This window comes from Harpia harpyja, chromosome Z, assembly GCF_026419915.1.
Source record: "Harpia harpyja isolate bHarHar1 chromosome Z, bHarHar1 primary haplotype, whole genome shotgun sequence".
NCBI lineage: Eukaryota > Metazoa > Chordata > Aves > Accipitriformes > Accipitridae > Harpia > Harpia harpyja.
The window spans coordinates 60,980,654-61,107,304 of record NC_068969.1 but is presented as its reverse complement, the minus strand read 5'-3'; the positions used below and the strand labels follow the sequence as shown (position 1 = coordinate 61,107,304).

Sequence of the window (126,651 nt, the reverse complement as noted above, 5' to 3'; positions counted from 1 at the left end):
AGACAAAAACTAGAAACTGTATAAATAAAGGGACTCTTCCCCATTTTCGGCGCGAGCCTTTGGCGGAGCACTGTCTCCCCGGCCGCCCAGCGCTGTTTTGCTCTCTTATCGCTTGCTAATAAATTCGATCTTGTCATTTAATACAAATTGGCTCCTCCAATTTGTCACGAGCGTCTATAACAAACTTGGTGCCGTGACTCGGATCCAGGTTCTTTGGTGCGGACCCTCGCAAGCGGGGAGGCGCCCTATCCCCGGATAGCCCCGTCTTGAGGAGGTGCCGCCACCATACCCTGGACGCACGAACCCCCTTTAAATTACGATAATTGAGCAAAAGAACCTGCAGGACCCCTTAAATTTTGTGCACGAAGACCAAACGAAGACCCCAGGAGCGGGTGAGTATATAAACTGTGAGCCGTTTGGTTGGGGTGGTTATCCCGAGGTGCGACTGTGTGAGAGGTCTCTCTGAGATCAGGCGAGTGCGGACCCTCCAGTAGTGCAGTTCTCGTAACCCGCGAGGGAGCGAGTCACGACCGAGGGGAAGTGTGTGTGTGTGGATAAAGGCACCTCGGAAGATGGGGCAGAGGAAAAGCAAGCCCTCTGGACCCATGGGGACAGGGAAGACCAGATATACCCCCAGATAGTCCCCTAGACCTGATGATAAGATATTGGAACAGTTCCCCAAGGAGAAAGGATAAGTCTAAGGAAAAGATGATTAATTATTGTATTGAGATTTGGGGTGGGAAACCCCTCAACAATCCTCATGTACTCTGGCCCGTGTTCGGGTCCTCTGAGGATTGGGTGTGTCAACAATTAAATATATGGGTAAACAATAGGAGACCACCAGCCGGCCCAGAGGAGAGCGAATATGCTGCCTTATGGATTCCCCAATCTTGGGAACCATCATTCCTCTTTGCCTTAAGGGAAAAAAGACCGGAAAAACCCCGAAAGGATGATGAGGACCCCCTTTGGCCCCCTCCCTATGCCCCTCAGGCCCCTCCACCTCAGGACCCACCCCAAGGCCAGGGAATAGCCCAGGCCCAGGAGGGGTCAGATTCGGAACCTGATTCCCCGACCCCGACACCCCCTCCCAGAAAGTCTGCACGTAATAGAATAAGGCGAGGAGAGGAGAGATTGTTTCCTCTTCGGGAAATGTTAGTGCCTGGTGGGGATGGACGGGGGGGACCGGGAACGGGGTATGTGGCAGTTCCCCTTAATACGGGGGATGTAAGGGAATTTAAGAAGGAAATGGGGAGTTTGTTAGATGATCCCCTGGGGGTAGCCGAGAGGCTGGATCAATTCTTGGGACCGAATTTGTACACGTGGGATGAATTACAGTCTATCCTGAGCATACTATTTACCGTGGAAGAGAGGGACATGATTAGAAGGGCTGGAATGAGAGTGTGGGATCAGCAACATCAAGCTGGCCCAGCTGCGGATCAGAAATGGCCTTTAAACTGGCCAGACTGGAATAACCAGGATCCAGCTCATAGGAATAATATGTCGGATCTGAGAACAACTATAATTCAGGGGATACGAGAATCTGTTCCCCGAGGTCAGAATATTAATAAAGCCTTTAGTGAACAACAGAAGAAAGATGAAACCCCGACAGAATGGCTTGAAAGGCTAAGAAAAAGTTTCCAGTTATACTCTGGGGTGGACCCTGCTACCCCTGTGGGACAGGCGTTGCTGAAAACTCAGTTTGTGGCAAAATCTTGGGGAGATATTAGGAAGAAATTGGAAAAGATTGAGGACTGGCAGGAGCGGGGGTTGGATGAATTACTTAGACTCAGAAGGTGTATGTAAGGCGAGAAGAGGAAACTGAAAAGCGGCAGAGAAGGACAAAAGGGTGTGATAAGGAGACCCGGTAGGTCTGGTGGGGGAGATAAGGAAAGAATCGAGAGGAGAGGAGATAAAGCTGTAGAATGTTTCTATTGCGGGAAAAAGGAACACATGAAGAAAGAATGTAGAAAAAGGATTCAAGATGAAAAAGCGTTCCGGGAGGATTAACGGAGTCAGGGGCTCTATGTGCTGAGGACCCCTGGTAAGAAAGAGCCCTTGATAACTTTAAAAGTGAGTCCTCAGCGCCAGGAGGTGACCTTTCTTGTGGATACCGGAGCCGAAAGGTCTACTGTACAATCATTACCTCCGGGATGTAAAATCTCTGGAGATAAAGTTAATGTAATTGGAACAAAAGGGGAACCTTTTAAGGTCCCCGTTATAAAAGATGTGGCGGTGGAATCAAGTTGCAGGTACGGAACTGGGACACTGTTGTTAGTACCTGAAGCGGAATACAACTTATTAGGTAGGGATTTAATCGTAAAAATGGGGATTCGGGTGGACGTGGAAAAGGAAGAGTTAAAAATCAGGCTTTGTCCCCTTACAGAGGTGGACGAGAAGCAAATTAACCCCGAAGTGTGGTATACTCCCGAAACAGTTGGAAAACTGGATATTGAACCATTTGAAGTGGTTATTAAGAACCCCGAGATTCCAGTGAGAATTAAACAATATCCCCTTTCTAATGAGGGGAGAAAGAAACTAAAACCTGAGATTGAGAGACTGTTGGGAAAGGGATTACTCGAACCCTGCATGTCCCCTTACAATACCCCGGTTTTACCAGTAAAAAAAATCCAATGGTAGCTATCGGTTGGTGCATGACTTAAGGGAAATCAATAAACAGACTGTCAGCCGGTTCCCGGTAGTGGCAAACCCACACACCCTGTTGAGTCAATTGGGGCCCGAGAACCAATGGTATAGTGTAATAGATCTTAAGGATACATTCTGGTCATGCCCTCTAAAGGAGGAATGTAGAGATTATTTTACCTTCGAGTGGGAAGACCCAGACACTCATAGGAGACAGCAGTTAAGGTGGACTGTACTTCCCCAAGGGTTTACGGAATCCCCAAACTTATTTGAACAAGCCCTAGAAAGGATTCTACGGGAATACCAGCTACAAGATAGGGTCGTGTTAGTACAGTATGTGGATGACTTATTGTTAGCAGGAGAAAATCAGGAGGCAGTCAGAAAAGAAAGCATATGGTTGTTAAATTCCTTGAGCCTTCAAGGCCTCAAAGTATCACGGTCGAAACTACAGTTTGTGGAAGAGGAGGTGAAATATTTAGGAAAGAAGGGAATGGTGGTACAGAGGCCACCCCTAGATATATCTATACATTCGGTGAAACCAGGGGATATAATATTAATCAGAGCCTGGAAAGAATCCTCTCTCACTCCTAGGTGGGAGGGGCCCTTTCTTGTTTTGTTTACTACAGATACTACAGTCCGGACTGCCGAAAGAGGGTGGTCTCATGCAAACAGAATCAAAGAACCAATTCAGAGTTCTCACTGGGAGACGACCAGAGACCCTGATAACTTGAAAATTAAGTTCCGAAGAAAAGCGGATGAGTGAGACTATCTTTTGTAAAGATCCTAACTGTATATGTTATCCTTTTGTATGTTACAGGTATAAACTCTATAGAGAAAAGTGGTGGGATATCTTTGCCAAAGGCATAAACCCTGAGAAGTGTTGTTTCCATACAAATGAGCCCTGTCCAACAAAGACCGAAATCGTGCATGTAACCTGCAGACGGACCGTGGCCAGAGTGAGGTGTGGAGTTTAGGAGGTGAAAGATAAGAACTGAGAGAGCTATAAGTCAAGGTTGACTAAATATGACAAAGGAGGTTCCCCTGAAAAATACGACTGCTGCCGAGAAGATGATACACCTCACTACTCTAAGCAACAGAATAGACGGAGGAGAAGGCAGAGGCGTACTGCTGTGGGGATTGAGGTTGATGAACCACCTCCAGAAATGATACACGAGGCCCCTTGACTCACAACTCCCAAATCCAATAACCTCAGGGCCACCCCGAAGTTTCTTATCTCCCTCGGGGAATAAAACCACAAACCAAATTAAATGTCAAAAATTTAGAAATGCTTATAGAAAAGACAAAACCACACCACTTTTCTCAATCTTATATCTAGGTATGTAGATAATAAGTCTGTTACCGATACTGGCGAAACCTGCCTGTGGGGACGAGAACCCCCATCAGCCCTATAGGTGAACCTTGACCAGAGTAGATGATTCAAACATAATAAAAGAAAACATCACGGCGGGTCCCCCAAGGTTTGAAGTAACGGTTTGTGATTTATTAAGAATCTATATGACAGATACCTGTAACAACAATTGGGGAAAACCTAACCAAAGAGCAGTCTACTGATACCCAAGCTCTAACCCTGGACGAGAGTATTGCAATTACCCTGGTCACTTTTATTGTGGATATTAGAGCTGTGAGACAATAACTACAGGATATTGGACTGTTAAGAATCCAGATAAATATCTTTCTGTGCAATGGGGGACCCTCGGGGTACATTCAGCCGACGCATTCTTTAGACGGAACTATGATAACGACAGGAATTGTAACCTATTACACCTAACAGTATTGAACCAGGACCAAGCTGTGTGAACAATTGGGAAAACTTGGGGGGTAAGAGTCTGGGAACATGGATTTGATAGGGGTGGCCTATTTCAAATAAGAAAAGAAACAGCCAAATTTTCTCCTCCTTCAACGATCGGACCAAATCTAGTCATAGCAGAGGAAGATGATAGTAACAGTATTGTACATACTGTTACAATCTCTCCTAACATAAACGTCACTGGAAATAACACCCTGGGCGTATCAACAACAAAAAAAAAAAAAAAATCAAACCCTCGACTCTTACACCCGAAGTCAACCCATTGTGAGATATACTTCAAGCCAGTTATCAGGTTAATCGCTATTGTTAAAGGATGCTTAGAAACTACACACTTAATGCTGCTCCGGAAACAATACGAACAAATCGGGGACGGAGGAATTACTCCTATTCTCGGGTGGGCTAAAGAAACATTGGATTGATTTAATGAACAAAATCAGGATAAAATAGAAAAGGGGGGATTGTAATAAACTGGTTAACTTTGTTCATGAAATCGCATGTGGGGGTAGAGATATTCCTCGCTTATCTAAAACCACAGTATCCAGTTAAGTACCGATGATTAACGAAAAACGTTCCACCTAACAAACAAATGACGACCCAAACACACACACAATGCAGAAGATACCAGCCGCCACCTGAACACAGATTACGACCACCTAGCAACTGGCGACACAAACGCACACGCAATGCAGAAGATACGAGCCGTCCGTAGACAAAAACTAGAAACTGTATAAATAAAGGGACTCTTCCCCATTTTCGGCGCGAGCCTTTGGCGGAGCACTGTCTCCCCGGCCGCCCAGCGCTGTTTTGCTCTCTTATCGCTTGCTAATAAATTCGATCTTATCATTTAATACAAATTGGCTCCTCCAATTTGTCACGAGCGTCTATAACAACTTTAGTTCCAAACACCAGTATCGGTTGTTAATGCCACAGTAATTTGACACAAAGCTTAATGCCAAGTCAGGAACAAGCCAGTAAAGTTACTAGTGGCACAGTGATTGCCTGTTCAGCTGCTTTTGTCCCATGCAAGTCCAGATGAGAGTTTTAAAATCCTTAAATACCCAACAGTGGCATGATTTTAATTAAATGGTACGAATCTCCCAAACACAAAGCAGCAGTAGTATAACTAGGAGTCCTCATGCTGATCTGCAAAGAGAACACATGCCAACTTGGAGACTGGCACTTGCAAAACTAGAACCCAGTCTGGCATTTCTCCAGATGCTAGTATTTAGTTTTAAAAGCTAGATTTAAAAGCAAATAATTCAAGTTAGAACATATATTAGCCAGAAGTGTTTTTCAACTTAGTACTACAAAGAAAAAAGTTGCAAACTGTGATGGTCTTGAATTGCCGCATCACTTATTTTGAAATACAGCTAACTTTAATCAGCCATCTAACTAGCCTTTTCTGTGTACCACCAGCCTGAAACGCCTTCTGATGGCCTAGGCTAACAAATTCAGTGTTGATTTGGTTTTGTCACTCAGATGAATGTGGGTGCTAAATACAAATTACTTCTAAAAAAGGAAATAAGTCCCATATGTTAAAAGTTCCAGACTCCTAAGACAGGGTGAGAAAAAAGCATGTTTCACATCTTTCTAAAAAAAATCAATTCTACAGAAGGAGTATGTCAGTAACAGCAGATTCTGCTCTTTAGCCAGTGCCTTTACAAATTGGCACTAACTCATTTTTTGAGCTTTTGCTTTGCAGAAGTGCTTTACTGAGTTACTGATTGAGCTTGATTTATTCAAAGCAACAAAATGCCCCATTTTTTAATGATTTTGAGCAATTAATTGAATGACATCCCTATGCTGGATGTTTAAACAGAAAGCTCTAAAGCTCTAAGGAAAAATCACTACTGCTCTGCATTTCTTTTGATGAAACACAGATAGAACAGATGTTCTAGTCATCCCCTACTGATGCAGCAGGCAACTTGGACTACAAGTTGTGATGGTACACCGTCACACCCGGAGAAGAAAAGGAGGAGTCATGGCACCATGTAGTTACCTGCAATAAAATCTCAAATTATAGGCATTAAAAGCGATCTGCGTGTTTTCTTCCCACCACAAAAACATTTATCTTTGTGCCTGTCCTGGGTTCAGCTGGGATAGAGTTAATTTTTACAGGAACCTGGGAGGTGGGGGGGCATAGCCGGGGCAGCCGACCTGAACTAGCCAAGGAGCTATTCCATACCATGTGACATCATACGCAGTATATAAATGGGGAGCGGGCCGGGGGGAGGGAGGGCTCTCGACTGTCGGTGGTGGAGCGTCGGGTTCCGGGTGGTGAGCAGTTGCACTGTGCATCACTCTTTTTGTATATTCTTTCATTAGTACCGTTGTTGTTGTAACCTTTTTTTGTGTTGTCCCAGTAAACTGCCCTTGTCTCAACCCTCGAGGTTCCAGTTTTTTTTCTTTTCTCTCCTCCGTCTCTTCCTTATCCCACCGGAGGGGGGCGGGAGGAGTGAGCGAGCGGCTGCGTGGTCCTTTGTTACCGGCTGGGCTGAAACCACGACAGTGCCCCATTCAGCAGTAGCAAACAAATAGGTCACAGTTACCTGACACTGTCCTGACGAACAACCCCACAGGTTACCAAGCTGAAGGCTGCAAACCAAGCTCCTACAGTGAATTTAAGCTTTGCACACTACTGTCAAGTGCCCTCACACTGAAAAATCAAACCAAGCAAGTCCAAAATTCCTGGTGACTGACTTTATTTTACTGAAAATTCCAATTCCAGGAGCTGCTCTTGGTTTATGAGATGCCAAACAATAGCTTTAACTTTGTCTGCTCCAACCTTGTATGGAATTTTGAGTCATCATAAGAAACAGCTTCCTGATAAGTTGTAAGAAATTATTTGCATGAACTCAGTTGTTTTCAAACAAAATGGAAGTCGTAAACCATTTACAATGTTTATAGTGATTAAACACAAATCCTGTCTCTGCAAAGAACTCCAGCTATGACTGTTACTCTTCTAAAGTAAATTAAGAGCTCTGTACGCCCATCCTTATTCTGAAGGCTCAAAACTGAAACTGCATCCTTCAGCAGTCTTTAACAGAATTTTTCAGCTAGTAATATTTGTTATGGAAGGCAGAGACAACAGTGCTGCAAGTGGCTGTTACCATCTTTTAATGTTTTGAATGGATTAGTCTTGAACTGAATCCATTGACAAGGCCAACTGGTCTGAACAAACAAAACAACCATAATTATGGTATGGAATCACAAGTGTGACCTGAGAAACAATGGACTTCTCAGATACACTCCTATACATGACCATATTTTGTCCAACCTGACCTGTTCAGTTTAGGAGGCAGTTGTTCCTGACTGGCAGTACCAGAACCACAGGCAAAAAGTATCATCAATGTTATCAGAAGGGAAGTTTTACTGCAATGTTTTACTGCAATTTCAATTCTTTGCTTTCAGGAGTTTCTATTGAATTAAAACTATTATTCTGACAAAGAAAGCCAGCAGCCTCCTGGACTTGGGAAAAGTGCCACTGGCAGGTCAAGGGCAGCGACTGGTGAGGGCATATCCAGCATGCTGTGTCCAGCTCTCCTCTCCCTAGTACAGGAGAGACATGGACTCTAAGGCGAGTCCACCAAAGGGCGATGGAGGCGACGGAGGGACTAAGGTACTACAGCATCTCTCATACAAGGAGGGAAAGGGAGCCAGACTATGCAGCCTGCAAGAGGAGGATCGGGGGGATCTTACCAATGTTTATGAAATCCTGATGGGGAGAAGCAAAGACAGAGCTAGACTCTTCTCACGGGTGCCCAGTGACAGGATGAGAAGCAATGGACACAAACTGAAATACAGGAAATTCCTTTTAAATGGAAGAAAAAAAGAAAAAGAACCCTTTTTTTTTACTCTAATGGTGACTAGACATTCGAACAGCTTGACCTGTTGAGTGGTTGTGGTGTCTCCATCTGTGCAGATGCTCAAAGTCTGACTGGATGCAGACCTTAGCAACCAGCTCTAGCCAACCCTAAACAGGAGAGCTGGACTAGACAGTCTCCAGAGGTCCCTTCCGGCCTCATCCATTTTGTGATTCTGGGATTATTATAATCATTATAAGTGTTTCACTTTAATTCTTCTAGGCACAAAAATGTGGTCATTAGTACATCTGCATAAAACAGCTAGTTACAGTTAGATTTGGGAATGTTCTTTCTACTTGAGAGTCACACAATTCAAATTAATGCTTTGTTCTGAAATGCAGTTTGTTTCTCCAGAACTTACCAAAACTATCAGAATGATCCTAAACCAGCTCTGTTTATATAAAACCTCAGGTCAAGTTTGTCCTCAAGTTTAGGTTCTGAGATACTATTAAATTTGGTTTGAATAATGGTATCTTGACTACAAGCAAAAAAAGAATTGTTCTTTCTGCAGAACAAATTAGTTATTCCAAGTGGGGTAAAAAAAAGGAAAAATGCATTAGTTAGCTAATATAGTTCCTTGTAGTATTTATACATTACAAATGACTGCTCTTCAAACCATCCCTGTAAACACTGGAGTGAAATCCTTGGTCAGATTCAGTTTCAGGTCTCATTTTCTTCAAGTACCAACAGAAGTAGAATCAACATTTCTTTATATCACATCAAAAGCTTTTGGGTGTTTCACACAAAATCACAGAATGGTTGAAGTTGGAAGGGACCTTGATGATTTTGAAGGAAAAAAAAAAATGTCCAACATAATTTTAATTGTAGACATCAGATTTATGTTTCACCTGCAGAGCAGAAAAAAAGGACTAGAAGCTTTGTTTTTTCACTGACTGAAATTTATTACAAATACACATATTCACTGTTTATTATGTGCCAGCTGCACATTAGAAACAAACCATATAGAACCAAAAGTGTTTATTAAATATCAGAAAAAGCCTGCGATACACAACACAATGCAGAATCATACTGCAAGTCATTTAACCTCAACCAGGGATAACACCCCTTGAATATCTGAACATACTCTCTCAGAAGAAGCATGTCATACTAACAATTGCATATTAGTACCAAGGTGCTTCAAACCAAAAGCACAAGTGCTTTCAAGACTGATCTCAGCTGAAATGATGTATCTCAATTTGTTTTCACTAAAAATTTCTCCAGGCATACTTTCTTGGTATGTTTGAAATTTTTTCAAGAGGAACAACAAAATCCCTCAAATGCCTTTAAATATGGCATTAAAGTTATCACATACTAAGACAACTCAAGACACAAACTAATGGCTTTGCCAAAAAGAAATGTAAAGCCTTCCAGGGCAGCCAGAGACTAGATGACTTTGCCCACTCCTTCTGTACAGCTCTCTGCAGGGTGTTTGATAGGCATAAAGCTTATCAAACTGCACATAAGTGTAAAAAAATTCAACATGCCATGGACTGGAACTTGTACAGGCTTAGTTTCTTTTGCTGTCTTGCTGAGACTCAGAAATCTGTGGGATCACTTAGTTAGCCTCTACTTAGTGAGAAACTCAACTCCCTTACCTGATGGGGAACTCTTACACATGGCAGGAAAGTCTCATACTCTCTCTGAATATGACATCATACCTTCGGAACAACAGAAGTATGTTCCTTTCAATAGGCATGAAAAAAGACACAAAAAGCCTGAGAAATCCAAACCTTTCCTTTCAGATGAGCAGCGGCTTCAGAACTGAAAACAGATTTACCTCTAGTCCCACAGCTCTTTGAATCTCTTCCCTGGGAGATATCAAAGCTAGTTCAAACCCTGGATACATAGCCACATGAACCCTCACTTGTTAAATACATCCTTTTTTAAAAGAACAGATATGCCTCAAGAACTTGCATTCAGGTAGCCTGGAAGATTGCATATGGGTCACAATGGCAACTCCCATCTAAACTCACTCAGAGCCACTCCAACACATGTAGTTTTCAAAATGCTACCACAAGTTTGTGACTGTGCAGAAGAGACAGTGTAACCACTACAAAAAATAAAAGGGGGGGGGGGGGCAGAGACCAGCAACCTGTATGCACAAACATTCTACTATGATGCACCAACCAGACATCCAGAGGTCTCCATGTCTTCCAAGCCTCACTCCCTGTCTTACAGTAGCACAACCAGCTTCTATACCTGTATTTGGCTGCCATAATGACTGCCATATCTCCGGAAAAAGGGCATTTTTCTGGGCATCTGTTGTGCACTTCTTAATTGATCATCACTGCAGTTACATATCAAGCAGCATTTTTTCCAAAAGGGTAGCTCTAAAGGAAGGGGAACATGCTTTTCTTTCTATCCCCTATTTATCCATTTTTTTCAATTGCAGATTTTGGAGAAAGGGTCTCAAGCATGACCAGCTAAAACTTAAAATATGCCCTGGTTATGGCCAACACAGGCTTTGGTTTAGATCAATATAATCCACACATGAAGATAATGTGAGTTAGAAGAACTGAAGTTAATGTTGTAACTTCACATGCACTGTGTGGAAATTTAGGACAGTGTTTCAGTAGCAGACAAACATGCCTCCTCTTCTTCTAACAATACAACCTTCCGTCTGGAGAGAGACATCACGGACTTTATGACAGCTAAAGAAATTCTAACAAAAATGCGCAAGGCAAGAAAAGCAAATGGGATTACAATCTGCATAAGATGGAAAATTGCTGTGCTAAATTCACTTAACAAGCATGTTAGAAAGAAGGCCCCAAGGCTTACACAAGGGTAGAGTGCCAGCTTGGCAAACATGAAGGCGTGCTCCTTGCCACCGTATCTAGCAAAAGGATGCAAAGTTTCCCTTTCATGGAGGAGGGCTGTAGTCCATATTGCAAACTGAAATATGCTGGCAAAGAAAGTGCTAACACAGCTGACCTGAATGGCTTCTATTTCATTGTGAGACTTCTCTGCAAATTCACTGGTCAGCTGGTAAGCTAGTGGAAGCCCACCAATGAAGGCCAATGAAAGTATGTTAAGCAGTCCCATTAATCGTGTAGCTTTTGTTACATAAAGGAAAAGTGAGTGATGGACAAACCACAGGAGACCAATTGTTACAAATGAGCCAAAGTAGGCAAGGTAGTTTGGCCCATATTCACTTAAAGCTTCAAGAAGGCTGCCGTGGAACTTCTCCTCAACTTCTCTGGGATCAGGGACATTGTCTTCACTGTGGAGAGAAAGCTTATTTTACTTTGCATACTACTACTATAAAAACACACCTGGAGCAAAACCTAACTATGTTGCTTTGAGCAAGTAGGCAACAACAGGCATCCAATCTGTAGTTCTCTAATTTGTAACTTAAAAACAGCATTTCAAATAACAGCTCTGCAAATAAATTAGATCTGAAAGGAAATCTGAAAGTAAGTTGGCATTCCTTTCAGTTAATGTAATAAAGTTGCCACAGTGACTAAACAGCTTTTGTTGATAAAAGCCTTTTACCTGAAAACATGACTAAGCAAAAAGGAAACTTTGTTCTTCAAGACTCCCCAGCCCAACATATGTTAAATACACTGATGATCACTACTGCTGAAATGTGGGTGTTAGAAATATCTTTTGTTTGTGTTCTGTATCTTTCCAGAAAATCCAAGAAGTAACCACTGCAGGTTTTAGAAGTCCAAGACAATGTTTGGTTAATTTTATTTCCTCAAGTATTACATATAGACAAAAGTTAATATTAACAACACAAAGTGTAAGAGACAACACAAAGCCTTACCATATATCTAAAATGAGCAGGGTTGCTACAATAGCATAGACTCCATCACTGAATGCTTCTACCCGTTCCTTACTCAGAGGCTCACTGAGGTAAAAAGTAAAGGTTTCTAAGCTCTGGTGTTCCTCCTCTTCATCTCTCTGACCTGGAAACAAATCCAAATGTTTACTAATGAAAGACAAAATCAGGTAGTATAAAACAAGGCAGACAGAGGTAGTTAAACAACCTACTGTGACCTCCCTTTCTCTTTCTCCCCCCCTGCCAAAATCTTTCTGTAGAAATAAGGGTGCCATTCATCCACACAGGTCAGTCACTCCACTTTTTTTGGCAGCTGTGCCTCTCCCTGAAGGTCATGTTGCTTTCAGTTCAACAAATGCTTCAGGGACAAAAAAGCCCTGTCCTTTAAACTGTACAGCAGACCACTTCTACCAAGTGAATAATGACTCAAAGCTGTTGAACAAAATATTTGAGCTAAACAAATCAGGTGCTGTGCCTCGGGAAGCCCTAATAGCTGTAGCTTCTCTAAGTTTGGAGAACTTATACTGCATGGGAGAAAAAACTCACTGGATCATGGGGGCTGCGCTGGGACACCACATGCCCTGCTTTAAAATAAATCCAGTCTTTGGTCAAAAGGTGGGGCTCTGGAGCTTTTATAGGCAATGATGTCAAACACATCCCTAAGGACTGAACGCTGAACTGCCCAGCTAGCCAAGCTGCACCACTTCAGGAGTATAGACTGGACGAGGAAAAAGCTTACAGCTTCCAGAGGAAGTAAGGAGAGGAAGTGAATGAAGAGCACATGTAATCACAACTCAGTCAACTGAGCAGTGATTTATGTCAGCCATCTGACGGGGTGAGACATACACAGACATGACTGCAAACTGCAGTGCCCCCATTACAGTAGGCACAGGCAATATTTGTATGTGTTTATTCTCTGGCTCTGACAGCCTGGCTTTAGCTGATTCAGAGCATTTCTGCCTCCCCGTCTATTATTGCTGCCACATGGGGGAGTCAAAAGTATGTTCCCATTTGCAGCATAGACAGACAGACTTGTACTAGGCAGAACAGTAGCAGCAGATGCACAAAGGTGTTATTCTTCTGACTCACCTCGGGAGTGCCAATTCCAAAGACGTAATCTGTTCAGTGTTTTTGTAGTCAGTTTATATTGCTCTCAAAGAGGGACACTCCACCTTTTAGCTGAGTAGGTTGCATGATACCACCTTCTCCTTTATTTTCGCACTGGCAACCTCCTTCTCAGCAGAGCTTAAGGGCAGTTCTGGCTGTTGGTGTGGTTGTGCAATTGTTAGTGCTGACACAAGGAGGGCAGAAAGAACATAACCAAGGAGTGTGAGGGAAGGAAGCATGGATTTAGGCTGACTTAAGCCATGTGTGAAGGCACATCTTTAGACCACAGCAGTTAGATTAATGAGATGTAACACCCTAAACAGTTAACTACCCTGAAAAAGTTTGATTTATAGGTGCTCTGCTTGCCATCATTCATGTACTTGTGTGTGTGTGCATGCACGTGCATATTCAGGACAAACCAGAGAGGTTTTGAACTCAGAAATGATCTTTGAACGTATTGTGCCTTACATAAATCTAGTCACAAATTAAGGGAAACCAGGAAGTGAGGCAGAAACTGTTTGGAAGCATGGCAATAAACCCCAAAATCACTATGTTCCAAGACTAAAAATGAAGTAGAACTAAAATTACTTAATTCCAGACTGTTTGGATAACATGTTGACAACCTAATAACATATCTGAACATACTCCTATGGATATCGTTACTCACCAGCAATCTTGGTTTTACACCATGTAATGAATCGAGTGAGATGCGGAAAAATGATTACGAGCCCAAGGAGTACATAAGACTATGGAGAGGAAAATGAACACAGTTTAAATTTAGTTATCAAAATATAAATTACCTTCCAAGTTTAATATGAAACTATTACTCTCAATCTTTAGGTGTAATAACATTGAGAAAAACAAATGCTGACTTTATGACATGGAAAACGCTTACCTAAGATGCACATGCACCTCCTGAATATTGCACATGCAACCTAATACTGCTTTTAGATAGGTAATTTAGTACCAATAATGAAGCAAGCTCAAACAAGAAGGGAAATAATTCTGCTAACAAAAATGCAGTGATGACTTCTTTGGAAGCTGGAGAACTATCCCATGTGATCCTTATGAGTTCTTTCCAACTTGAAATATTCTGTGATTCTTTAATTCTACTACTTGTGTCCCAAAGACACCTCAGTGGGTCGTAAGTGGTTCACAGGCTTTGCACAGGTCTAAGCACAACAGCAACTTGGAGACTCATTTCACTGTTATTCATATTAAAAGAAAATACACTACTGAACAAGGTGAGGGAGAAGAGGGAAGAAGGGTTTAAGAGGAAAATGTATTTTCAGTTAAAATTAGGCTTTTTCACTTTTGAACTCATAACTGTCCCTTTTATCAACAGCAACCTGATTCCTCCCAAATTTGGGGATTATTTAAACACTGCTAATTCCCATGGAATCTTTCTCAAAGTTCAGTTAAATCCACCTTTTCCTAAAGAACAAGACAGAAGAAAGGAAGCTCAGGATACGTCAAAAAACTAGATTTCAGTTCCAAGCAGGGTTCTGAGAAAGATAAAAGCTATTAATAAGTACAAGCAAGTCACTGCCATATAATAAAGATAGCAGAGAAAAAGGCTGTGTAAGAGCAGGCCTTAGCCAAAAACATATGTTTTGAGATGCAGGTTGGCTGATTGATCTGCTTATTCTATTTGCTCTTACACCCTGAGTTAGTGCAGCAATTATATTCATTTGTCTTCAGTTTGTGCAAGGTGATGTTTGTTTCATGTAACCTGCCACATTATCTCACTTACTTATGATGAGCAAGATGCTAAGTTACAGTTTAGAAGACCTGCTTCTAATTAAGAGAAGCATTAAAAAAAATCAGGCACAGCAAGGAAAGCAAATATTGTAGGAGAATATTCTTTCAAAACTATCCAAACTCATGGATCAAATCACAGATTGGTATCTGTGAACTGAACACCTTCAATGCAAAATAGCAGCTGTGATTACACCACCAGAGAATGGGCAACTGAGAAAGTCTGCATATTTAACATGGACATCATTATTTTAATACACAGACCTAAATACAACTAATACAAACTGCTGCATCAAAGTTTTCAGTTAACTGGGAGAACTTACCAAAGGAATAAAGAAAAAAGAAAAGATGGCTGCTAAAAAGCATAAAACTGGTCCTCTTAGGATAATCTTTAAGATATGACTTTTATAGAAATTCTGATTTTCAGACACCTGTATCTGTTGGTTCAGTAAGTGTGGGTGATAGAATCCATACACTACTATCACAGCCTGCAAGGAGAAGAGCATTACTGAAGTTATTACATACAATTATATGCAGCATTTCAAATACAAAACTGTAAAACTATAAATCAACACTTTCAACCTTATTCTTCACTCCCACATGGAAGGCTGGTCTTAGAAACTCTGAGATTTCACAATACACTGCATGTCAAGATTTTAGTCTCCTCTGCAGAGCTTGACATGACCTTATATGAAGAGGAATGAAGACCTCCACAATAAGGAACAGAAAGTGACAAGGCACTGCACCGGGAGAAAACCAGTGCCATTGGACTGAGGCTGAAAGCCCATGTTCACTCAGCCATTGCTGCATGGCTCAGTAAGAACCTCAGCAGCAAAAGTCAATTGCATTTCCCCAAGGCATTTTTAAAGAGTGGGAAAGGAGTTACTATTCTGTGGACTTTGAGATGAGCTGATTTAGTTGCATAAAACAGCTTCACAAGACAGTGGCAATGCAAACTTTCATGTTATATACAGATACCGTATTATCACAACAGGCACAACTTTGAAAAAGAATGCTATACAAACAGAAGAGGCATTTAGCAATTTATACCTATAGTTAAGACATGTAATTTTAGTTCTACCTAAGAAAACCTATTTAAAAGTGAAAATGTAAATGGATAGCTCCAATACCTGTATAAGGCCAATGACAACAGCACAGACACTGAACAGGAAAATGCCAAAAGGTACCTCTGGAAAGGAGGCCATCAAGGAAAACTAGAAAAAAATGCAACTACATTAAATATTTAATTAAGAAGTAAAGTAGGAATAACAGTAGAGAAATGGAAGCACTCTTCATTCAATACTGAAACTCAAAAACCTAAATAACACTTTGCATTTCAACATAATTCCACTAAATGCAATTTCAAGCCACAAATACATGCAGGCATCCCAACCAAAGGCATCTGGAGAGGTGGCTTTGCTCTCGTATGTTGATACCGCAAAACTTTAACCTCTCTGACACTACATCTCCATAATAACTACAGACTGGGTTGTAGCTGAGCATAAAGTTTAACAGTGTTTTCAGTAGACAAGATATTCATAGCTGTGAAAATTCCTGATACTAGGATACCTTTTTGAATGTTTCAATTTCTCTACCTCCATGGCTCCCTGTTGTATTAATTTCTGCAGCTTCATTGCGGGGCGGGGGGGAAGCAGGGAGTAGTATTAGGGTAACATTGACAATTTTCCAAAAATCATTTCAGCTTCAAGGCAAAGTAAAAAGTATGTACTCTTGCTCATAAAGATCATTTTACTGACCACAGCCTTATTCTTTGCAGACTAATATGTAACACAGATACATCCACAGAGAAACAGGTGCCTGTCATATAAATCTGTTCTACATATACAATAAAAGTCAAGATGTATTTTAAGCAACTGTTTTGTTCAGCTAATATGGTGTTCAGTTGCAAATATTCTTGCTAAGTCTAAAGGTCATCTGACCAGAAATTGTGCAGAACATCAAAGTTGCAGATTTAAAAAATGAATGATTGGCTGCCAGATTCAACCTTGCTGAGTAAGTCAAAAGTGATACCAAAAACTCTGTCTAGATTACAAAAAGAAATCTTCTGTCATCTAAAGAGGAGTTTGAAACACAGCTTTAGTTCCCTTACAAAATGCAAAATTCTCATCAGGCCACTTCCACATTTTTCAATACAGCTGCTTTTTAAAAAGAAATCATGGGAAACTACAATTTTCCATGATTACAATTTTTTCTTCTAGAATACCCATTTTCTGCCAGGTCTATAACATGCAGTAATTGAAGGCTATAACATGTCCTCACGAATTTTAAAAAAGTAAGGTTTAACTATTACAAACGATTCAGGGTTTATACTATAAAAACACTTTCCTGGGTTTCTGAATACTTTGGTAAAGCCTTTCCAAATAAATAAAGGAAAAAACCCTGTAATTTAAACATTGTCAAATTTTAGAAAAGTACTTACTGTGTATGGCAAGAAAGTTATGATCATCATACAAGCCTAAAAAATAAAAAAGTGTAGTGAAACACTAGGTAAAATACAAAGCAAGCAATTCCTTCATTAAAGACATGTCCAGAGAATGCAGAACAAACAGATCAAATGCTCCTGCTGCATCATGAAAAAACCCCACATTTCTGAAGTTGCTGAGCTTTGACTGTAACAAATGGCTAGTTCTATACACACCTTCCATGTTTGCTATCCAAACTGTACAGGCTTATTTTAGAAAACACTACAGTTTTGTAACCCATACCACAGGTAAAAGTTTTGTTACGGTTAACAAACTTCTTCCTAAAGTAGCAATGCCAAAAGTACCATACCTCCTAAAGAGGTGTTTCTGATTTGTCAAAAACGTTAATCTCTGATCACAAGTATTTCATACATAAAAAAGGCAAATTATAAAAACCACCTCAAGCACAAAGAAATGCACTGCTTTGAAAGCTACATTAGATAAGAATTACATGCCTTAAGCTAGTCCTCTAACATAATTTCCTGTAGTGTTATCTAATGGAGTTTAAACTCACTATTTTTATTAACAAAATTATATTAACTGTGTGGTTGCACACTGTCAGAGAACAGAATTTTGAACACTATAGCAAAATACAAAGCTCTAGCTGAAAGCAAAAATATGTTCACTATTGCAGCATCCCATTACAACTACTAGTAACCAAGATATTACAGGGTGGCTCATTAAAAAAACATACTCAAATAAATGAAGAATTTTTAAGAGATAAGATTTAGGCAAGTGTAAAGCTCAAAACACCGACTCAGAGATTGGTCTCTCAGTGGTAGTTTTTGAAAGATCATTTAATCCTCTGTTTCAAATAAGCTTCAGAATGAATTTCTGAGCAACCTAAATAGAGAAATGACTGAACATGTAACTGTAATTCAAACCTACCACTAACACTTCTTGCCACAAAAGGTATAGCATTTAATTTTCTTAAGCCTGGAGGACAGATACTTTGGGTGGACACAGATGAACAGAGTCAAAAGCTTTTGCCATAGGTGCCTCTTCAGTTCCCTCAGATGAACTTCAGACTAACCTGATGCTGAGCTTCTTTTGGCTTACAGTAAAACACATGGAAGTTAAAAGCAAGTTAGTTATCAATCAGCGACTTTGGCAAGGAGGAATTCAAGCTCTCTGTAGCTTCCTGACTTGGATATTTGGCAGAGTTATGCTATTTAAATTAGAAACTTTTGGATATGTACATACAGACTTAAAAAAAAGTGACCTGTACTTGCTAGTTCAACATCCAGCCTGTCTGACAAGACTCACCAGATTTAGAAGAGCAAGGACATCATCTATAAGCTCTATCACCTGAAACAACCTGTCAAGGCAAGACAAGATATCATGAACAAGCCAGCTCCCAAAATACGTTTTACAACGCCATATACAAATTGTACTTTTATGATATTATAGGGGAACCCGATTTCTTTTGCTCTATAATTTATACAAGTAGCCCAGGTGCTACCAAAATTCATTAGCTCAAACATGGAGGTAATTTGTTAGGAAAATTTGAAAAGTGAGATACGAACAGTCAAGTTCAATCATGGAGCAGTTATTAAGAACCTCATTTCTGTTTAAAGGACAAGTGGCATATGATGTAGCAAACTGGTTTTTTTTTCCGCCCCCTACTCTATCCTTTCTCTACACCTGAAATTATGTATTTACTTTGAAGTAAATTTCACCATTGTTAACAGCCAATTCATCTATGAAGAAGTGATCCAGATGTCAGTTTTGACACACCAAGTCACATACCAAAAAACTAACAAGGCAGTGAGCTACAAATTGGAAAATGGAAGATATGGGGGTGATTCGGGAGCAGCAGTTGATGATGACTCTCTGGAGGACTTGTCACTTCACTATAGGATGAAATGCAGCCAAGTCACAGGGTAGGCTACTGGTTTGCTTTCTCCCACAGTTTTGTTTCAGAACAGCTCTACCTCTTGCCACCTGATACACCCAGGACAGGACAGCCAGCAAACTGCAAGTGAGCTGCACAAGGCTTGGGAGCCACAGGGCAACTATCATTAGCTGTCAATTAATCACCTGTTTACTTAAACACAGGCAAGGCCTAGAACCAACTGAAGACTGAGAGCCTGTGCTCATTGCTCAAGCAAATGCTTTTGAAGCATGACCAAAGGCAGACCTTCACCAGCAGGCACTGTTCACTGCTCACACAAGAACATGAACAAGTCTATTTGAGACTCTGATGACAAAATGAAAAAATATAGACACCAGACTGACTTTTAGCTTGTCAGATGAAGCAATGCTGTATAGGGACCTGAGCCCTGTGGTGGCACTGCACAGATCTTCCAGAGCAGATCCAGATGTTCAGAGTCCACCCAGAGTCTCAGATTTTTCTTCGTCTCATATGCCATTGTGAAGAGCTGGTTTTTTATTTTCTCTGAGTTTTACTTGGGAGAACAGAGGCAAGTTCATGCTGTTAAGCCCAGAGTACTTTCAGAACTTTAAGGCTTAAAATTACTTCTCCTTAAGATACAGCATAGTTATTATTATGCAAAGAAAGTAAGTTTTTCTTCCAAACTGCCCCACACCTTGTTAATTAAATTCCTCATCCACAGAAGTGTCACTTAGAATCGATAGAACCAATCACCCTCCACAAAACCCTAAAGTATTCAAAGACTATGCCTCAGCATTTACTTATGCAAGCAAAGAAAAACAATGTGATAAAAGCACTGATGTGAAGTATCAGCTTCAAGTATTGAATTACAGGTTCCACACCTCTATTAGAATGCAGTCGATCTACTTACTTAAGGAAAAAGTATAGCGACATTTGTAAATTTCAAAATTCAAACAAAAAGTGCCCTGATTCCAGTATGATGCCTGCATGTCAATTTCCTTTTAACTACCACTACACGGGCAGGTGGTGGTGTCCACAGCTCTGTAAAATGCAGCATCTGCAACATTACAATTGATTTTGTGACAAGCACTGCTGAGGACTGAGAAAGACAAGTTTTAGGCCAGATGTACTGTATCAGTTCCTCCATTTGTGTAGCACACAAGTTAAAAAGTCACACTTTTTCAGCATAATTAGAATATGAAATAAAATGAAGAGTAACTCTAATTTAAAAGTATATAATGCTTGTTTTTCTCTGTATCACTGTGCCAGTGGTGTAAGAGTAGTTATTCACTGCTTCGGGTAGCATTTCTTTACAATGATTTTTTTATATTACCCAACAAAAGACAATTCGGAAATATATCAGCAAGACAGAAATGTATCAGTCACATGGTTAACTCCTGTCCTTTTAAACAATAGTTTTTCTTTCACTTTGGAGTTAAACACTGTGTTCCTACCTGACATGAGCTGCCCATGCCACTGTGACTATTAAGAAGGTCATCAAGTAGACTGCAATTTTTGCTAGAAGAAGTTGCTGAATACTTTCACCTAGTTTCTGAAATAGAAAGTGACGCCCAGAGACAGAGAAAGGAAACAGAAAGTTAAATATTTGTCCTGGTTTCCGCTGGGATAGAGTTAATTTTCTTCCTAGTAGCTGGTATAGTGTTATGTTTTGGGTTCAGTAGGAGAAAAATGTTGATAACACACTGATATTATAATTTGTTGCTAAGTAGTGTTTAGACTAAGTCAAGGATTTTTCCGCTTCTCATGCCCAGCCAGCAAGAAGGCTGGAGGAGCACAAGAAGTTGGGAGAGGACACAGCCAGGACAGCTGACCCAAACTGGCCAAAGGGGTATTCCATATCATGTGACATCATGCCCAGTATAATAACTGGAGGGAGTGGGGCTGGGGGGCATCACTGCTCGGGAAGTAACTGGGCACCAGTCGGCAGGTGGTGAGCAATTGCATTGTGCATCACTTGCTTTGTATATCCCAATCCTTTTATTATTCTCATTTTATTATTGTTATTATTACCATTATTAGTTTCTTCCTTTCTGTTCTATTAAACTCTTCTTATCTCAACCCATGAGTTTTACTTTTTTTTTTTTTCCTGATTCTCTCCCCCATCCCACTGGGTGGGGGAGGAGTGAGTGAGTGGCTGTGTGGTGCTCAGTTGCCTGCTGGGGTTAAACCACGACAATGTTACATTGTGAAATTATTAGTAGTATCTGCAAATGAGGAAGGACATGCAGTCATGTGAGAGATTTTTTGCAAATGACTGCCAAGAATGCAGTTCTCTTCCACCAATCTTTTTACTACCGTGCAGAGGAACTGGTTTATTAGACACTTCCAAGTATGCTGAAATGTGTAGTTAGCAGCATATGATGGAGCAACACATCTCTTCAATCTGTAAAAGGGCTTCCCAATGCTCTGTTCACCTTGCAATTCATTTATGCACTCTCTCATCACTGTTATTGTGATAATACATTTCAGAGGAGGGCTGGCCACAAAATACCTCTTTTATTTTCTTAGCACTAACTTCTGGAGTAGAAGCATCACACAGGTTTTCATGTGATGATTGTTAACCATGAGGAAGGGGAGGGCTTAACCACAGCAAATTTTGCACGTACCACCACAATGGCTTAAATTGACTTAGGTGACATATTTGCTGTCTTATGGATCATACTTGAGTTTCCTAAACTAAATGAGACAGAATATTTGCATCTAGGTCTGTTTTTAAGAGCAAAAAATAAAATGTGATTAAAAAACCTGTGAACTTTCTCAAATGATTAATTTGTGTTTCCTAACATTCCTGTTTCCTTCAGAATTAGTTTATTTTTTGTGGTCGTCTTTTTCCTCCTTTGCTTATTCCGATGACATTTATTATTTTACCTGATTTTAAAACCAGCATTCACCTTGCACTATATAAGCGGCTTCTCTAAGTGATGATGTGTTACCAAAAAGAGCAGATGCTTTCTGAAAGATATTTTGGTCAGATGGGCAATTCGTTTTTCATACAAAAGTAACTGGATAAAATCCAAGGCCTACAATATACGGCTCATTCAGGGCTTTATATCACAACTTCTGCAGACTACACAGACCTTCAGTATTTAAGTTTTTCACCCCAAGTTCTGTGCCGCCCCCCCCCACCCCGCCCCCGGGGAAATTTCTGTTGGCTTTTAGGTTACTTAATGGTTGCTTGGGCTTTCTGAAAGTCTGGCACTTGAAATGAAGTGGGGGTGCTAAATTAGGATGTTACATGTACTCACAAAGACACGAGAAGGAACAAAACAAAAAGCATACGATACCTGATCAGGATGTATTTTTGTGTGAGCCACGGGCAAAATCTGAAATGACAAAACCTTATTAGTACGCGACATTTTTTTCCTTACTGAGAGCCTTATTAAAACCTAAAAAGCTTGAGGCGGCCGCGAATACTCCTGGATCACGCAGCTCCCGACAGCCCGCAGCTCTGGAGGACAGAGTCACTTTTCGGCCGCACAGGGACAACGCCGTTCCCTCCCCCCAGCACCGCGGCCCGGGGACGGCCCGCCGCGCTCGCCGGCACACGGCTCCCACAGCTCGCGGCAGCGCTGCAGAAGCCGGGCTGGGGGGGGAACGGGCGAACGCGGCTCCCCGACAGCGGCGGGCGCACGGGCAGGGCAGGGGCGCAATCCGGCCTGCCCCCGACAAGCTGCAGCTGCGGCTGCCGCGGGGGGGAGGGAGGGAAGGGGGCGCGGCGGTTTCCCTCAGGCCGCCCGACAGCGGGCCCCGGGCCTGGCCGCCCTGCCGGGCCTCCCCGGGGCGCCGGCCCGCCCCAAGCGCCGCCAGCCCGCCACCCTGCCGCCCCGGGTTCCGCGGCGGGGCCGGGTCGGGCAGGCCCCGCGCCGCCGCTGGGCCGGGCCGGACCGGACCGGTCGCTCACCATCACCGTGGCTATGATGGAGAGCAGGGCATCGCTGTAGGCCAGCAGTCGGTGCGACGTCTGTGTGCTGCTCCCCAGCTCCAGCCCCCGGCCGCGCACCGGCACCGGCACCGGCTCGCGTTCCGCCGCCCCGCCGCCGGGGCCCGGCGCCGCGGCTCGCGGAGCCGACATGGCCCCGCTGCGCTCCGCCGGCGGCGGCCGGGGCGGCGGCGGCGGCTGGGGCGGCCGCGGGGGCGGGGCGGCCGCGGTGCTCTGTGAGGCGGGAACCGCCGGCCGCCCGGGTCTCTGTGCGGGGAGGTGGGGGAGCGCTGCCAGGCGTAACCGGTGCCGCTGTTGGAAGTCACCAGATAACGCATGAAGAAAGGGCGGTGTTCCTTACATCTGGAAGTGTCTGTGCTGGTGTCTTGAAATCTTAAAGTTGGTGGCTGCTAGAGGCGACACGAGTTGGTGGGCCCTGGGGGAAGAAATAGCGTTATAAATGGTGCGTTAGGCGCCACCAAAGCTCATTACAGCTAATGTGTATACACCAAGGATATTACACTTACCAGAGGCTGTAGCGTCTGGAGGGTCTCCGCTTGTAAGTCATATTTTAAAATCCGTATCTGAATTCCAAAGTAACTTGTTTCTTTTTTTTAATTTTGTTTTTTGGGGTTTTTTTTTGTTTTTGTTTGGGTTTTTTTTTACCAGCCTAACAAACTTCCCATCTCTTCAAGCCATTTGGCATTTGTTTTATGTGCCTTCTGTCCTTTGGAGCTGTGAACTGGAGGCTTTTGGTTTTTGTTCAGGTTTTTATTCTGTTGGCATGTTTACGTCATACCAATAATGATAGTCTCTTTCGAATATATAGGGCTTATAGTTTTCAGTCAAGTTGTGCTCTAACTGAAGTGATTCAAACATGATTGCAAAGTGGTTTCATTGCAGAGAAGTGGTTACATTTTTAAAGTCTTTTGCTGTAACTGAAAGAGAAGCACAGTCTCCAAAGCAAACATATCTGAATTTGTGATAGGTTTTTGCATGGCAGTGTCTTTGCCATCATAAACTCTGTATTTTCAGTTTCTAGCAAGGCTATTCACTGAATAATGGGTTTCATAAGAGAAATCCAGAGAGGAGGCCAAGAATTCAAATATCATGTGAAGAACTCAAACTGCAGAGAGCAAAAACACACGCTGATGGGATGAAGATGTTCTAGGTTTGCACAAGTTCCAGTCTGAAAATACATTGAGAATGCAGTTTAACTCATAAACAGTTGGCTCAGCTTACTGATGGGAATTAGATATCCAAGATGATCTAGACGGAAAAACATCATGATACTGCATTCTTGTAGTACAGGATGCTGCCTCCAGCAAATGGTAACCAATTTTCCTCAGTTCCTGTAGGAACTGAAGCTAAGAGTACAGAGGCCAGATCAGAAATATGCAGCTGAGTACGTACTACAAATTGGCATGAATTTGTAATAGATTTTGGGGAAGGAAGAGTCCAGCAGATATGCTAGAACTGCTGTGGAAATCTCTGAAATTCATGAGTAGCAGTTAGAAATAATACAATACAATCTAGTCAATAGCTGGAGAAACCTGTTGAAATCACTCAGCTGTGCTCCAGACTCTGCCCAAGAGAGGTGTTTCTACATCTGGTGGAAGTCAGCTCTTAAACCAGTTGGGGTCTGCAAGGAAGTGGGTCGATGCTGTAGACCTGCCTATACGCCAGAACTGATCAGCCTGAGAGTGTGATATGCCTGACAGTTTGAGTGGTCTTCCTGGAAGGAAGAATGTGAGAAAAGCTTAGAATCTTGGCTGCACACAGAAGCAAGAAGAGGCCGGAGGAAAGAGCTGAAAAGCTGGGAGGCCTCACCTGGAAAAAAGCAGCAGCCAATAGCACTAGCAATGGGCCTTAGCAAAGAATGGGCTGGGAAATCACCTTGGGAGATCTTGGTGGAGTGCCAGAAACAGTCTAGAGGAAAAGGCCTGAATACATTTGCCTATAAGGACAGCATTTGTTCTGCAGAAGTTTCCAGAGGCAGATATGTGAATTAATGGCATTTTCATTTGGGGCTGACCTGAGTGGTCTGAGCTGGAGCACACAGTGTTGAGCTGATTACAGAAGTGGCTGAGACACAAGAGCCACTTCAGCTGTGAGATCTCAGAACTCAATCTCTTTTCATAAGCAAGTTGAACTGAAGTATTGTATAGATGATGAGAGAAAATAGTAGAACTGTGGTAAAAATAAATCTGTAAAACAAAAAGGGGCAAGCCTTTGGCTGAAACACTGAACTGGTGTGCCAAACATAAGCAGAATATGCATGGACTTCAGTTGGGACAGGTACAGTTCTGTGGCTCCAACAGTAATTTTTTCATGACGTCCTGGGATGCAGAGCAATATTGAAAGTTCAGCTGCTGAAGTGATCCCATTTTTAAAAGGTCTGCCAGTTCATCTCTCCATTTTCCATAACAGCTTCCCGAATCTGGAGACACTGATGGTGTTCTTTACACTTGGTCAAGAAACATCAGCAAAAGAGGCAAAGGAAAATGTGACTCTTGCAGAAGCAATTGGTATTCCTTGAACAAATTCACCAGTGATAGATGAATCTTGGCTGAGACAGCTGCCTTGTAAAACACAGCCTCACTATCATGGCAATGGAACAGTTTTGTTGCAGGGAATTTGTCTTAATTTATTGCCAGTTAACAAACTTCTAATACCTGATTCTAGGATTGAAAAATAAAGACAAAAGATCATTTAGGGAAAACACCCCAACTTCCCTCTGGACACCTTTCCTCCCTGCTACCTAGCTTCAGTCCTTTGGCTAGAGTGATGGGGAGCACGAGATTGGGCTCAGTGTGTTGTGATTGCTTTTCTTTTGCTCCTCCATGTTTCTGTCTCTACTCCTCTGGCGTGGGCTCCTCCACCATCTGCAGACCCCTCAGAGGTGTACCTGCGCTGTGTCTTCTTTTGTGCATCTCCCTTGCATGGGCGTCTGTCTGCTATAGTCCTGCTCAGGCAACTTCTCTTGTGCCTCCTTTTTTTCCAGCATCCTCCTGCCTTCACCTCTGTCCTGCCCTGGCCCCTCTTCCCTCTGCTCTGGTGTCTCTTGCTCCCATGTTTTTGGTTTCTCACTTACAAATGTTGACTGTTCTTTGTATTTTCTTTCCTTTATTTTTTGTTTCTTTTACATTCAAGGCTGGGGTTGGAGTGTACGTATACCCTGCATTATAAAACACGCCGAGGAGCACATGTTGAATGAGAATAGTGTATAAGACACAATGTAAAGCACAAGTATTTTAGAATGCAGCATAATGGATTAATGATGGAGGAGATTGAAATTCTTCATATGAATGTTTCTCTATGCTTTGTATGAAGTGTTTTATGGAACATGTAACTTGAGCTCAAAGCATATTTAATACACAGAATTGAAATACCTCCAGGCACACAAATCTCTGTATGACTAGTTTAATTTTGTGTTGTATCATAATAAATTCTCAGGCTAAAGAAAGGCAATGGAATAGATGAGTTAATAGATTTCATAGGGCACTTCTGGTAATCATTAACTGTGGTTTAAAGTCTTCCTCTTTATTGCTGTCCTTCACACACACTTAAGCAATCATTGTTCTCCGAGAACTGGTGGGTTTTGGTGTTAGTATTGAAAACTTTTGTTCCTAGGATTAAAAAAAAAAAGCAAAAGCAAAACCAAAAGGGGTGCAGATGGTCTCTTTCCTCCAACCAAGTCACCTCTTCATGTATCACTCTGTAGAGTGGTGGTTTTCACCAAGTGTGACTGGTCTGTTGCAGCACACCACCTGAGTTACCACAGTTAGGCAGTGCCTTCTTGAGTCATTTTTGCAGCTGAATTACAATTTTGCTTTATATTTTTGAGGGTTGGCTTTGTCTCATTTGTGCAAGTGCTTTGCCTTCATTACTGCTTTTATTACCTCGTATATCTCATTACTGGGAAGTGTCCTGAAGTGAAGGCATGCTACTTCCTAGCAGTGAAGACTTCTTTGCAGAATGAACACACAGTCTCTTGTGAGATGTTTGCTGGTGGCCTGGCAGCAGATGTGGTTTGCTTGTGATGGCCAGTAGTAAAGCCTTCAGTTGTACCTGCATCTCTGTACCACTCTTGTTGCTGTTTATTGTGCTTATGGAGCAACATTTTCAGAAATGACTACTGATTTAGAGAAGCTGAGCTCAACATAATGTATTGCAGCAGTGTAGAGCTCCTCAGCAGGACAAGGGTTTTTAAGACCAGATGCACTTGTTATCATTCCTAGGTAGCTTTGCGACACTGTGCTGTACTCAGGTGCTTTGGTGTGCTGTTGCACTGCGTTCTGAAATCAGCCAAAGGCGAACAGCGCTTCCAAAGGGGCAGCGCTTCTTTGCTTAGTTTGGATACTTGAGTCCAGCTGTTTCCTACTAGTGTCTCTTCATCAAGGCAAACGGTAGGAGAAAAGGGGTCTGTAAAATGAATTGCGAGAGCCTGACCATTGACAAGTTTAAGATTCATTGTGCTAGGGCATAGCTTTTAGTCTCAGAATTCAAAGTAACTTATCATGAACCCGCTATCTTCATAGCTGTTTCTCAGAGCTTGCCGTTGGTTGCTCTACAGCTCCTCACTTAGCCACTGACACAAATAGTATTTGGAAAAAAGAGCACAGCTTACCACCTGGAGCTGTTACGAACATCTGTTCTCATGTAAAGAGAGATACATTTCTGAACAGTTCACTACTGCAGCTGAGTATAATGTATGGATATTATGCCTAGGAGAAAGTGTCATTTGCCCTTACAAATTCAGATAGTATCTCTGTGCTATGTTACTATCTTGAAGTGCTTTTTAGTTAGCACTTAGAAGAAAGAGTAAGAACGGATGCTTGGGGAAGTGTGCAAAAGCACTGAACTCTGGCTTAGCTGTGTTCACACTTCACATAATGATAATACTTCTGCAGAGTTCAGCAGGACCATGGTTAACCAAACACCAAAGTCTTATGAAAGGAGTTTCTGTAGCAGTGCATTGTAAAATCCACACAGATCAGTCTTAATCTATTAACTTCTGAGGAACAAACATCCAGAAGCAATTACATCAGCTGTTTGCATAGATACATTAACCTTTCCACTTCTGCCTGGGCTTGTTCTGTAGTGCAGTTGCTTTGGGTCTTTCTCATTTGCAGGCTCACTAAAGATACCTAGACATGTCAATTCATACCTCAAAAAAAGAAAAACGATTTCTTTTTACCTCCGAATCTGTTGCTGAAGGACATTCTGGTAAGTAAAAATGCTGAATCTTTGCTTTTATTAATACTTGCACCGAAGAATGCTATCTGATGAAAGTTCAGTCATATGTCCCCCAATGGAGAAAAGGAAGAACCAATTAATTATTTTTACTAGACTTCATATTAGTGTCTTTGTTTGCCAGACAAGAATTTGTCTTGTTTAGTATGCAATATAATCTGGTATAGGCAACTTTAAACTTTTGCTTGAGAGAAAAAAGCATGAAGAGGTCTCCTACAGGTAGACTTGGAGCTGCCACATATACTGGAATTACAATTCCAGTTTTAGTTCTGTAATGAAAAAATATTACTTTATGCACATGTTTATTATAGGTGATCATTGAACTCTGAGTCTCTGAAACATTTGGAATACTAAGCATTGATTTTCAGCAGAGCTGCTTTCCAGATACTGCTATAGTACTACATATGCCTCTTTGCCACGTTGCTCTCCCTAACACAAGTTCATATACGCAGTAGGCTGTACAAAGCCATTGTATTTTCCAGGTCTGGGACTGCAAGACAGTGCTTCAGCTCTAATTGCTGTTCATTAAATTCAGCTATTTTTTACACAGCTTTGTTTACACAAATATGTATCTAGAAGATGTGTTAACTGGTGGACTGGAGGAAGTTCGGACCTCCAGCAGACATACTAGTGACTCGAATTTACAGTAAAGGTAGCAACAGTTCCTTTTATGGCAGAACCTTCAAATGGAGCATTTTAATGTCAAGACTAAAAATAGCATTACCTCGTACTTTTTTGCATAGTAGAAGGAAAGACAAAAAACCTAACAGAAAATGAGGGTGGTGTCAAACACTGAGGGCTTGCAGCTGAGTTTTTCTTGTGTATCTGTATTCTCAGGATTCTTATTCGCTAGGTGGGAATGGCACCTGGTATGAGACCAGTTTTATCAGTATGTCTGCTCAGCCCCTACTGAACAGTCCAACAGCTGCAAGACTAATGCAGCATGTAGCTTTGTATCTTGAATGACCACAACTACTTGTTTGCTTTAAAACACTGCACTATATGTTGTAATGGTGCAAATAGCTGACGGCAATAAAACTTATCAGTTGTTCCAGGTTATGCCATTCCTCCTCAAGCATCAGTCCCTCTGGTGTGAATCAATTTCGCAATCTTCAGGACTCAGTTTGCCTCGCCTCAAGGTTGTTGGCAAACTAGCCAGGTGACAAACTTTGGAACCTGGCATTACTGATTTTATTCTTGATTGCACAGATGATTTCTGGGTCTGAAATTATGACCACATGATGTTTCTGTCTTTCACCTTATGTCCTTGTGTATTCAAACTGTGGTCAATTTTTATAAGTGAAGGTGCAATATAATTTAAGTAACTGACCAGGATTCTGATTCTCTGAGTAAATATACTAGCAAGAAATTTCAGTAAGATAATGCTTGAGCTAGGGATCAATGCAACACAAATAGCTGAAGACAGGCTTTACAGCTATCAAGTTGGCATGCCTTTTTGTCATTTTTCTTTTTTTCAAGCTTCTAAATTGTTTGGCTTACTTTGCAAATGCTTATGAAATGCACAGTTAAATGTTTGGCTTCAGCTGGGATAGAGTTAACTGTCTTCCTAGTAGCTGGTACAGTGCTATGTTTTGAGTTCAGTATGCGAAGAATGTTGATAACACTGATGTTTTCAGTTGTTGCTCAGTAGTGTTTAGACTAAAGTCAAGGATTTTTCAGCTTCTGATGCGCAGCCAGCGAGAAAGCTGGAGGGGCACAAGAAGCTGGCACAGGACACAGCCAGGGCACCTGACCCAAACTGGCCAACGGGGTATTCCATACCATGGGATGTCCCATCTAGTATAGGAACTGGGGAGTGGGGGCGGGGGATCGCCGCTCAGGGACTAACTGGGTGTCGATCGGCGAGTGGTGAGCAATTGCACTGTGCATCGTTTGTACATTCCAATCCTTTTATTATTACTGTTGTCATTTTATGAGTGTTATCATTATCATTATTAGTTTCTTCTTTTCTGTTCTATTAAACCGTTCTTATCTCAACCCACAAGTTTTACTTTTTTTCCCGATTTTCTCCCTCATCCCACTGGGTGGGGGGGAGTGAGTGAGCGGCTGTGTGGTGCTTAGTTGCTGGCTGGGGTTAAACCACGACAGCTTGACTGGGGAAAACACAAAAAACATAAAGGTACAGAAATTGCTGGTTCAGATTGTGAAAGTTGTGCCAGTGAAGAAGAGACCTGTGCACTTCCATAAACAAACCTCATGCTGACATTGAGATCACTGTAGCCTGTTTGAATAAAAGGGGCACATACATTTTAGCACTTGTGCTTTGGTTTTAGCCTGTTTTTAGTTTGTATTTGGGTGAGGTAGTATTGATGGCACAATGGCTTATCCATTCAAAGCTACAGGCTAGCATGTTTCACTTTTCCTTTCTTTTAGATTGTACTGGAAGATATTACTCTACAGTTCTCATACTAAAATTCAATTTGCACTTAATCTTTCCATTGAATTACAGATCTTTCAGGGTACAGAATAACCCTACTCTTACCTTATAATTCATTGTGATGTTTGTTTGCTTCCAGACCAGATTATCTTTAAAAGTAAATAAGTAGTTTAAGATGGACATTCGGTTATGCTTCTTCCATAACTTCCTCTTTGGGCCCTCGAGTCTACACATGTATGTAATGGTACTTACTCCTGCAAGAGAAGTTATTTTAGATTGGCAACTACATACATAATTATAGAGGCTGTTGCAAACAATATAGGCACCTGGCTTATTGATAGACAGTGTTGTAGATCCAGCTGTGTAGTTGTGTGGCTGAACGTATTTTGGATACCCTTTTTTGTAACGGTGGTGGATGAAGATTAATTCACATTCCTCATGTTGGTTCTGCAGATATGCAAGCTTTCAAACCTGTACTTTTGAATAAATAGTATGGATTGCTTTTACCTCATTCAGTTACCCTGATGAGACAAAGAATCTCAATTTGTCTCCTAAATTGTTCATTAAGTTTTAACAAACCAAATGCGTTTGGCATACTCAGGTCTTACTTGGACAATAAGTCATAGGTGCTAAAGACAGAATAGGGAAAACCTTTTTTCTCCAGTGCTTTTGTCCTAAAAAAAAGACCAAAACTCAGAAATATAACAGTGGAAACTTGTGAGTGGCCAATGTTTGTCCCTAAGAGAATGTTTGCAGATGCTTTTCTAAACTCAAATAAGCCAGACGGTTGTGGATAATTGCAGGAGTGAGTCTAATGCACCTGTTTGTAGGGAGAGCAATGCCTCTTGTCATCCAAAAAGATTAGATCGCAGAGATCCCCACTGCAGATACTGAAGGGATAAACACTGCCTTGAGTGCAGACCTCTGACAGTTATAAGATGTAGATCAAAATTGGTAATTCACACAGAAAATGCAGTGCAAAGTTTAAAATAGGGAGGGCAAGAATGCAAGACCCCTACAGAAAGGTCTTAGCTTAAATACTTCTTCCAATGTTACTACTTGGATATTCTGCTCTCCTGAAACTAATATTTCAGGATGCCTTTGCAGGCCTTTTTCATTTTCCCCTCACCTGGGAGGCTGCTGGCCTGTGTAGATGATAGTAAAATGTCAGTTAGAATTGACTTGAGGAGAGGAGTGAAAACAGAGTAAGGCATACCTATCAGAACATAAGTTGCTAAAATTGCCTCTTGGCAGATGGTCTATAAACAGAAGTCTCTTACACACTGGAAATGAAATCTTATTAAGAAATCCCTTTTTTGTTTTTATCACAAAAAGAAATGTTATGTCTGTCTTATTTTTACATTCTAGATAAAATGTGCGATCAGATAAGTGATGCTGTTCTAGATGCTCATCTCAGTATTGATCCAGATGCCAAGGTTGCCTGTGGTAAGTACAATACAGATAGAAAAACAAATTAATGAAATACAACAAGTAATCCATGTTGATTTAACATCCCATGATCCAAAATTCTTGCAGTAGCTGGCTGGCAGTTAACACTTCCACAGTCAGTCAAGAGGCCAACTCTGGCACACTGACTCAGAGGAGAAGGGAAGGCAGGAAAAAAGTTGCAAAAAATTAAATACGTAGTACTCCAGTACCCATTAAAAATAATGAAATATAGGAAATAGATCAGGAGAGGCCAGTGGTATCAGGGAAAACTATTGTTGACAGGGCTAATGATAATGAGGAATCTAAGAAAATGAGGGAAAAAGAGAACTGAGGAAAGATATATGTCAAGATGCATTTCTTTGTAGAGTAAAAGGTGTTAATAAAACTCAAAATCTGGAAGTGCTAAATAGATATTTAATGTGCCTTTACAGAAGCAGGGTGATGCCCTTGGTTCACAGGAAGGTAAATGCACAGTTCATTTGAATGTGACTCTGATCAAAGTGGCTTGCCTTTTTTGTGGGACTTTCTATTAGGACTACCCTGTGTTCTACATGGATGTTGTCACTAGCAACATCACCTCTTCCAGAGGCTAACATAGCATCAAATTGGAATGAGCTGGGTTGCCAAGGGGGAATGGACACAGAAAGGGAATGTGTCTAAAGAGATCTCTGAATGCAGTCATTTTTTTCTTAGAACAAGCCATTGAGGCCATAGTTACAGCACAGAGCACTAGCTGTGTCCCACAAATACAGTGATCTACAGTGATTTCGTCTGAAAAACCTCATGTGATCCTTGATGCATAAATGTGAGCAGTGAGGAGACTTGGGGGGAGGGTTTAGCATACGTGTTAGACTTGATGAAGCATGTATTTCAGTATTGCAGGTAGTTATGCTTCCAAAACTGCTGAAAAGCTGGAGATGGTAACAGTGAAATGCTGCAAAAATGACAAGGACTGAAAAATGTGTCATAAGAGATGTGAGAAACACGATCAGTTTGTCTTACCAAAAAAGAAGCCTGAGATGTGACATGATTACATAGATAAATGCCTGATTTCTGTAACCTGTTGGGAAAAAAACATACCAAAACTGCTGTCTGGAGTCAGAAAACTTGTATAACATTAAAGCATAAGTCTGGAAAGATAAATTGGTTGACCAGACACAGAGTTTGCTAAAAAAGTAGTGGCATGGAGAACAGAAAGCAGTTATGGCACTCAGTACAGGTTTTACTGGGTGAAGATTAGAATTTCTGTTTAGTTGTGCAGGCTTTGCCTCAAAGTTTCAGAAAAAAAAAAAATCTCAAAGTGTTATGTAAGTACTAAGTCACTGTAACACTGTATTTTAAAAAACTATGAAATGTAGTTCACAGGGATGTTGAAACTAGATTCTATCTGCCATTAGAAAAATGTATCTGTGGTTCTCTGAGTTTTATTTACTGCTTGGACTTTTCGGATCAGCAAGTTTTGCATATGAAGTTCTGAATTATTACACTGGCACTACCTCATTTCAGCAGGATAGAGCTGGTGTCTCTTTGTGCTGCCAACAAACTGGGTAGCAGTAAAGTCAAGCGAGAGAATACTGGCTGCAAGTAGCATAAAGCAGAAGGCAGATTAATTATTCTACTTCCTGTCTAAGTGAAGCCAAATGCTTTCTTGAAAAAAAAAGTCCTTCCCAGTGTGCCCAACAAATGGGATTCAAGAGAGAAAATTTAACTACCCATAAAAGAAGACAGTACAAAAGACAAGGTGGAAGTTTCAACCTACTAATGGTGTTCAAAATATTCTTTTTGGGAGACTTAAACATGTAAGAAATCACCCCCCAGTGAAGAGCCCAAAACCTTAATACAGTAACTTTCTGTTGGGTAGAGCAGATGGGGGTGTTGCTTGGGCTCACTTGTAAGTTGCAGCTATAGTGCAGCTCCTGAGCTGTGTTTTCTTTTGGTTGAATTAAATTTCAGTTAGAACAGAAAGCAGTCAAAGGTAGGAAGATGAATCTTTTTTATCCTGATACTAAAAAAGCATCATCATGTCGTGAAGTCTTGCATCACCATCAAGCTTTGCTTAGCTGTAATGGGTCTGGAAGAGTTTCTAGGGACTGTTGGTGATGACTGCAGCCTTAGTCTTCCACTTCTCTAAGCCCCAGGTCCCCAACTTTGTGTTCTTCCAGAAAGGCTTCCCGTTTTTGTAATGACCACAACGGAAAAGCTAAGAGCCATTCTTCTCTGCCTCCCACCTGTAACATACAGTCTCTTCCCCTCGTGAGGGATTCACAGCACCATGCATGCCTTGCACACATAGGTGGTCTGCTAGTGTGCGGCAGACGGGAACAGCGCTGCTGGTCAGTAGAGCAGGGGCACAAGACTGGGTATGAAAACAAAGGTACCAGGATACCGTGCACTGTAGTGGGGATACACAATAACCTGGGGTTGATGTGCTGTATACATTTAGGGCTACTGCATTATTACGGACTCTCACTGTGTCCACAGTGTAATTCAGAGATACCATGCCAGCTAGGATGTAGCTTAATTGTTCAATATAGACTAATTCCTCTTGCAGATAAGCAGAGAAAGCTTGCCCTATGCTAAATTCTCAACTGCTTGTCTAGATTATCTAAGATTAGCTGCCAGTTAAAGATGGCTTGGTTGTCTTTATGTGATGCTGCCATCCATAGTTGTGCAGTTTTATATTCCTGCCTGTAATACTTAATCTTGAAATCAGATAAAATTATTCAAATGAGATGGTGACTGGATGATAAAAGTGATGGATGAAATTTAGTGTAGGCGAATGTAAGGGGGAAGGGAGCAATCTTAGCCCCATGTAGAGAAAGTAAGGTTTGGAGTTCACTGCAAGCATTCAGAATAGAGATTTTGGGGTTGTAATAGACATGTTTCTGAGAAAAGAGTCGGTGCTCAGTAGCAGTAAAAACCCAAGCTGACTGTTAGGGCTTGCTGGGAAAGGAATGAAGAGTGGAACTAAGAACATCATTAAGTCATATAAATCCATGGTTACCTGTCTTGAATACTGCATGCAATCTGTTTCTCTTTCCCCATCCCCAAAAAAGGCTATAGTAAGATTGTATGGCAAGAGTAATGAATATCATCATAGCCATACAGTGTCTTTCAGTGAATAGCCTAGGCCTTCCCAGCCTGGAAAAGAGAGGATTGAATGGAATATGAAATAGAGCTATACAGTTGTAGGCCGTATTGATGTGGTGAATTTTTGTGATTGTTTGCTCTATGTTTTAACATAAAATGGAAAAGTTTGGAGGCGAGGTGGATGCTTGAAACAATGAAATAAAATATGAAATGATTCTGCACAAAATTTGTAATGAAGTAGTGTAGCTTCTTCCTCCAGGATCCTGTAGATGTTAAAAGTTTTCATGGTTGCCAGGGGCACCTGGGTGAATTACTGTAACAAAAATCTGTCAAAGACTGGTAACGCTGTTAATAAATGATGTCCCCTTAGCTTCAGGAAGACCCTGAGTTGAAATTGTTGGAGACCAGGGATATATTTGGAGAAATAGCACTATATATTTTACGTGTTCTTATAGACGTTTGCTGCTGGCCACTGTGGAGATAGGGTAATTGGGTAAGGTGGACACCCCCCCACACACACTTGCGGCCATTTTAATGTTCAATATCAGCTGAAGAGAAGAATGATTGCACACAGACCTATAGGTATGCTAAGGCTTTACACTGAGTTTCCCCTATGACTAATCCTTTGTTCATAGAACCATCTTCAGGATCTCCCTGTGTAACTGTAAAATAGCAGCAGTAAAGTTCTGATGTTTCATCTTTTTTCTGCAGAGTGTGTAGCAAAAACTGGAATGATTTTGCTTTGTGGAGAGATCACATCCCAAGCTATAGTAGATTACCAACAAATTGTAAGAGAGACCCTTAAGAGGATAGGGTATGATGACTCTTCCAAAGGTGAGTGAGATCCTTCATGTGTTCATTCTTGGGTCTGTTCTGCATGTGGCCAAAGTAATATTTTTATGATCTTCCGGAAAATAAAATGAAATGTGTATCCAGGCCTTGGAGAAAACTGCGCAGATGTTGATATGTGTTTTTCAGTGCCTGGTACTGAAGGAGCTGTTTTACAGTGGCATACTTGTAAAAGACTTATTCTTGAAAGTGCCAGGTACCTCTTGGTTCTCTGATGCAGAAGAACTAGTGTTTGCACAAATGTCAGAAGGGGGTTACATCTGCAGGTTTGTACAGTGAAAGCTTTAACACTGATGTTCCTTGTCCTTGGGCTGCATAAGCCTATGACACTTGAAGTTCACACGCAAGGGAATTCTTTATGTGTTCTTAAAATATTTCCCAAAGTAGCTTCCTTTCAGCAGTTGAACCCGTTACATGACTATTCCCCTTCAGTCTTCCCTTTTCATGCATGATATATACAGCTTTTCTCTAATTCTATTGAACCCTAGAACCTACTACAAGAAAAAATGAATCCCAGTTTCTGGTAACGTTCTCCACAGTCCTCTCCCAGCTTTAATACCTAAATGGTTTGAACCCTAGTCATCATAAGCAATGTAACAAGCTTTGGTGGGGCAGCTTGTAGGATTACACTTATCCTCTCAGTTTCAAGAGCTCAAGTTTGAACTAATACCACTAACTTGCCAACAACCCGGGACTGTTACCGAAATGTGCTGATTGTCTGCTTCTGTTAGCAATACAAAATGTTGTATAGGAAGCTTACATGCTTAGAGTTTTAAAAGTTTTAGCCAAGATAACTAGATAATCCCTAAAAGCTTCTCTACCAATTTGTGAACTCTCAAGAATGTATGACCTAACTTTACAAAACTCCCTTCACTAGGACTGGACTATAAGACTTGCACAGTTTTAGTGGCCTTAGAACAACAGTGTAAAGAGATCAAGCATGCTGTCTCCCGTGGCAAGAGTGACGATGACATTGGAGCAGGGGATCAGGTAATGGGACTTAATTCCAGGCACTTATTCAAATTTAGTTTATGCACAAGCAGCTAGAATTGCATTGGACCAGAGCCTTTCCTTAAAAGCTATTGTGCAAAGTGTAAGAATTAGCAGCTTAACACTGTGCACTCTCCTAATCATCAGAAGTGAAAAAAAGTAACACGGCTTTCACTAGTTTCAGTGAAAGTGGCTTTTCCCATATCCAGTGGCCTTAATGGATAGAGCTACAATTAAGCTTTTTATCAGCTGGTGTCAGTTTCTGGTCTTTCAAGTCCTTTGAGTAGCATGGTTTTACTTCTTAGGCATCAAATGCTATGTTATTTTAGTTGTCATGCATGGGGAGAAGACTGAGCAGTCTTTATGAGCTTTATGTCTATTAAGCATTGTAATGGATTCTTATGGATGCTTAAGGCAGAGCCATTCTTGGGAACCAGACTGTGCTGTGGCTGTGATTCTTGTGCATGCAGATACACAAATGTTATTTCAGGCTGGCTATATGTCGAAGTGTATTCACTCTGCATATTACTGCTGTCTCTTTCTAGGTTTGGGCAGTTTTAAAGTACTGTGTGGCAAAGACAGGTGCAGAAATGGAAAGAGAACATGGAAACCAGTGGCTTATTTCCCTGTTTTTCAGTGTAGTTCCCTGTTTTTCAATGCAGGGTTTGATGTTTGGCTATGCCACTGATGAAACTGAGGAATGTATGCCCTTAACACTCCTCCTGGCACACAAACTGACCGCAAGCATAAAGGCTCTGGAACGGAATGGAACATGGCCCTGGGTTAGACCAGATGGGAAAACACAGGTTCGTAACGTAGTTGTATAAACTGTAAGGGTAAGAAACAATAGAAATAATTTACCCTGTCTGCTACTATATCTAAATTCATGTTTGTCAAAAATGGTGCTGTCATTTTCATGTTCCAAGGTGGTGTGAGTTTCATAAGGTACATTTGTAAGTAGCACACATGGTTTGTTTAAACTGTTCTATTAGTGTCTTAGCAGGTTTCTTCAAAATAACACTTGTATTTTGCTGCTTCTCCCCTGGACATTAAGCAGATTAACAAATTACTGACAATCAGCTGGGTTTTTTTGAATAAATATCAGCATTCCAGAAGCATGGACTGGGATAGTGCTGTGGTTTCTCAGTTAAAACAGAGCTGTTCTTGATTCAAACCTCATGTATACTGTGTCTGATCAGTGGTCAGAGCCACTGACAGCTGTGTTGCAGAGCTGAGTGGATGAGTCACTGAGCCTACTATAAGAGTGAGGCACTTTGGCAGTCTCAAAGGCAGTTCTGTGTCTTCCAGGCTGTGAAATCTGCAGGAGAGAAAAGGAAAGCCATATGTGTGGCATTTCCAAGACAGCAAGGTGTTTCAGTCTTAATTTCTGTTGCTTAGTGGGGATGAACTGCATTGAGTTATACTGCTGCTGTTGTTGCAGTGCAACATGGATTGTGTCCCTACCTTTTGTCAGCAGTGCATAGAACATGTGAATAGACTGATTTCTTTATGATGTATCTATCCAAGAATTTTTGAAGGGTGGTAAAGGAGAAAGGCCTTCTTAGTCTGTAAGAAAACCTATACTAAGGATGGAGCAATGCCTGTATATATTCACGTGTACATAAAAGCCATGCAGTAGGTAGCAAAGCTTATCATATCATGATCTACAGTTGCTCATTTTAGCAGGGTCCTCCAAAAGTTATTTTGGCTTTACTTTGGTGATTCACTATTTGATGTTATGTTAACATGCCAAACCGTGAATGATTTTAGCATCTGCTGGTAAAATCTTAGGTTTCTGTAGCTTTCTTGTAACACCACAGAGAAGGAAAACAACAACATGTAATATCCTTCAGCTAAGTCTTTTGGTAGTGGTACTTCAGTACTTTCTGTATTTTTGTTTTCCTTACAGTGATTTTAAGCATTGGCAACAGTCCATAATTTTTCATCGCATTTGCCTTTATCTGTTTATTTTTTTCTGCAGAAAATAACTGTGAGATTCATTTTCAGCTTTCAAACTGATGCTGTTGGCCTTGAGTGTTCACTGTCCTTTTTTTGTCCTCTCTAGGTCACAATGGAATACAGGGAAAGTAATGGCGCAGTGGAGCCCATCCGAATGCACACACTTGTGATTTCAGTACATCATGCCCCAGACGTACCTCTACAACAAATACAGAAGGAGCTAATGGAGAAAGTTGTTAAAGAAGTCATTCCAGAGAAGTATCTTGATGAGGACACAATTTATCATCTCCTTCCAAGTGAAAAGTTTGTAGAAGGTGGTCCTAAGGTACGGTACTTTGAAAGAGGACGGCCTATACAGACTTGTATTCTACTTTGCCACATGCTTCTAAATGTTCTCTTGAACAAAAGTGCAATGAACTGATATACCTTTAACCAAGAAAGCCTGTACATTTTCAGGGAAGCTTCAATCATTTTGCTGGAGTTTTCCTACTGGACAGCTGGCAAACTGAAGCTGTACCTGCGTAGACAGCCAAATGTACAGATTCTTGGATCTTTGTCTTGCTTCCACAAAGTATTTTAAATGACCAAAAGCCCCTCTTAAGTTACATGCTAAAATGCCTGACTGCAAGTATCTCTTCACTTTCACAATAAAAATCAAAACCAGAAATAACAACAGATCTGATCTTCTACATTGAAATTATTCAGAAAGCTGAACAAATTTCAAGGGACACCTTAAATGTATTAAGTCTCAATAGTCATTAGAATTTGACATGTGTTCTGCTTTCCAGGTGCTGATACTAGGTAAGCAGGTCATTGCTGTGAAATTGTAAAACATTTTGTTACACAAAACTGTCTAGTTTTGTATAAAGAGTTCCATGAAGGACTAAAACTACAAGGTGTGTTTATGATCACACTGGAATGATGTAGGGATCCTGCTTTCATTGAAGAATAAATGTCAGCTTTACTCCCGTATTACTTACTTGGGGTTTAGTGGATTAACACAGTTTATCGTCTTTCAGAATGGAGTTTCTCAACACTCTGGAGTTCATTTATCAGCTTGCCATCACCAGCTTTGCTAATCTGACAGAAAGGCAGTTAATTCTCTGCTGGTTGGACAAGTTGGATCAGCTCATCAAGTTGCAGGAGGCAGACAGAAGTCCATGCAAGAGGGTGGGACTCCATTATTGGGGGCACTTGGGTACCAAGTGGTCCTTGTGCCACTTGTGAACCATTAAGGTGAACTCAGTACTCTTGTGCTGGCAGCACTGAGCTGCAGCTTTAGTATGTGTATCTAAGTGAAGCTTGTTAACCTTTTAGGTCTTATGTGATCTGTTCTTCAGGAGGGCTTTTGTCCTTCTAAATTCTTGGCCTCCATCAAGTGTTACTGAGTGAAGTCATTGGCCAGTAATCCAGAGACAGTATTTAATGATTGCTGATTTGAAGGGAGTGCAATGTTTGTGATGTTGTGCCACATTCTTATCAGTTTTCAAAAGTGACTGCAGCACAGATGGCTTAATACATCTCTGAAAAATACTCCAGTCATGTAGACCTTATTCATTAATTAAACAGTTGCATCTGAAGGTGAACACTGTGAACAATGGGTTATATCTGTGGCAAATACAAAACAAAGCTATACCCAATAACCCAGTATGGGACTGGGTAAACTGTTGTGTCTCTTGAATGTATTCAATTGTTTGTCCTGCAGAGTGATGCTGGACTGACTGGCAGAAAGATCATTGTTGATACCTATGGAGGCTGGGGAGCCCATGGTGGAGGTGCATTCTCTGGAAAAGATCCCTCCAAAGTTGATCGTTCTGCAGCATATGCAGCTCGTTGGATCGCAAAATCTCTGGTGAAAGCTGGTCTCTGTAAAAGAGTACTAATCCAGGTAAAAGCAACCGTGAAAGTAATACACCATAACAGAAATTCTGTCTCATGTGTGGTCAGCCCCTCAGAACACATACTACGATCACAGCCCTGCTCCAGTTTCAGAAGAGCTCTTCTCATACTAGATTGGGGCTCCAGGAAGTTCCTCTTGGGGGTGTGGTATTAAGGGGTCCCCCTATGAGGAAAGCCAAAGACACAGGCCAGGATGGTCCTGAAGCAAGGAGTGTGTTCACAGTGGTATTCTTTCTGCAACTCTGTTGCCATCCCTGGTTTGGGTACTTCTTTGCATCATCCTTGCTTTTACTTCCAGCAAGTCTAGTGATCCTCTGCACACACACGCATGCCCAGCACTCCAACCTGGGCTGCACAGTACATTACAGGGTTACGTTAGCAGTGTCTAGACGTAGTTATGCAACCTGCTGTACTATATGGTCATATTAGTTGTAAATTAAACCATTTTAAACTGTATTTGAAATTACCTTAAAGTTACCATGAGTTCTCTACTGTGTGTTCCTAGTATACTACTATGGTGTAAGGTGTAATTAAAAGCAAAATTCAATTGTTTTTAAGAGTTTAAAACAAGAACTTTCATCAGTCTTACATGCTCAGAAGAAATGCACTTCCTTCCTTGTGCATGAATATAAGTCTAAGAAGTCGAAAGACATGTTTTATTGACCCCTAGACACTTTCATCATTAAACATGAACCCAATATGAATGCTAAACAATTGAGGTTTGTCTAGGCAGTTTGCAATACTAGTTTATACACATACTTATTCTGAGTAGCTGCTGTGTAGTAAATTTAACCCAGTGCAACAAATTACTACAGTAAAAAGTACAGAGATCTGGCTGATGTTTTGCTGCAGAGGTGTGTTTAAAACCTTTTACTTTCTCCGTGGATCAGAGGAGAGGCCTACTGGATGTGGTTACAATCAATGACATCATATTATCCAAACATCCCAGTTAGGAACAAGGCCCCTTGCTTTAGATGTTGTGCTGTGTTTGATACCTGATTAAACTTAAGATTTGGAGTTAGTCAAGGAAAGGGTAGATTGGGAATAAGCCAAGCACAAATAGTGATGGTTCACAAATTGTTGATAATTTTTTTTTTTTCTGAGGGGACAGAAGACAAATTTCTGATTTCCTGGTATGCACATTTTGAGTGGCATTTATGAACACATACATTACTGTCTTAATTCCTGAGTTAGGTGGGAATGTTGTTATTCCAGTAATTCCCAGAGACCCTCCTTAAATACCTAAGCCTGATTCTAGATAAGGCAAGATTGATTTTTTTAACAGCAAACTATGGAGATGTCAGATATTAGCAGAGAAGGTAAGATGGGAGGAGAAGAGGAGGATGGGAGAGCAGAAAAGCAAATATCCTGTGAAGTCATGGAAGGCTGGATTAAAGATTAACAAAAGGAAAAATGTATCAAGTGGAAATGCAAAAGTGTTTCCAGCCCATTAGTGTCCGTGTGCTGCACTAAGACCTTGCCAGCCTCCACTGAGACTCACAACTGAGCTGGCTCTGGGATAGATGTTGTTTCTGTGCTAACCACCTTTTCATACTGAAAGGGCAAAATGGATAATGGAGAGAACTGCAGGCTTATTAGCTGTATATTACCACAAATACCATGTAGGCTTTATTTAGTGTGATATAGAATTGTTAGCTTATTTGTTAATGAAAAACAGACTTAGCATGATCTCAAAATTAGCTAAGGGGAAGACAGTCATGATTAAGGCTGTTTCTAACAAAAATCAACTCTTGGTTACTAATAAGTATATAAATAGATCTGAGCCGTTGGACTACTACTTCCTGAAATCTGTAGAAAGCAGACACAATGAGGAAGACCTGTGAAAGCAAAACATATTTTCATCCAAATACACCATGCTGGAAGATAATGAAGTGTATGTTAGCCTATATTGCGGGAGGACTGTATTTTGGAAAGGGACTGAATGATAAAAGCAAATACATTTCCAGAGAACCTGTCTGTGCTGTGCAGTGCTGTGGTGAAAAAAAGCTAATGTGATTCTTGGATGTCAGAAAGGAGCTATAGAGCTCCTCTGTCCTCCTTTGAATGAAGTGAAATTACAGGGAATACTTCCTGGGTTACTTTGCTTCTGATAGCTGTGTTTTAAAGAGCAAATGGAAATATTGGATGAAGTTCCAGGGAGTGCACAGAAATAACTTACTGTGGGAATACAAGTCTGAATGCTTTAGGAACATAGAGCCTTTTCTCATCTTGTCCTAGATAATCTTTTCTCTGCCTCAGAAAAAAACCTCAGAAATATTTGTAGATCTCAGAGTCTCCAGTCTCAAAGGCATGAAATCCTTTTGTCTAGCTGAGGCTGAAGGACACAGAATGGTGGTATCTGAGGATGATTAGAAAGTACCTCTTTTGCTTTTAAGGAATGTCACTTGGGTCTGATATTTGACCAGGCTGAGCATTCTCCAAGGAAAACAGATAATTTCCTAACATAAAAGACAAATAGCAAAAAAGTTTCTCCTAGCTTTCTTTATGCAGAAAAGGTGTGCATAAAACCTTCCCCTGATACATAAGATGAACCCTTCATTTCTCTTAAGCAAAAAATAGGAAGGACTGTTTTAACTGTGTTTGGGTTGTTATGCATGTGTTCTACAGCTATCATATGCTATCGGTGTGAGTCATCCTCTTGCAATCTCAGTGTTTCATTATGGAACATCAGACAGATCTGAAGAAGAACTGCTTGAGATTGTGCAGAAAAACTTTGATCTACGCCTTGGAGCTATCATAAGGTTTGTGTGCTATTAGTATTTACGGAAGGGAATAATGTTTTCAATGCTCTCTTTAACATTTAATGTTAAAAAGTTTCTGGCTCCTAACCTCATGAAAGTCATCTTCATCATAAATCTATAATTGCTGTCATTTCTGCTTTTCCCTCACCCATGCACCCAGTACAACATACGAGGGCCAATTCATAAATCTGGTCACAAAATGTACTAATAAGTAAGACGGGTCCAAATTACACCAGTAACCCTGGTAGTGTGCTTGGTAAAGTAGAATTTAAATTTAACATTAGATGTAGTTAGGCTTTCCAGTCTGTTTACAGGATGTGTAAGCCTCCTAATCCCTGCCTTATCTGGAAGGCACCAGAAATATTGGCTCTTTCTGAAAGAAGTACCAGGCTAAGAATGGTCTCCCTGCCTTTGATCCTTAGGTGGCAACAACTTGTGAGACAGCTGCCACAAGATGGAAAGGTTCTGGTGCCCTCACTTCACAAGCAATCCCATTAAAATGAGTGGGATGTTCTGTGCTGTCATTTGCCCTTGCTCATGCACAGAAGCTGAGTGTCACCCTACCACAATAGTGACAGTATGGTGTTTGCTGTTGCTGTTCTGGGGATTTTGGCCATTAGCCCAGAAGAGAAAAGAACACCCTCAAGTGACTAGCTTCTTCATGAGGTGTAAGTGTAACCTACCTTATCTGCATCAGAGAAACTGAACACTGAGAGCCTGTCTGTAGCTGTCATGCATTCTTCTGCAGCCTGTTTGAAGTCAGCTAAACTTAATTAAAAAGGAATTCAGGTTTCTTAAATGCTCTCTTAAGATTTGGTAAGCCACTGAAATATTCTATGCATTTAAAAAACAGAAAAAGAATAAAAATCCTGTCATGAGATGAGCTGTCTTTAAGTGAAAATTCAGTTGTGATCACAAGTGTCATGCAGTCAGAGAGGACAAGAAAACCCAAACCTGCTTACATGGCCTCCTGCAGCCGACCCAGCTATATTCCTTTCTGGAATATTTCTGAACCTGCAAAAGCAGGTCTTTAGGCAAACATAATCCTTATGCTTAAAGAAGCATGGGAATTACCCTTTTCTTTGAGAGAAGAAACGGCTGGAGGAGAAAAGCAGATCAGCACCTGTCCTTATCAGCAGTTAGCCACCTACATTCCAGGGAGCTGTAATTTTACCCTAGTATTTTTCCTTCTTTTTCTCCCTTTCATGACTAACTCGTATGATGCTTTATATGAACTCTTAGGAGGTAGAGCTTCTTGCCTATTTGTAGTACAGCTTCCTAAGACCTAATGGTACAGGCTTATCTCAGTCCTGAAGAACTTTGGAATCTCTTGGCTGATTTTCACCAAACTTGACAGGCTGGACTTCTTAAAAGTTTCATGAAATATGCAATTAATGGAGAGAAACACTATCTCTTTGCTCTTCTAAGGGAGTAGCCACACTGTAAGCTCACTCCTTATTAAACTCTGTGAAATTGACGTGGGAGCTCAAGCCTGAGATATATACCAGCAAGAAGCTGACTCCATGCAGAAAGGAACCACTTTGTCACTTTGAGCAATGCAAGTTTTAAGACCTTTGTTCCAAAATGCTAAAACATACATGTTAGATATCTCATTATTCGAAGAACATGCTTGTAATGATTCACTTCTCTTTTAAATCCAGAGCTATTAATGTCATTCTAGTCTCTATATTCCAGAGGAATCTTGAGCGTATTTGACTCCGAGGGGAGAATTGTCAACATGTTAGTGAATAGGAAGTCTCTTTTTTTCCCTTAAAAAAAGGAAAGACATTTCTGACAAGCTATATCAACATTTTCCTGGTGTAGCCAGCCTTTTGCACTCCTTTTCAGAATGCTTCCTGAATATACATGCTGAGGGTAGAGCTGACATATTTTTAATAGTCAGAGATAATGCAAGGCATTATGGCAACTTCTGTTGCTACGTAATGTTTTCCAAGTGTTATCAGTTCACAAGTATAATCAAATCTCTTCTTTGCCTTTGTCATTATGACAGTTCATCGCCATCAGTAATTTGTGTGGTGGTTCCCAGACACTTTCCTTGATTCGGTGTGCTCAAAAATGCTGCATTTTTAAAATGCATTATCACAGCCCTGGAAGTGGTGAAGGCAGCAAGGGAGTAAGAAAGCAGACAAAAACATGAGCATTGTTTAGTGAATGTTTCCTTGTTAAATGTTACCTCACAATTTTTAAAATCCTGTAAATGGTGCTGGCTATCCATTCTAATCAACTATGCACCAAAGTTCTTCATGATGTCTTTCTTTTCATGTAGTCAGCACTCACATTTTGATGGCTTTTGTATTAGGATCAAGCACAAATGACTGTAGTAGCCATTGCAGCATGTGATCATGTTGCACAAAATATTACTTGAAACAAAACTTAGGTGCTGTACCTCATAAATGACCCTGTAAGTGCAAGAATGTGTAATCTCTTCACCATCTAAAACGTATTCATTACCCTGTTAGTATTTGTGGTTCTTTCCTTACTTTGCCATTCCTCCACCAATTTTCTCTCCAGCAGGTGATGATATGAATCTATTTTAAGTGTGCTTTCAAAGATAATTAAACAACATAACACCAAATAGAAGAAAGCCCAAGTAGAAGAAAATGTTTCAGGCCTTTCATGAAATGAAGAGAAACTTCTGTGTAGATACCTGTAGCTAATCATTTAGCAGTGCTTCAATCTGCTGTATTATGCAGGCTAAAAAGCAATAATCATGACTTTCACCTTCATTATTTATCTAGCCATAATCAGTGTTAAGCCCTATTCTAAATGGTGACTTTGTGCATCTATATAAGTAGTTAAACTTCCACAGTTACCCAGTCTACTAGATTATCATCTTTGGCTGCTTCTTTTGAGATCAGCATTGTCTTTCTGGCACAGTAGCATTAGAAAATATTCTATATTACACTTGCAATAACAGAAAACACATTGATGCTTCCACAGGTATAGTTGAACTTTATTCCAATTGTAATGATTCTGCACTGTAATGCTTATAAAGCCTAACTGCATACTTACCGCATCTCTGATACATTTGAAGAAAGCTGACTGTTTCTAGTCACTTTAAAATTGAAACCATCAGCTCACTACCTTTCCTGCTGTAAATCCGTGTGATTGTGCAAGGAAACAACACCTAGGTTTTATCGTCTTTCTTCCAGGGATAATACTGATTATCCCTCTGATGTGTCTAAATCATAATATACATTGGAGTAGAGTTAAGTGTAAGACTTGCTTTTTTTTTCTTTTCCCGAAGGGAGCTGGATTTGAAGAGGCCAATCTATCAAAAAACAGCATGCTATGGGCACTTTGGGAGAGAAGAATTTACATGGGAAATACCCAAAAAGCTTGTGTATTAAGATTTTCAGAATGTTTCATGTAACTGACAGGTGGTTTAATAATCAGGTAAAATTTCAAGCTGTTCAAGAAAAGACTGTATCTACTGTTTTTTAAATGGCATTCTGTAGTTAATAGATTTACTTTAAATTATTCGTATTTAATTTCTAACTTTCATAGTGGCCTCACACTTTAAATGCATGCTAGTCTATCTAACATACTCTTCAGCTTTGTCTTTGGTAACGTGTGAACAATTTAGGCCTTTGGCTGTTATCAGATACTAAGTGCACAGATGGTTGTGGAAGTTGAAGTCATTCCTGTTCTGCCAGGGAAGTCCACTACTGCTTACCCAGTTAACTTTGTAATGAAGTAGATGGAAGTTGGTGAGGTAACTTCCAACAGCTCCCTGTAAGAGGAAAGCAGTATTAGCACAAATTGCCATAATTATTTGGGCCAGAACTTCCATCACTACAGCTTTACTTATGGTCCTTCTAGTCCAAGCAAATTAGTAAAAAAACCCATTTTGGAACATTGTTCATTGTAACCCTAACTATACTTAGCTATAAGGTAGTGTTATCTGTTTGCTTTTAACATGACAGTTTTGTAGGTGAATCTGTGAAAACTGATTAACTCCTGTGTTGTAATTCTTTTATTTATTTATTTATAGTTACTCCTTCTCAAACTGAAATTTTCCGTGTCTGCATGAATTGGAATTGGCTATATAAAGTTTCAATTAAGTTTCATTTGGTCACTTCTGAAATGTAAAAAAAAATTGTAAAAAACAATTGTAGGATATTCCCTTCCTTTGACTTCTCTGGCTGAAAGCACAAAATGGAGAGAGAGAATTCAAAATAATTTACCTTCTCGTCAAGGACTAGAGAGGCTGAAAAGGCTTGTATACAGAAAGTAGCGATTCTGGCAAACAAACTTATCATCAAATCATAAACTAAGATAGAATGTTGGAATGCTGAAACCGCTTTTACTTAGTATCAGGGAATTTTAAGAGACAATTAAGCAATATGGCTACCCTGTCCCCAATAAGGGAAAAACATAGGCTTCAGTGGTAAGTCTAATCAAATGCAAGTAGTTGAATATAACATTAGTCTCAAGCAAGTTTTGAAAAGCTGCTTGCTTTCACATAAAGACCAATTGATCCACTGCTTCTTTGACAGACCAGAGCTGAAGTGAGGTTGGTGTATGGCTGTACCTGCGCCTTACCGGGCCTGGTACAGTTAACCTGATCTAGCACAGTAGCCCTGCAGTCAGTCTTGTGACCTACAAAAAACACATTTTTTTTTTGTTCTGTAAAAAAATAAATTCATTTCTGGAATAAAAGCTGCAATTTTTTTGTGGGCTTTTTTCCAGTTTTTTATTTAATGACGAATTTTCCTTTTTATCACAGGACCCTGGACCCTGCCTTTGCCTGAAACTAATCCAGTTTAGTATGCATAGGGCCATGTAGGCATAAAACGTGTCATTAACCTTTAATAAAATTTGTTCAAATTGGTATTGTCTAGGGAATAGTAAAGTAGCTTGCTAAAAATTTTGAAATGTCAGCATAACTTCCGATTTAGTAATATAGGGGTACAATGTTTAAATGGCAAGGGATTGCAGAGATCACTGTACGGTAAACTGACTATAATGACCTTTTGAAAGAGAATTCAGTAAATGGGCATATAGTCTCAATTTTACAGCTGTCTCAATTACAATTATCAATTTTATTGTCATCATACTTTACCCTTCCAAAGTTGAATAGTGCTTTGGTAAGAAGCTGTGATGTGAAGAGCATTTTGATGAAGAAAAAGTCTCTTGTTAAATTTAACAAGGAAATGATTTGTTCAATGGAGGTGGCTCTTAATCATTGCTCATTGTAAAAAAAAAAGCAGAGCTTAGGCCTTTCTGTTAGACAGCTGGAGCCTACAGGAGCAAATTGGACCATGGTGTGTTTCAGACAGTAATAACACGTTTCTGCAACACTTCTTTCACCTTACTCTCTGGCTTCCTATAAATAGACTTGAGATCAAAGCTACAGACCTTTTCTTCAAGGAGTTGGATAGTTTTTGTCTCCAGATGACAAATCTTTCTTTCCCCTTGTTGTTGATTTGTGTTTCAAAGTAGCTAGGAGCCCCAGCTGCAGAAGAAATCTCTAACCACAGATTGGAACAGGTACAGTGTACATCCAATCTCCAGAGATCCTGCCTACAAATTTTAGCAAGTTTTCTAATAACTAGTGAATTAGTTTTACTTACATAGGGTAGCTAATTTGCCCTACATAAACTTTTTTCTCAAGAACAGCAAAAGATATATGCCTTGTTCGAAACAAGCAAACAGAGAAAAACTATCTCTGCTAAATTTGTAGCATCTAATCCGAAGTCAGAGACAAAACTATTGCTCCACAAAATCAGTGAAGTAATTTTCTTCGAATGATTGGCATGTTTTTGCATTATCATTCTAGAAATCGATCAATAGAGCTGGAACCTCAAAACTAAAAAAGGGTGCCCAAATCAGGCATAAGCATTAAAATGGCAGTTATTGCTGAAAGTTTAGCTAAATTATAATGTAGCCTACATACACAAGGATCAATCAAAATATTTTTATTTCCAAATGCTGCAACTATTGCTTTATTAAACTTGTTATTTTAATATCAAAGGAACAGGCTCTTCTTTGAAATACGTGGTTATGCTATGTTATAAAAATCTCCCAGAATATAATGGCTCATAGTCTAAGAAAAAAATTATAATTACACATCAGAAGAAGAACACAATAGTTTATGCACTGTGTTTTGCAACTTCATCCAAAGTAGAAGGCTGTACAGATATTCAGCTAATACAAAAAAGCTACATGAATGAAGAATCTGTATTGCAGAAAATTACTTGGGTGTACTGTACACTGTAACATGTGGAGGTATTAGTGGCTGTTCTAGAAAATGATTTTTTCAAATAGTGAATTTGGATGGGCACTTCCAAAAGCCAATGGATGATTCTTACTGGATTGCATGAGGCAGAATTAAACCTAAATCTTTCAAAGGGGCATAGTTTCTCAAACCTAGACTAGTCAATTAGGGAAGAAAATAAATGAAACAGAAGTGCCAGCTTGGCTCTGAAAGTGCTTTTTGTATACTTCTGGTCTCAGAAGAGATGAAGGGTCTCTGCATGCAAAATGAAGATGTTAAAATAAGAAAGGTCAAACCCGTTCTGTTTGCTTTGTGTCAGGATTAGCTTTGTGGCTTATGCTTTTGGAGTACATCACAAGAGCACCTGCGCTAAAAAATACAAACCCTGGAGATGTATTTAATCTTCCTTCCAAGGTGTACTTTTGAAATAGTTTTTCAGCTGTGCTGAACCTAATAAACCATACCTAGAGCCATGCAGACATTATTATATATGCTGTTTTCCTAGCTATATTTTGATTAAATGCTATATAGAGAAATGCAAAGTAGAATGCTAATTCATTACTATTTAATTCATTTTATTCCTAAGGAGCTGAAAGCAATTACTGGAATGGAAATTAAAGTGCATATCTTTTATTACATGCTAATAGAGAGAATGAACTTTTCATGTAATAATTCCTAAGTTTATAGCTTTGCCCTGCCTTGACCTTATGATACAAAAGGAAATCCCTTCTTTACCACCTTCCCCATGCAAGATTTTTGGCCAGAATGACCCTTGGCTCATTCTGGGTGAGGCTGTAGAAGGAAGAGGACTGGATGAGAGTTAAAACAGGAAGGCTGGAGCAGAGTTTTTTCATCAGGAGCTCAACCATCCTGCAGCAGTCCAGTGTGGCTGTCGGAACTGGGATGCAAATTAGTAACAGATGGCACAACCTTGTTTTCCTGTGCTTTTCAACAGGGATGATGCCAGCTTATAAATGGATAAGCCTTGCTGCCTTTAACAACTTAAAAAAAAAAATCCATAGGCCTCTCAAGCTGCATAAATAAAAATACAACATTACTCTTTTTGGCCAAGTACTGTTGGAAACTGGAGCATTTTACCACACTTCTGTCTCAGCAATAAATAAAAAGGTCAGCCCCGCTAATGGAGAGCCTTCTAGACAGCTGCACACATTTCAAACCGCATCTTACTTAGTGGTCTGCTTGACCTTTCTGGTATAGTCCTGGATATTTAAAAGGACAGGTCAGTAAAATATTACCCAGGCATTCTTCTAAACTTTTTGGCCAGAAAAGCTGCATCTACATCAAGGCTTTCCTCGCATACCTGCAGTAGTTGGAGTGCCAAATCCATCCTGATTTTTTCAAATGTAACATTCCTGCTTCTTATCCTACATTTTTTCTTATACTTCCTTCATGTGTAACAGATAGTTACTGCTCCTGCAATCTTTCGTACGACAGACTCCCACTGTAGGCTATGACTGTGCTATCTGAGCAATTTCAAGCAACCAGAGGAATTGTACAAATCTTTAGGTCGAGCTTTTAGCACCAGACCTCCCACTTGGTGCCTATCTGCATATGATTTTTGGACTGAAATTTTGGATTATTTGTGCTGAGATCCTTTCTGAACAGTCAAATCTCTCTTGCGTAAGTAGTAAAACTGCAAAGTTTTAAATACAGTCATTTTTCACTGATTTAATTTTATTTGCTAATTTTCATACATTAAAAATGTACACATTGATAGAGAACCAAGATTCTCAGACAGTAGGTTTAAGGGCATTTCAAGCAGGCATGAGCCTGTACTGCTGCTGAAAGAAATAAATAGTGCTGCTGCCTTGTCATCCTCAGCTGTTTCTTCCAGCCTTTGGGACAACTCTCCTGTGCTGAGGTAAATGTGAGGCTTAGCACTGGAACAGGGCCATGTTAAAGCTGGTTGGCAAAAAAACCCCACAAGCAACCCAAAAAAGAGGTCATTTTTGCCCAGGTCACTCAGTCTGTTAGTGAAGGTACGCCAGAAACCTCAGTCTTCATTTAAGCTGAAGTATGAGTTTTAGTTGCCTCATATTCCACCTGCGACAAGAGTCCTCCTTTTGGGAGTAAGGAAGTTGCCAACAAAAAATCTAGACCTGCAAACACAGAAGGATTGCTTCTGTTGTTCCTTATAAAAGATCCTGTTCCTTTTCCAGTGACCTTGAATGAATGAGTGTTTGAAGAGGAATATGCAAGTGAATGATAGGACAAGGGACAACGAGCAGAACAGTATGGTGTAGCACATCTAACTATCAGTGTTTGTTCGTCCAAAATTATTCCAGCCTTTGCCTGAAAAAAATAATTGGAAAAGTCACAAACCAAAGTGGGCTTGCAGGTAGGATGCTCCTGCTGTGAACAGGGAGTGTGCTGTTCTCAAAGTGGTGATGGTGCTATGATTCCTGATAGCAAAAGAAGTTTTCTTATAGGGAGAACTGCAAGAGAAAAATAGCAGCTGACCGCTGTAACAGATAGGAGGAAGTTCTCCATATAAACTGACTTTGATAATTTAAACTTTTTTTTTTTTAATAAGAGATACAAAAACATGGGATCTCTGTACAAATCTACTGGCCTTTAAGACCACACTTCTTGATTGGTAAGCCATTACAGAACAGTGAGGGAAGCACAAGATGCCATGCCCCTGTAATTTACACAGTAGCATGAAGAACTGCAAGTTCTTAGTTTATGGAAGTTGATTGGGAAGTAAAACTCCTCTCTGCAGGAGAACATAAGCATGGCCACCTGAAACCTTACAGAATTTGGGGATGTCTGGGATCGTCTCAAAGTGATGGCTGCTGGCAGGGAGCAGACTGCAATAGCAAAGAGATGGGACTTTTTGAAGGTGAGCCCTAGCTAGCGGTATTCTTTCTGAAACAAAAGGTTTCGAGGCAGCCTTGCTTTTAGTGATCTGCTGTTGCAGGTCACACAGCCGTATAGCAGCAGGTAGGCCTGCCCAGTTAGTGATCTGCCGGTGCGAACACACGGAGAAGTCAGCCTCGCACCTGAGCGCCCAGGCTAACGCTCTACGCGGATTACAGCAGTCGGCGATATTCACGTACCTGCCGCGCCGTGACAAACCGGGAAGGCACCACCACCGCCGCCACCACCTCCTCCTGTGCACTCGGGTGCAGGCGGTGGGAAGGCAGGAAGGGCGGGGGTTGGCCTGTCAGGGCTGCACGGAAACGCGAAGGAGCTGGAAGACCCCGAGGGCAGGCGGACCCCGAAAGGCTGACAGCAGTACTCTGTGGCGGAAGCTGCACGTCCTGCCCGAGTGCCGCCTATGTAGGCCTATGAGGCCCGAGCTGCTGACACGAGGCACGTTACCTCTTGGTGACTGCCAAGCCGCTGAGTGGTAACAGCGGGAAAAAACCTGCTGCCTGCTGAATGACGTCCCTTCTCCCGGCCCGAGCTCCTATCCCCGAGGACCGCCCAGCCGCCCCGGCCCGCTCCCCCGGGACTTCTGCTCCAGCGGCGGCAGGCCCGCTGCGCCCCGCCGCGGCGGGGAGCCGCACCACCCTCGCCCCGCCCTCCCCGCCTCGCCTCGCCCCGCTCCCCCGGCGGGGCGGTGCCGAAGGCTGCCCGCAAGGCGGGAAGGCGAGCGCCGCCCCTCCCCGCGGCCGCCGGGGGCGGGGCTTCCCCCCGGCGGCGGCGGCGGCCGCCGGAGGGGCGGGGCGGTCGGCGGTGGCAGCGTGAGGTCCGACGTGACGTAGCGGTCCCGGAAGCAGCCGAGAGCGGGGTGAACGGCGGTTGAGGAGGCGGCGGCCCCTCGCCGCTGTGGTCGGTAGCTCGGCGCAGCGCCCCTACTTAGCCCGCTTGCCGCGCTCCTCTCCTCTGCCCCCCCGCCGCCTCGGCCGCCGGCCGCCGCCCCCGGGCAGCGCCTGCTGGGGCCATGTCGCTCTTCCAGTCCGCCCTGGACTTCCTGGCGGGTCCCGGCTCCCTGGGGGCCGCCAGCCGCGACCAGAACGATTTCGTGGGGCAGACGGTGGAGATGGGCGACATGAAGCTGCGCATCAAGCGAGTCATCGCGGAGGGTAAGAGCAGGCGGCGGCGGCGGCAGGCCGGGGGCGGGGCGGAGCGGAGCGGACCCGCCGCTGCGGGGCTGGGCTGGGCGTCCCCTCGGGCCCCGGGCCTCCCGCTCCCCCCTTGCCCCGTCTCCCCTTCCTCGGCCGGGAGGGCTTCCTTCTCGGCAGGCCGCGCCCCGCGAGGGGAGGCAGGCCTTGGGGCGGCCGGCGTGCGGTGGTGCCCGGCCGGGGCCGGGGCCGGTGGCTTCCTGCTGCGCGGGCAGACGTCCGCTGGGAAAGGCTTGTCTGCCTCCCCCTTGCTGCTTCAGTTCGGGGTCACGGGTGCACCGAGTTAACGCAAGAGCCGCGGAAGGTGTTTCGGGAGGGCCCGGCACAGCAGCGGTGCGCGGTGTTGGCGGTGTTTGCCCTCTTCAGGAATGCTCGGAGAGCCAGCGTGTTTTGTGGCAACTTCTTCACCTCGCTTTATGATTTAGAATACTCTCACCGCTTAACGCAACTCTCAAAGGCGCTTATGATCTGACTAAGACCTCATGGAAATACTGGATTGCATATGCATTTTTTTAAAAAAACGACAATGTGTAATAATATGCAGAGGTCCAAGTTTGCCTGTGCCGTTTTGGGTTGTTTGGAAAACTGTGAAGTGCAGGAAAGTATGGTAATTTTAAACGCATATGTCAGGAGGCTGGTCTCCTTCCGCCTATAGGCTTAGCTGGAGCGTAGGAATTAACTGGGCAGTTTTCAGTTTCAGTGAATTTTTGGGTAGGCATCATGGTAGTAGACTTGCTAGTCTGTCTTAAAATAAGTGCTATGTTTGGTGTGTGCAAATTACTTGGAAATCAGCAGAAATTTGGATCTTGTTGTGCTCGTGGTCAGAGCAATTACTTTATTTCCTCAAGCAGAAGAGACATCGAATGCTTGTCTCAAAAGACTGAGATGGGAATTTGTCCATATTAATGCAGTTACATAATTCATTAACTTTGTACAGGTGGGTGATGTTATTTAGGTTAAATACCCCAAAGCTCTAGTCAGAGATCCTTTTCATTGTTGAAGTTATCTTCTGTAGTTGCTTCTTTTAATTGTCTTGTATTTAAGTAGTTTTATGAATAGATTTATTGGTTGGGGGGTTTTTTGTTGTTGGTTTTTTTTGCTTGTGTAGTTTTTTTGTTGAAATCTTAAGTGACCAGCATGGAAGGAAGATTTGATTCTTCAAGATTAGCTGCTTTGGTTAAACTTAAAAAATTGGCTTGTGTAAAACAACAGGACATTGGTCTTTACCACTGTTTTATCTTCTTAAGGGCAAATAAGTTGTTACTTTAATGCTTCAGCACTTTTGGCATGTGATCTCAGACAAAACCTTGAAGTTTTTTAGGTAGTAAGTTGCATTTAAAACAGTAATAAATGTCAAGTCCTATTCTGCCTTCAGCCTTTACTTACAGTTCCTTTACAAAAGATCCAGTCAGAGTGGTGAGTGAAACATAAGCACTTAAGATGGTGTGACTGCAAGGTGAACACTAAGGGAACTGGCTGGTGCTGCTGATACTGTGACATTCCTGCCAGGAGTGACCACAGCAGTTTGCAGAGAGCAACAAAGGAAAGGAAGGGCAGGAAGCTACGTTTGAGATGTATCTGCTGTTTAGTTCTGAGTTCTGAAACAAGTACTTCATACTTTACTTTGGCAGCAGCTTACTGTTTCCCAGGATCTGACACAGGCTTTCTAAAATGTAAGGGGAGAGATGCCAGGTTAGATGATATAAAGCAAAAGGGCGCATGCTTTAAGTCTAGTGTTCTTGCGAATTTATTTGTAACCGCTGCTTCATATTCTATGTTTGTCTCGTTGTTACGGTTTTATTTCATGTTGTGTTCTCTGTATTTCACTAACTAAAATTGGGCCTAACTGCTTGCTTTTGCTAGAAAGTAAGACTTCCTAGCCAACATAGCTGGGCTAAAACAACCTTTAGGGCATGTTCAGTATAAATATAAAATATAGAAGTCCAGCCTCTCCTGCTATCTTCAGACTTGAATTTGTCTTTAGCGTATCATTTATTTTGTTGCTCAAATCGTGTTTGTCTTTGAGCTCCGAACCTGTTTGACACCTTCTGATACATGCTTGCATAACAGTGGCTTACAAGCATTCCCCTCCATGCTTACAAATACAGAATCTGTTTTTGTTCTAAATGAGTTCTTTCATGCCAAATTCCCTACTAGAAAGTCAAGTGCTACTTTCTGAATTTAGATTTCAAATCCATGGTGAACTGTGTGTGATCTGCAAATGCAGAGGCATAGCCTTTTCTGTAAGGTCACAGGGTCTGCTTTGGGTTTGGTTGGTGTGAACAGAGTCTGTGGATTAGCGTTACACGGTATCATATCATGACGGCATAAATTCAGTTGTTCTTGCACCCTGCAACTCTTTCCAGCTCTGTAGCGTGCAGCCTGTGTTGGTGCAAATACACATTGGGCCATGCTGTAAGCTGAGACACTAGCTGCACAGGTCGTTTGGATGCGTTTCCCCGTTCATTTTGCAGAGGTGCCACGCTAGGGCTAGGACTGGGCTAACAGAAAACATGGTGTGCTGCTGCAGGAAGCTGAGAGCAACCGGGGGGCTGTGGGGGGGACAGGCTGGTGGTGATCTCTAGCACTGATACTACCTCCAAATGCACAAACAGACTAAGTGTATCACAGGATGGGCTGAACAGAGTCTCCTGTATTTTCTGCTTGAGCATTTCAGTAGCTCACTGCAGTTAAGAAATTTTAGAGGAAATGGGTTGGGGCCTTTACTTTTAATCCCTACTTGCCCTTCATATGATGCTGGCTTCAGATGTTGTGGTTCTTTTGGGTCCTCTGGTTAAGTTCACAGACACAGTTTCACTTAAGTAGAATAGTCATTGATTGTGTACCTAATTAGTGAATATTAGTAAATGTAACTATGTCACACTTTTGTGACAGAGAGCACTCTCTTTTTATGGCCATAAGTCACTTGTCAGTCTGAGTATTCTGTATTTGTCTCCATCACAACATGGGCATCTGCTCTCACCAGGGTGTCTGCACACGCGTAGTCCAGCTACATGTGATAAGAGTTCTCCAAATGCTTGCTAACATGTTTGGTTTTTATAGGGTTAGGTGAGGGTGGCTTAAACTGTAGTCTTTGTCAGGTCCCTTGCTGTTTGTGTGAAAAGTATGTGCTTTTTTATGCTGACTTTCTGCTGCTTCAGTTGACATTCTGGATTGTCCTTCACCTTTGTTCAGGAATGTCAGGATTCCTATATTAACCTGTGCCAGATAGTAAGGACCATCTCAGTCCCTCAGCTGATTCAATGATTGATGTAGCCTGCACATTTGACCTTGGGACAGAGTGAGGAGAGCAAGTGACCACAGCCGGCTGAACAGTAGTTTTCAGAAATTTCTCGTTTCTTGCTCATGAAAGCAGGCATATTTGCAAAGACAAGCAACCTTGCAAATTTGTTTTTCGAATGCTAGATGCTGCTGGCTTTCATTTTTGCCTTTTGCTTTCTCATGACTAGTTAAGTATGTAATGAAACAATGCATTATAGTAGCAAGCAGTTTTATGTTGTGGTTGATGTCCCAGTTTTGATGCTTCACTAGCTGACAAAAAGGAAAACTGTCATTTCACTGAAATCGTTTGTCTGAAAAAAAACCAGTGAAGATGGGAAGAACAGGGACAGGTTAAAAATAAAAGTTTTAAATCCAATTTGATTTATAGTGCAGTGAACTTAATCGATATTATGTGATGCCTAGGTTTAACTTGAGGGAGAAGGCAAATCTCTTGGCTGGAAAAGATGAAGTACTGACAGGACCAATGCCTATGGGCTGTGGTGGTGTAAGGACAAGTGTAGAGTGCTTGCTATTAAAACAAATGAGGTAGGGTTAGTTCTTAATGCAAAGGAAGTCATGAGGTGGTCTCAGTGTGGGCCAGGAAGGTGAGGCTGGTAAGCTTTGTGCTCTACTGTGTTTCTCTGAGTCTGCTATGGGGCAAGACTGATTCCAGGACTGACTGTTGTACTTCAGCTACTCCATTTTCATGAGTTGTTGTGGTGCTCTATAGTGAACCTCTTCTGTGTAAGTTTGTGTTTACAGAAAAAGAAAACCAGTTTTCTTCTGTGTCATGGTTTAACCCCAGCCAGCAACTAAGTACCACGCAGCCGCCCACTCACTCCCCCCCACCCAGTGGGATGGGGGAGAAAATTGGGAAGAGAAGTAAAACTCGTGGGTTGAGATAAGAACGGATTAATAGAACAGAAAAGAGGAAACTAATAATGATAATGATAACACTAATAAAATGACAACAGTAATAATAAAAGGATTGGAATGTACAAATGATGTGCAGTGCAATTGCTCACCACCCGCTGATAGATGCCCAGTTAGTCCCCAGTGGCAATTCCCCGCGCCCCCACTCCCCCCAGTTCCTGTACTAGATGTGGCATCACATGGTATGGAATACACCGTTGGCCAGTTTGGGTCAGGTGCCCTGGCTGTGTCCTGTGCCAACTTCTTGTGCCCCTCCAGCTTTCTCGCTGGCTGGGCTTGAGAAGCTGAAAAATCCTTGACTTTAGTCTAAACACTACTTAGCAACAACTGAAAACATCAGTGTTATCAACATTCTTCGCATACTGAACTCAAAACATAGCACTGTACCAGCTACTAGGAAGACAGTTAACTCTATCCCAGCTGAAACCAGGACATTCTGCCATAATTTCTGTGGCAAAAAATAATAATCTGAGACCCTTTTTGAGAGCTTGGGCTTTGTTCTGAAAATGGGACTATGAAATGCTACAGCAGTGAAAAACTAGTCTCTCAGGGCAAGAGCTTGAATAAGTATGTACATACATACACACTGGTAACCTGTATGGGGAAATACTAAGATGATTTTGCTGATACAAAAAGCTTCAGAAAACTGACTTAAAAACCATTGACAGATATTTACATGGGTGGAAATAATGAGTGAAAACACCCCAAATAAAACTACATTCTTTCTATGCCCCTAGGAAAGAAACCAAAGCAGTCTTTCTATTCTTAACTTTCATTTTGTCATTTGCCTCAGTTGGGTCTACTATACAGGTGTTTGATCATACAGGTGCGTTGATGTGGGGGTGTGATCCTTGACTGACATGGCTGTGTTGACTGTGGAATCCTCGATGTGGCTATAGTTAAACAGGTGAAACTGCTTTTTTTTTTTCTTTTTTGCAAATTATATTGCTAACTACATTGGTCACAGGGCCTGGTAAGCCAAGCCACCATTGAAATGGCCTTAAAGAAGACTCTCTTCATTACTTTTCCTTTTGTTAACCTGTGCTGTGAAAATGTAGTAATTAAACCAAGCATTTTGCTAATACACAAGGTGAGTCCTGCCAGCTTTAAACTTGACCTCAGCAAAGTCTTAGTTTGGACACTGTGTATGCAGATTTCACCGGATTTCCAGATAATGTCAATTATACTTCACTTAAAGTCAGATAGCTATGCTTTAACCTAAGCAGAGCTTGTATTAACTTTCTGTTGATAGCAAGAATTTATCATTTTTAAATGGCTTGCATTGCTCAAAGTGTTCACTTGTACTGCTAGGTCAAAATGAACATTTATGATTTTCCATGAGTATTGAAACTTACAAGCAGTATGTGTTTTGAAGTAGTTATGAAGTTGAATATAAAATTTCCTCAGATTCCTAGATACTAATTAAGAGGACTGAAACTAATTTTTTTGGTTGGAAATGAGATTAATTTAAATGCAACAAAGATTACTTAAACTTCAGAAGCCTTTCTGAGGTGGTTGTAACGTGATTCTGAGTGTTTAAAAAAAAAAAAGGCTTTTCCATCAAGAAACGAACTTGTGTAGTTTTCATAATGTGGTTCAGTTTTTGGCATGTATTTCAAGATTATTTGGGAACTGAGAGAGAAAATTTTAGGGCAACTGTGGATATATCTAGAGTTTTGGGAGGACTATGATGATCAGCACTTCTGTGAAAATTTGAAATATATCTTTTTTTGAAGACTTACTATAATCTTTAGTCAGGTAAACTAATTCCTCCTTTTACTCCTTTGTACTTAGTGTCAACAGGATTAACCTTAGTGATAATGTGCAACTTGGTCTATATTGTAAGCATTTCTTATGTTGGAGGAAGAGCTTGCAGGAAGGCTTATCAGACCCATTGAAATAGTTGGAAAGGTAGAAATGCTTCTAGGGGCCTTCTTCAGAGTTTGGATCAGCTTGGTTGTTAATCAGATATATGCTTGAAAATGGTGGATTGAATTGATTTGAGTTAATTCTGATGCATAGGTGCTTTCACCTCTATACTTTCCAGGAGGCAATTTGATGCATTTGAATGAAGCATAGTTATATTTTGGAGTGCATGTATGTAGGTCTGTGGACATTTGTGTTTGTAGAGGTACTAGCAAAGTGTATGCTTGAAATGCAAAGTACACTTGCCCCATTCCAGCCCTGGTAGAACCCTTGGCAGTGTACTCAGCTGAGCTGAGCTTGCAGAATAATTGTTCTGTAATCTGTGGTGCCTCTGTCACCATTTTGCTCGAGTGCCTTACAGAAAACTAACTGTGCAGTAATTTTATGTTCTAGAAATTTGTGCTGAGCTGAAGCCCCTCATTTTGTAAATTGAAGCATATATTTTCAAGATGCGGCTTGCAGGGTTACTAGAATAAAATCAAAGAAATATTTATCAAGATGAATGTAAAGACTTTCTTCTGTAGGGCCAGCAGTACTTTCACTGTGTAGAATGTCTGTGGGATCTGTGTAGGATGAAGACATGGAGGCAGTAGCTGTGTGGTCCAGTGATTGTACACTGGTGTAGGGGCTTGCAACTCACTGGAACAGTGGACTCTGAAACCTGGGACATACCTCTAGATATGAATAGGGAACTGGTTGGAAAGAGCAGTCAAAACGCATGGTTTCCCAGCACCCAGCTTCAGTGGAAGCATGACTCACAGATTTTCTTGCTTGTTTCACCAGCTCTGTGAAATCTGTAAACAGTAGTCACAACTGATTAGCACTGTCCAGAACCATGTGTTTCTTGCATATGTTCTCATTCAGAAACTGTCTTCAGGTAATACTCTTAAGGTGGTGGTAAGTGTGGACTTCATTCTGTCTCCAGCCCCTGTCCCATCAGTGCCAAAAATGCTGATTGTAATTGCTGATCAGAACACTTGCACCGGGGGCTTTAGAAAAGCTAAGGGAACTTCTGTTGTGGGAAGTACCAAACCTGATTTTACAGAATGAATCAAAGTAAATGGATAAGCACAATGCATACATGGGTAATGTATGGTGGGACTGAATGGCAGCCCTCGCTGTCTGTTGTCTTCAGTGTTCTCATTGACTTTAACTCTTCTATGGTGCACTAGTTACTCTGCTTTGCTTGTCCTCCCTGCAACTGGGATCATGGTTTTGCTGGTTTTGTGTATAATTGCCCTTTAGATACCAAAGGGAAAGGCAATATCCAGGAGCCTGTCATTTATTAGTTTCATGTTGTGGATGCTACTGGCAAAGGAACAAGGTGTGTGGGCAGTACCATTCAGGAGTCTTGGAGAACACTGTGATGGTTAATTGCCATGTAAAACTTTTCAGAGTACTTCTTGAAAAGCCTTGTATTTGATTGAATTGCACAAAGCAAACACTGTGTTCACTTCAGCCTCATGTTAATATTCCTCATCTACAGAGAAGGTATTGGGTACTAATGTGACCGTACTGATTTGGATCCTGCATCTTTTAAAAAAAGTGCCTTGTCAACTTGTTTCTTGTCTGTGGTGGTGTCATTTGTTAGTTATCCTATTCTTAGACATTTTGACCAGCAAAATTTTGTAGTTCACCAATCAATGTTTTCTGTCCTTATTCTCCAAATCATTGCTAGAGAACATTGCTATGTAGTTCAATGAAAACAGAATTTATATTATAGGAGTAGAAAGGCAAATCATTGAAGTTTGTCGCTTTGGCTGTTACTCTACTAGTGATACTCTACAATAGTTGGAGAGCATATATGCAACCACACTGTTCGTGTAACCATGAGGATGACATTCCCAGAAGAAATGGAAGTGATACAAGTATCTTTAAAATGGAGTAGAACTGTACAAATATGTTCTTTTGATGCAGTTAGATTACATAATATAGCAATTGAGGAAACTTACCAGACCTGTAACTTTTTCTCAGTCTTTTTCACTTTGTAGAAATGTGTACAATGTTCTTGAGCATATTGGTAGTATTTGATGAAATAGATATTCTGACAAAAGGATTTGGAAGGAAAAGTGTTGTATGGAATGACAAATTGCAATTTAGTAACAGCATCACCCGTATTGGAAGTGTGCGCTTCAGTGCTTGAAAGCACTTTCTGCTTTTAATAGGAAGCCTGAAGCATGGCAATTATTCTAAAAGTATAAGGAGGTGTATATTTAACATTTTGTCCCCCTTGGTTATTGCTATTTTTATAGGAAGCATAGCAGTGTAAAACCAAGAAGTAGTTTAATTAAAAACATTAGGTAATATTGGCTGTACTGGATCTTGGTTTTGTAAGGGCCTGCATTAAAAAAAAAAAAATTGCTTCATAGGAAATCTGCATATGCAGACTAACAAAATGCAGGAAAGTAACAAACTCAGTGTGCTTTTGGCATGTGTAAAAGAAAGGACGAGAGTATTTTAGCTCTTGTACGTAGGTTACCCATACTCTTGGTAAGACACTGAAAAATATGTATACTTCTTACATTCAGAAAGTATCTAAATTCAAACTCTGTTAGATTAAAAAGAATTATTTGCCTGAATGTTGAAATTAAAACTGACTTAATCTGCTTTTTTTTATAGGTGGTTTTGCTTTTGTCTATGAAGCTCAAGATCTTGGAAGTGGCAAAGATTATGCTTTAAAGGTAAAGTGAATTTAGTTCACTACAGGTATATAAGGTCTGTCTTTTTGCTTGATGGCACTTAATCCTTGATATATGCCACTGAGAAGTCATTTGGAAAAATCCAGTATGATAAAGTGGTGTTTGTACCACACTACCTGTATTTCGTCTAGAAATTCATGACCCTGCCCCCAAGCATTTTGTTGCATGGTTAAAAAGAATCTTTCCTAGTTACCTGAAGTGGGGTACAGGAATATTTTTACTCCTCAGGAGCAGATTTAGCCTACCAGTTAGCCTACCTTTGTACTTCCAAGGTGGGGTTTATCGGTATTAAAAATAATGCTCCACACTTGGACTCGTTGATCAGACATTCAGCCTGGCACTTCTCAGAGACACTCCTCTGGATTCTTGTTTTCTGAAGGCTTATAATAATCATCTAACAGCTGAAAAACTGAGGTGTTATGGAAGGGACAATAAAGTGAGGTAATTTACTTTTTTTTGCAGCAAAATATGACAAATTATGTCACTTGTGTTCACCGCAAGATGGCTTCATTTTTGGAGTAGGGATGTTCTGTGGCTGTATCAGTATGAAGACATCTGTCTTGGAAAGTGAAAAGGATAGTAGTATGAGGGGTGGGAGAGGTAAGATGGCATTACACCACTAGTAATTACTTGGTCTGGTCTTTTTCCTTTTCATAGTACATCCTGCAGTAACAAAACATGTGACGAAACCCATATAGTATGTGTTCAAAATGTCGTCTAGAAGTAGCCCCATTTGAAAATATCAGATAAAAGGTGAACCATTACTGTGCTTCCTCTGTTTTGTAAAACTGGTACTTTGTAGCAACTGCTCAGATTGATTCTAGTGAAGTGTTGACTCCAAATCCAAGCGATACTGGAAATAGTAATGCTTGATTTTGCTGCTGATTACCCAGGTACCATTGAAAAAGTTGGGCTACATAATTTGAGAAGTTTTGGTTGGAGTGGACTGAAGGTTGTTCCTTAAGATTTGAGGCGGAAGATGAATCTTTCCTTGTCAGTCCACAATGCTGTAGCCAGGAGACTTTAGTGTTTTATACAACAGAAAACTGTCAGTACAGTTACTTGACAAGTATCAAAGGTTACAACTGCTCAGTTGTCACTAAACCTGAACAGTACAGGTAGCTGGGAATCTGGTGTTTTATTTATGGCAGTATGTCCAAATGTACAATAAGCCCACTTTGTTTACTGCCCCATCACAATTCCTTAGGTTTTTGACTGTAGCTTATCCTTTCTGTTCTAGAAAAAAATACCTGTGAATGTTTTTCTGTAAGTTTTAATAACTTTACATTGTCAGTTATTCTCTTTTCTGACAGCGATTGCTATCTAATGAAGAAGAAAAGAACAAAGCCATCATTCAGGAAGTTTGCTTTATGGTATCCTTTTCTGGAACATATTTTAATGTTTTGATTTAATTGTCTGATATCAAACATTTCTGAGAAATGGAGGACTGCTCTATGGATTCAGTTCTTTCCTGCTTAAGAGGACTGACATTCTGAGGAAGGTCTGGGTTCCTGGTTTGTCATGAATATGGCACTGACATCCAGCAAGTTCAGTTCTTCAAAAATTGCAGGAATTTAATGTGTGCAGATAACTTTTGTAGGTAGTATAGACTTTGTCATGTACTTTGTCTAGCAAGAAGTGAAATTCTTATTTGGGCTTTCTTCCAGTCCTGTGACTGGTCAAGAGACCTTTTGACTATTCAGATGATACTTAGATCTTAAGTAGACTTCCCTTATATGCACTGGATTTAGTCCTTTTTTAACTACTCAAAATTTTGCTTTTACTCTCAATGTTTCTTAATTTCTGCCTCGGATGTATCTGGCTTTAAAAAGTAATACTGAATATTGAGGAAGGAATTTCAGTAGAATACATGCATCACAAACAAGAAGCAGACATTTGTCAGTGTTGTTGCTGTCCTTTTCATCTTCAGTGATGTTAGATGGTAGGGTATAATGTTATCTCAGAGTGTTTTCAGTCTTTGGCTTTAGTAAACTCAGTATTTGCTCCCCAGCATTTGTTCTAAGACCCTTAGTTTGTTTCAAGAGTCAGTGAGTAGCTGTGGTATGCTGTTGTTTTGTTTTCCACTCTGATTATTCAGCTTAATTTTGAGTTACCAGGCAAAACCACTGATCTTAATTTAAGTTATTCAGATAGTTCTTTTCATGATTACTGAAATATTTGGCAAAATCTGACACTAAACACTGTTCACTAGAAGTACACTTGCAAAGAATGGACTACCATAGCACTATGTATTTTCTAGCTACTCTGACTATATTTTGCCCAGAGTAAAGAACTGAATGTTCTTTAGATGTTTTTTCACAGCTCAGGTGCATTAAAGCAGATGTACAACATGAACGAGAGTTAACAGTTGCTAACTTTCCAAGGTATAACTGCGAAATGAAATTAATTCCTGCAGCTCTGAGTAAAAGGTTGTGAAGATATAAGATATAAAATAGTACTTAGGTTTCATTCTAATTTGGTGGATCCAACTTGCCCCTTTTTTTTTTAATAGGTTTGTTGTACTTAGGATGTCTTTGCTTTTTTCTTTTCAGACTTGGTGAATGCATCTTCTAAATAACGTGTGTTTGTCTCATAGGCATGAGTATCGGTATACGACCAAGGTGGTGCACATCAGGGTTAACACAAACAGGCATAATGCAATGTAACTTTCATTGGCAGGAACTGAGATCACTTATATTTTACTCCCCTTTATGTAGTTCAGAAATGATACCTTGAATTTTTTAAATGGAAGTGAAACATGACAAAGGTTGTACTATGAAGAATTATTACTAATGATGGGAGGATAAGTTCCTCTGTCTTTTAGAGCTTTTATTTGTTTTGAACTTCATTTTAATTACTAAAAATTGAAACATAACATACTTAATACTTGCTTTGGAAAGATAGGTGTTGATACAATAGCCCTTTCTTGATCAGCCAGCTCGAGAAGCAGCTGATAATTAAAAGGTCTCTCTGGTACTTCTGCTAATGCCTTGCAGTCATTGTCAAAAGACAAAAAGAAGTGACTAGGCCTGTTTTGAAGTCCAGTTTCCTCAGAGCCTTAATCACAAGTGGGTTTTTTTAATGTTTGATTTTGAATTTTTATTACCTTACCTTCAGTGGCTTCCCTTGAAGTCTGTGGTTTTTTTCAGGTGAGGCATGGATTTCCCAGTTCTCTTTAGTATTTTAATTGCAGCTGTAATGCTCTCTGTTGTTTTAAGCTAACATTTCAGATGAGATGTCTGTGAACTGCTATGTACAGTAGTATCAATAAACTTGGTGGTTGTCTTCCTTGAACATGTTATCTCCAGAAAAAACTTTCAGGTCATCCCAACATTGTCCAGTTCTGCTCTGCTGCATCTATAGGAAAAGAAGAATCAGACACAGGACAGGGAGAGTTTCTTCTGCTTACAGAGCTGTGTAAAGGTAAACTTTCTTTCTTTTCCCAGCAGTGCACATTGCTTTTGGCAGCTGTTTTGCACAGGTTGCTTCACAGCTTAGAAGCTTAGAAGGCCTCTTAAAGATAGCATAGTTTAGTGGAGCTAGAGTTCAACCTCATCTTTTATAGGATAAGGATCATGTTCTTTGAGACTACAGTTCAACCTCATCTTAAATATGGGATAATCATTAAGTTCTTTGTGTTTGAGACAGTCAGAGGAAGGAAGAGGAGGAATAGTTCCTTAGAGCACCATTTCCTTTGGCACTGCAGTCAGTGTGGATTTTCCCTTTGCAGAATATCCACCTAATACTACAACTCAAGACTGTAAATCTTCCTAAAAGAGAAAGTGTTTGTCTGTTAATGCCAAGCTTTCAGAATTTGTGGTCGTCTGTGTATGCTTATATGAATTTCTCTGATTTCCTGCAGGACAGCTGGTGGAATTCTTAAAGAAAGTAGAATCCAGAGGACCTATCTCCTGTGACACAGTTTTGAAGATCTTTTATCAGACCTGCAGAGCAGTGCAGCATATGCATAAACAGAAGCCTCCTATTATCCACAGAGATTTAAAGGTGTGTTACAATGTTTAAATAAAGGCTGAATTTAAAACAGCAAAGGAACCTGTGGGGCTGAATTAGTGTTAAGACTGTTGATCAAATACAGTGGATGCTCTTGAGTGTAGTGCTTACATGTATCGCCTTGCCAAGGCTGCTGGATGTCAGTGAAGGTCATCACTGAAATACTTACCTCTTCAAACAACATCTTTTCCTTGTGCTTGTGGTTAGTACTACTTGTACTCTATCTGAACAAGCTGACAGAAAAGCAGTATATCATGGTTTGCTGATTAAATTAGTCTTTAAGTAGATTGCTTTTGATAAAATAACCAGTTACGACTTGTGAGTTGCAGTTTTGGGGTGAGCAGGTTTTCTACATAGAAGAGAAAGCTTTGAATGAGAAGACAAGGTAATGTTTGATTCTCTGTAAAAGATTACATAGCCTGAGTGTGTAGTAAGCTGTTAGTTTTAGAACTAACAACTTGTATTGCATTTTAGGGCTTGTTTTTAACTTGAATTTTAAAATTTGGTAGGCATAATTAGTGATAGATTTTTTGTTTCTTAATTTTTCATTCTGTTAGCCTTTACCAAGATGCTATAGGGTTATGCTGTACAAAGTGTTGTCCCCTTAGAAACTTTGGTGATTTGAAAGGACTTCATCTGTGTTTGAATTTTGTATTTTGAAAGCAGGGGTTCACCTTTACGTGTATGCTATACCTTAGCTGAAGGAGCCCTAATCATCAGTGAGATTCTGCTGTACTACAAATACATTTGAACCTAGTAGAAAGAGGTGGTCTCTATAAACATAAACAAAATAAGAGAAAGAAGATTCTTCTTCCTGAAACAGTGTCTGAATTTCACATATATGTCTGTTTTCTGCTTGATGTGATACTAGCTGAATATAAAAAAAGGCAAATTTGTTCCACCTTAAGTAAGCATGTACTTGATTACTTCAGGGAAAGGAAAATTAAACCACTTTTTGAAAGTAAATGTGTGCTAAGTGTTTTCAACACTGTTGTTGAAAGCTTTAATGTTAGGCGCTAGTATAGCCCCTTAATATAAAAAGTCGTTTTGATGATGGAGCACTTTGTTTTGTTTTGTTCTCCTCAGTATCATTGAGCAGACTTCTAGGTCATGTCAAAGAAATTTTAACCAAGCTGGGATAGACCTTTCTTGGTGTTACTTTCTAGAATAAAATCTTTTATTCTTCATGGAAATTTCTATGCACCAGCCCCTAGAAAAACTTGTAGAAAAGGTGCATCTCTTCTCTGAAAAGGGGGTAAAAACTCTTTACAAATAAATATACAATTTCTTACATAGCCAGCTCCACTGAAGTTGAGCTAATGCTGAAATTCAAGGTCTGTTTTTTCTTGTCAAGTAATGTATGTTTCCAGCAGGGATAATATATGGAAAAAGGCAGGAATTTGGTTTCATGTTGGTTTCATGTTACAGGGGCTGCAAAGCAAGATTAAATGGTAGTTGTGCTGCAACAGGCAGAGACCTTACTACAATTTGGAGCCAGATAGGGTTCATTTAACTGTGCTGCCCTTTCCAGAGGGCTGAACTTAGGTCAGCAGCATAAAAACCTGTAGGTCAAAATTTTGAGCCTACCTCAAATGAGACCCAAGATGCTAGTGTAGCATTTGGGGAACGGTGTGGTAGGGTGAAGTCCTAACAGGTTTTTCTCAATTATTTTGACTAAAAATATAAGGATTCATGAACTTCTACAGTGCAGCTTAAAAATAAGTTCAACTTCTTAGTGGTGGCTGTTTCTATCCTTCTGTGGTTTCCTTCTCTTGCTTGTCAGTGTAGTGCATTCTTTGCTCCTGAACCCCTTTAGACAAAGATTGCACTTATGTGTGTGTACAGGACTGTAAGAACCCAGCTAGTTTCCAAGTTGTAGAAATTCTAAGCTAGATAGAGGGCGATTTGTAAAATATCAGTGCTGCTCTGGTATTTCAGTTGTCTGAATTTGATCTTTTCAGGGTTTGCCATGCAGCGCACAGCTAGTCTGCATAACATAGGAGCCTGTTAAAATCTGAACGATCAGCTGGAATGTTTTACGTTATTAGCAACCTTTACCAGAGCACAAAAACCAGAACATGTGTGCACAGAAGCTTGATCTCTGGTCTTACTGTGACTATTTTTAGTGTATAAATTTAATGTGATGTTGAATGCCCACTGTTCTTATTGTACATGGAGATAAGCAAAGGTCATCCAACAGAGAAGGGAATTCAGATTGCTCATTGAGATTGATACTCTTATCACATCATTAAGAGAGCTTATGTCTTCCTGCAGGGTAGTCAAAATTCATTTTATAGCAGAAGAAGTTGGAAGGGGCTTGTGTGAGGGAGGCTAGTAGGATGTTCTGAAAACTAAGGTTTTACAGAAGGAAGTCCAGAGATGTGGTTTCAAAGGGAAAGGGAAGACAAACCTAATTATCTGCAGTGTAGTGTTGTAATGTTACTAATATGCCTCTTAACTTTTACACCTTTTCCTGGCTTCATACAGAGAAAGAAATTTTCTTTTTTAGCCCTTTTGTGGTTATGACCTCAGAATACTCCTGCCCAATACCTACTTTTACCTTCCCCTTAAGTTTCTTCCCCATTTTGCTTAGCAATCCAGGAAGGTTAGACTTTATGAAGTAGAAAAAGGGAGCGATGACGATGAACTATTTGGTCAGCACATGGTCCTCAAATAGCTGGTTTCTGTCTCTGCACAGTGTCATGGCTGCCTCTTTCTGGGTGTCCCCCAGCAGCCTACTTCTCTAGTAGTGCCTTCCTGTTTTGTGTCTACAGCAGTCCTAACCTCCACTCCACTGCAATTAAGCTAACAGTGTTCAGTTTTAAGCATGGAAACATTTGGATTCCAAGATGCTGCTTTTGCAAGTGGTCCTCTGAAAAACTGGCCTCTTCTTAGGCACTAATGAGATTATTTTTCTTCCTGGAGTTTATTTCATGCTGTCTTGAATGTTTCCTGCTCATAGTGGTTTTGGTGCTTCCTTTTAAAAATTGGCTGTATTGCTACCATATACGTCTACAGTACTGTCTCCAATCTTTGTGTTCCTGTAAACAACATTCTGGGCTAAAGTGAGTATTTTTTTATATATATGCACAAATGAGTTGATGTTTAAAAGCATGTGTGTTAGTGTACAGAAAAGACATCTTTAATTTATTATTCTACCTCTTTTTGAAGGTGGAAAACTTGCTTATTAGTAACCAAGGGACGATTAAACTTTGTGACTTTGGTAGTGCTACAACTACAGCTTACTATCCTGACTACAACTGGTCTGCACAAAAGAGAGCACTGGTTGAAGAAGAGGTGAGACTATTTTAATGTGATTAATCGTTATATCAAAAGTGGATTTGTTTAACTGTTACTATTAATCTAATATTGATTCAGGGGTCTTCTAAGACAACTGAAGATTGTTTCAGTTGTAGTGTTCGTAAAGCTTTGTTTTTGTATTTGTGTTGCCAGAGTTCGAACACTGTTTTGTAGCTGCATATACAAACACTGCTTCAACTTGGAGTGGAGTCCATTCTGCAATCTGGTGTGAAAATAGAACTGATTACTAGAGCTTCTTCTAACTGTACTCTTAACAGGAAGTCAAAAATTGGTTATGCCAAAGTGATTCCCACCTTCTCATCATTTTTTCTCAGTTGAATGGTATATAAAGAAGTGGCAAGTCTGCTCAGCAGAATTTGAATAGGCAGTATTGCAGTCCCGCTAGGACTACAGTGATGGTGTTGAGCACACAGTGTCTTTTTGTGAAGTGCATTTATTCTTAGTTTAGAGTTGAGAGTAATGCTGGTAAATCTAATGTAATACATCAGCTGGACTCAGACCTTTAAGTATGGAGAAATACAGTGACACTTAAAATTTGGGTGTTCAACTTCTGATATCATGAGTCTCTGTAAACTCCCCCTGTTTTGGAATCCAGCATCTTTGGAGAGCAATCCTTTGGTTTCTGGAGAAGAAAAGATGATGTTGTACCACTGTCTTGTATAGTCTATGCAAAAAGATAGTAGAAAAGGTTTCTTCAGGGATCTTTGTGAACGTAGCTTAACTCTTTGGATGTGTCTGCACTGTCATTAAGTGTGATGAAATGAAGAATACACACTGGAGCATGAATTAACTTTTTGGTTTATTGTTGATTTTCTGTATTTGTGTCCATATCCCTTTTTGCCTCTTGTAGAACAGTCGTTTTACTTTACATGCTTTGCAGTTTGGAAGGACTGTTGAATATCACAATGTTATTTGAGTATTACTGTCTTTATCTGGCCTTATATCAAAGCTGTTGTGACTATTGCAGGATTCAATTGATGGCTTCTGCCTTGACAAGTATTTCTGAAATTTATTTTCAAAGTGAGAACGCTATCTATTCTACATGGAGAGCTGTTTCTTTGGTTGAATGCTGTTAGAGTTTATTATTCAAGTTTCTCTTTCAAGAAATTCTGTCTTCTGCAGATCACAAGGAATACAACGCCAATGTACAGGACACCAGAAATGATAGACTTGTATTCAAATTTTCCAATTGGTGAAAAACAGGACATTTGGGTAAGAAATCTTTCTCTTGCTGACTCATAGCTGCTTATGTCATAGTGAAACTGATTCTGCAGTCTTCATGTTAATTTGTTGATTAAATAAATAAAGGCACCAAAATAAACATAGGATAGACTGTCTTATGTCAAAGTAAACTTTAATAGTATGAACTGTGTATCTAAATATTAAAAGAATGAGATTAGCATTTGAGATTTTTGTCCCAGATCCAGCTTGACTTCCACTGTGAGAGACAATGCTGAACTTTGACATTCACTAGAACTGTTGCCTAGTTGGAGCTTGCCACCATAGAGCCAGAATACTTACAGTCCTTAGATTCAAATTCTTGCCTTTCATGCTCCGCCATGCATGTAATGCTGGGACAGCCTATTGCTGAGTTCAAAATGGTTATATATAGGTATTGCATCTAGATAAAATACTGACAAATAGCAAGGATGAGAATGATGCAGAGATTATTCATGCTTTGTATAGAAAGGATGATAAACTCTTAACATTCACTAGAAAAATCTGTAGCCAGAATTAAAGGTAAGTATTAAATCCTTAGTTGTACCTTTTTTCAGTTGTGTAATAGTGTAATAGTATTGAGGTACTGCCCAGTGACTTTGTGCTTAGGGACTTAGTTTATTGGATCTTTTTTGCAGAGGCAGGTGTCAAGCTGTTCAGCTGTTATCTGTATTGGTGGTGTGTCAAAAGACAAATTGAGAAAATGTAATACAGGCACTTTAGAAGTTTTTATATGGAATCTCAGAACTTCATTCAGCAGGTCAAAAAGTTATTACTAGGTTTTTTTGGTCACTTTGTCATGCTGCTTTTTTACCTGCTGTCATGTGAGTGCTCAGACTGATCCAGGTAGCTTCTGTAGAAGGGACTGTGTGCAGCTTTGGGGCAACATCTTGGGGAAATGGGCTCTTCTGTTGTCCTAGTTTCAGCTGGGATAGAGTTAACTGTCTTCCTAGTAGCTGGTACAGTGCTATGTTTTGAGTTCAGTATGCGAAGAATGTTGATAACACTGATGTTTTCAGTTGTTGCTCAGTAGTGTTTAGACTAAAGTCAAGGATTTTTCAGCTTGAGAATGAGATGCCCAGCCAGCGAGAAAGCTGGAGGGGCACAAGAAGTTGGCACAGGACACAGCCAGGGCACCTGACCCAAACTGGCCAACGGGGTATTCCATACCGTGGGACGTCCCATTTAGTATAGGAACTGGGAAGGGGGGGTGGGGAATCGCCACTCGGGGACTAGCTGGGTGTTGGTCGGTGAGTGGTGAGCAATTGCACTGCACATCATTTGTACATTCCAATCCTTTTATTATTATTATTATTTATTATTACTGTTGTCATTTTATGAGTGTTATCATTATCATTATTAGTTTCTTCTTTTCTGTTCTATTAAACCGTTCTTATCTCAATCCAGGAGTTTTACTTCTTTTCCCGATTTTTCTCCCCCATCCCACTGGGGGGCGGGGGGGGGAGGGAGTGAGCGGCTGCGTGGTGCTTAGTTGCTGACTGGGGTTAAACCACGACACTGTTAAGTGTATCGATGCTGAGGCTATGAGGATGGTATTGGCTTTATGGAATTGCCTTGCTGCAACTGGAATTGCCTTTTAGCCAAAATGAATCACAGTTGGTGTTTAAAATATTCAAAATGTACCACTGTTATAATCCCAAGTTACAGATAAAGCAGAGGGAATGAAAAACATTTTCTAGCAATTAAAGCAAAGATCAAATCTAAGTGGTCTCTTCACTTCCTGTGTGTTCAGCTGCTTGCCTTTGTGCTTTTCTCCGTCGTGTGGCTGTGGATACTGTCTTCTGATGTGCACGGTGTCTTGGACTGCACAAGTAGTTTCATTCCTCCAACTAAATTATGATCTGCCTTACTTCTTTGTAAACAGGCATTTCTGTGGCAGAGGAGGTGGTATCTCCTGTACTCCCCTGCTGGATTAATTAATGTGGACTATATGGTGCTTCAGTGTATACATTACAGAGAGCTTATTATCGACTGACAAAAATGTACTTGCTATACAATAATACAGAATTAATATATGCAGTTTTATTTCTGGCCCTGGATTGAGAGACTGAGTAAGTGTTTTGGAGTAACTAAATCTCGAACCTTTGAGACTTTAATAACATTCAAATCTTTGAAACTGTTTGTGGGATGAATTGACAACCCAGGACAGTTGGAGATGGTGCACACAGAGGACTGGAGGCAGTGAGCACATTTCTTAGCTGATGTCTTCACTGGCTTGTTTTATTTCTGGGGGCTGTAAAAGCCCGTATGCTTAAGCAACTAAGGTGGGGTTCAGAAGAAACTTTGAGGAGGAATTTTCCAGTCTGAGCAAACATTTTCTTGGAGGTACTGGATGTTTTATTATCAAACTTTTATAGGCCAGGTGGAAGGAAGAACATAGTACTATTACAATAGTATAACTGTGCCAGTATATTTCATATGTTAACTTATACGAAAATACATATACCAACTTATGTAACAGATGAAATTATCCTAACTATCCATAACACCTGGACTATTCAGAGATTAGAATTTAAAACTGATTTCTGGCTTTGGTGGTGTTCCCTTGTCAGGTTGCACAGGTCTTAAGTTTGGGCACACCAAGGAACTTGAAAGTTCCCAGGATGTGGTGGTCCTGATTTTGTGATTTATGAGGCTTGAATGAACCTGTCTGAAAATGATCTTAAACTTTATTTGTTTTAAGAGTTTAATAGCCTTCTGATTGTAGGAAGTAAAGGGACCGTCATTTCAGCTTATTTTCTTCCAGTCTCTGTCAAACCAAGTGTTTTAGGGATGATGTGTCTCCTAGTGTCATTTAGACAAATTGATTAACACTTAAGTGCTTACCTAGCTAGTGCATTGCATAACAGAATGTATCTGTTGGAAATACAAAAGACCAAATTCTGTCCCCACAAATAAAATGAGTCTTCTTGAAGCACAGGATGAAGATGAAATAAAACTTCTGAGCCTTTTTATAAGAAAGATCCTGTTCTTGAATGTGTTCAGTGTTGCAGGACTACTCATTTTTGTATACTGTGAAATTCATAAAATGGATTTATTGTAATGATTTTTAAAAAGATAGGAATAGGAGAATCCCTGAACCTGAAAACTTCCATGAAAGGGAAGAACCCCACAAACCTATTTAGAAACACAGTTAGCAGCAGTATTGCTACTTGGAGCTCTGTAATTGACATGCCAAGCAAATGAATGTTTTACTAAATGTTCTGTCCTCAGAGAAACATCATGACTAATGATTTCTAAAGGAGTGTGAAGCTTATCTCTCAAGCACTGGGAATATATATAGAGTTGCATGAGTCAGCAGTTGATGATAGCAACCTGAGATTTGCAAGCAGTATTAGGAAGCTTAATCAATTTCATAGTCTAAAATTCTGCTTTAAATATCATTGCCTGAATTAAAGACAGCATAAACAAGAAGAACCAGCCAATGTGTTCATGAATCAGAAAATTTGTATTTATAAACTTTTTTCCATTCTGTGATAAGCTTTACACGAAGATGATGGGTGCTGCAGAGTTCTGTTTGTTTGTGTCTATGGGGACCTTCCAGCTTCCTGCAGGACCGTGACGCTGTCTATCACAGGGTATGAGATAAGGTGTAGAGGTACAGGATAAGGTGTTTCTTTATCCTTGGGTCAATATCCTTGTATAAAGTTGCAACACTCCTTTGACTGGCGGAGGAGGAAGAGGACAGAAGTGTGCCATCATCTGCTCATGTCCCTGTCTGGGGCTGCAGCTGTCAAAGACAGGACAACCACTAACTGAAGCGGCCACTCTTGCCACAGGCAGCCCCTGCCTCCCTGCCTGGGGATCTACCAGCCTCACAACAAGGTTGTCCATTCCATGCCTCCTTGATGGCTGGGAGACACCCATCCTGGGCCAAAAATGCTGGCCACCACCAGCATTCTGCCTACTGACATGGCCACTACATCACTAAGGCTAGGGCCAGGAGCTCAGTCCCACGGTACCCAGTGAAAAAGGGTACGGACCTCCCTTTCCCCATGGCTTTTGGGACCTTGTAGCTCCCTGTAAGACCACCATGGGGTAGGGGTTGGTGTTATCTTTCCTGTAGACTGTTGGCAACTCTCCAGCTCGGTGGCAGAGGAGGGAGGAAGAGGATGGGAGTGTGCTGTGGTCCAGTTGTTTCCCTGTCTGGACATCCAGCTGTAGCACAAAGCAGCCACTCTCCATCACTATGGGCAGCCCCAGCCTCTGTGCCCTCCCCTTGCTGTCTTTGCTCACCTGGCTGCTCATCTGACAGCTGGTGCTGTCACCAGCTTACACTGCCAATGTTTGGCCTGCTGTGACACCACCATGACATCTGTATACTGTTTGGGTAAAAAAATGCCTGGATTGCTGGGCCCAAAGAGCTGTGGTGAATGGAGTTAAATCCAATTGGCAGCTGGTCACAAGTGGTGTTCCCCAGGGCTCAGTACTGGGGCCAGTTCTGTTTAATATCTTTGTCAACGATCTGGATGAGGAGATTGAGTGTGCCCTCAGTAAGTTTGCAAATGACACCAAGTTGGGAGGGAGTGTTGATCTGCTCGAGGCTAGGAAGGCTCTACAGAGGGATCTGGACAGGCTGGATCGATGGGCTGAGGCCAACTGTATGAGGTTCAAGGCCAAGTGCTGGGTCCTGCACTTGGGTCACAACAACCCCATGCAGCACTGCAGGCTTGGGGAAGAGTGGCTAGAAAGCTGCCCGGCAGAGAAAGACCTGGGTGTACTGGTTGACAGCCAGCCGAGTATGAGCCAGCAGTGTGCCCAGGTGGCCAAGAAGGCCAACGGCATCCTGGCCTGCATCAGAAATAGTGTGGCCAGCAGGAACAGGGATGCAATTGTTCCCCTGTACTGGTGAGGCTGCACCTCGAGTACTGTGTTCAGTTTTGGGCCCCTCACTACAAGAAAGACATGGAGGTGCTGGAGTGTGTCCAAAGAAGGACAGTGAAACTGGTGGAGGCTCTAGAGAACAAGTTTTACAAGGAGCAGTTGAAGGAACTGGGGTTGCCTATTCTGGAGTAAAGGAGGCTGAGGGGAGACCTTATCACTCTCTACAACTGCCTGAAAGGAGGTTGTAGCGAGGTGGGTGTTGGTCTCTTTTTCCAAGTAGCAAGTGATAGGACGAGAGGAAATGGCCTCAAGTTGTGCCAGGGACTGTTTAGATTGGATATTAGGAAAAATTTCTTCACCAAAAGGGTTATCAATTATTAGAATAGGCTGCCCAGCGAAGTGTTTTGAGTCACCATCTCTGGATGTCTTTAAAAGACATGTAGATGTGGTGCTTAGGGACATGGTTTAGTGGTGGACTTGGCAGTGCTAGGTTAATGGTTGGACTCGATGATCTTAAGGGTTTTTTCCAGCCTAAATGATTCCATGATTCTGTGAAATATTTCTGCCTTTTTCTCTGTGTAGGCTCTGGGCTGTATCCTGTACTTGCTGTGCTTTAGGCAACATCCATTTGAAGATGGAGCTAAACTTCGCATAGTCAATGGGAAATATGTCATGCCACAAAATGACACCCGCTATTGTGTGTTTCATGATCTCATTCGTAAGTTTACAGTGTTACTTAATTTGGTGTCTTTATGGATACATCTTATTATTGACAGTGTTGTATTACTGATAGTTAAGTGCTGTTGACATGTGATGGTGAAAAAGGTTAACTGCAACAACTTCTTGTTTTATGAAAAATTTTAATCTTTTATCAAAAAACTTGGAGATTTTAAATGAAACTTTTGGGTTTTTAGTGCTGTTGCCTGCCTTGTTTAGGATCTGAATTAGTCCACAGGAGCAACTAGTGTCTCGGTTTGGTTTCTTCGAATTTGCTTTAGAAGTTGTTTTCTTTAAATTTCAAATAGATCACTGGAAGCTTCAATTACAGTGCCGGAAAAATGTCTCTAACTCCAACAGTATTAGATATAAAGTTACTTCTGAGGTTATTCATTAACTGATCCTCAAGTATATTCCTTGAAGTATTCTTAATCCTAAGTGGTGTTTTTTCGTGGATACCTGTTATGACAATGATATTTGTAGTTGCTCCACTCTGTTCACGTGTTTGATTGCTTATTGCACTGGAGCGCAGTGAAGAAATTATTAATCTCTGCTGGGAGAAAAGCTCCGGAGGGTTTCTGTTACATTGTCTGAATCTCTTTTTTTAGGCTCCACTTTGAAGGTGAACCCAGAGGAGAGATTGTCAATCACTGAACTTGTGAATCAACTGCAGGAGATTGCAGCAGCTAGGAATGTGAATCCTAAATCCCCCATCACAGAGGTAAAGATGTCTCATAAGGAGTATTAGTGGTTAGGTCTCCTTTCTCTCCTCTTTTATCCAGTGAGTGTGAGTTTAGTAACAGACGTCAGAAGAGGTCCCCTGTGCCTTAGTCTTTTGAAAATTTCACACTAACTTGTTTTGAAATTCAATTGAATTGATCTGTATCGGTTGTAGGATCTTTGAAAGTACACCTTTTAAAGCACAGAGCTTGCATGACATTAAAGGAAAGCAGTTCTGCTTGTTGAAAAACTTCTCGTAGTCTTGGGTCATTCTTTAGTACAGAAGTGCTCTGTTTGACATGCTGCATTTAATCATAACTGACTTGCACAGAAAAATCTAGTATACGAAGACTCTGCCTGCACGGACTTGAAACCCACTTAGTGTCTTCTGTTCAATGCTTAATTTACACAGAACTGCAAATGAATCAATTAGTGTATCTTAACTTCCTGGCTTTCTCCTGAGGTTCAGCTTGCCTGTTCTCACCAAGTAAAAGTAATTTACAAAGCATGAAAAGTTGGCTAAATTGGCAAGAAAATACTCATAGTGAGTATTAATCTCCTCAGCTCCTGGAACAAAATGGAGGCTACGGAAACAATACTCAGCCTCGGGCATCTGTGACCTCCATTTCACAGAGCTCCAAGCCTGCAGGACAGCTCAACAATATGTACAATGCAGGTAAGTGCAGAAAGAGACATCATACTAGTGTAAAACCAATTGCATATCTTATATGTGGGGGAAAAAAAAAAATCATTTGGGGGTTTTAGACATTTTGCACAAGTACTAGCTATTTTGCATTTATATCACTGTTTCTAACCTTGTTTTATGTTTCGCAGCGTTTGGTTGTATGTTGAGACATGCAAATGTGAATTTCTCAAGTTCATTGCTGGGCAAGACAAAATTTGGTTTCCTGTGTAAAATAATTGAAACTAAAATGCATTATTGACCTCTGGAGGTGGGAGAGTTGAAATAAGTGAACTAAAACTTGATGCAAGTGGTGGATACAAGAAGCAATAATGTTAAGAACAAGAGCTATAGAGAAAGTACTCTTCAGGTTATGACAAATGAATAAAAAATAGCTTATTTTAACCCCCAAACTTTCCGGTTCAATGAGGCAATGATATTTGAAAGGGTCTTGTGTAAAAAGCAGAGTTTAAGAGGAGTTTAAATTTAAACTGTTAAAAGTCTTCTGAGAAAAGTGCTGTATTTTAACTGAAACCTTGTTACATTGTGGCAGAAGTTACTTAAATCAGTACATACCCTGAGTTTGTGCACAATATTGGCTATTTGGTGTAAGAAAGTGACAGCTGTCTTTGCTTTTCCAGAACAACTGCTTGACATCAGGTATGTTACAACTTCAAAAGATAGCAGCCATTTTGAGTCTTTTGGTATAACTTTATGCTAAAACCTGCTTGTTGGTGTCTAATGGTGGAGGTAGTCCAACAAAGAAATGCAGAAGCAATTGCAGGGATTTTGACAATGGATCACACTAGTTCATTAATGCTAAGGAGTCACTCACCTGACATGTATTTATTTTGGCCTATGAAAAGCCTGTATGAGGAAGAAATAGTATTTCTCCTTTCTTCCCCCCTAAAAGACTTTTGACCTTCTGTGATAGTTGAAGCGCATCTGACAGTGATCATAGACTAAAGCTATATAGTTTTGTCACTTCCAAAAGACTCATGGCTGACAGCCTCAAAGGGAAAAAACAGCAGCCTAAATTCAGTTTAGCCTAAACTCAGTACTTTCTGAAATAGCCATAGCTGGCACTGCCTTGAGCCTGGCTAATTATGGGAGGATTGTGCAGGGAGGACTTTGGGAGAAGGTTGCACCATAGGACATTAATGGTGAGGAGAAGGAGCTGTGGTTCCATCTGAGGAAAAACAGTAGTTGGACTAGCAGTACTAAGTTGAGTCAACCAAAACACGTCTCCAGAATGACACAATTAAAAGCTGGCATACGCATTCTGTAAAAATGGATATTCCAGAGTTCATTCAGTTGAAAATACTTGCACTTAATATAGTAAAGAAAATGAGAAGCTTGATAGGTTTATTTGCATCTAATTTCTTATTAAAAGGCGATTTCTGCACCCATCTTGTCACATATCATATGCGAATATGGAACATTTCAATTAATGTAGAAGATATCAAGGGAATATTTCATACTGTATTCAGTTTTCTTTCCAGCTTGATATTTCTTGCTTGATATTACTTATGCTGAATTGCTAATGAGACAAAGGATATTAATGTTCCAGGGAAACTTTTAAAATTGGGTAATATTTATTAGAGTAATGCTATCTGTATATCAATTTCTGTGGAAGAATCCAGCTTCCTAATAGGATTATAATCAAAAGGCTGTCTGGCCATCTGTTTTGTGCAAGAATGAGTACTGTTTGTTGTATACAATCGTATTACTAGGGATGTTGTGCTGGGATGCTGTGCTAGCTGGGATGTTGTGCTTAAAGTAACTTAATTATGCCAGCTGCTTTTGAAGCCCTATATTAAAATGTCTCTACTGGGGGTGCTTATGTAGATATGCTAACGATAAGCTGCACTTTAAGAGACTGATACTAAAAAAAGACAGTATTTTGCTGTACTGGCAATTTGAAATAAATGCTTTACTTTCAGAAGAGCAAGGTGTAGCCTGTTTGTGCATTCACTTCCAGCTTTGTAGGCAACTTGTTTTGGTATGGAGCCCATTCCAGGATACAACTTAAAGTACAATTATTTTTATTCAACTACTCTAGGCCTGACCGTTGCGGAATGTGACCAGACTTATGGAGGGTTCTTTGATATTCTGAGGGGTGGAACAGAGCGATTTTTCACTAATATTAAGGATACATCTTCTAAAGTTATCCAGTCTGTGGCCAAGTGAGTAAAAAAAAAAAAAAAAATTAAAATTGTGCTGGTGAGAGTTCTAAATGAAGGGTCAGGAGCTTATTCCAGAAATTATCAAATTTAGCATACTTTTCCAAGTATGAGCTCTAATAGTTGGTAGCTAGCCCTGAGATTTTATGAATGATAGTAATACAAAAGTTACTTTAGCAATCATTTACTGGAGATGAGAATGTTGGGGGCAAAAGCCTGTCCTTAAGTACTACTTTACCCGCTGTATTCTGGATACTGAAAGCTTGGGAGAGATGAGTGGGTGGGGGCTGGAGCAGGGTGGAGAGGTATGGACTAGGACTATCATGGTTCAGAATGAATGAATTGAATTAGTAGATAGGGCATCCATGAATAAGAAAAGAAGAAAAAAAGATGGAGCAGTGAAAGGGAATGGAGGTGAGAAGAAAAACTGCGGGGAAATAGTGTATGGGCTCATCTGTCCAGTTTAGTTTTCAGGTGGAATCCTATGCCCTCAAGGCAAAGTGAGAGGATCTGCACTGTTTGTCTCCTTTGCCCTGCGTTACATGGAATTATACTCTCCTGTTTCTATGTATGTGTTCTCGGATACCTAGTCTGTGATTATTTCTTTCTAATCAGATTTTCAGTCCCATTCAAAATGTTTCTAGTACCTCTGTGTGATCAATATTAATCAATCTGTATGATTCATACTTTTTAAACTCATAATCAAAAAGTGTAAAAGGTTTTTCTTAATTATAGGAAGAGCAGGTAAGTCACTGCTGAATACCATGACTGAACAAGAGCCTCCTAAGGAATACTGAACTGTGTCCTTCACTGTAGGGTTTGTGGCCCTTTAATTGGAATACTGTGCTATGGCTTGTGAAGTCTATTGCTTGCAAAATGTTTTTCTGTCAATGAGCGTAATTTCTGTGTAATGCTGCTCTAAAATCTTTGTAATGATCAGATAAGTTAGATCTGTAGATCTTGCACCTCCGTAGACCCTTCAACTGCATTTTTAGCTGTTTGCTCTTACATTTAGTCTGTTTAAACTTCCTATGTGTGGCTTAGGCCAGGTCCTCTATTTTTTAAAGGTCACAAAAACTATGCAGCTTTGCTTTGTCCTTAAGTTTTCTATAGCTTTTGGCACACTAGAATCAAACTTTTCACCCCAGGGAAACCACACTGACACAAGAGAAGACAGGCAGGTGTGCAAGGGAAATGAACTGTTGCATGATGAAAGTGGTAACTTGTTAGCAGCGTAGCAGAACTGTAGGAATTCCATGTATGAAGTAACATGATAAGCTACAACTTCTAAGTGACTGCTCCCAATTTTATTTCTTTGGCATGTGCTGTCTTGCAGGCCTCTGTTCTTTACCTCCTTGTACCTGTTACCTTCTGTGGAACCGATCTTCCTCTCCCCTCCACTTCAGTCCTACTTCTGTTCCTTTTGTGGTATCTTGTTAAACGAAATTTCCTGTGTGGTAAAACATGGAAATATTCTGCAGATTCCTTGCCTTTGACAGCTCTACTATTTATAAACTTGAAGGTACTTAATTCCTTGTCTTAAATTCTGCCAGTTTTGCTTAGATTTAAGCCTTGCAGCAGAGACTACTTTTCTTCCTTTGTGACAGATAACACTTAAATTCTTCTCTACCTTTGACAAAGTTATAAGCCCTACTTTCCCATGCCTGTGTTCCTGTATTAGATCTTACTTGTACTATATTTTGATTGTACACTAAGTGCTTCTGAAGCACTCCTGCACTTCACTTTCTTGGACTGTTGTCTCCACTTGACTTTATGAATTGTTATGCCTCCATCAGTTAGTTATGTTTGAAGAAATTTTCTTTTCCTGCTCTTGAAAGCAGCTTCTTCCTTAAAGGCCACTGGAAGTTTAATTATTTTTTGAATTTCATCTTGTGCCATTTTCCCCTTTTCTAGTGGTCAATTAGGACTGTCTAAAATTGACTTTTTAGTATGGAATGGCTTATGCTGTGCCTGCACCTTATTTTAAATTTCTCTTACCTACTAGATGTCTGGGTTTTTGCTTTGTGTGATTTCCTTTGGTTCCATACTAAGTGTAGCGTGCAAGGAATAAAACAGTAACTGTACATCCAACTGCATCTGCAGAGCTCATCTGGCAGCTTCTGAAGTCTAGGACAGTGAGTTCTTGCTGTCCGAAAAGATGCTGTTCAGTTCCCATGATCTTCTTTACAATTGTTTGTTTAGATTATGGTGAAATCTAAAATAAGTCCAAAATAAGTCTTGCATCTCTCTTATTCCTAGGGTTACAATGCTACTTCTGAGTTCCTAGTTAGTGTTTGGTGGCTGAACAATACGCTTGGCGTGTTAGTTAGAATCCCTTTTTTGACAAAACTTGGAAAGTATGATTGAGATGGAACTTGAGGCTCTTGAGTCCTACACAGAGCCCCATGGCAGGATTGTATATGCTTTAAATTTGCGTGGGACATAAGGAACTGTTAGAATCCTCTAAACTGCTTCAAACCTTATCTGGCATGACTCTCTACTTTGTGGTAGTGTTTGAGCCCCTGTGAGGAATGCGAGTGCTGTTGGAGACATTTTAGTGCATAGGGTCTTGTGGAACATACTAAGTATTAGTCAAAGAAAAGCTTATTACTTTTACGTCTTATTTGTATTAATTACAGAACATCACATGTGGATTTTTACTAGAATTGAGTAGCTTGTGAATGTAACTGTTTGATGTGGTTTTGGTTTGTAGCTCTTAATGGGTGGGAGTATTGTAATATCCAAATTAGATCAATGAGCCACAGACCTTCTCCAGCTAATGGGGGATGCAGCACTTCCATGGGCTGTGATGGATTGACAGAGGATTGTCAGACAGTGTAAAGTCCCAAGGTTGATCACGAGGGGATCAGTCCCTCACAGATGTTTTGGACTGGGCCGATTGAATAAGGGTTTATATTTAGGTGACTTGTGCGCATCACCACTGTTGACAGAGCATGTGAGACTGTCAGATTTTTGTTTAAGCTCTGCACTAACACAAACAAATCTTGGTTTTGTAGAGGACTCTCTATCTTCATACAACTTTGTTTTCTTCTGTTACCTAAGTGGATTTGGCCATTGGGTTGGGGAGTGAAAGAAGAGGAGGGAATTCACTGAGTACATAATTATGCTAGTGAGAACCAGTTACTTCAGTACTTATTTTCTTTCGGTATTTAATCAATACTGAAAGAGAAACTCCTTCCACTTGTAATTTGCTAATATTCTTTAGTGGCCCTTAGTTCTGTAATTTCCATTCCTTGATAAGTCTTATGAATGTTTTGAATCTTAACTGTATTTAACAGGTCACTGAAATGGCAAAACATGAATTAACGTGAACAATACTTAATGTTATGCAGAACCTAAGGTAGTCTCAGGTTCTTTAGCATTTAACGTTCTTAGCATTTAACATTCACTATGCTGCTGAGAGTCCCACCACTGGGCTTGTGCATTCTTAAACTATTTATACTTTAAACAAGCTGAAGTGTTAATTCTCTTTTTGCATCTACTATAGGACATATCTGTTTATGTCATGGTCATTCTCTGCCTTTACAAACTTGTGTTGTGGCTACAGCTGGTACCATCAGGGACGTGGGAATACCTCTTCTACTTTTGCATCCTTGACTGCCTTTCCAAAACTCTTCAACAAACATAAGAAGCAGACATTCTGGAAAAACTAAAATGTCTCTTCCTTGTCGTGCATTTTCCTCACCACACTTAAGCATTTCTTGTGTTGGAGTCTGTCATCTCATTAGGTAGGCTCTCTCCTTCCTACTTACCATTGCTTTTCTGAATTGTGGAATTATTTCCTTTTTCTGCAGACAGACTTCCTTTTCACTGAATCCAAACTACAGTGGAAGAGTTACTGTTCAGTAGTTGCTACAAAAAAGTTAATTTTTTTTTCTCTCCCATAGCTGCCTTTATCTTAATTCAAATTTTGGTCTCTTACTTATCCTAATAAGTGATAAAGTCTGAAAACTAAAACACATGTCACAGGCTACTAGGAACAGAAGAGTGAATGAAGGCCATCTTCATTGTCCCCCAGGCCACCTTACTTGCAGGTGTTGCAGTCGCTTGCAGATTCAGGTCAGGCAGAATCAGTTTATAGCTGCATGAGAGAGAACACAGACCAACAGAGGTTCAGCCCTCTGTTGATACAAACTGACCTAAAAGAAAGTACTAGCGTGTACACGCACTTAAGAGCAGATGCATGTTGCTCTGTGAAAGGGCCTGAATATGGCAGAGCAGCGTCTCCATCAAAGGGAACTTTGTTCCAGCAGATGTACCTGTGTGTGCCTGATAACTCAGTCTGCAGCCATGCGGCCTCAACATACCTCTGTTCAGATCATCCACCTCTTGCTTGTGATGCTGCTGTGCCCTTGACCAGCTTTTATGCTTATTGAGGTCTGCATCCACACAGGTTACAGACGCCCTGCCAAAAAACATACATAAAAGTTTTAAGTATCTGGTCTTCACTGGTATTGAAAGCAGCATGCTGAACTTATGATCACTCTTGTTTTGCTTTGTCAGAACATTCTCTTTCACTGAAGAGATTATGATCTAGTAATCTAGGGAACAATCAGGTGCCTTTTATTGCTAGCTTTCTTTGTTTCTAAGGTAATTTTGTTTCTGGTTTGCTGCATTAATGTTTTATTTCATGGACCTTTGTGTTGTACTAGGTAGTTGAATGATGAATTCAGTTCTGTGAAGCAAACCCAAGTGGGAACAGATTGATGTGAACTTCAGTGCTGCATTTTGTCCTGGCTTTTAAAAAATAAACTACAAAAATGGTGGTGTTTTTCTACTCTTCTGAGCGTAGAGATGTCTGGAGGAAGACTGCTTAGTGTTAGAGCATTATTTAACTGAAGATAATGGTTTGTGTGCTCACATTGTAGCTGTGCTGGTCAGTCTGTCATTCTTTATTCTTTCCCATCTTCAGCTGTTACTAATACAAGGTAACTATGCACTGTTGCAGAATTTTGTGCTGCATGCTAACTAGTTTATTTTGTGAATTTAATTGTTAATTTTAATTTAATTGTTTTTAACTTAATTTGCTGGAATGATCTTTTTGTTTAAAATTAGTTATGGTCTTTTAAATGCAGCTGTTCTCTGACAAGATTAATAATGCCAACCATATACACAGTGAAAAGTTTTTAACATCTAATTAAAATTTCTGATTTTATTTAGGTATTTATTCTGCAAAATGAGAATACGTATTTTGTTTGCTACATTTCCCACTAGACTTCTCACTAAAAAGCCTTGAAGTAGCCTGGTATCATCAGAAAAGTGGCTAAATATTGGTGTCAGAGTACTTTCCTGTTTAGCTTAATTAGAGCCTTAAAAAACACACTGAGTTTTCCATATGGATTACAAGCCAGAAGTGCTCCATGCAATCTCTTGATTTGTTTGTATGTTCTACTCTTACCACCTCCCAGCAACATCACTATGTAAATGAAATTTCTGCTGTTAACAACATGAAAGGGAAGACCTTATTCCTGACATTTATTTACAGGGTTGTATCTTGAAATGTGTAGGAATGCTTACCAGTGTGAAGAATATGCATTTTTTTTCACCTTCCTGCCATTTAAAGCAATCTCAGTTACCAGTTTGACGTGAAACACTCCACTAAAAACAGAGTACGTTATGTTCAAGTCTTACTACTGAAGCTCTGAAATCTTCAGGATGAAGTTCAAGGAAGGTCACGTGTTGTAGGATACTTATGTTGATTTTGCAGTTTAGCAGCTACATTTTAATTAAGACAGCACAAACATTCTGAAGCTTTTTCAGTTTAACAGGCTTCAAGTTGCTGCTTAACCTCAGTGTTACAGCATTGAAGAGATAATGGTTCTTTGTTCTCAGGCTGTTGTATTAGGTGGTTCTTTATCTTGATATCAAAAAAGTTGATATCATTAGAATGATCTGCGTGTTTTCTTGCTTGAAGCTGGTGGGTGTAAGCAACAAATAACATTTGACACTTCTCAATCATATAAAGGACTATGTTCATCACTAATTTTAGTAAGAAATGATTATCTGTGAATGTAAATTCCTACCTTAATTAGTTCAGTTGCAACAGTGTTACCACTTGAGCTACATGATGAAGCTATGTCCTTCCAAAGGTGCAAAGAATTTTGAAATAGAGTTTAGTTGGCCATTTTGTCTACCTCTTTATGCAAGATTTTTGAAGGCTGAATTTTTTAGTGCTTTGTCTAGTGAAACTCTCAAACTTCCTTGTGGTGATTTCCATTTCTCTCAAGACCTTGCGTCATTATCGTTGTTAGGACAGTGATTATGGCATTTTGCATAAATACTGTTTAATGTCCTTGCTTTCGGAACAGTTGTTCTTGCCTTACCTAAAATGCTCTTCCTAATCCTTGTAAATTCAATAATCTTTTATGAATCTCTCCGGTCTCTTTCATGTTTACTAGCAAGCAGTAAAGAATCAAAGCATAATGTTCTCTTGATGTTTCAGAATTTGAGTGCAGTGTCCTAGGTCTGCTCTTTCAAGCAGTGTCTTGAAACTTGGCAGCGATATGAAAATGTTGCTTTGATAGTGCCTCTGCATTCCTTAAACATGCGTCATAGTGTTGTGATGATATTTTGATATTCTGGAGATATGCTACTGACTTATTTAAGTTAGGGATGTCTAAATCAAATTCTGGAGGTGAGGTTTGTTCTTATTTTGCCAATCAGGAGTGCAGACCTATGTGATTATACTCAGGGGTGTTGGCCTGCACTGGGGGGCTCTTCAGTCTTTTTCTTGAGCTTTTTTTGTCCTGCTACATAGCAGATAACCTAGAAACAAAAAAATAATAGTGGTCTTAAAACAGTAAATTGTTGGCATAACGTGGGTAATTAGGGAGAGATGAAGGGAATGCAGCTAAATAAAAAAAAAATTGCTGGTAGATTATTTTTCAAAAAGGCTGCTCTTTAAGACTGTGCATAACTATATGAGAAAGAGATAAGTAACGATTAAGGCCTTGTTTACTATGGGAGTTTTGGAAGTGAATTTTTGGAGGAAAGATTTAAATGAGGAAAGAGATTCAGGTTCTCTCTATTCATATGGAATCCAGAAATTGGGCAGCATGGCCATCTGGGCCAGAGAGTAACATGCCAGAGTTACATAATTTAAAATGTAATGTTTCAACAAATGATCTTTGTTCTAAGCATTATGATGTCCTCCATTAAAGATGTTAATGCATCCTCATTAGGCTTTCAAACTGATACCTACAATGAACCTTTATCAGTAAGAGCAGGGTCTAGAGGAATGAGTTAAACATTGAAGGCATCTGTACAAAATCGCCAGAGATGGTTTTGTTGCAACCAATGTAAATGAGTAACTGTTCAAATACAACATCTAGTCTGAAGCATGAGGTAACAAGCCTCAGCTGGAAGAAATGAAACTATTCATGGTGGTGGGTTTTAGACTTCTGGCTTGAATGGTTCTATTTCATAGTATTAACTCCAATGTGTTCTGTTTCAGTTATGCAAAAGGAGACTTGGATATATCATACATCACTTCCAGAATTGCTGGTATGATAGCTATGTCTGTCTTAAGAATAATTTCTCATTGTTCTTAATATATGAAAAAAGTAAATACTTCATCTGGTGTTTGTTGTTCTGTCTTCAGTGATGTCCTTTCCAGCTGAAGGTGTAGAATCTGCCATCAAAAATAACATAGAAGATGTGCGGTTATGTCTGGACTCTAAACATCCTGGCCACTATGCTGTGTACAATCTCTCTCCAAGAACATACAGGCCTTCAAGATTCCATAATAGGGTGTGTATAGTTTTTGTGTATTTCTGTAAAAGGTCTTTCAACACAATGTCTTGGTTATACCTTCAGTTTTTTGTTGTGAAATATGTTAAAGTAGGCTGCATAATCAAAAAGATGACAAAAGAGTAAGTATAAACATAAGGTCAAAGAATAACCTATATTGTGTTTGTCTTTCAATCCAGACTGAACTGATTAAAGACTCATCAGTTAAAGACAAAGTATTGTCACACCTGAAAAAACAATTACTGCCTCTTTGGGTGGAAGCAATCAACTTTTATCTGCATCTGGTTCAGTATAAGGTTCAGGCAGAGGCTGTTCAACATGGAAGGCAAAGCTTAATCACACAGGAAACCTTCTGCATGATAATTTGGAGCAGATACCTCAAAACAAAATCTTCAGCAATGCTTTTGAGGACTAGATTGCTGAAAAGTCCACTGAGGCTGACATAGTGAACTGATTTATTCCTCATCCCACAAAACTATCAATCTCTGCTTTTGGAATGATAAATTCTGTCACTGGGAAACTGTTTACCCTGGGGATGGTTTTTTGGTTATGCAGGTCAGTGGTCCTTATACACTGATATTCCTGATGTATTTGTACTGTGAATGGTACAAGCTAATGTACCAATGAGCACAGCTAAATCTACCAGTAATCTGGAAATCTTCTGGTCTACATTTATCTTTTTGACATTCATTCTGTCTTCTGATCTTTGTTTTGCTGGGAAGTAATAGCAGATCATAACTTGTCAAAACATTGTAGATTCCTGCCCATTTTATTGGCTGGGAGTATTTAGAATGTTTCTGCAAAACATTGTCTTCTGTTTAAAAGCAAAAAAAGGAAGCTATTCTACTTGGAAAACAAACTCTTTAAATATATTAGGGAAACTTCCCCTGTCTATCTTTGAAATCTAGATGCACAATGAGCAATACTGGCTGACTTAACTTCATTATTCAGTGATGGGTGAGAGCAGCCATGGAGGAAGCTAAGGAAGCTTAGTTTTTCTTTAGTGCCTGCAAAAGATGATTATGGCAAGCCTTAAACTTGATCAGAGGAGAACAGCTTCTGAAATTCTTAATTCTGACACTTTGCTTAGTAGGTGTTTATGAAATTACATTTTCTTTCTTGCTGTATCCTATCTGTATGAAACTTTTACAAATTTCTGTAACCTTGGTTAAAGTTAATGGTAGTTTTGAATTCTTCTCTGCTAGTTTTGAGTCCTACTTGGAATAGGTTGCTCAGATTGTGCATCTTCCATCATTCTGCTGATGATCAGAACATTTTGAGCTTAAAACATAGCCAAAGGAAAAGAAGGTAATGTTGTATGGTATACATCTTGTAACAAAACCAGTGTTTGAGCAGAAAGTAAATGGTAAATCAGAAAAAAGTCAGTTCTTGCTTTTTTGAATACACCTGCTTTTGTAGATTGTTTTCTAGCTTGTAGGTATAATGCTGCCATATGATTCTTTCACTGCTATTCTAATATTTGAGGTGTACTGAAGCTGACATTTGAATCCTGTGGTGAACAGGAATATAAAGGACTGCTTGCCTTAGCTTTTATTCGCTCACTGGTGACTTTGCATAAGCTTGCACTAACAAAAGAATGTACAATTTAAATCTCTCAAGTGATGCTTTCTGAAACTGTCCTCTTTTTTAATTAAAATACTAGAATACAGTGAATAGCTGTAGGAGACTTTGTATGCCAGACCGTTTCTTTCAGCCTTTTTTCCTGAGCTTCGCACAAAAACAATCTCATTGAGAATTTTTTGTGATACTCAGTCGATTCAGGTAATTCATCTCAGAGTAATCCTTGAACTTTTTTATCTGGGTAAGAAAACATGTTGCTGATAGCAAAATTTGGTCTTCCACATTCAGCAGTTGTGGTCCTGGCCAAAAAGAAATAGAAAAAGCTTGCTTTATAAGTTGTTTCCTTGGTCACATCTAACAAACATCTAATCTTTAGATGTTGCATGTGCTCAAGGATCAGGTTTCATATACTGCATTCTTACTGGACAGCTGATTTTAAGAATATAAACTCTCAGCAGTGAAGCTGATTATTCAGTAGTGTTTTGTAGCACTAACTGCAGAAGGAATATTACTTAACTGTAGAGGCTCTTTGAATAAAGGACAAATGTAAAAGCAAACCAAGTCTTCCTGTTTTTTTTTTTTTTTTTTTGCTTAAGAATATGTGCACAAATAAGTTGAAAGCTGTTTTACTTTATTCCTTGCTCTAAGAAAATTTCAGGTAGTAATCTGAGTTGTTATTTCTAGTGCAGCAGACTGCAGACAGGACTGGAGTTTTATTGCACTTCACACTATAAAGTGGTGAGACTACTTTTCTTGAGCATCTTGCGAAATTTCTACCTGAAGGTGGCATTAAAGTGTAAAATTGCCTCATACACACAGCTTATGCTGTGCAAATGTATGTGATTACTTAATCTCATTTCTCACCTCTGCTGTCTCTCATTGCAGGTTTCTGAATGTGGCTGGCCAGCAAGACGAGCACCAAATCTTCAGAATCTTTATAGCATATGCAAGAACATGCATTTATGGCTGAAACAAGACCAGAAAAATGTTTGCATTGTGCACTGCCTTGTAAGAAGTTGGTTTAAGTCTGAAGTGCTTTGCTCAATCCAGCTTTAAATTGTGAATAAGGATGCTAGTATCCACTCAGTTTGTGAATATTACTGGCTTCCTTTACTGTGAGGCTTGGGGGCAATTCCATCCTTAGCAAAGTTATTTGCATAAATTTTCTCCTTATGCAAATTAGTAGGGTAATGTAGCCCTTGCTTACTTGCATGTAGCATAGAAGGCAGTATATAGGAGGGATTAAGGCAAAGTAGCCTTTGGGAGAAAGAATCTGCTCTACTATTTCAGTGTTTGCTCTATTTTTTGTTCATGTTTTCTGAGTGACAGCTGGGTATATACTGCATTTCCTACTACTGTCCATTTAGAATGTAATCTGTATCTGCAGGATTGTAGAAATTGACTATGAGACTTTTGGTGGCGCTTGCTTTTGCTGGTGGCAGGTTGCTATGTAACTTTCACTGTTCTCTAATGTATCATTAACCTTGATATAACCCCCAAAGCAGTAAAACTCTCAAAGAGCCACCTCATGTCCAATGGGGGGGAGGGGGGAGGAATGAATTTAAAGAATAGTTACTATGCTCAAGATTTGAAAACATGAGGTTACTGTTATGTTTGTGTAAGAGAATTGCATGCAAAATTTTGACATTCTTTTCCTGCACAGTAAAAAGATAAACATGACAGTTATTACAATGTGTATGATGCTGCTGGAAAGCATTCAAAACCAGTCCTTTCATATGGTATAGTAGTCTATATGGAATATCACTATCAGAATCTAAAGACTTGTTAATCTAGCAAAGTGTACTTCCTTAAACAGAGTTTTATGAGGAAAAAATCAGTTAATGCCAGCTCCCGAAAACTGATGGGATTTTCAGTGCTGCTGTGAGGTTAGGGATACAATTCTATATTAAAGTGATACTTACAGTGTCTTGGTATCACATGATTGGTCAAGTAGGTAAGAAGCAGATGTGAAGAATTAGCACCAGTTTTTGTAACATCTTTCCCTTGAAGTGTTTCCTTTAAGGACCTAACTCATTCCTTTTCCTCAGGTGTGAGGGAAGCTTGTGTATATATGGCTGCATGCCAGATGTGATGTGAAGAGCATATACCAGAACTACTAGAAATGAATGATAGGTGCAATATGTGTCTTGGATTTATCTAGCTGGAAATTTTTGTAGATTTAAAAGCTAGGAAATCTAGGTTAAAAAGAATGCTTTGTCTGGTAGAGATAGAATTTTTTAGTCTAATACACTTTCTTGGATAACAAAACATAAGAGTTGCTTCTTGTAATGGTGAAACTGCCTCTAGATGGGTGGGATTCAGAACCAGGTAGGGCTTCCTGGTTTTTTGATCTTTACTGTGAAGGTTTGCAATAATGCAGTGAATTGCTAAATTTTTACATTGTAATTTGAGCAATCCAGTTGAGAACAAGCAGTTGAAAACAAGATTTAAATGGCAGCTCCACGCTTCAGCTACAGTTAAGTCTTTCTGAACTGGCAATGACGGGGATCCGTTTTTAATTGGTATCCTGTTCTGCTGATACTGTAAGACTGTAGCACATATGCCAGAGGCTGGAGTAGCTCCTTGACATCTGCAGTAACACTTTGTTCTGTGTAATTATTTGGGGCCATGCAGTGATGGTCATCCTTGAAAAGTTGCACAGCTTTAAGAACTTAATGGCAAAGAGACTTGCAGCTGGCTATGCTGCAGCTCTTTCAGCGTGCTTAAGTGTTCCTTCAGATAGCTTTATTTGACCTGTGTTTAAATGAACCAAGTTAAGATAATTATGCGCACACGAGGAAAAGTTATGTTTTATTTATTTAATGAAGGTTATATCTTTTCAAAATAGTTTAGACACAAAACTCCTCTAGTTTTTTGAGACTTTGGGACAAAACTTATGCTCAAAATCTAGCTTTTCCCAATAATTGGGGTTTTTTTTTATTGCTGCCTTAATGATTGTTTATGCCTGAGGATTGTTTATTTTGGTAGCCAAGATCATCATCCTTGTAAAACCATACAAGGAAAAATTGAAATTCTTACCATCTCATCTCTGTATAGGAGTGTTTCTTTTGCTCTCATTCTCAACTTATCAAACTTCTTTCTGAAGTGCAAGGTTCTGTCATCAGATTTGTTTACTAATGAATAAGATATTCTTTATTTTGAATGCTGTATTTCTGGTTGTAAAGTAGTCTTTAAAGTCTTGTAAAGTTGTCCTCTGACTTCATGCCATGGTTGCAAAGGGTTTGCTGTGACTTGTTTGCTGACCTCTTTGTACAATGATTTTTCTCCCCTTGGTGTGGTGCTTTAATGTGGAAGTGGCTTCGTAATGCAAGTGTACATAGGTCACTGCTTCTTGTGCTGATCAGTATTGGTTCATTCTTCCCTTGTATTCATTAATGTTTTGTCCTAAGTGTAGGCTCTCAGGGTAGGACCATGTTTTTGTTCCATCTGTGTGAAATTTAACTGAAAGGCAGGGTCCAGCCCACGGAATCATAGACTAGTTCAGTGACTTCTGGAAATCATTGGGTTTGCTAGTTACACCAGCAGTAATAATATTGATTTGTTGAACTGCTCTTTGAAGATCTCGCTGTTATGGAGCTGGCAGACCTTCTTTTCATTGATCTAAGTAATGGTAAGAATAGAAGCCTGGCTTTGAAGGAAATGCCTGTTAAAACAAGTTGAGGAAAAACATTTCCTTCTTCCTCACTTCCACACTCATGCCAAATGACTACAAAAAAAAATCTGTTCCGTGTTGTTAGTAAAAAAAACTTGAGAGGTTCTGTTCTGTCAACCATTACCTCTTGTGAATCTTCAGTCTTCTATAGTGTAGGGATGAGTGTGGGATGTGTGTAGCTGTGGTCCCTGCAGAAAGAGGTTCATTGTTTTAGTTTCCTTCTCTTAGTTTAATAGCTTGCCACAAATCTCAGGCAGTCTTAGTCAGAAGACTAAAGTTTTTAGTGTGGCTTAGTTGTTCTGAATCTTAGGACTTCTCTTGTAGCAGAAGTCCATGGTTATCAGCCAAAAATAGCACTGAACTGGTGTTTCAGGTAGCAGCCAGGAAACAAACTTAAAAATGGATATTAGAGATAGTAAGGTAGTAAATGTCAATTGAAAATTTCAAACAGTGTTAAAGTAACGCAATTACTCACATTTGAGCAAGCAGTTAATATGTAGTATCTTTTTGTATTGTGTGGAAATTGAATGAAAACTTTTCACATTCAGATACAAACTTCAAATCTAATGATCGCACTAGACCTTGGATTTAACTAACATTAAATAAGGAGATAGCATATTCTTCAGTAACTTCTGTAATGCTTTTTCCACTAGGTTTAATAACAAAGTTACACTTTTTTTTGTAGGATGGAAGAGCAGCATCTGCTGTTGTAGTTTGTTCTTTTCTGTGTTTCTGTCGTCTCTTCACTACTGCTGAAGCTGCAGTTTATATGTTCAGTATGAAACGCTGTCCTCCTGGCATTTGGCCTTCTCATAAAAGGTACAGTATCAGTCTGTAGGGTACTGTTGAAGCAAGTAGTTATGCAGTTATGAATATGCTACTATTTTTACAGGATGTTTTTTAGGAAGATAAATTATTTCAATAGTGTCTGTGTTCAAACAGCAAAATACTTGGAAAAATAGATGTATCATGAGCAGAGAAAGTAGTTCTGAATTCTGTGAGCCCTGAAGTTCTCATGATGTTCTTCTCAAAGTGAGTTGAATGTGACCTGTAGTGAAGAATTGTTAGGAATGAAAACAAGGGTATGCAGTGCTTTCGAATGCTCTTAAGTATAAAATCCTCTTCCACATGTGTAAGACTTATTCCATATTTTAAAAGTTTATTACAATAGGCTTCATTCACTGTGTCAGAACACTGCAAGTTCTGTGGAAAGACCAGTAATGATTTCTGTCAATCTTTTCTGTTTAGGTAAGAATGCCTTCTGCTTTTTAAAGGAGTGCATGCAGAAGTGACTTTCATATACTTTGACAAATGTTTTAAACTGAATATTTGATTTAATTTGATAGATCTTATAACAATGAAGCCTCAGTAGCAAGTGACACTGGTAGTAAGGGTGTTTCCTACAAAAAGGATTAGATATAGAAAGGTGAGAAGTAAGGAGTAGTTAAGTATAAATGATGGATTATGCTGTTGTATGGATTTATTTTGAGTATATTTAATGGGTCCTCTAAATATAACTTTTATTAATGAGGATAAACTTAAAGCCTTTGAGTTACTAGCTCCAGAACTGCTGTGCAACTGTTATCCATTAAGTGTAAGATACAAAATAAATAGTTCTCCTAGTTTGGCATTTTAAGGCCTTTGGAAAGAGTGGCTAGTTTGTTCTACAAGTTAATGTATGTAAAGCTACCGACCTAAGGCAATGTCTGGAGCTGTCTGGAAGGTGGGACACAGGTGCAGATAAGTTCATATGCAGCGCTGTATTCAATTTTCTGGGCAGTATATTTTTCTGTTGTGATGCAGCCATCAGGCTTTCGTACAGAAACTGTGTTGCTGTCCTTAAATTGAGAGGCTGGCTAGGGATCGTAAATGTTTCTCCATGTTTCTATTTCATTTTCCTCTTTGTGAAATCCTATCAGATTTGAAAATCCATTTACTGGAAGTGCTGCTAAATGTTCCCAGTGTTTTATTATTAGCGTTTGTCACTGCTCAGTGGCTGGATATGAACAGAAGTAACTCACCTACCTGTTAACCCATTTTTAGAATTTAGTTCTCTGGCTAAATGAGTACCGTTTGGTTTTGGCAGATACATTGAATACATGTGTGACATGATGGCTGAAGAACCCATTATTCCTCACAGCAAGCCCATCCTTGTCAGATCAATCGTCATGACTCCTGTTCCTCTTTTCAGTAAGCAGCGTAATGGCTGCAGGCCTTTTTGTGAAGTTTATGTGGGAGATGAGAGAGTAACCACTACTTCCCAGGAATATGACAAAATGAAGTAAGTACAGGTTATGATTTGCTCTGAAACAGCACATTATTTTCTTCTGTACTAACTTAAATATGGAGTCCTTACGGTGGGGAAAAAGCATGATTTTGCATGTGCCAGTTGAGCAGAAAGCTTCTTTAATGTACAGAACAGCTCCTCTCTCCCCTTTTAACTGATCTTGGAAGATAAATCATGGGGAAAAGACAACATGGTTATAATGGCAGCTTGGATCTGTTCTTGCAGAAAGTGGGGATGATGGTGGGGTGGCACAGTGGCCACTAGGAGGCAGAGGTGAACAAGACCCTCTTTCCTCTCACTCGATGTGGTGTAAACTGGGAAGATTGATTCCTGGTGTACATGTGCTGAACTGAATATCACGTCTCAGTCACAGAAACAGTAAGGATCCCACAGGCATGGTAACTGTAAAGGGAGCGCTTGTTAGCCCCTGTATGGCTCTGGTGTCGGCTGTTATAATACAGCACAGGAATTGGAAATGGTACTAGCAATGCTAGGTGTAGAGAGTCGCAGACAGAGGAAAGATGAGAGAATATTGAAGTCCTTCTAGCTTTCCAATAAATCCAAGCCCTGTCAGGAGTTTAATGACTTTGAAGAGAGCAGGAAGAGAAACAGCTGGGGGGTGTTATAATAACATTTTCCTTTTTTTTTTCTCTACCACTGTCCCTCAGTGGAAGTCCTAACATACCACAGCAGTGTAGCTACAGTTTCTTTCTGCACCTTTCTTTGGAACACCTTTCTTCATAATATCCTGTCTCTTGCATTTCCCAGCAGCAACTTGAAGACATGTTTCTCCCATATTTAATTTGAGAACTATGGGTCTAAATATGTCTGTTCCTCTGCTGTAGGCAACTGTTAATCTTGTTATTTTTAGAGCAGCTTTTAAGTTTTGATCATTCAGAGCAAATTCCTTCTCTCTAAGTAAGAACTTGAAGCAGATTTTTATGGGTTGATATTAAAGGCCTTAGAGAAACCCAACTAAACATAAGGTAATAAGCTTTTTTTTTCTTTTTTTTTTTAGATTAAATTAACTGTGGTTATATTTTTTCTTCAGGGAGTTTAAAATTGAAGATGGGAAAGCAGTAATTCCACTAGGTATAACAGTCCAGGGAGATGTTCTCATTGTGATCTATCATGCCAGGTCAACACTAGGAGGCAGACTACAAGCCAAGGTAATGATAAATTTAAAAGCCTACTTGGAGGATTTGCTTTTTCTTGTTGCAGTTTTGTATCATACTTGTATTTGTGATCTCATTAAGTATATGGCTTTATTTGCTATTCTTTGTTCAAAGAAATGTGTGAGTTTTTCATGTACTTGGGAATTCAGCCTTTTCAAGCCTAATAAGTATATCCATTCTTAATGCTCTGCATGTAGATGCTTTGGTAAGCATTTCTGGAAATTACTTTAGTAGTGAGTTATTATATTTGCATGGAAAGCCTCTAGCCAGTTTTTTGAGGCAGTGATTATTATCTGTTAAGTTGCACGATAAGCCAGAAGTTTTTAATTCTGTACACACAAATTGCAACCAAAGGAAAAAATACACTCAATAGAAAAGTGGAATTCCAGGGGACTGCATTTACAAAACAGGCTAGAAAAATCCATGTGGTTTTGTACCCTGTTTCTAGAGCTAGGTAGAGTTTTTATAGCTGATTTTCTTACGGGTCTTTGTTCTCCGAGGGAGAATGCATGTTTCCTTTTTTAATTCACCTATGCATGCAAATGTATTGCAAGATCACAGAAAACTTGCTGATGAAGACTATCTTCAAATTTCTAAAAAAGAAGCTTGCTTTTTTTTCTCCCGATGAGTAACCCAAATTAAACTTGGAGGTCTGTGTAAAAGATAGGAAGGGATAGTGCAAAGTTTAGGATAACTTGGAGCATTGTGAAAGTTGATCCAGACGTTCTTCAGACAGTTTCCATACATTTGGGGCAAATAAGCATATTCATATGTATCTACTATTACTGAAACAAATGGTTTTCCCTTTGTTTTTTCTACTTTGTATGTAAAAAGATGAGTATCAAATCTTGTCATGTTGCAGAGGCTCAAGACTTTCTTAGTGTCCCCAGGGTGCTATGGGCCAGATCTTCCAGAATACCCGAAAACTGAAAGCTCAGTGAAATGATTCTATAATGCACAAAAATAACTAGTGTATGGTTCAAGGTCATCAGTGAAGAAGGCATACAACTGGGGAAAATTCAGCCAAGGTTAGCTTATACTCTTTGTGCAATCTCCATTTCACTGATGATAGGGTTTCTCTGATGTGGTTTCTCTGGCATTTATTCACTGATTGGAAAAGGTGAGAATTTTCTCATCCATCTGCTATGGCATGATACATCAAGAGTGTTTGTGATGATCCTGATTTGGAGCTTTAATGGAAATATATTCAACGTGTCCTTAGTTTTATGCACTCTAAATTGCCCCTGAAGCTCTCTGCAGAACTCTAATGGAGATCAACTACCATGTTTCAATATTGCTGTAAAGTGCCTAGAGCTGGGCATCGTGAATGTCTCCCACTTGCTCACAGTTAATTTGAGAGGATTCAGTTTATCTTCTAGGAAATGCCTTGCATCGCAAGGGATTAAGAAAACTGATTTAATAGGGTGTTCAGGTTTCCACATGTAGTTCAGAGTGGAGATGGATGGATCAGAGAAACTCTCTCCAGTATGTCCATGTCCCTCTTGTACTGAGGAGCCCAGCACTGGATACAGGACGTCAAATGCAGCCTCACCAGTGCTGGATAGAGGGGAAAGATCATCTCCCTCAACCTGCTGGCAATGCTTTGCATGTTACTTGACTTCTGGTTATGATGTTTAATAAATGCTTATTTACAAGGAAAGCTTTCATAATTGAATTTTATTATATCGTATTTACTGGACTATTACTGTATGACTTGCTTTGTAAGGACTCACAAGACTGTTCCACATGTGTTGTAACTAAAGCCGAGGAACAAATACATTGTGGATTTACCAGTTTGCTGTAATTTGGATTTGTGCAAGACCAGGAGCTACATGAATCTTACTATAGTAGCATTTTCTGGACTCTCACATGCTGATCAGGCATGGGGAAGTAGTTTTTCTGTCAGCAGAAGAAAGAGTTGGGAAAGTTGAACAGTTATAATGAATCAGTTTGGAAAAGCCCTATAATTCTGTCTGGGATGCATAGTTGACTTGAAGTTGCACAAGAAAAAGAAGTCTTTGCATGTCTTATAAAGTGTCCTTTTAAATGTGCTACATTTACTGTTCTGAATGGACTCCTTTATATGTGACATCTCTTGCTTAGTGTATTGCACAATGAGTTTTTCTGAGTGTATGTTACTCAGAAAAGTAATCAAGGTCATGCAGTTTCAGCATCTATAACAGGGTCTGGAAATATTTAACAGACTGATAGTCTGAGATTAATGATGAGACATATCTCGTTCAAGGTCTTTTGGTTTGTTTCTGGTAGTAATAGATTTATCTGCATTCAGTCTTAAACTGCATTTAAATCTCTCATGATAAAGTATACATGGAGTTAAACTGAAATGGTAGCAAAGCAAGCACTTTAAAATATTTTAATGCTGCAAATACTTTGTGTTATATTAAAGGCAGAACACTGTGCATACTGTTCATGTGGATTTATGCAGTTACCCTGTGTTTCTTGTTTTCAACAGATGGCTTCAATGAAGATGTTTCAGATTCAGTTCCATACAGGTTTTGTGCCCCGAAATGCCACCACAGTGAAATTTGCCAAGTATGTTGACACCCTTTTGTAGGAGACTCGAAGAAGTTTACTTTGAAACTGTTTAACCTGCCAAACCAACATATGGTGGGAGGAGGAAATATAGTCAGTGTAGGAAGTAGCTGACTTTGATTGCTCTAAGATTCTTTTGTTTTCTCACCTCAAGGAAACTGAAGGTTTTGTTCATGACACAAAAAAGTTTCAGTACCAAAATACCACCTGTTTAAAATATATGGAAAAAAATAAACAAATACAGCACGTTTTAAGCCTTATACTAATTGTTTTAAAGTTTGTCTTGGACTGCAGTGAGTCTAATCTAGTTAGCCATCAGTATCAAGAATCGACTTGTATGCATCTTTGCAGGTATGATCTGGATGCCTGTGACATACAGGAAAAATATCCTGATTTATTTCAAGTCAATCTGGAAGTAGAGGTGGAGCCCAGAGACAGACCTAGCTGTGAACAGCCACCGTGGGATAACATGAATATAAAGGGACTGAATCCCAAGATCCTTTTCTCTACCCGTGAGGAACAACAAGAGATTTTATCAAAATTTGGTAATGAATCTACTAAAAAAACTAGAGAACATGATAACATTTCTAATGTACTTAGTGTTTGAGGCTTTTGTTTAATTTCTGACGTTCCTTTAAGCAAAAGAAATTTAAAAAGTGTTTTTTTGTAAATATCACTTAAAAATTTGCATTATATGAAGGAGTATAAATTATCCTTCAATAATGGATTATAATTATCCTTGTCTTACCTCCACTGTCATTACATTTGCTTGCTTTAAAGCTATGAATATGCTCTTTGCAGGGATTTTAGCAAACAGGATTGTGACAGCCAGGATTTGTAGGTAAAATGTCTTGAAAGAACTATATTTGGCTAAACTGGCACCATTATCACTTCACTTAAAATCATCTGAGTATTCCTCACAAATGGTCTTAACTAAAAATGGTTTAATCGAGGTCCTTTTTATAGATAGCAAAGTAATGTTGTAATTCAATTTCTCAACTTTTCCTAATGTGATCCAGCAGACACTTAATTTTTTTAATACTATGTATTCTGTGCTTCATCTGTAGATGCCTGCATTAATTCCAGTTAATGCTATTCAGTATCTTCTTCTCCTGGTATCAGTAATTAGCTTTGACATTTTCATTAAGGCTCTTAAGCCTTCTCTGTGCTTCCAGAATAAAAAGCATGATGGAGATTATTGTGGTGATTTTAGTACACCATACATGAGATCTCACTCTCCGCTCTTGATATGGTACATCTTAATTACATTTTTTTTTTTTTGATACAAGGTAGTTGCTGCTGTCTTTTTTTTTTTTTAAAGCAGAGTATGTTTACTTTGTATTATGATTTCAGTCATTTTCTATTTAGCTTAGTTTATACAGATTTGAAAAATCTTACTGTGAACACAAGTCTTAGCTCACTAAAGTTAAGGTGTTTCATTGATAATAAGGATCTGTAAAAATTACTCTATTTTTTTAAGTCGCTTGCATTTTCTGATTAATAAATGAAATGTAAAAGTTTCAAGTTCCATTGAAAATGTTTCTTAAAGCTGGTGGGAAGGGAATAGGGCAAGAGGAAGTGCTGTGAACTGGTGTTATAAAACTTGCCTAATTAAAATTGAATTTTCAGTGTTTCATTAATCACAATCTTCACGTATATTTTCTGAGACAGACTATTTTTTCAGCATCTCTGTAAGCTACAACTGAGTACATGGAAGGAGGGTGAAAAAGTGCTCTGCCAGTTTGGTATTTAGATTTAGACAAGTAGCATTCTCCCAAGCATTCATCCCATTCTTTTCAAACAGTGGATGAACACTTAATAATTTAGGGGGTCGTCTTATTTGCCTTGAGGAAGCCTTCTGTTTGAGAGACGATATAGCAGTAGGTAACTCAGCCAAACTCAGTCTTACACAAGAGTCACTTGATTTCTGATCCTAGTAAAATAAGAAATATAAGTAGTAGTTAATCGCAGCACACAGTGTATTACTTAACTCCTTTGAGATGTTTAACAACTCCGTGTTCTTCTCTGGCTTTATACTCAGGGTTTTTTCTGTAGCTGCATTTGCTATTTTCTGATGTTCTGTTCTTTATTGCAGCTGTTGTTTGTAGCTCTTGCATATTTTAGGGGATGATTGGTACAAGTAAGGTGTTAATTACATTTTCCTACAAATGTAAATAGAATTTTTGAGTGTTTTGCTGTGAGTCTGATTTAATTTAATGTTATAGTTGAAGATAGGGTCTTACCAGCTTTTGCAGTTGAAACAAAGTTAATAATGCTAATTTCAAATGGGGGGGTGAGGATGGGAATTTGCCTTTGCACAGTAATAGGTACTTACAGTTGTCTTGCTATAGCAGTCAGTCCGCAAGTCAAATACCAGCTGCTCTGACCAGGATTGAGTTTTAGAAGTTTTTCTCTAAGGGTTCTGGCTTAAAATCTATTTTATAGGGAAACCAGAGCTGCCTAGACAACCAGGTTCGACTGCACAATATGAAGCAGAAGCATCCCAGCTGGAGCAGTCTTCAGAAAGTGTACCTACTGATACAGAATCCCCACACAGCAGTAGTACTGATGCAAATAATTTCTTTCATTCTCTGGACTGGAAAGGTACAGGTTTTCCTCTGAAGTAACTATTTGTTGTATGTTTGTTGCCTTGCACACCTTCCAATGAGTGCTTAAGCCTTCTTATGCAGCAAAAGTCACTATTTCACCAGACTATGAGAAAAAACTATTTAAAGAATGAGCTTTGCAGGTTAATGAGTGGTCATTGTGCTTCATTTGGATAAGCACCAAGTAATGGTTTTTTGTATTGTGTGTAACTTAAATGCTGAGCTAAATTTTTCTCTTTCTGAAAAAATCTTAACCTTAAAGATCTCCAAGGAAGCCTTTGCATTCCCACAGCCCCACTTAGGCTGGCTGAGGAATAGAGGAGACAAAGTAGACTAGCCAGTGGGGTCCAGATCAGTACATATGGACTGAGAAAATGTAACTTTATAGTGTGTAAGTCATTTTTTTGGGTTCTGCTTTGTTGGCAAAAATGTCAGTAACTGCTTATGCTGTCATTGAATGCTGTCATCAAGTGGAGTGGCAGTTACTGAGTGATCCTCTGAGTCATAAGTGGTATGATGTCCTGAGGTGAATGTCCAAGTCAGTCTCATTTTGGAAAAATTCATAATACCTGCCCTTGCAGAGTGGCAAGTGGGGTAGTGAGCTGTCCCTTTGCCTGCCCTGTACAAAGAGGAGGTAGGCAACAGTTAGTAGTTCTTTTTTTCATCAGTTCTTTTGTGAGCTTTGATTAAATAAGGATTGATTTCATATGATCTCACCGTATAAGTCTGTCTTATCCTAGTTGGCAGAAGAATCCTGGTAATCTAAAGCTGTTATTTCTTTTTATTCAAGAAGGAAAAAGTCCAGAAAGTGGAATAGACGACAGTTCATCTAAAAATGATCGTGTTCAACTATCTGATGACAGGGAGGAGAGTGATCCGTCAGATGAGGAATTCCCTACATTTCCAGGTGAAGAAAGTGCAGTAATTCTTGATGAAAAAGACTGTATTACTCCAGAAGGAGAGTTGCTTCTTGAAGCCAATTTTGAAGCTCCATCTGCACTGCTACAAAAATCTCTTCCTGAAGAGAATGTAGACTTACTGGGACTAGACTCTGATATTTCACCAGAACAGAAACAACCTATCTCAGAAATAAACTTTTCATCAAGTAATGCAGACTTGTTGAACAATCTATTTGTGGGTAATGCATCACAGATTTCAGAAGAGCCCACTGGAGATCTTCTTGGACAAGGAGCAGATTTCTTTTTCAGCAGTCAGTGTCCAGCTGCTACTCAGGGTATATCTTCAACAGCAGCCATGTCTTCAGGTATGTAAATTTAGCATCAGTACTCTTTGGCTGGCCTGCAGATGAAAACTGCTGCTTGCATTGTGCTTCTGAGCACCATGTTTTGATCTGTACACTGAAGACATGTTGGTGTATAGCAAGAATCTGCATAGAATATGTGTTTTTACTGCACGAAAGAGAGAAATTGCTGCATATTATCCAGGTATTTTGTTATGTTGCCAATATCCTATTAGCTTTAAACCATGTAAACAGAAAAGTATCAAATTTTTAATTTAAAGGAGGTTCAGTATTCTTGAAGAATCCATAGCTTTCCCCTACAAATGTTACACGCAAGATCATTTTCTAAAACCATGTGTAAATAACTTACTACAATTCTATGCCTTAGCAAGATAACTTACTGCTTTCTTACACTTTACGTAAAGCAATAGCATTAGATGTGGCACAGAGCTGTGCTGCTTAGGTCAAACATCTGTGTGGGATTTTTGAGTGTTAATCATGTAAGACTGCTAGGCAACTGGAAATCCTGTAGATTACTGTTCAAAGAAGTAGGATAATGGCACTGCTAAAAGGTGTTTTCTTGCTGGTTTTACTGATATTGTTGGCAGGTCTGTACCCTGAAGGAGAATGTTATACTGCCATCTACTTGGTATTTAAAACAATGCGTTTTAGTTTAGAGGTTCTGTTTCTCTTACTAATGGACAGTTAGCTCTGTCACATGACTAAACTTTTGGGAATAGCAATTCTCTGCCTGAAGTTAACAGTAAGATTTTGGGGAATATTAGTCAAATAATCTGGGAAACAGTTACAAGGTTTAGCTTATTTGCACAAAGATAATTTATTTGGACTAAAAGTTTTAATCTACATACAGCTGGAAAGTGTTTTTGTAGAACACTTAGATGATTTCAAATATTTTTCTTTTGAAGCAAGTCAGTATTGAACTTTGTTACTGTGGTCAATGAGGAATCACTTAATTTACTTTTTTTACATAAAGGAGAAGCTTTATTATTTTTTTTTCTTTAACTATGCATTTCTTATCTACTCCATAAAACACCTGGGCAGTACTCCTGTATGTATCTCATTCTACCTTTGAACTGGGTAAGAGAAAGATAATTGCAGAAGTGAGAATATTTGGCTACTGTTGTATTTCAGTTTGCACATCAAAACTTGTACTTGAGGTTTTGTGTTTGTGTGATGCTATAGTAGGATAGCTTGATGACATTCCAGGGTTTGTTTTTTGAAGTGTTATCAAGTCCTGTACAATGTGGTCGTCACCTCAGGATATGCTAGGGCACTATGGCAGGATTATTCCTTCTCGTCAGCTTCTGAGTGAATCTGGCAGGAGTCCCTGGGCTCTTGAGGATTTTGACGCTAGAGGGCAGCAGAAGCGGGAAGATCTTGAGCTCTGATTCCAGCTGACTGTCACGTTACCCCATGCTGACTATAAATACGCTTCCAATTAGTTTTTTTCTTCGTTGTGATCACTAGAGACCTGTTGAAAGCCTTGCTTCTGTTGGTTTTCATTCTTGAGTTGACGCACTTTCTGCCCCAGAGTCACCAATGCCTTCGAGTCACAGTGGTAGTATGAATGTTTTACTTAATATCCTTTTTAGTAGTTTAATAGTCTGTTTGTTTAAATTCTTTGTTAGTTTGGCATTATAGAGCATTTAACAAGTGTAATTCTTCTGTTTTGTATGTGGATGATCACTCAAATTTAAGGTGTGTCTTACATGGGTGAAATTAACAATGTTATTGAATGTATGCAGCCCTGGTAAGGATTTGTGTTTGAAGACATAGGTTTTCATGTTGTGTGTGGCTGAAATACTTTTTGTACCAACATGAAAATACAGATGTCTAGAAGAAAGGACAGATGGTGACTCTTTGCCATGAAAAATTCTCAGAAGGCTGCTGCATTTACCAATATGAACTCTACTTTTTGTGCCCCCAGAGGAGTAAGGCTTTTTCAACTGTGTTTATTCTAAAATTTGTCATAATTTTGTTTTCTGCTTCTTTTTTAGCTGATCCTTTTGACCCATTCACAATGTCATCAGGTTCAGAGAATCAAGCCCTGTCTGGTCCAGACCTCTTTGGGGACTTTCTTAACCCAAGCTCAACATCTACAGCTAGTACAGTTCCTTCCACACACAATTCACTTCCACCTTCTTCCAGCTCAGATTTCTTAAATTTAGGTAAGTGTGCTTCTGGTGTTATGTTTCTCAACAGTTTCTGCTACTCTGTGAATTTGTCTTTCAGCTTAGTCAAGGTGGATTAGTGTCTTAATAGATCCACTTGTTGTGACTGCTGTTTTAATTAGCTCCATTTTCTGGGAACGCAGATACAAATGTACCAAGTAGCAAGGGTTCACTGTATAATGTCATGCTAATATTTATGATGTGAGAGGATTTCTAGCATTGCTAACCTTCTGTTAGGAGCTGGAGCTTCTTCTGAGAGCTCTTAGAACTGAGGGTACACAAACACCTGCAAACTTACTTTCTAGACGACAGAATGCTATTTTGATTGTATTCAGATTTTAAAGATTTTCCGGAAGCCTTGGAAAAGAAATCAGCAAGCCAAGTTAATAGTATAGCCAGTTCTTAAAATGCAAGCTGAGGCTAGCTTGGACCTTCTTGACCTGAATGCATTCTGGTAATATACTTACAGAGTACGTTATGTAATACTCTAATCTTATTTGTTTCATTTAGTTTCTCTGATGTATTCGTGATGAAGCCTTTTCCTCATGCATTTATTTTAAAATCTATTAATCTTTAAACAAAAAGCTTTGTGATATGTTCGGTCTTCCCGTATCTCCATCCCAAGCACGTTATTTCCAAAGTGTTACTAAATAGAGCTTCTAAGCATGCTCATTCTTTAAAAAGAAACATACCCTTGCAAAAATGTTGGAGCGGTAGAGCCAGAAGTGTTGCTTTTTAAATCTGACTTTCAGAGAAAAGCATGGGTCCTTTCCATAGGGATTAGAGTTATGGTCAGTCCGTAACAGCTCTTCTCTGCTGCTCTTTCATCCCCCCACTGTTCCCCTGCTCCTGCATAGGTGTTCCCATGGCATACAGTCTTTCAAGAACATGGGTCTCCATAGGGTACAGTCCTTCAGGAACAGACTGCTCCAGTGTGGGTCCCCTGGCAGCTGCAGCTCTTGCCAGGAGGCTGCTGCTGTGTGGGCTTCTCTCCATGGGCTGTGGCTTCATCCAGGGCATGCCCACCTGCATGGGGTCCTCCATGGGCTGCAGTGTGGATATTTGCTCCACTGTGGTCTTTTCCGTGGGCTGCAGGGGAATCTCTGCTCTGGCACCTGGCGCACCTCGTCCTTCACCATTGACTTTAGTGTCTGCAGGGCTGTTTCTCTCACACTTTTCTTACTCCTTTAACAGCTGCTGTACAGCGTGTTTTACCATTTCTTACATATGTTTTCCCAGAGGCACCACCATCTTGGCTGAGGGGCTCGGCTGTGTCCTGCAGTGGGTCTGTTGGAGCTGGCTGTGCCCAGCATGGAGCAGCCCAGGCCTCTCCTTACAAAGGCCACCGCTGAAGACCCTCACTTATAAATTGGAGGTAGTTAGAAATGGTGGTATCACATTCCTCACCCTGAATCCAAGAGTGTTATCTTCCCAGAGCTTATTGCATATGGTTTTGAATTGCCCCTTCTTGTTGGACAGTCAATCTAGTTGACCTTGCCTCTGAGTGATGCAGTCCAAGTGTTAGCTACGGAGAAACTGGATAAAAAAGATGCAGTATTTGCTTGGCTGAGATGAGGGCTTCCTCCTTGAAATAAAAGGCTGGCCAGCTGATTGCCCTCTCTGCCATGTATTTAAGCATTATATTCCAACTGTGGCTGATTCTACTGAGAAGATCCCACTTGCCGCTTTCTTTGCAACATTTTTGTTCTGTCCTATAGATACAACTGAAACATACAGCTGTTACTATATACTTGTATAGTTGCCAGTTTTATGCCGCTTTTAGGTGTGACGCTATTAATGTCACTGTATGAGGTTACCAAACAGATGATAATTTTCTTATGCTCAGTAGAAGATTTGATCAATACTGATCCGTGGAGCATCATCTCAGCCAAAATCTGTCTCACTCCAGAGGCAGGGACCTTTGGAGATTATCTAGTTGAACTGCTCAAAGCAGGGTCAAGTAGAGCAGGCTGCTGAGGACCTTGTCGTTGCTGATTTTTATTATTTCTGAGCATGCAGACTTTACAACCTCTATGGGCTACCTGTGCCAGTGTTTGACTACTCTTAGAGCAAAAACTTCTTATGTTTAAATGGAGTTTCCTGTGTTTCAGTTTATGCCTGTTGCCTCTTGTCCTTCCACTGGGTAGCACTGAGAAGAGTCTGGCTCAGTCTTCTTTATTTCTTCCCATTAAGTATTTATATACATTGATAAGATTGCCCACCCCCAGTCCTTCTCTTCTCCAGGTTAAACAATACCAGCATCCTCAGCCTGTCCTCATATCAGAGGTGCTCCAATCCCCACATGACAGAGAACCCTTAATTTAAGTTGGAAAAATAGTTAAATGTGAGTTTATCTGCCCTCTAAATGTTTACCTGCAACCTCAAGGAGACCATGGTCAATGTTTAGCTGTTAGTAACATTTGAGCAAGTACAGAAGAAAAAATATTCTGACATCTGACTTCAATGCTTATTGTTTTATGCTTACTCTTTCTGATTTTGGTTGATAACTTGCAACCTGGTAAATGCATTAGTGTACCTGCTATTTTAATGTGATTTTTGGAGCTTTCTGTCAATGTAGGGAAAAGGCACTTAAAATGGACCCATCTTCTCTTCAGTTTACTGTTACACAGTGATTTCCCAATATTTCACTGTTGCTATGCAGGCTTTAAAAACCCTTTGTAAGTGGAGGAATTGGGATAACATTTCATGCTCCTTTATGTTTACCTTTTGAATGACAGGTTTTCTATGTATTTGAGCCTTTAGAATTCCATCCAGTCACAGACATCAGTTTTTCACAAGGAAGTTAGGAATATTAACAGCTATAATACTTTTAATATGAATGAGTGAGTGTAAGGACATGATAACTAGTAACTGGAGAACAAAGGCAAACGAGAGTGTGTTCTCAAATGACATATTTGAAAGAATTGTGTTGAGCGAGCAGAAGAAAGTGCAAACATGAGGTCATTAAAGTGAAGAACAATTTTAAACTCATGAAAAATAAATTGGTAGTAATGTTGGTGTTCGTTCAAAATAACCTGCAGCAATGAGATATGCTGAATCTACTGTTGGAGCAGTAATAAGTGTCTAGAATTAAATTTTAGTGATGGATAAGCTTTCTTTGGTAGTAAACAATTACTAAACATCTATAGATACCAGGAGAAAGGCTGTTTCAGTGAACACAAATTCAAGATTTAGAATTTTAGGCTTGTATTTCTCAATGTGGCTTGAAGTTTTAAACAGGAGTTTTAAAATGTAATTTCAATTTGTAGAAAAGGTAGTTCTTAAAGAATATCTGGTCTGTTAAAGCATTCTGTCCTGTAATATGAAAATGTTGAGCAGTTGCTGCTAAACAGCACTATATTAACAGGGTAATATAATTTTCTGCAAAAAGCTCTAGTAATTTGGCAGAGAAGCTAGTAGGTGGGTTGACTGTTCACTCCAGAATTAATAACCTTTCTAAAGTGGCCACACTTGCAAACACAAGCTATCATCTGTAGCTGGAGGAGTATCCATTTTTCCTTAGTAGTTATCTGTTCAGTGAGCATTTCTGAGAACAGAATTGGGGTATGCAAGTAGCAGGTCATCTCTAATGCAAGTCGAGTCAGGATTGTATTTCCCTCTGTGAGAATGAACTGATCTGAGCAAAAGATAGCAGGAGATGTGAAACGTGATCAAAAGAAACTGAGTGACCAATGTAGTCTTCTCCTGAGTAGAAGTTAGTTTCTGTGATGACTGCATTCTCTGTCAGGCTTTAGACAAGGTTAAAAAACCTTCCATCATACTAAACCAGCCTCTTGGTTCACAGGAAGTCCTGTTGTCCTCTGTGATTAAAGGATTTCCTGTAGAGATGACAAGTTAAAACCTAATGTGAAGTTGCATGTGGGATATAGTTAAACACAGGTCTCTTACTTTGGGAAGCTGGAAAGTGTGATCTGATTACCACCAACTTATTCTTACATCTTAGCTTGATTTGAGCAGCGTTAGTAAAGAATTATGCCCTGACTTCCAGTGCTTTATTGCTGTATGGCTAAAGATCATAAATATGCACATTAAAGAAGAACTAAAGGGACAAGCAGGTATGGATCTGCTTGCCCATGATCTCAATTGCTTCAACTTTTGGAATATTTAACTATGCTTCATGTTTTACCCTTTCTGTAGATATCCTGCTCCTTTACCTTAAGTGTCTGTGTGAACTCCATTGTGCCAGGTTACAAAAATAAGGGATTCAGCATGTGATCTTGTCATACCTCTTCAGAATATGTAGAAGTCAGAGTATCATGTTGGTAATGCTATTTCTTGATGTTAAAATCTATTGTAATGCCCAAGTTGTACAACCAGAAAGAATATAGCATAAGAATAAACAGTTCCAGGAGGAACATTTTATCTGTTCAGTGTACTGCACGTTGTACTCTGTTGTTTCAGATTTTTATGGTAAGTTTCAGATTTTTATGGTAAAAGTGTAGTGGATGTATGTGAGCTTGCACTATTCATAGCGAATTTACTGCTGTACTCCTTGCTTTCTTCAGGGTGGTGGAGGTGATGAACTTGACTGCTCTTAAACCAGGAGTTGTAAAACACCTGATTCACACAGTGTGTTCTCAATCTTTCAGATGCATTCAGCTGTAGTTTACTTTATTCTTACTTCTCTCAGCTTGGTTTTATCATAAATAATTCCATAAGTGGTGGTAAATTTCTTCATGCCCCTGTAAAAATCTTGTAATAGCAGAGATCATAAGCCACAATTATTTCTAGCTTAAAAATCAATACTAATATTAATTCAAGGCCCACTTAACGTTTGGGAGTGGCATACAGTACAGCAAATTTCTAAACTGGTGAATAGACGCTTTCGGATACTTTGACGTTTATAGCCAGTGACACTGCTGTGTAGCAGATAGCTGGGGTCCTGAGTACTGAGGCAAATACATAGTGTTTCTCCCATGGTTTCAGAGGCAGGGACATGAGGCTTAAGTCTGAAGAAATGGCTGAAAACTGTACTACACCTTCAGAAGATGTTAGCGGCTACTTCGTGCATTTTATTCTGATGCTTTCCTTCACATGCAGCAGAGATGACTCTGCTGTAATACAGGCTCTTGTCAGACATTTGTTGCAGAGTATTTGATGTGCTCTCTTTGCAACTGTAAGACCTAAGTATAAATAGAATTAGTGGATTGAGGTGGTGGAGGGGATATTTAATTTGCTTCAAATTATTTCCTCAAACAGGATAAAATAGCTTCTTTGATTTGGTATCAATATTCAGCATGTAAAGTTGAGAAGCTGAGAGAAGTGAAAAGCCATGATGTAGCAGTCAAAACATCCAAAGTATCAAAATGTCGCTATTTTTGTAAGGATGGTTGGGTTAGCTTTCCAAACTCTAGGTCTTCAAAATGTCTTAGAGTACCACTAAACATACTGGTTTTGCTGAAATATCACCTCTCTCTATAGCACAGACTGTTGTCATAGCATCCAAGGGGTTGTTACATTCAAAAGCTGTCCCGCTTCACTGTCTCTACAAGCTATGCTCAAAGGGAATGCTCAGCTGGCATGCAGCTTTGAGTGTTCCATACCTACAACCTCTCATTCTGAGGATGGCTCACCTCATACTGTGTATGAGTGAGAAAGGGGGGAATCATTTGCAAGCGTCAGGGGTTGCAGTTATAACCTTATGTTAGATGTGACACTTTCTAGAAGTTAGTGCAAGGACACTTGCATCCTCTTGAATGTGACTGTTTCATTATCTGTTTTCAATTGGCATGGTGGCTTTGCTTTGCACATAGAAAAGCAGCTTTTATCCGTGGAGCTACTGATTCGCAATCTTTTCCCAGAAAAGATCACTCTTCCTGTATCCTGCTCTTTAATTGCATGCATTCATTCATGTGTTGAACCTAAAAGGGCTATTAGTTTGTCAAGAACTCCAGCTCCCTTTGTCACATGAGGCCTGGGGTAGGCAAACCTGCAGTTTGAAGTGACCTGGTTCCACCTGTGTAGCACCCAGACTGCTGAGTGATATGGAGCACCTTTTCATGAAGCACTGCTGCTTTCTGGTTACCGGCTCTGTTGTCAGGAACAGTGTGCCCTGAAGCCATCCCTTAGCCTAGTCCTTTTGCCCAGGAAACTTAAGCTGTTAAATTTGTGGCATTGCCTGTGCATGAAAGTATCTTCTCTATGAAGTGCATGGGATGTGTCAAATACAAATGAAGGAATTCCAGTGGTAAAACCCTTCTGAGTCCTGTTTAAGACTGCATGACTGCGTTATGGAGAAATTTAAGCAAGCCATGTAGCTGGGCATTGTAGCTGACAATGTTCTATTGGTATTGGCAAAAGATCCATTATTGTGATGGTTTTCTTAAAAGAATAATCAAAAGGTTTTTTTTTTTCTTCTGTAGGGAATCTGATACCAGAGCCACCTAAAATACCATCTTCTACAAGCCACCCAGATCTCTTGGGTGGATGGGATTCTTGGGCAGATTCCTCAGCAACCAGCAATGTAGCGTCACCACAGTTGAAGCCTCTTTTTGAAGGTATTATGAAATGAAATTCTATTAGAGGGAATAAGGAATACTCCAAACCTGGTCAGTTTAATCACCTGAAACTGCTCAACATGTCTTCATGCATTTTTGCTGCTTTGCTTAAAGGAGTCTATGCTCTTGTGCTTAAATACCCCGTTGGTAAGGCACTTGTGTAGTTTTTCAGAATAAGTTCAAGGCAGAGGAGCCAAATAGTTTCAGTTGTCTATAGTAATGGTGATTCTTGTCAAGGTAAAAGATGTCATGGAGCAGAATGCTGGGGAGGTTTACACGAGGTGTTGTGGAAATAGTACTTTTATTCATTCTCTCAATTTCCAAATACACCAAGTACATGATAACGTTTTCTTGTTATACAGGTCAAGCTTTTACCACAGGGAGCCAGACCAGTGTGTCTTCAGGCCTGTCTTTCAGCCAGGCTAAATCTCAGAACTTTGATCCTTTTGCTGATCTTGCCAATCTTGGGTCTGGTCTTCCAGGTAAGATCTTACTTTTAAGAGCCTATACTTAATGCCTCTATGGTTTGATTTGCTTTTTGTGCCAATAAATGTGACTGATAGCTTATATAAAGGGAAGTGTTTCCTTTTAATTGTTAACAACCAGCTTTAGGCAGTTGCTGAGAACAGACAAGTAACAAGAAAAGATTGAATCTTTACAGAGACTGTGTGAAACATCCAGAATAATATTCAGAAGATAATCACAGCTGTGATTTAGAAACAGTATAAATACTTAAGCGCTTAAGAATCTAGTTGAGAAGGTAAGAGAAACCAGGGGTTGTGATTCAGTAACTGAGCATGAGGCTTCTTATCTAGCATTGATACTGTGCCGTGAAGGATATGAAATGAAAGCTGGATTAAATTCTTTGTTAGATCCAAAGTGACAGTTGTGTCCTTTTAAGTCAGTACTTTCCTTTGAATTCAGTAGGCCTTCATAGCTCTGCTACTCAAATCTGTCATGTTTGTAAGATGAGCACAAATCAAGCCCATACTTGTACACCAATACCATGAGCATTATGAATGTTTGTCAGTTTGCAGTGGTGTGCACAAGAAGTTATGTAAGATGAGACACATTGCAGAGTAACACTTGTCCTAGGATGTTATATTCACCCCAGACTCAGAAATTAGCCCTGCAGCCTTCTCAAACAACATTAAAACTAAGGGCAGTAAAAAGAGCTGAGGTCCTTGCATTTCAGGACCACACTGCCATAGCAAATGACTGATTTGTAGCTGTTAAATGTGACTAGCTGCCAAGAGTCCAAGGAATGATTTGGAACAGCCCATAGTTGCTGAGTTGCTGAATTGCAGAAATGTGTTTTTTCCCTTAGCTTAGAGCTGGCAGATGTTTTATCCTGTTGCCTTGGCAGTTAGCATTGTGTATTGAATTGAGTGCCCTCTTGGTGGAATTATCTTAGATAAACACAAGGTAACATACAATGTTTGTCTTCTTTATGTTGCCTGTGCATAATTACTTGCAAAATTCTAGTGTTGAAGCAGTATCAATAAGGCTGCTCTGCAGTAAACAATTTACAAAAATTTTCCAGTTTAATAATTCATGTTAATATGGACTCGTTAAGTCTATAGATAGTGTGACAGTAAAAAAATAACTTGGAGATGTAGGTATAGTGCACACTGAACCAGTGGAAGAAATTGTACTGATTTTAGCAGGATTTAGATCAATTCATTAGTCTTTCAGGTAACTTTCAATAGGAAAAAAGACTGCATTAAAAAGTAGCCAGATACCACTGTGCTAATTAACCTTCTCAGGCTTGAACTGAATTTTCAGGGAGTTGTAAGAACTGGAGTTTAGAGTTGGTGTTGTATTTTTCATAGGAGTTTTTTGGCCTTCACATATAAGTCATTATTCTGGAAGAAGAGTTATGAGGGTGAAGGCTGCTTAATTGGGAATGCTATATAAGCAGAAAAGAAACAATAACTAAAGGTATTTAGTAGTAGTGTATTAGGCTTGTGGTAGGATACCAGTAATGTTCTGTGATAGTTTGTGTTCTCACACTCTTCATTTCTAAGAATGAATTTGTACCAGAAAGTAGGAGTGTGGTGTTGGAAAAGTTGCTGCTGATAGTGAGGCATTGGCTTGTCCTACAGGAAGAATTTGTTGGCCTTGAAGACTGAAATAATGAATGTAGAATGTTTTGAAAGAGTAGGACAATGAGATTATTTTTCAGTGTGCAAGGTCATGTACTCTGACTAGTAACAGGGATTTTTTTTTCTGTAAATTTCACAGGTTAGAAATGACTGAAGACTAAGTTGACTATGCAGTTAGGTGTTTTAATGAAGAAACAGTGCAATCCTAGATTTTATCAGGTCTCTTATTGCAATACTAGGGTTTATGAGGTGTGGTATTGAGAGCTATAGTATGGCATCTTGTACATGGCCCTGGCCAGACATACTCTTGTCTAAACTGTTATACCTATGAGTGGAAGCTACAAAAGAGAGCTGTCAGGAGAGCTGAGGTGTGGGGAACCAGTTCTGAAAGAGGAAGCTGAGTTTACATTGCTGTGTGTCCCCAGGCGAGCTTGGTTGTTTTTTTCTAAGGCTTTAGGCTGAATAAAAGGGGGAAAAATAGAAACAAGAACATGTAAGTTTAAACTGGCTTGGGATATGTTTGAGCTGAAAGTTAGGTTCTAATCATCAGCAGCTGATTAATAATGTGTGTGGAGATGCAAATACTAATTCACCTTCCTCTAAGAAATATTGAGATGGGATCATGAGTTTGTCATTCAAGACCAAGTGATAAAGATTTCAGGTTTTGAAGTGTCAATATTTCATTCATATTATACTTCCTGGCTGGCTTCAGGTGTGGGACCATGTTTGACCACTAGTCTTGAATTTGTGTTCCACCATTTTTAGGGAATGCTTCCAACATGAAGAGGTCTTAATCTGTTTTAGGATGCCATAAGTGTGGTGTAAAATGTTTCTCTTCCAAAAAATCTAGATGCATCTAAAATCAGTTATCATGCTATTTTTTTCCCTGTGGGTATATGCAGCTTGTCAAGGGAACTGAGTTTCTAGGAATCTTTCCAAAGGAAGTCAATCAAGGGCAATTTAATGGTGGCTTGGTTTAGAATTGAAAAAAACAACTCAGGTTTATTCTCATCAGTGAGACAAGAAGCTGAATAATGAATTTAAAAGGTTGGAACTTTTTTCTGCTCAATTTGTTTACAATGAGTATTGTAGAGTAGAGAAAAGGCCCTGTGTGTTCTTCCCAAAGTGAGTATCGGGTGAAGCTGCTAAGCAGTATTATTTATAGTGGTTTAATGAAGGGAAATGGGATACTAAAATTTGAGTCAATATTGTGTTGATAGACAGAAGCCTATAGATCACACCAGGGTGATTACAACAATATCTCCTGCAGGCTTCAGTGCTCTTTTTACTCATGTGCAACATTCCCTGATAATGTTACTGTAGAATAATCTTCTCATCTTTCTTAAGCAGTAGTGCAAGAAGTCACTGGAGACCTTGAAAGCATTCATTTGAAAACATTCTCAATATATTACATTTTCTTGATCATATCATTAGTTTTTCAGTGTCTTCTGCATATTAACAGATGTTGAAGTGTGATGAATTGGGAGGCAGAACTACTGTCACTGCCAAATTATTTTGTGGCCTTACACATGCCTGGCTGATCAGACAAGAGCAAATGCTTCTGCTAAAACTGACGGTTGAGAACTTGAGTTGTAAGAGACTGGAAGACTTTCAGCAATGGCTCTAGCTCCTGCCATCCAAGTTATTTGTTTATAAGACTTCATTTTACACATACTTTCTCTTGTATAGTGGTATCACTGTAAACTGTGTGGTTAGATGTCAAGACCAAACTGTCTGACTTGTATTAAACAGGTGACAGGTACCAAGCTGAACAGCTAATTTAGTTATTTATTGTTAGGTCCCTCCAGTGGTGGGCTCTCAAGTAGTGGCTTTGGTCAGAAGACTGTTCCATCTCAGAAGTTGGGAAATCAGTGGCAGAAATCCACAAAACCACAAAGTGCTTCATGGCAGTCCCAGACTAAATCCAGCACAGCAGCTAAACCAAATTACACAGTAAACTTCAGTGTTATTGGAGGACGAGAAGAAAGAGGAGTCAGAACCCCAAGCTTTGGTAAGTTTTCTGAAGGCATTACTTATAACGGCCTGTGTGAAGTTAGTCAGATGTGCTGTTAACTGCAGAAACTCTTGTACCTTCATCTTTTTATTTACGTTTAGGTTGTGTCTTAGTAGAAATCAGAAAAGAGCTTGGCAAATCTGGTGTCCCGCTTTTGCAAAGCTACACTAGAATATCACAGAGACAAGCTGACCATGGCCCAGATATTTGCTAGTCTGGGCATAAAGTCTCAAGGCTACATTCACTCACCCACATGGGTACTGGTTTTGTATCACTGGGTTAGAAGGGTAAATTTGATCTATCCAGGGAGAGATGGTTGATAATGTTGCTTCATGCTAGTCCACTTGTGATACACAGGTAAGAGGATGCAACGTTTTTCTTAGCTGAAGAATAGTAGCTAGTCTTACAAGACTGAGGTTAAACTTACTGGAAATTCTTGTGTTTCAAACAGGGATGGGGATGGGAGCAGGTGGAATCATTCTTGGAACCAGTCTGTTAAGATGTTCCAACTGAACAGGCAAACCTAGAGGTATAGGGGTGGGAATGGCCTCTTCTACATTAACCTTCTTTGAAAATTTTATTTTCCTGGTGTGTTGGTATTAGGATTATGCCTCCCTTTAACTGACGTATAAGTGAACAGCAGGTACTTCCGTAAGTTGAAATGATTGTGTTGATCTCTTTCTGGAAAGAGGTGACAGGATGGAGAGGCAGTGGCATAAGTTGCAGCACTGGAAAGTCTGGTTGGAGAACAGGGGAAAAAAATTCAATTAGCATGATGAAATGCTGAAACGGAGCAAAGGATGTTGTGATTTGTCATCCCTGAAAACAGGTGGACCTCAACTGGACAAGGACCTGAGAAATTTACTAGTTGTCCTTGCTCTGAGTGAGGATTGGACTAGATGACATCCAGAGGCCTCTTCAGAATTCAGTTATTCTACAGCTTTCTAAAATTTGTTGGTTCTGTAATGACTATTCATGTTTATATCTTATCCCTTCATTATTCTGCGTAAATTTCAACGTATTTAAGTGTGGGCTACATACTTCTGACTAGAGTATTGAGTATGTGGTCACTTGAAAAACTGCTGCACAGCAGTTAGAATTACTTTACAATGGAAAAATGGAAACATTTCCAAAATAATGAATAGGTAGATGTGTACTCCCTCAAATCTACTCCATTTTTGAAAAAAGAGAACGTGCAAGTATTGAGTCACATGTATGCACATGAGGTTATCTGTTCTGCTGGACTGAACGCTTGTCAATGATCTCTTTTATTCCTATTCTTCTGTTCATCTTGTGGCGTTTATCAAGCCACTGAAGGATATTTATCATGGTAGTGAGAAATGTCATGCAGGTGTATCTAAGTGCAATATATTTCCCCCATTAATGTATTGTCCTATGTAACTTTTCATTTAATGTTTTTTTTTCTCCTTTCATAGGTCAAAAGCCAAAAGTTTCAGAAAATGACTTCGAGGATCTCTTATCTAATCAAGGATTTTCAGCTAAATCTGATAAAAAGGGACCAAAGACTATTGCTGAGATGAGAAAACAAGAAATGTCTAAAGATATGGATCCTTTGAAACTCAAGGTTTGTTTAACAGTGATTTTGATTTAAGTGCAAATCTGAGCTTATGCTTAGAACTGCTGATAACAGAGCAGAAGGATATAATGACTAACAGAGCAAACTGATAAAGCAGAATGAAATTTTATCTGTATTTAAGTCATATGACTGTAGAAGTTAATTAGCATGAACAGGAGTTAGTTGGCAATGAAGCAGCAGTGACAGTAGCACAAAGTGTGTGGATGGAACACAAGTTCCTGTTTCTTTCAGCTAAGCTTGGAGAATTTAAGAACCTGTTTTCCTGTCAGAGTCCATTTCTTGAAGCCAGAATTGTTCTTTATCTCTAGTGTTTGCAAAGGTCACCTTAGAAAAGATGGATTTGGCTGATAATACAAAACTACACTTTAAAAAACCAGGCAGGTGAGAATAGCTGTCTTCAGGGTGACTGCTTACTTGCATTTACCAGTTAACAAGTGCTACTGCTGTCCTAAGAAATTACTAAAAGATGCAGTTCTGGAGATGGGCTATAGAACTAGTCTGTGGGGTGTTACCTGATCAGCTCTTCAGACTTTTTATGTATTACTCATTCATAACATGACCTATTAATATACTTTCAGTTTGGGAGTCTTTATGGTGCTTTAGAAAAGTTTACGAAAGAACTTTGGGGGGATGCTGAAATTCATTTTCATTAAGTGTGTTACCTGAAGAGAGCATGCACAGCTTGCATGGGTACCTTTTAACACAAATCACCATAAATGGAGATAAATACAGATTTTCATTTACCATACTCGTTGCTGATAGAGGGCAGAGATTTTCATGTTGCATAACGCAGTGTTCAGTGAAGACACTGTATCACTATATCACAGTGGCTTGAATATTGCTGTTAAAGTCTGTGAAATGGCTGGTTATTCTCATCAACTTTCATGGGGATATCTGAAAGAACACTTTACTTTGTGCACCCCTGCAGGTTGCTTAAGTAAACATTAACTATTAATATGTGTGATCTGAAACTTTTGTACAAATCAAGTAAGAATTTTAGTAAACTTAACGTTGTGCCCTGACAGGGAGTTAGTGTAATTGTAATGGATGTTTTTAATTACTCCTGTTAATTCTCTTGTCATTAATTTTACAGTGTTTTGTAATATGTAACTAACTCGGTAATTTCTCTTGCAGCGACTGAATTGCTGCAATAAACTAATGACAATGAGCTACTCCCTAGTGGCAGATGCAAAATACCACTTTTGCATGGCTAATAATCTGGGTGCCAGAAGGAAGAATGTAGTAAGACAGTTGGACTTTGGGGGGTGAATGCAGCAAAACAGCTGTATTTGAGTCTTAATCTTGTAGTCTTGCACAGAATGAAGGTTATGTCTCTAGTTAGACTGAGAATGCTTACAGTGCTGCGTTCAGTTCTATACACTCTGTTTTTCCCAGATTCTTGAATGGATTGAAGGAAAGGAGAGAAATATCAGAGCGTTAATATCCACTCTTCATACAGTCCTTTGGGAAGGGGAAAATAAGTGGAAACCAGTCAGCATGGCAGATCTAGTAACTCCTGAACAAGTAAAGAAGTACTACAGGAAAGCAGTGCTTGTAGTTCATCCAGATAAGGTGAGTGTGTTTCTCTGATCTTCTTCCCTCTAGAAGGAATGCAAACTGCTTTTACTACACCATGCTAGTCACTGACAGATGCTGCAGCCTTGCTTCTTGGTCGGCACCCTAGATGCTCTTCACTTTGCTTACATTGTCTTCTGAATTTGGTGTCTTACTGCATTCAGATAGTACAGGATTTTTCTTGTCATCCTGACACAGCACAGAATTCAACAGATAAATGTTAACAAATGAAAGATCCTGTGAAGGTTGTACTGAGCACCAGTCAGTTATGCTGGGTTCTGACTGACTGCTGGCAGGTTGGAAGCTGATTAGTAGAATCTGCTTTATTTCTACCAGCTGATACTTCATGTCTTTTAGAACAAATTGTCAGTGTATAAAGACTCAGAGGCTGCCACAGCAAAACTGGGGAAAAACCTACTGAACCTCCTTTACTAAACAACTTTACTGGGAACTAGAAAATGTAAACTTTGCTAGAGTAAATAAATTAGCAGTTGAAAAATACTTGATGAATATGACATTCCAGTTGTCTTTTTAAAGTATTTAATGCATTCTATTGCTGTTTGTTAGTCTCCCACTGTATGAAGGTAGCTTCTTGTTCTGAATTGTTGCTCTAGGCTGTGTTTTAGATATAAAGATAAGCGTTGAATATACCTGGTTTAAATTTTCAGGCTTGCCTTCACTGGTGGTTCAGTGAGCAGTAGTTTAAGTCCTATGTCATCTTGTATCCATAACAGAGAAACAAGACCTTGTTCATTCTTTTCTTCCTGCCATCCTTTGCAGTTCTTGGCCATGTGGCTTCCTCCACCTTTGTGGTGGTTTCTCGGTGCTTTCTGTAAGCCCCTTAACACATCAGAGTCAGAACACAGGTCTTTTTGAGGTATTTTCTTCTTCCTTGTTTTTTTTTTCTGCCACTTTGAGTTCAAGCAGTCCCTAAAAATGTCTTTAAAGTACTGCAGCTGGCAAAAGCCAACCAGCAGGAGAAGGGGAAGGATACTGGAGAGGGTTCTTGGGCTTCCCTTTTGTGTTGAAAAGAACCTGTTAAAATGACTTATCTTGTGGGACTGGATCTTTACTAACGATGTGTATTGGGTTGGCCCAGAGGCAGGGCTGCTGTGAAATAGCATGCTCCTGATTCCCTGTCTATATTTGAGTATGGAGGCAAATGTGCAGGAAGTGCTATGTTGTTAATGTTGAATCTTAACATCATTCACAATTGGCAACAGATTCCTCTCCAGGAAATCCTATCCAAAAGGAGTCATCTTAAGTAGTGCTTAAACTTTATTCTTGTACGCTACTGCAAGGTCTGTCAGGAAGCAATTCCAAAAATGACTGAATTTCATCATTAACTAATATTAACTAAAACTAGTTATGAAAAGAGCTTGGAAAACTGTTTTTAGCTAAGTTTCAGTTATTTATGAATTGCAGTAAAAGTTTGAAGTAATGTAAGGAAACCAAGGCTTTGGCTTTGTTTAAAATACTTGTGGCAAACTTTGCATAAGATTGGAGACATCTGTGTCTCTGAAAGATTATATTCACACAGCAGTCTAAAGTTGCTGAATAAGATAGCAAATATAAAAGGGGTGAGATCTTTAAGTCACGTAATTCCTGATATTTTTATGCTTCTAATATGTTCTGTTTGTTTTCAGGCCACAGGACAACCTTATGAGCAGTATGCCAAAATGATCTTCATGGAATTGAGTGATGCGTGGTCAGAGTTTGAAAACCAGGGATCAAAGTCCCTTTTCTAAAGCTTCACCTTTTACAGAACTACTTCTGAAAACTGGACCTGAGCATTGTTGTGACTTTATTGCACCAATGATTTATGAAGCGCTTTTCCATGATTTTAGCACAGTTTCTAATCGTGCACTTAAATGTGGTGATGTATTCCGTAAGATGTAGAGTACAAAGCATTACATAGATGCATTAAGAAAACAGCTGCTCAGTACTTCAAGAAATCACAGTCTGGGAGTAAAGATTTCCTTTCAGTTTTAAATATGGTAAAACAGAATTTCAGTGAAGCTCCGTGATTTCTGGTATACTAGTATTAATTATAAATCATTCCAATTTCATTGATCTTTGTTTTACCTCTACCTTCCCGAATTTGTGTGTTACTTTCAGTAGTTTTGTGATCCAATTTTGATGTTTGGTGCCTGTCACCTTATTCAAAGTGCTTTAGTTATCAGCAGTGAATTTGCTTGGCTTATCTCAAACCTGAAGGTGTATATTTTCATCTGTATTTTATGTAATCAGTCTGATAATCATTCTGTAAATAATGTTTTCAGACAATACCTGTGTTTCTTACAATAAAGTAACAGTTGTTTAGCCAAAAAGATACCAAATGTGGGATAGTCAGCCAGGGTTGTTCTTGATTTTTTTTAAATTTTTTTACATATTGTGAATCTAGAAACAAATCTTGACTTTAAGGTCTGCACGTTCCTGCTGTTTTGTTATTTATTATGAACCTTTGGAAGGCAGTACTTTGACAAGTACTTATTTTCCTAGCTCTTTAAATGGTGTCTTTTGCTTCCAATTTCAGTGGAACATTCCTTCCATTGGACTTCAGATGCTCTGATAGAAATAATGTTATTCTGAAACTTGAAGTGTAAGCACAAAACATTTTACTCTGCTTTGATTTGTCTGAGTAAATACTACATTACTCATTATCATCTGGAGAGTATTTAAAGTGCTTTAACACATTTTGCTGCATGTCTGAACTTCTTGTATTTTTGAGATATGCATGACATCAGTGTATGTGAAAACATGGGCTGTATTTGTAGACTGTTGCATTTCTGCTCATCTACCTTCCATGCACTGGCTAGTGCAAGACGAGTAGAGACAAAACTTGATAGCAAAACTTGCCATGTTTTCTCATCCCTGTTCAGAAGGTAGTTTGTGAATGAATGCAAATGACCAATGACTGTTATACTCTCTGTAATAACAAAATGCAATTTTCATATCAAGTTTGAAAATGTTGGAAATTAGTGTTGTGGTATTAAAGCTTCGGCAGCAGTCTTTTGGAACAGTACAGTTAGACATTCAAGGGGATATTTTGATCATTTTGCTGTTTTGTACATTTTGCATGCTTAACTGAGTGGGAAGCTGTACTATTATCAGAGGTAGCTGTTTAGCTGCTAGATCTGTTCAGCAATATCTGAACAGAAAACATGAGATTCTAATGCCACCTGAACAGTGTGGTGGATGAGGTTTTCCACTGCCATGCCAGCCTGAGAGCTGATGGGTTAGAGACTCGTGAACACAGGTTGCAGTTTGTAGTCTCTAAGCTCAGACCGACACAGTGACTTATTAACCTCTGATAAAAGGTTTTGTGTATGTATCTTCAGATATATTTAGCTACTGTGATTTATTTGTTTTAAGATTGAAGCCAGGATCAGTTATGGATCAGGAAGGTTATATATTATTCATAGAATCATAGACCAAACCTTAAAGATTACCTAGTTCCAACCCCCCTGCCATGGGCAGGGCCACCTTCTGTTAGACTAGGTTGCTCAAAGCCCCATCCAGCCTGGCCTTGAACACTTTCAGGGATGGGGCATCCACAGCTTCTCCGGGCAACCTGTTCCCAGTGTCTCACCACCTTCACAGTAAAGGATTTCTTCTTAATATCTAACCTAAATGTACCCTCTTTGAGTTTAAAACTGTTACCCCTCGTCCTTATCACTACAGTCCCTGTTAAAGAGTCCCTCCCCATCTTTCCTGTAGGCCCACTTTAAGTACTGGAAGGCCACTATAAGGTCTTCCTGGAGCCTTCTCTTCTCTAGGCTGTACAACCTCTACTCTGCAGCTCATCTTCATGGTCATCCTCTGGACCTGCTTGAGCAGATCCATGTCTCTGAGCTCCATGCACTCCAGCTGGTCATAGAGAGTGACACCCCCTCCTTGTCTCCTCTGCCTGTCCTTCCTGAAGAGCCTGTATCCTTCCATTCCAACACTCCAGTCATAGGAGCCATCACACCATGTCTCCAAGATGCCAATAAGATCATAGGCCTGCAGGCATGCGTGTGTCTCAACTCCTTGTTTGTTCCCCGTGCTATATGCGTTTGCATAGAGGCATTTAAGTTGGGCCCCCAGTGAAGCTGACGTAATGGCTGGAATTCCTTTGTGCTGCTCTCCAGGTGCTGTGCTGCTGACCTGTGATCCCTCTCCAGGCTCTGGGCTTCTATTGCTGGCACTGGCATCGAACTGGTAGGAGTGGAATGGATTGAAGTTCCCCTCCCCTGGCAACTTCAGTTTATTCATAGCTGCAGTTGTATTTCAGTTAATGCTTTGAAGCAGTCTTAAATCTCAGTAGATTTCTTCATAAATCAGGTAACTGGCTGTCTGATTTAGAGTAAGAGCTAATTTTTTTTTTCCTTGGGACACTTCACTAATTCTTTGTGTGCATGGTCTGCATCCATGGAAATTAAAGGCTTCTGCTGGTAGGATAGGTTTGTTGGAGACTTGCATGGCTTTTTACAGTTCTAGGGCAAATGATATCTAATAATAGGTTTAAAAAGACATACACAGGTATATAATGACTGTGACTGCCCTCCTATATACAGCTGAGAGATAAAGCATTTCTGAGGGAGCTGCTTTTAGTAAGGAAGGACTACTTTAAAAAGCCACGTTCCATTCAGCACATACAGGCAACTTAATTTTGAGGGATGCATTTTTAACTGTTCTTTTCTTAAATATGTATATAAAAAATTAAAACTGAAAACAGGGAGTAACATATCTTCCTCTGCTTTGTATGTTTGGTAGCATTTTCTGGATGATGTCTACATTTCTCTGTTTTTATTTCTCTACTCTTGTTTGCAAAGGTTTCTTTAACAGCGGAGAAAAACCTTAGATGTGATTTTAAGTGTGCAGGGAAACATGAGTGCAAGTGTTTTATCTGGAACTGAAGATATCTTGAAATTCATTCCCCTTTTGAAAGTTATGGAAAATACTGAAGTTTGACTGTGGATTCTTTCAAGAGCCGTTGATGATTACTGAAACTTCAGTCAAGTTAATGGGACGCCTCAACTTATTTTATGGCTTAATCAGCTCTGGTCCTCACTGAGGGAACTGTCCGATTCCTCTGTCCTGCTCCGTTCTATGTAGTTGAATTTTGGTGCTAAGAATCTGGGAGAGGCTTAGTTTGGTAAACTCTCAAATCTTGACAATGAAACTATTTGGGGGGGGGGGTTGTGTAATTTAGCTGTGTTGCATACAAGAATGTGCAAAAAGTTGGATTTCAGTAAGGCCCTGTAAACCAACTTCAGAAATTTAAGTGATGAACATGAACATAGTAAACTGAAGTTTAGTTTTCTTTAGAAGATAAAGCAGCATGAGGACCACTAAAGGTGTTTCCTAGTGTAAGGTTTATATATTAAATTTTTTAATTACAGGAATCTGGGAAGAGGGAAGTTATGGTAAGTTTTATATAAATATGTATTGGGTCTTAATGTTGCTTTTAAAGGAGAGTGTCATTTGGAAGAAAAAGTCCAGAAGTTCTGTTTGAATTCATCTTAAAACAGTCATAAAAAAATGTTAAAAAAACGGATTGAGGGCTTTTCAACCTTTCTCATGCTCTGTACTTCATTGTTAATTGGTTGTCTGCTGTATGGGATAGAACTGCACTCAAACGCTTACACATACATTTCACGGTAGCTGTATTCTTAGTGTCCACAAGCTGAAAAGCTTTTAGAATAGGCTACAGAAAAATTGATTAAGCTGAGACTTGATTAGATACTGTGAATTCTCTCTGGGCTTAAAATGTATATTTTCTATTCATGCTTATTATTCATTGCACAGCTAAATTTTGAAGTGTTGAACTGAAATCATGCCCTGAAAGCTAGACTTTATATCTGCTTCTGCTGAGTGCAAAGCTTGAGTGTTCCCAGTAGGTTGATGCGTCTACCAGACTTCATGCATGGCACCTGAAGTTCTGTTGTGAAGCATCTCCTTGACTCTTGCAGCAAGTCACTGTGCCTTTTGGCCCATGCTTGTAGTTCCTTTGTCTGTTAATGACAACTAATACCATGCCTTCTTTGCAGCCTACCATGATCCAGTTCTTAAAAGTGAGTAGTTTCACATAGTTATTGTAAGAGCAAAGAAAAACAATGCAACATAGATGAAGGGAAGAGCAGAGAAGAACATCCAGACTCTAACCTACATTTCAAATGTTGTTTTCCAATTCTCTCTTCATTGACCTATTCCTACATACCTCTGCTAAAAACAGGTCTAGACTAGTAGAAAGAACCTGGTTTGTAGCCTGCTTTTCCAGCCCTTTTAGAAGTGCTACTGACTGGCTACAGGCAAGTGGCAGTACCAAGTGCTTGGGGTTTTTTGCAGAAGTTGCTATAAAGTAGGGCTTATAAAATGATAGGGCAGGTTTCCACTAGTTATTTCTGAATTAAGTTGCTTATGTTACATTGCTGTTAGATCTGGAGAGTCAGGCAACTTAACTTTTAAAACAGAGATCTGTGAAGAATTGGTGTTAAGAATTCCTGTGGCTAGAACCTGCCAAATGAAGAAGTGGTGTGTTTTGACCATGTTGGAGGCAATTAATTGGTGTCTTTAACCTTGGTTTGGTGTTTACTAGTGCTACCAGATTTCCTTGAACTTAACAGCAGGGAAGAGAAAGAAAATGAGCAGTTAAGCACTTACAATCTTATTAAATCATGGGGTTATGCTCAATATTGTAAGTGGGTAGTGATCCCCAGACATCAAGCCTGGGAGGAAAAGTTCCTCTGCATTGTCACTCAGGTAAAGTTCAGATAGTTTGATAATCAATGATAGCTTCTTTCAGCAAGTACAGAATGGAGAATGTACAACAGTGCTGATGAAGTACATTTCCTTGGAACAGTGGCAAAGTCCTTGGCATTGCACCTGTGAGGGTAATTAGTGCTCATGAAAAATGCCTTGCTTACCTTCATTTTCTTGCTAATTCTAGGAAGTTCCTCCAATGTTGTCTTACCAAGGACAAAGTAGTGGTTCCTTCCTGAATG

General features: G+C 39.8%; 3 protein-coding genes across 10 annotated transcripts; 2 read left to right on the top strand and 1 right to left on the bottom strand.

The window, feature by feature from the left end:
* Positions 1 to 9,208: 9,208 nt before the first annotated feature.
* On the bottom strand, positions 9,209 to 23,452 carry TMEM175 (transmembrane protein 175). The gene is made up of 10 exons (XM_052777786.1): positions 23,238 to 23,452; positions 22,621 to 22,659; positions 20,770 to 20,867; positions 18,727 to 18,778; positions 17,418 to 17,453; positions 16,108 to 16,191; positions 15,301 to 15,465; positions 13,887 to 13,965; positions 12,098 to 12,239; positions 9,209 to 11,551 (listed from the first exon to the last, which is right to left on the bottom strand). Exons 1-10 carry the CDS (start codon positions 23,406 to 23,408, stop codon positions 10,888 to 10,890), a joined length of 1,530 nt encoding a protein of 509 aa, XP_052633746.1. The 5' UTR covers positions 23,409 to 23,452; the 3' UTR covers positions 9,209 to 10,887.
* Positions 23,453 to 23,545: 93 nt separating this feature from the next.
* Positions 23,546 to 49,792, top strand: LOC128136486 (S-adenosylmethionine synthase-like). 4 transcript variants are annotated; one of them, XM_052776149.1, is made up of 10 exons: positions 23,546 to 23,814; positions 28,391 to 28,484; positions 32,278 to 32,355; positions 36,160 to 36,282; positions 37,175 to 37,287; positions 37,950 to 38,093; positions 39,353 to 39,571; positions 40,952 to 41,134; positions 43,774 to 43,907; positions 47,176 to 49,792. In XM_052776149.1, the coding sequence occupies exons 2-10, from the start codon at positions 28,412 to 28,414 to the stop codon at positions 47,276 to 47,278; spliced, it is 1,170 nt and encodes a 389-aa protein (XP_052632109.1). In that variant the 5' UTR covers positions 23,546 to 23,814; positions 28,391 to 28,411; the 3' UTR covers positions 47,279 to 49,792. The 4 variants fall into 4 exon arrangements, with proteins under 4 accessions (XP_052632109.1, XP_052632113.1, XP_052632112.1 ...); XM_052776153.1 differs by having other exon boundaries at positions 43,817 to 43,907; positions 47,176 to 47,287; XM_052776152.1 differs by lacking the exon at positions 28,391 to 28,484.
* Positions 49,793 to 53,864: 4,072 nt separating this feature from the next.
* GAK (cyclin G associated kinase) lies at positions 53,865 to 122,687 on the top strand. Of its 5 annotated transcripts, none has more exons than XM_052776132.1 (28): positions 53,869 to 54,200; positions 63,000 to 63,061; positions 64,393 to 64,452; positions 66,388 to 66,502; positions 66,942 to 67,084; positions 70,262 to 70,387; positions 71,534 to 71,623; positions 77,057 to 77,192; positions 77,800 to 77,912; positions 78,476 to 78,587; positions 80,656 to 80,779; positions 88,251 to 88,300; positions 88,398 to 88,546; positions 91,013 to 91,135; positions 94,486 to 94,619; positions 95,887 to 96,081; positions 97,139 to 97,256; positions 99,736 to 99,815; positions 100,167 to 100,360; positions 102,261 to 102,419; positions 103,215 to 103,685; positions 105,680 to 105,850; positions 112,237 to 112,371; positions 112,734 to 112,853; positions 116,275 to 116,487; positions 117,927 to 118,075; positions 119,483 to 119,659; positions 121,309 to 122,687. In XM_052776132.1, the coding sequence occupies exons 1-28, from the start codon at positions 54,059 to 54,061 to the stop codon at positions 121,408 to 121,410; spliced, it is 3,963 nt and encodes a 1,320-aa protein (XP_052632092.1). In that variant the 5' UTR covers positions 53,869 to 54,058; the 3' UTR covers positions 121,411 to 122,687. The 5 variants fall into 5 exon arrangements, with proteins under 5 accessions (XP_052632095.1, XP_052632094.1, XP_052632092.1 ...); XM_052776130.1 differs by having other exon boundaries at positions 53,870 to 54,200; positions 103,212 to 103,685; XM_052776134.1 differs by lacking the exon at positions 112,237 to 112,371 and having other exon boundaries at positions 53,868 to 54,200; positions 103,212 to 103,685.
* Positions 122,688 to 126,651: the final 3,964 nt, after the last annotated feature.

Excerpts from the sequence above, each read along its gene's own strand:
- TMEM175 (XM_052777786.1), bottom strand. The coding sequence starts at position 23,408 with ATGTCGGCTCCGCGAGCCGCGGCGCCGGGCCCCGGCGGCGGGGCGGCG. Across the intron at positions 16,192-17,417 it reads TAACTTTCTTGCCATACACA|TTTTCCTTGATGGCCTCCTT; the intron begins GTAAGTACTTTT and ends ATTTTTTTCTAG. Across the intron at positions 13,966-15,300 it reads CTTTTTTCTTTATTCCTTTG|TCTTATGTACTCCTTGGGCT; the intron begins GTAAGTTCTCCC and ends TCCTCTCCATAG.
- LOC128136486 (XM_052776149.1), top strand. The coding sequence starts at position 28,412 with ATGTCAATTCATACCTCAAAAAAAGAAAAACGATTTCTTTTTACCTCC. Across the intron at positions 37,288-37,949 it reads ACATTGGAGCAGGGGATCAG|GGTTTGATGTTTGGCTATGC; the intron begins GTAATGGGACTT and ends TTTTCAATGCAG. Across the intron at positions 38,094-39,352 it reads GACCAGATGGGAAAACACAG|GTCACAATGGAATACAGGGA; the intron begins GTTCGTAACGTA and ends TGTCCTCTCTAG.
- GAK (XM_052776130.1), top strand. The coding sequence starts at position 54,059 with ATGTCGCTCTTCCAGTCCGCCCTGGACTTCCTGGCGGGTCCCGGCTCC. Across the intron at positions 77,913-78,475 it reads CTAAATCCCCCATCACAGAG|CTCCTGGAACAAAATGGAGG; the intron begins GTAAAGATGTCT and ends TAATCTCCTCAG. Across the intron at positions 80,780-88,250 it reads GTTATCCAGTCTGTGGCCAA|TTATGCAAAAGGAGACTTGG; the intron begins GTGAGTAAAAAA and ends GTTCTGTTTCAG.